Source organism: Chamaea fasciata, unplaced genomic scaffold, assembly GCF_029207755.1.
Source record: "Chamaea fasciata isolate MVZ Bird 193981 ecotype frontalis unplaced genomic scaffold, bChaFas1.0.hap1 SCAF_10, whole genome shotgun sequence".
Classification (NCBI taxonomy): domain Eukaryota; kingdom Metazoa; phylum Chordata; class Aves; order Passeriformes; family Sylviidae; genus Chamaea; species Chamaea fasciata.
Genome location: NW_027094095.1, coordinates 4,161,870 through 4,299,539, shown reverse-complemented (window position 1 = coordinate 4,299,539; position 137,670 = coordinate 4,161,870). Strand labels below are relative to the sequence as shown.

The following is a 137,670-nucleotide window of genomic DNA, read 5'->3' as shown; positions in this document are numbered from 1 at the left end:
CCTCTCAACACTCAGGAAACTTCTCCAGATTTCCAGCACAGATGTATCCATGGCCGAGTTTTTCCTCATTTGTTCCTGAGCCAGAGGACAGTGCTGGCACAAATAGCTCCTCTCCCTGCCTGTGCTCTTCAATGTTGATTTGAAATAGTCTCTCTTTGGCCTTGGGTTTCAGAGGGATGCTTTTCAAAACCAGAAATAAATGGGCTGGAAATATTTCCCATAATTTTGCAAGCTCTCGACCCTCTGATAGCCAGATTAGGAGAAGGATAACAAGGAAATCAGCATTCAGGCTGGAACCACTATTGTTAAATAGACACCACTGTAAAGCCAGTACTTGTTGTTTACAATTGAACTCATGAATTTTTAGATATTAATGTATGAGAGATTGAGTAAACAACCATTGTGCCTCTAAGGAATGAGTCCCAGGCTGTCCTGAGCTGGAATACTTTGTACTTTCCTGATTGCCTTCCAAGAATTTCAAATTACTTGGTAAGAGAAAAACAACCCGGCTTCACGAGATGTTTGTGAGGTTTTCTGGATGGACTTAGTTCTTCTGCTCTGCGATGGGGCAGAGCTCTGGGGCTGGGAACTGTGGGACGCTGAACACCTGGGTGTTCATGGAGAGGTGGGAATGTCATGTGAAGGACAAACCCCCAGGGTCAGAGTCAGTCTGGGAGTGTTAAAACCCTGCTGTGGTGCACAGGTCTGCAACTGGTGTGTAGGCCTGGTAGTCAGAATTCCCAGATTATTTGGCATGGAAACATCACGGACACTGGCACAGAGAAGTGAAGGGACAAGTGGGAAGTCACACAGCAGTTCAGGGAGAGAGCCAGTAAGAAAAGGACTCTGCTTGTCTGATTCATGAGCCTTTCAGGAGCGGCTCGGATGCTCTTGGGCATGGGTCGATGGGAGCAGTCCCCAGGGACAAAGTGACAAAGGGATGTGTGGCCGGACCGTGTCCCCCATGCCGTGGAGAGACCGTGCCATGCTCTCCAAGGAAGCTGTGGCCCATGGTATGCACTCCTGGGTTCTCCAGGCTTACCCAGAGGATTTCTCTGCCAAGGTAGCCTTGACAATTGTGAATTGTCCCTCCGGGCCAGCTTGGACAATCCTGGCATTCTGGCCAGCACTTTGGTAAAGCAGGCAGGATGGGTCCCTCTCTACCTGGCTTCCTCTTGGCTTTGCTTCCCAAGCCAGCAGCCTGGAGCTGTGGAAAGTCGTGAATTCGGGTTACCAAACCATCTGCTGGCTGCATTTTAAAAAGCAATTAAAGCAAAATTGTTTCCAGCCCTTCTGTTTGCAAGATGTAGTCTAAAGAGAGAGAGCCAAGCCAGGATTTGCCCGATCCTGCCAGTGCTCCAAGTATGAGTTAATTTGATTTAATTCCTCTGCTGCGCATGCTGGAAAGTGAGGAGTTCCCTACTGAGGGCCCAGGGAGCATACAGGTAAACAGGGCTGTGTCCTGTTCAGTTTAAACGATGGGGAAACCCAGGAAAATGGCATTTTGAGGCTTTTAAAATTGCTTTTAATTAGAAATTATAAATCAGAGTTTAAAAATGCAGGAAGTAGGAATACTTTTGCATGGTAGAGGATGATAGTGTTGCTGGAGATGGATGGATGGCAGGTCTAGGCAGAGCTGGAGGATCTGAGGAGCTGTTCCTGGGGTACCCCACAAGGCTGGGGGACTGGTGAGAGCATAGGGGGTCCCTCAGAGACACCTCTGCTCACACCCTGACTCCCAGGGACCTCTCAAAGCACGAAACTCTTCTTTCTTCCTTTTCTTGTAGTGAAAGGCACACAGAAAGGGCAGGAAAAGGAGGTAGGGATGAAAGAGAAGGTAGGGTGACATCATTCTTCCTTGTCCTCCTTTGGCAGCTGTCAGCCTGCCAAATCAGATGATGTCCTTGTGCTGGAGGGGAAGGTGAGGCCATCCCTGGTGGTGAAGGGCACAGACGTAGAGGGTTTAATATTCTCTGTGTTTTCATGTCCGCAGGGTTTTCATTCTTGTTCTGCTGAGAGGTCATGCCCAGGAGAGCTGGGGAAATGGATCCTCATAACCCACGCAGGGCACAGCTTTGGGGACAGCTGGGGACTGCCGGACAGCCAGAGGTGACAGGATCAAGATGCTCTGGTGCTTCAGGCTGTGCTTGGTGGAAAGGTCACACACCCAAGCCAGTGGTGACAAACCTGTGACGCTCTGGGAGCAAAGGAGACACGGAGCAGATGTGGGACAAAGCACCTTCTTTTTCCAGCAGGGGAAGGTGAGATGCCCCAGTGCTGAATCTTGGAGAGAGTGAGATGAGATGAATCAGAGAATCCCAGAATGGTTTGGGTTTGTAGGGACAGCAAAGATCATTTAGTTCTAACACCCTACCATGGGCAGGGACATCCTGCACCAGACCAGACTGCCAGAGTGACATCCAACCTGGCCTTGGACAATTCCAGGGATAGCCCAACCACAGCTTCCCTGGGCAGCCTGTGCCAGGGCCTCACCGCCCTCACAGGGAAAGATTTCTTCCTAATATCCCATCTAACCCTGCTGTCTTTCAATTTGTACCTGTTCCCCCTTGTGCTGTCACTACTGTTCCTGATGACGAGTCCCTCCTCACCTTCCCTGTGGGTGCCTTCAGATACTGGAAGGTGCTGTGAGGTCTCCGTGCCACCTCCTCCATGCTGAACAGCCCCAACTTTCCCAGCCTGTCTGGAGAGGGGAGATGATCTCCTCAACTCCGTGGGCCTCCTCACAACCATCGCATGTCATTCTAATGCTGGGGATACCAGCATTGTTGAGATGGGATAAAATGAAGTGATGGTGCTGTGCTGAGTCTGGGGAGTGCAGGATGCTGTGGGGAGAGCCCGGCTTGGCCCGTGCCCTCGCACTGTGCCTACAACCAGCTGCCTGTACCGCGGGGTACATCATCGAGGGAGCAAAAACCCCAAGAGGAGGTGTTCCCTGATAAGCAGAGGGCTTAGCACAGCTCCAGGGTCTGTGCTGGGGTGGCTGCTTGGTTTACAAGGAAAAAGCCCCGAGCGCAGCCCCGGGCCGAGCTTATGTAAGAGCTGGCAGCGGGGCCGGCGGTGCGGAAACCCAGCGGGGCGCAGCCGCCTTTGATTCTCTCCTGTTTGCTCAGCAGCTTTCATGCGGCGGGGGAGCAGGGCGAGGACGCGAGATTCCTGCACACTGAACTCCTCTGTTTCTCTCGGCAGGATAAACAGGACATAAAACAAAGCCCCGAGCCAGCTCTCGCCTCGGAGGCAGCGCGCTGCCAAAACCCCCGCGGGACAGCCTGTTCCCCCGGGGAGCAGCCACCCCATCCGGGGTGCCACGGGCTGGGATGCAGGAGGCGATGGGAGCCCACCCAGGGGCAGTTCTGGGTGCTGCAGAACCCCCCTTTTGGTGGCCGGCTGAGGGTTGCCCTGTGGCACTGAGGAGCGGGGAAATTGGGGCAGAACTCCCTGGCAGGATTCAGGTGATGAGTCCTACGAACTTGAAGAGCCTGAGATGGATTCCCCAAAGTGACACCAGCCTGGAGACTGTGTGGGCACTACTTGGGCTGGGTGTCACCTGCCCAGCTACCCCACAAGGCATAGTCCCAGGCAGCAGGACTGAGCCCCGTCTGACCCACCGTGGGGTGCAGAAACAGGTCAGACTCTGTTCCTCTCTGCAATGGACTCTGGGGGTTTCCGGTGCTCCCTTAAAGCTGGGCTGCTTTATTTATCATTTCGCTCAAGGGAAATAATTTCCAGGCTCTCTTGCCCCCATACTGATCCCTGCCAGTGACAGAGGGCAATGGGGCTGACCTCAGCCCTTTCCCAACGCAGGATTAGCTAAGCTGGCTCCTCAGAGACACAGCCCAAACCCATGCCAGCCCCTGTAAATCTCCAGAGCACCACGATTTCACCACTGCTCTTCTCCTCCAAGGTGACAAGCCAGGGGGCATACACTCCCTTTCAGGGTTGGAAACTTTTCCAAGCAGTTTCAAGTGGGGATTGCTTGGGAACAAAATGTCCTGTAGCCACCCTGAAGTCACTCGGTTAGGGGAAAGCCTAGTGTAAGGATGCAGCAAAACTCCTCAGAAACACTATTGCTGCTGGAGGAACACGAAGGGAGGATGGTTTGGTGCTGTACCCCTGTCCTGCCAGCCATGGTGGGCAGCGAGATCCCCTCTCTCCCAGGGCACTGCTGGTGAGTTATCCTGAGCTCCCCTGCCCCAGCTCTGCCACAAGCCTTGTGCTGCTCTGTGCACTCTTGTTGCTGGCTTCCACTCCCAAAAGGAACAGCTGTGGCAGGGGAAAAGGCATCTGGGCCAAAAGCTGCTTTCCTGGCTGGGATGTGGGGGCTCTGAGGTACACACACACAAACCCGTGAAAATGCAGAGGCAGGAAAGGAGGTGCTGCCCTGAGGAGCACCGTGCTTGGGTGCCTGTTTTGGCTGCTGAGCACTCCTGCAAGTGCCTGAACTCTGCTCCTCCAAAACCCTTGGGGTCTTGGTGGCAGGGAGGATGCAAATCCTGGGATCACTTTTTCAAACCTCTAGGCCTGGGGTTTTGTGAGAGCTGGATTTCTCACAGGAGTCCCACTCTGGGCTTGATGGGTTGGAAATACTGCAAGAGCAGCCCTTTTTCTGTTTTGTTTTGTTGGGGTTTTTTGTTTTTTCTTTCCTGATGTTTGTGTCTTGCCACTTCTATCTCTGGCCAAAGCAAGCAGTGCCAAGGCACAAGGGCCAGGCACACCCAGAGGGAAGAATGGGGAAGCAAAGCACCCTCAACCCACAGGACAGCCGGGACAGAACACAAACCTGGTGGTGGGAGTGAGGAGGAGGAGGGTTTGCTTCCCACCCCTGGCTGAGGGATGGCTCTCCTCACAGGGATTCATGGACTCATCGAATGGTTTGGATTAGAAAGGACCTTGAAGATCTTCTAGCCCACCCCCTGCCATGGGCAGGGACACCTTCCACTAGACCAGGTTATTCCAAGACCCTTCCAGCCTGGCCTTGAACACTTCAAGGGATGGGGCATCCACAACCTCTTTGGGCAACCTGCATCAGTGCTTCACCACTCTCTGAATAAAGAATGTCTTCCTAATATCTAGTCTCAGCTTGCCCTCTGTTTAATGGTTTAAAACCATTGCCCCTTGTCCTACTACACAGTCAAAAGGCCCTCCCCAATCTCCTTGGAAGCCCCTTTTCCATGCTGGAAGGTTCCTGGACTCGAGGCCAGTATCATGGCTCCAGTTCAGCCCCCTGTCTCCTGTCCCTTCTCTGATGCTGGATCACCTTGGGAGAGGTGAGGAGGGTCTGCACAGGGGGTTCACACAGGATTCCCATCCCTTCCCAGCCCCATGGACAGCTCTCCCTGCCCCTGCTTTGAGCAGGAATATGGGCTCCAGCTGCATGAGTGGAAAAGGCTCCAGCTCCCAAAAGCAGTGCAGGATCAAAGCTTTCGAAACACTCGGGGCATTTGGCCCAGGAGGTTTTGTTCTGACTATTTATAGCAGTTGGGGCCAAGCGAGTTCAGAGCTGGAGGAAAACTTTTCCAAAGCTGGGGGCCATTTGGATGAGGGAGGGGGAAAGGGAGTTCAGCCAGGCCCGTTTCCAGCAAATGTTGACTCCTTTCCTTAGGTATGTGTTGCTATCCATGACACACTAACAACAGCTCCGCACACAAGTGCCTGGCTGGCCCTGTAAATATTGAAACAAAAATGTGAATTGGCTGGGAAGGAGAACATGGAAAAGAGAAAGTTTCCAAACAGCAAAGCTGTAGCCTTTGAAAGCAAAAACTTTCCTTACCAGCTTGTTTTCATCCTCCAGTCAACCTCCTTCAATTACAAATACAATTTCCCCTGGATTGTTTTCCAGGGGAAAGCTGGGGATGATTTTAGGGGAGAAAGACCAAATTGTGGTTTCCTGAAGCTGTGCTTAGAAATGGAGAGGAGGGGCCTTTTTATCTTCAAGGTGAATTTTCTAGTGCTGTTGCTAAAGAGCATTTCATTTTCCTGTGCTGCCCAGCAAACCCAGGCTTAAACTCTGAGCAAGCAAACCAACACAACATCCTTTAAATCCTGTCACCCAGACCATGAAGGCAGAGCTGGGGTTTTCCTGTCTGCCAAGTGAATTCTGCTGCTGCTGCTGCTACTGTTTAGTCGTGAGGAGCACGAGCAGGGTGGTTCACCACGGCTTTTTGCATGCCTGGCTCTGCTCTCTTGATTTGAGGCACTCAGTACAGGTTATAAAAATATCCCTCTAATTACCGATAGCTTCCTAGCCATGCTCAGCACCTCCCTTTCTCCTAGGAAAAGGGTGCAATTAGGTTGGCAGGTAATTATAATCAGCCTAATGTGTGGATGGCCCGAGGAAGGTGGGTTTGGCAGCTGGGTGGTGTCCAGCCCAGGTGGCCTGTTACGGGCAGGAATATTATGCTCTTTCCTGGCATGGGTGGTATGAAATTTCTCCATGCTGTAAGAGCTGAGTGCTGCAGCAGCAAACAGCCTCAAACCTTGGGGGGTTTTTTGGGGGGGAGAAATTCCATGGGTAGAAGTTTTCCTTTCATACCATCACAGAGTGGTCTGGAGCCTTAGAGATCACCTAGTCCAACCCCCCTACCTCAGGCAGGGACACCTCCCACTAGAGCAGGTTCCTCAATGCTCCATCTGACCTGGCTTTGACATCTCTGACATCCCCACCAAATCCCATCTTCTGCAGCAGAGGATGCCTGTCTTTGCTGTGGATGGCTGAACTGCACTGAAGCAGCCAAACTGTTCTCCTTCAGGGAATGCTGCAAGATCTCCAAAGGATTTTGAAGTATAAAATGACCTGTGTGTGGCTGGAGAGGGGGATGAAGGTGGGTCTGGGCTGGCTGCATATCAGGTGGCCATGGTTGGAGCTGCAGGGGGAACTGTCAGGCGAAGGGAAGGCTTCCCCTGAACGTACCCAAACGTCAGCTTCAGGACCTGGCTTGTTTCATATTTCTGTGAATGACCAAAAAAGCAGGAGAGCAATGTTGAGCTGTGTGAACGAGGCAGAGCTGAGGGGGTATCAACAGCACTGGAAGTATTGGCTGTTAAAAAAAGAGAAATGGTGACCTGAAATACAGGAGCAACACGAATGATATGAAGAGCAGCACTATAAAACACGGCATCTTTGAGCTTGAGGAGCAACAACACACGACAAGATAGGACTTTGCACTGTGTGGAGGTACCAGAGAAGGGCTTTTGGCTCTCTGTGGATCTCACAGCACCTGGGAGCTACTGCCTCAATGCTGTCATGAAAAAGGGAGATGCATCCTTCTATGACTCGGGTGACAAGGCCTCTCTGTTGATCTTAAGACCCTCATGGCAAGAGCTTCCAATACCTCCAGTGGAACAGCAGATACAAACCTGATCATCCTTCCCTAGGAAATGTAAAGATTGGAGAGAGTACAAAGGAAACCAACTCTCCTGGTTGTGTCACGGGTGAATTTGTTGTGAGGGTCAGATGTGTCTCTCTTCCATTTTGTTTTTTTTCAACATGGCAGAGATGTGCTCCGAGCCCAGTTTCCACCCTTACCCAGCAGAAGAAAATGTTCTTCCCATTTTTTTTAGCCTCCTAATGATGATGACCATGACGTGTCCTTACCATGAAAGACCCTTCTTGTGCTCCACACTAATGTTCCCAACTCTTGACTTGGAAGGGCTACACTGGCCAACTGGAGAGTCACTGGTTCACTGAGAGGCTGTCTGCTCTGCAATTAACAGAATAAATGCCCACCATTGTGGGTGGAAAGGAGTTTTAATTAAAATCCCTTGGTATTGGCTTTGGCCAGCCCATGGATTGAATGGGAAGAAGGCAGAAGGGCCAAGTCAGTGACTTGGGTCACCCCAGGAGAGCATCCGCTGAGCTGAGACTGAGCACAAGGAAGGGCCCAGTTTATAATTGCATGGGATTTTGATTTTCTTTTCCCCTCGACTGACCTGCCCAGTGGACAGTTCCAAGCTGATAGGAGCGCAGATACTGCCAACCCAAAGTTGGGATAGGTCCACAGGTTGTTTGAGCCCTAATGAGGAACCGTGAATAGAAGCTCACATCCACGAGGGAAAAACACCTCACTTCCTTCTCTAATGAGCGTGGCTCTCCAAATCCTTTTGTCTTGGGCTTTGCTTGGCTTTCAGAGGTGCCAAGGGCTGCATCTTCCAAGCTGCTGCCACCTACCCTATCTTCTCTCAGGATGGCCACCAGGAAGGTGCCAGGTGGCCAAGGCAGACCTGCAGCGTGTTTGTGGTGGTGGCACGGGCTAAGCAAAGTCCTTGGAGGGTGACAAGCCCTGATTGGAATTTGCCCTCCATTCATTCATGCCTCACCTATGGCATGCCGAGCTCTGGACAACCCACAAGCTGTTGGTGTGTGCACCCCAAAAGTGTAACCGCAGGTGCTCCCTTTAATGAGTGTCAGCTCCTCCCCATGACAAAGTGCATCAAATGATGCAATCAATTAATGCAAACATCACACAGGAAGCGCCAGGAAACTGGAACCAGGACGGTGTTCCCTGCTTGCTTTCAGTATCCTATTTATATTCCCTCTGCTCAGGATGGGGTGATGAACTTTCTGCTTTGCACACTAACAAGCAGACAGAATTAAGAAATATAAAATAAGAAATATAAAAAACCTAATGGGTGTGAGGCCCACAACTTGTCACCTGAAGTCCAGCATGAGGGTCCTACCAACCCATGTTTTCCCTTGACAAAGCACCAGGGCCCTGAAGATGCTCTTCAAAATGTTACTCCAAAATCCCCTTTTATTTTTTATTTTTTGTAAGCTTGTTAAGGCAATTTGGACGTTTTCCTCCCACCCCGTCCCCTCCACCTTGGACTCCTGCACCTTTCCTCCAGACTTTTTCCAGAGGTACCCCAGACACTCCTGCAGGATGATGGAGAGAGCATCTGGCCCAGCCTTCTGGGAAAGGGATTTAATTTTCCCTTGGGCTCTGGCCTAAAGAAATCAATTTGCTTTCGCATGTTTTAAGGAAAGAGGGAAAATTTAAAAAAAAAAAAATTCTGCTGCCACTGGAGTTTCTGGCTCCTGTTTCAGGTTTAATTTTGTGCTGTGAAGCTGCGTGGGAGCGCTGAGCAATTTTGGCATTTCTCAGCTGATGGTGGAAGAGACCTTGTCCAGGTGAACCTAGGCTACACCTGCCCATGGCCAGGATGGGTGTGGGTGCCCAAGGTGCCCCTGCCCAGCACCCCTCCTGTGGGCAGGGAGGGAGAGGGGCCAGTTTGGGTGGCAGGGGCTGGAAAATGGGGAGATCCCCAGTGGTGAAGCACAGGGGGGGGCTGCTCAGAGAGGCTTCAGGACTCGGTGAAACATCCTGCTGGGATCAGTTTAGCCCTGTGCTGGGCCAGCCACCTGGGATGAAATTAGCATTTGGGGGCAAGTGGCAGGATTTGGGATTTTTTTTTTTTTTTTACTGTCCCCGTAGAAAAACGCCATTTTTGCTGCCCAAGTGTAGCACACAAAGAGGTTGGCTGTGTTTTTCCCTTTCCTTTCAATCGCGTTTCTGCACGGTAACACTTTCTACTTCCAGACCTTGTTCTTTTTCTTTTTTAACTTCTCCCCCCCCCCTCTATTTCCTCTCCCTTCCCCCGCCCCCCCCCAAACACCCCCTGGGGGGCACAGCCCTTGCCCCTTTCCCGGGGTCCCCACGCTGGCACGGTGCCGGGGAGGTGCCAAGGCGATGCCAGCGCTTCCTGCTCCCTCCCTGGCAGCACAATGGGGACATTCAGGCGGGCACCGCGTAGCCCAGCACCAATCCCCCGGCCATCGCTGTCCCCCCTATCGCTGTCGCCCAAAGAGCAGCATGAGACAGAGAGCAGCTGACGCCGTGTCCCAGCGCGCCGGCGGAGGCGAGCTGGAATCCAGCATCACAAAACGAGCCCTGTGCGCGCTCCCTTCCCGACGCAGGCGCGTGTGCCCGTGGCCCCCTCCCTCCATCCCCCCCCCCAAAATCTCCAAGTCTGCCCAGTAACACCGAAGTGGGCTCCCTTTCCCAGCCCGCCGCCCCCGGCCAATCCAGGCGCTGCCAGCCAGGCAAGGGCTCCGCCGCCGAGATGCGAGGGGCAGGAGCTGCTGGAGCTGCGGGAACGGCATGTTTCCCTTCTCCCCTTCTTCCTCCCCGGCCCGTTGTTTTTGCACTCCGGGGCCGGAGGGGAGGCGTGGGTTGGAGCTTGGAGGCAGCTCCCGTCCTTTCCCGGCAAAACAGAATACCCTCAAAAAAAAACCCAAAAAAAACCAAAAAAACCCCATAGGATGAGATTTCATCGCTGCTCAAGGGAGCCTTGTTCTTAATCACGGGCAGATCGGCGGTGTTTTAGAGGTGGGACGGAGGAGAAAGGAGAGCACGAGAAAAGCAGGGCTTCGTCCTCCATGGGTCCAACCAGATCTGTCCGGGCTTTCCTGCCGGCTCCAAGGGGTTTGTTTTCCCCCCTTCCTCTCTGCTTTGCTGTTTTTCCTCACCTCTGCCCGTGCTTGCGGCAGCTGCCGTTTGCGGAGCCGGGGCTGGAGCAGGGCCGCTGTGATTCTCGTGCTCCTGGGGCACTGGGAGCGAGTGAAGAGGGATTGCCTGCTGCCCTCCAAAGCTCCACAGGAAGCTGCAGGGAGAAAAGCACTGAACAGGCTGGATTTTAGGGGATGCCTTGCCGGTCCCTGTGCCTCCTCCCTGCGCCAGGGCTTTCTGCCGGTCCCTTGGGCTTCACAGCCACGGGGCATGAGCTGATGGTGACTGGGAGCAGAATAATGAACCACATTCCGGTCTTTCCTGGCCTGTTCCTGGGGCACCGCCTCAGGATGGGCTTGCCACACCTAGAGCACGGAGGTGTCACGGATATCCAGTGCCCATCCCTGACATAAAGGAAGGGTGTTTGGACCCAAGATTGGTGGTGCAAGCAGGATAAGGTGCCCCATGCTTCCTGCTGAGATGCAGAGCTGTGCTGAAATGCAGCAGTGCCCAGTGAGCGGTGGAGGCCAGGTGATAGCTGCTCTTCTCTGGAGATGTAGGAGCTCTGCTGTGTCCACGGCACTGATGCCAGTGAAAAGGCTGCCCAGGGAAGTGCAGGAGTCATCATCCCCGAGGGTATTTAAAAAACATGCAGACATGGCACCGGACTCAATCTTAGAGGTCTTTTCCTACCCAAAGGATTCTATGATTCTCTGCTCTTCTAATTTGCATCCTGCCGAAGCCTCAGGCCGGGAAGTTGTGTCGTGGCTTAAAGCAAAGAAATCCAGATGGGATCTCAGTAAGCTGAGGACTTGAAGGCAGTGGCCTTGTTGCAGAGGGTGGAAAGCAGGAGGCCAGGTCACCCTGCAGTTGATGCCTTGCAGGGAAGTTTCTGCCAGCAATGGTGGCAGCCAGAGGGGATTGTCCTGACATCCCAACGCTTTGCAGACACCTCTAGAGGAGTGCCACACTCCCCTGGGTTTTGGGGATGTCCTGAAGGGAAGACAGGACAAGCATCAGCTGGGCTCTGGGGCTCACAAAGGGCTGGGAAGAGAACATCTCCCTGCTGTAAGCTGGTGCCCTGGAGAGGGGTCAGGCTGAGTCCTGCAGGCCCTGTGTGGGGAAAACCGCAGGGACAGAGCTCGTGTGGGGCTGCAGATGTCCTGGGAATGCCGCCTGAGCCGTGCCAGTCGTCAGGGGGGACAAGGGCAGCGTGTCCCTGTGCGTGCTGGTGCTGCTCCACCCCGGGGAGAGGCTCAGCCCAGGGCTTCTTGCACAAACTGTTTGTGTGGGCGAAGAGAGCCGGGCCCAGGGGCACGGAGCAGCCCGGGACGTCCCGTGGCAGCTCTCCTGCAACAGCTGCTGGAGCAGCTGCCCGAGGGAAACTCCAGGAGTTACAGCTCCCAGGGGTGAGGGCACTGCCAGGAGAGCGGGTCCAGCTCAGCACCACGGGCTCTTCCCTACACAGGGATGGGACAGGCAGTGCTGGCGGGAGTTGTGCCAGGAAAGAGGTGTTATTTATTTAAAAGGCCTCAGGGTGTGTTCTTCCCACCCAGGTTGGTGATACAGATGGGTTTTGCGGTAGGATAAGGGTTCTCCTCATTGCAGGACAACTCTGTGTCCATGAGGCTGCCTGAGCTCCAGCTCAGCCTTTTAGGCCACGAGGATGGGAAAGGCCAGGCAGGGAGTGGGCAAGGGGGGCAGCCAGCTTTGCACCAGGGTTATGGGAGGGAGGACACCTTCAGGAGGGTGTTTGCTGAGGCATGGCTCTGGGTCTGTGGCAGTTCCCATCCCTGCCAGTGATCTGAGCAGAGCCAGAGCATCAGGGGCGACCTTCCCTTCACTTTTCAAATCTCAGGGGAGACTTCCCTGGAAGAACGACTAAGTTTTCTTTGGAGCAAAGATAATCCTCCCCTCCTCCCTCAGTGCTGAATACTCTGGCACCGCACCAAATAGCAGAGACAACATGAAATACACCCTCATTTCCTTGGCCTCTCTTCCCAGCCATCCCCCAGCAAAGAAAAGCAATACAGCATCTGCGTTTCTAGCTGCAGCCTTCTTCCAGGGCCGGGTCTTTGTCGCTTCTTTTGGTGCCAAAAGCTTTGAAATCTGTTCAAGGCATAAAACAAGGAGCGAGCAGAAGCAGCACTGCCTGTTAAGCCCTGCCTGCTGCTGGTAGTGCCCCAAAGGGCCTCCAGTTTGCTCAGGCTTCTAATGTGCATCACTGAGGCCACCACGATCCCATGGCATTGCTCAGCCTCCCTGTTCAGTGCTCATGGGGAATGGGCCACTCAAATCTCTTCCTTTCCAGTGCAGGTAAAAAAATTAAAAGGCTGGAAGAAGGATGTCAGCTCTGCCCCACTGGAAGCTGCTGGCCACAGCCACAATGGTTGAGTCTAATTTATGGGCTAAGCAGATTTGGGAGAAACTGATCAACAGAGAGTGATCCTGCTGGTGTATGCCAGGCCATCTCCTCCAGGAACGGGAAGCAAGATGGGAGCAGAGTTCTGTGTGGTATCCACTGTGCCTTCATCACACCAGTTCCTCATCTTCCTCCCTGTCCCCTTGCAAAGCAACTCAAAAGCCAGAGAAGTGGCTCTCCCCATCTCCATCCCCTTGGCTTGCTGCAGGGACCTTCCCAGGACATTGTTCCCAGCTCCTCCTTGGCTGAGGGTGTGATGGACGGGGATAACACTGGGAGGAGCTCCCACCCATTTGCTGTGGACTGTGGAGGACACGGGGGGGAATGGAACCCACCTTACACACAGGACAGGATGGGGAAAGCAGGGGATTTATTAAATGCTTTGGAAGGAGGATTTAGAGCCTGCAGGACATGCCTAGTCAGGAGGAAATTATTCAGTGGTGGGCCGAATAATTTCCAGCTTCGCTATCTCATGCTGCCCATTCCCATTCCTTTGCACTTCACTGATCTGCCCTTCCAGCCACCCTCCTGAGCTCAGAACCACTCCCGCAGGAGCTGTAAATCTCTGCCATCAGCCCTGGGATTCCCATGCCCTCCTGTTTGCCGCCTTTTGCCCTGGACACTCAGACAGGGCAGAGGATTAAAGAGGGAAGTAAAATTAACAGGAGGGCGTACTTTGGGAATGACGTGCTGGACAGGACTCAGGTGGGGCCTCTGTAACAGGGCAGGACAGGTCCCAGAGGTCAGATGCCACGTCTGGGTGTCAGAATGGGAGGAGGTGTGAAGGTTGGCATGGGGATGTGCATGCAGGCATAATTATTGCCTCTTCAGGGTTGCATTACAGTTAAAATTTATGGTACATCTTCTCTTTCAGCAGCATTTCCAGGATCCAGCTCTTGCTTCCAGGACTGCAAAGATGACTCTGGAAAATGGCACGCAGTGAGTTTCCTCCCAGCCCCGGCACTTTGCTGCCTGGGGTGAGGTTTTCCTCTGCTCTGCCCTCTCCTCCTTGCTGCTCCTATCCCTCCTGCTTGTTTTCCACCTCCTGCAGAGCCTGCAGAGCCAGCCGAGCAACGTGCTGTAATATTTCCTTCCTAATGAAGCTTCCTACAGTAGTGAAAAAGGGGAAAATGTGGTTTGTGATGCAAATGAGACATGCCCATACCCTACTGCTCTACCCCATGTGCTCCCCTTCCCTGCAGGTCCGTCTGGGAAAGCTCCTGAGTCACCCTGGTTCCCCTTCATTCCCAGTTGTGCCCATGGGCCTGGGGGAGATGGGGGAGCACCAAGCAAGACCAGGCCCTGGTGACAACCTCCAGGTGAGTCTCCAGCTCTTCTGGGCAGCAGACAGAGGGTTTGAAACCTCTGCAACCCCTTTTTTGCCCTCCTGGTGTCACTTGGTCACTGCTTAGGCAGATGGTACAGAGGGAAGAAAGAGTTTCCCAGTGTGAAACCCAAGGGGTGTGTGGGTCATGCCAGGGAGGCACCAGCTGAGCATTTTGTGCAGCTCCCAGGCAGCCAACAAACCTTTGACTGATGACAGGACAGAACACGGTGGCTTCAGAGAAAGATCAGTCTCCAATGACCACCAGGAGCAGCCTCTGAGCCCCAACATGGGAGCTGACTCCATGCCCAAAAATCCCGTGGCAAATTCCTCAAGAACCTTTCTAGGAACTGGACTCCTCCGTGGCCAAATGCCACCTTCACCACTGCAAAACTGCTCATCCTCAGGGTGTTTGCACACCAGTGAAGAGCTGCCTGGCATTCCTCCTGGCCTGCTGACCACTGAGCTCTGGGCAGAGACTCCTGCTGGGGTCCCCGTGGCTCCCCATCCACGCTCAGCTAATCTGCTGGATTACAGTCCCTTATATTTAACTGGATTAGATGACTGTTTCTGCAGTTACTGTTACTGTTTTGCACTGGCCATATTTATAGGGTGCTCTGGTCGTATTTATAGGGCTGCAGAATCAAGTTACAACTTTAAGGGCTGCAACCTTGTAGGTCACAGCAACCCTGGAGTGCCATCAGTGCCAGCACTTCCAGGGTGGCACGACAAACAGAAAACACCTCCCCAGTGGAGTGTACTGGGAGAACAGGCCCAGGGAGACAACCTTAAACCCTGAAAGGGGGAAGTTCACCCCCTTGGGGTCCCTGTTCCCTCCTCAGCCTGGCACATTGGGAAGCTGCCAGCCCTGGAGCTGCCGTTATTGTGGCGGCAGTAAACACCTTCCTGCGGCTGGTCAAAGTCCAGCCCCACATCCTGCGTGCCAGAACCACTCTGCTGACCCTGGGTGGAAGGTTCTCTGCTGCTGGAGGGAACAAGGCAACCCCTCTGTGGGCTTGTTGTCTTCTTTTCTTCTGTTAGAGCCGGGATTAAATGCTCGAGAAACGCAGTTTTCGTGTTCGGACTCAGAGGTTTGTTAATTCTTATCTCTAGTACAGTCTCACAAGCTGTGAGTTCTAGCTAACAAAGTAGAAAATGGCTCTGTCTCGAACTCTTTCCAAGGTCTTTGAAGCACTAATGGTCCACTAATGAGATGACACCTAGGTTATTTTTAACCCAATAACCAAACGCCCATGGTCCGCAATGCGTATTTTTCTGCCCAATTACAAAACACCACCCAAACCCATGAAGAAGAAGGTGAAAGAAGAAGAACTTCGTCAACATCCTCCATCTTGCTTTTTACTACATACTAAAACCTTAAATCCTAAGTTTTCCACCATGTGATATCACACACTTCTATTCAAACTACACACCCATAATCCCAGCACTATCACTCATCTTTGGAAGTCTCTTCCAGGGCCTCAGGTCAAATGTAGTGCTTGCTTGAGGGTCAGTGCCTTTTAGCACAGAAAGCCTAACATCCTCAGCTTCCAGGGTTCCAACATCCCTCTGCTCATCCTGATCCATGTCCGGGGTGGTCGTGTGGACCTGGAGAATAAAGCCCACAATGCTGCTGATTCAGCCCCAGCTAAATGTTGGCTTTCACTTTGCACAGGCCTTGCTGGTCAGGACACCCTCATGTCCACCTTTCCTGAGTGCAGAGGATGTCCCTGAGGGCACACACACTCTTAGCTGGACTTAAGGATGATGAATATTGAAGGATATTAAGCCAACAAGCCCCTTCCAGCAGGATCTCTTTGACTGCAGCCGATCCCAACCACACTGCACGTTCCGAGGAGCTAAAATTAGCTGTGTTCCCATGCAGAGGCTGTGCTGGAGCTGTGCTTGGAGCACAACAGCTTTAGGAATTGCTGCTGCTGCTGGTGCTGCTGCTGCTGGTTTGGGTGTGAGTGCATGGGGGTGGGCAGCCCTTATCCCAGAAATGAATTTTTTCAAAAGCCACTTGCCTAAAGGCAAGGGTGGGTGAAATGCAGAACCTTTGTGCCACAGTTGAGATGAAAACGCTGCTCACAGAGGCTTGTGGAGCATCTGCTGCCTCACTGCAGCCCCAGGTTGCATGGAAAGACTTGCAAAGCCCCCAGTGACTCAGTCCCCACTGTCCTGCCCCAAACCCACAATCCCAGCAAAGGAAACTCCACGTCTTTCCTTTGTGTCTGGCTGCTTGCAGGTTACTGTGGGATGAAGAAAGTCTCCTCCACTGTTCGGGCATCCTGCACAACGCCCAGCAGGGACCATCCCTGGGGACAGGGAGTCCCAAATAAGCTCTTTGTGAGTAATGAGGAACTCCAGCAGAGGCACTAAAAATAAGGAAGCATCAGGCAGCAGATAAATCAGCTGCAGGGGCCCCCAGCCTGACGGAGCCCTGATTTGTGGCCTGACCTGGGCCACACTCACCAGACTCCTCAGGCCCCGGCTCTCCTGGCTGGAAAGCCAAGGGCAATAAAAAAGCAGGATGTCAAGGCTGAGCTTAGCTTTCCCTTCTGCAGATAAATCACTTGGAGATGAGGAAATTGCCTGTGTTTGTTTGCCAACAACTCCCGGTGTGCCAGGCCTGGCCCAGCAGGGCGGCCGTGCTGGGCAGGTTGCATGGCCAAGGTGGGAGGATGAGCAAACATCCTTTGCTGCCCTTGGCCTCACGGGGTGGAGAGTCATCCCAAAAAGACAGCACCCAGCAGCACAGTGGCACCCAGGGAGAGGGAACTGTGTGTAAAGGTGAGAGTGGAGGGACCCTTCCCATTCTGCCCTGCAATATTCGGGTCACACCAACAGTCTCCATCACTGTACAGCTACCAGGAGAGCTGCATAAATCACCTAGAAATTAAAAAAAAAAAAAAAGCAAGGTCTTCTTTCAAGCATTTCCCCATCACTAGTTCAAGTGCTGGTGTTTTTTCCATTACATGCAAGAAATCTCTTTTATAATCCCTCCCATCCCACGCTGTGTTTTGTGGGAACGGAGTTGGTGTCCAACAACCTTGCCAATATTCCCAGGCTGGTTGGGGTGTAGTAGGAAGGCACATGCAGCTTGCTTTCCCTTCTCCAGCTGATGGGAAGTCAGGAAGGGTGATGTGTTTTAGCTGGGGAAGTAAATCAGCCAGAGCAGCAAGCTGAGCTCATAGATATTGAATCATAGCAAGTGCCTGTATTTTTTGACAGTAAAGTGCCTGTCTGGAGGCACCTTTGGCACCTGGCACCTGCAAAGGCTTGATTTGGGGTGTCTCAGTTGTTAACTGCTTAACAGGGAAAGCTCAAGGAGACAGAGAGCAGGAACTACACCTTTCCCATCCCCGTTTTCCTGGCAGTTTGCTGCAGCTCGTGTTCCCATCTATTCTGGAGCTGAGGCTGTGAAAACAAACGGGGGCTGATTACGCCCCGCTCCGAGGAATGGTGCGGATGTGAGAAGCAGCAGAAAAACTTGCTCACTTGGTGTTTTCCTGAGTGCCTGCCAGAGCTGCATCTGCTCCTCGGCCGACGCAGAGCAGGATCACTGCCTGGCTGCTAGAAGAGAAGAATTTGAATAATTTTTGTCACGTGGAGGAAGAGGGAGAAGAGAGCCACTCTGACAGCCTTTGGGAGCGGAGAACTGATGCTCGTGGTCATTGAGTGCCCTGTAAGATACACCAGTGTATGGATTTTTCTCTTTTTTTCCTTCCTTTTAGTGCAGTGCTTTCCGAAATGGTTATTATTTCAGGGGTTGAGCTTGAAAGGGCTCTGGAGTTGTGTGTCTTTTAGAAACCTCGAATCCTTTATTGAGCAGATCCTAAAATCCCGCTCCTGGTGCCCCACTGTGGGAGTATAAATCAAATCTAGTCTTCTTATTCCCTGCTTTTATACATGGAGATGTGTGGGTGGATCAAGCCTCCTCCCAAATGGACTGTTGTGAGTACCGGACCACATAAAAGGCAGAAATATCCAATAAAATCAGACCTGGTGAAGCCAAATAAAAAAGCTACGAGCAGAAAAGCTCCGCAGAACTGCAGCAAGAGCTGCTGAGAGGTTTTCTCCAGTCCCACCTCCCCAGCCTCAGCAGATCCTCTTGCTTGTGGTCTGTCTTGGAACTGGGAGGGACGGAAGAGTATGAACAGATGTGATTCCTTGCACAGGAAGGAGGCACCTGGGTCCATGGTGAGGAGACCCTCAGGACCTTCCAGACACTGGGCTGGGGGAGCCTTCTGCTGCCCTTTCCCTCTCCTTTCTTCCCATCTCTCAGCACCACCTCTTCAGAGAGCTGGGACTGGTTTAAACGCATCTACTTGAAGCCAAGGAGGGAGGAAGGTGGAGAAATACAATTACTGGCTCAGTGATGTATCCCCTGCAAGGTTCCAAGGGTGCAGCGTGTCTGCTGCAACAAAATTCACCATTCATCTGGCCCTGATAATTCCATAAACAGGTCCAGGTCCAGGGATGAAATTGACCCATTCCTTAGGGGGGGCCTGTGTTTTGATGGATGCCTCAGACAGCTGCTCCCTCTGGGATGAGCAGTGCTCTGCTGCAGGACAGACCTCAGCACCCCGAAATGGGCCCTTTCTTCATCCACAGCCAAAGGGGAGGGGCTGGGGGATCCACTGGGATCCCAGTGGCACTTGCTCAGGCTCTCTGCTCAACCTCTAATCCCTAGGGACACACTGAGTGTGTTTGGAGCCTGGGAGGGATATGGGTCTCTGAGCTGTGTCTTTCTATCAAGTGTTTTAAACTGCACTAAAAAATGTGATATTGAAAAAAATTAGCATTTAATTAGGAAGATCCCAAGGCCTGCTGTGCTCTGGTTTGGCCAGGTGTAGGGAATGGAGCTGGGAGCATAACAGGGATATAACAAGCAGTAAAACATGATCCTGGGATTACAGGCAGCAATTAGCACCATGGGTATGGCCATGTCACCCTGTGCTCTCCGTCTGCAAGGTTTGGGATAAAACACAGGGGCTGGATTGTGCCTCCAGCCCAAGCTCACCCCGTGCCTCAATCCCTGGGTTTGGGCTAAAGCGGGATTAGACCCGTGCTGGGTTCCTGCAACACGCTGGCATCACAGCTCCTTAGGGAAAACAACACCTGGATGACTCTCAGGAGCATTGGTCTGGATGTGGGCGGGGGAGAGCTGTTGGCAGCAGCAGGAGGTGGAGGAGAGATGCTCCAGAGGGGCAGGATGGGAAGGGGAGAACATGAGCTGCAGCCAAGGCTGTGCTGGGTGAGGCTGAGCTCCCCAGCCTGTGCCCTGTGCCCACCTGCACGGCTCAGCCCACACTGGGTGGGAGCAGGCAGCACCAGGCACGTCCCAGGCTGCTTTCCAGACCCATGGATTACAGCCGGAGTGTGTGCCTCCTCCCCAGAGCAAGTCACAGCCACCTTGGCCTGCCAAGAAAAAAAGAAAAAAAAACAAAAACCCAGCAGCACTGAGAGGCCACAGCACTGGGTTTGCAGGCAGCCAGGCTGTGCCACAGCAGCATCCACCTCCTCTGAGATGGAGGCACAGCACAGCCCTCTGCAGCCATTCCCTCCTGGTCCAGAAAATGGAAAATTGCCCACCCATAAAATGGGGAATTCAGGGGGCCATCGGTGCTGACTGGCCAAGGAGGCATCAGGTCACAGCAAATGACACAGCTCTCCCTGGGCTGGAGCTGCATGGTCTTTAAGGTGACTTCTAGCCCAAACCATTCCACAAATCCATGATTCCATGCCACGATCCTCCCCTGGCCCAACAGCCCTGTGCGAGCTGCACCCTTCAGATAGCTCAGGCTGTTTTCTTGAGGGAGAACATTTAAAAATCCCGGATATTTGCCCAAGGGGCCGGCTGCCAGCGAGCCGGTGTCCAGGAGAGGGCAGGGTGAGCCGCCACACCGCAGCACAGCACCTGGATTTTGGGTCGTGCTGAGGCAGTATTACAGCCCAGACACGGCTTTGCCTTTTCCACATCTCTTGTTCTCTCTCTCTCTCTTTTCTTTTGTTTGGTTTTTTTGGGAGGGGTGTTTGTTTGTTTTGTTTTTGATGGGCTTTTTTGTTTTGGGGTTTTTTGTTGTTTTGGTTTTTTGTTGTTGCTGCTGTTGTTTTATTGGTGGTTTATTTTGTTTTGGGTTTTTTTGGGGGTTGGTTTGTTTGTTTGTTTTTTTGTCAGCTTAAACCCCACTGAGTCTCTGAGGTTTGTGCCTTTCCTGGTCCCTCGCAGCCCCAGGTGTCCCTGGTGGGCCAGGCCAGCAGGCACCTTGTTTACAGGGTGTACCTGGCGCTGAGCCACCGCTCTTTGGAGAGGTGACAGAGGTGACATGTGCCTCGGCAGGGCGGGGAAAATGCCCTGCGTTAATCCAGGGATCAGTTGCAAGGAACGTTGCCCTTCCAGGAAAAGCAGGCAGCTGTGGTCACCGTCCAGCCCCCGAGCTGCGGGTTTGCCGTGGGCTCTGCCCCATCCCGAGGTTCTGGAGCTCAGGGCGGGCACTGGCATCACCCCGAGAGGGTCAGCACACAGCTGAGACTTGGGCAGCGTGGAAAATACCCTGTGCTGGGCAGCCCAGACCAGACTGAGAGGTGGAGAAAGCAGCTGGGGAGCCAAGGAGGATGCTGGAGGGAGGTTTTCTGGAGCAGCAGCAAGCTAAGAGAGGGTCACTGAGCAGCACAGCCGAGGGCACTTTCCTAGCACTGCTTTCTCCAGAAATAACACCCTTCCCCAGACACTCTGGAGACTCCTCTGGCCTTGCACTGGCCCCAGCCTGTTAATGTTTAACCCCTGCACAAGGATAGCGTGTTGCAGCCAGCAGGGAGGTGGTGTCAGCCTGCGGGGACAGCAGTGGGTGGCTGGGCACACACACACGAGGTCGCCTCCCTGCCCCGCGGGACCCCCACAGCCTCGTGTCACCAGCAGCACCTGGCTCTTGCTCCCTGAGCCCCAGGGACGTGGCTTTGCCAGGGAAGAGTTCACTTGAGACCGGGGCTGCTGGGGCTGTGGGGCTCCTGGGTGTCACTGGGTGTGAAAGAGGGAGGATGCTGGGGCAGCCTCCCCCATGGGGCTCCAAGCTCGGCGGGCAGAGCCTTGGGGTGGTGCACGGTGTGAACCCCCTGTGTCTGTGCACCCCAAGCCCCTTTTCCCCCCAGGAACATCACCCCAGGTAGGCCTGGGCCTTCCAGGGGTTGTTGGTGCCATGTTTCGGGGCGAGCTCTGGCGTGTTGGGGGGAAAAAAACCCCTCAGGCTTCCTTGTACGCAAACAAAGCTTGACTTTATTGCCTTTAAAGTGCAACCAGCACAAACAGTGGCAAAAGTGCAAACACTGATAATGCTGGAACATTCTGAGCTGTGCAAACACGCTGGAGGTGGGGGAGTGTGTTGAAATGAAGGGGTGAGGAGGCCGGGAGGAGGAGAGGTCCCTGCCCCAGCAGCCCCCCAGGCCCCTCATTCCCTTTCCCCAGGCGCCCCAGGCAGTGATGCGGACTCTGGGTTGGGATGGGAGCAGCCTCAGGGTGAGCAGGGCTCAACGGGATCCTCCCAGAGCGCAGCCCCCCACCGAGATGGGATGCAGATGTTGTTACAACACTTTTAGCCCCAGCCCCAGGCTGTGCCCTGCCCTGGCAGAAGGAAGAGCTCCAGAGCCGCCCCTCGGAGCTGCTGGGACAAATCTGAGCCAGGAATCCCCTGCCTGGTGGCTGCCCACACAGAGCTATCCCACCCTGTCCCAGATGCCTTGTGGTGGTCAGAATGCTGAATAAATGCCTTGCTTTATTCCCCTTTTCCCCCATCTCACCTCCTTTTAGCTGCATTACACACACCTGGACCCTCTTGAGCCTTGCTCAGCATTTTCCGTCCTATCCAGCTCTCCAAAGCCTCCTCCAGGTGATGAGCCAGAGGGGGCTGCTGTATATCCCACCTTGCCTGGAGGCACAAATCCCTGTTCTCCCACCCCTCGGGGCCCCTCAGGGCACGTTTTGCCCTGGATAGGGGAGGATGATGCACAGAAGGCTCAGTCCTGGCAGAGGTGAGACAATTTACAGTGAGCCTGAGCACCAGTGCCATAGGGAGAGACAAAAATCCAACTCCTCAGGAGACATTTTAGGCTTCTGCCTCCTATTTATTTAAAGTTACCAACCAGGCTGGGAAAAGCAGGCCACTGCAAGAGGGATGAAAAGAAGAAAAAGACCAGTGGAGAATCAGGCAGGGTGCAGGGACCTCAGCCCTTCCCTTGTGTCCGTCCCTCTGGATCCCAGTACAGCAGAGAATCCTCCCAGGCTGTTTTTGCTGGCAGGCTGGGAGGGGAAGAGGTGCCTGGAATCAGGGCAGCCCCATCCCAATGCTCCAGATGGGAATTTTTTGGGAAACCAGGGATTCAACAAGCCTGTCCCTGACTACTTGTGATCAAGCTAACCTCCAGCACTTGTTTTCATACAGCCAGGAAGACTGGAATATCGGGAGGAATTAATGTCCTGGCCAGACCTACCCAAAACCAGCCAGTTCAGCATGTTACTGAGGGTTGGGACAGGCAAACAAAATGAGGATCCACTCGCTTTTGTAAGGCTTGGGAAAACAGGCTGGAGTACAGTACATAATGTAACAAAAAAATAGACGTACTGGGCTGAGTTCAGTTGCTTTGGGACAAAGTGATCTGGTTTTCAATTTTTTTATAAAGCCAAAGCTTCCTTTACTTTCACTTCTAGATCTGCCAAGTCTCTTCTGAGTGAAGTTTTGGGGATTTTCCCAGCTGGACTCCATGTCTGGTAGGAGAGGCCAGGAGTGGCTGCAGCGCCCCGTCTGGGAGCAGAGAGGTGACAAACATCAGATGTGACACCTGGGCTGATGTTGGCCCAGTGTGGCTCGTGGATAGAACCCAGGCTGGAGGCCAAAAGCAAGAAGTGATGAGAGGAAAACAGGAGTTTTTTCAGGCATGTGCTGGGTGCTGTTGAATGGCTTCAGCTTGACAGAGGGCAGGTTTAGACGGGATATTGGGAAGAAATCCTTCCCTGTGAGGGCATTGAGGCCCTGGCACAGGTTTCCCAGAGAAGCTGTGGCTGCCCCATCCCTGGAAGTGTCCCAGGCCGGGTTGGACAGGGCTTGGAGCACCCTGGGATACTGGAAGGTGTCCCTGTCATGGCGGAAGGTGGAAGTGGATGATCTTTACTGTCCCTTCCTACCCAAACCATCCCATGGCATGTGGGTGACACTCCCATGAGAGGAAGAAACCAGACAAAGCACGCCCTGGGTGCTTGATGCTCCCAGGTTTTTGGAGCAAGCTGTTACTCCCTGTACGAGCTCTTTCTCTCCTGCTTCTCACCCCAAACACTTTCCTTCCAAAAAAATCACGATGAGCATCACACAAGCCCCAGGAGCCCCATTTGCCCCCAGCCCTGCCCTGCAGGCTGCCAGGAGCAGCTGTACCTCACCTGCGGGGTGCTGGAAGCTGCCAGGCCTGAAATGCTCACAGCTCCCCAGGGAGCAGCAAAGCTATTTCAGAGGCTTCGAAATTGCAGCAGCCGAAATTATTTCCTGCATTAAGTTATTTAAGCATCTGGCTGTGCAGGTACAAAAGCAGCTCGCTTGGAAAAAAAAAACCGCTTTTCCCCGCTAACCTCCTTCAGTCTTCCCACAGACCCGGCGTTCTCAGTGCTGCTGGGATTTGGGGAAATAACCTGCTTTTGCTGAGCGTGTTTGGGATGGGACGTCTCTGGAGCACCGGGTACGCTCGGGATTCATCCGTGGGGCCCCGGGGAGGAGCAGCGGGGTCGGTGCCCTCCGCAGCCCGTGTCCCAGCCCGTGTCCCAGCCTTACGCCAGGGTCAGGCGCCCCACATCACGCGCAGGAGCATCGCCACCGACTGGCACTTCACAGCTGCTTTGAGGTGCTGCCAGGGACTGGAGGTCGCGCCTGCCAACAAATCACAGGCATTGTGCTCCGTCGCTCCCCCCTTTTCTCCCCGTTAATGGCCCCTTTCTGTCCCCAGGGAACGTGATTCTGCATCATCCCATCCCTCTGTGAACCCCAGCTCCGGGCTGGCTGCCTGCACCCACCGCTGGCCATGTCCCAGCTGGGGCTCTCCGTGCTGGCTCTGCAAGAAGCGATTGAGCCCCACCCCATCCCCCCCGAAAACCACTTGGTGCATCCAAAAAAATCTCCCCCACCGCAGCAGCCATGAACCAAGACACCAAAAATGGGGTTTATCCCCCAGTTTTTGCAAGAGCATCTCCCTCACTCTGCCTCACAGTGGTACCCCGGAGCAGTGGCACACAGCAGTTGGCACCCCAAAGCCGAGGGCTGGAGCAGGTGGGGGTTTGGAAGCTCTCTGGGAACACAGAAGCCACCGAGCCAAGCTGTTGTTCTCGTTTGTTATTCAGCGTTAAGGAAATGGGCGCCGTTCAGTTCGCTCTCCCGGCAGCCTCCCCATCCCGGAGGATAATTGATGCTAACGTCATTTCATTTCACTCCAGCTGCTGGGCTCGGGAACAGATGTTTTATTGTTCCAACTGAACACACGGAACCCAAAAAAATTTTTAAAAAAAAGCAAAGCAACAAAACCCAGCTGATTTGTGTTTGTGAGTGAAGTTAGCCGCGGTTTCCTCTCCCCACAAACGCGAGGAGGCAGAGCAGCAGTCCCAGGGAAGGCCCAGGCCTCTGGGAAAGCCGAGGTTTATGCATCCAATATATGATTCTACATCCCCCACTTCCAAAATTCTGCCCTGTCCAACAGGCAGGTGCTTCCAGCAGAGAATCATTTCCTCAAGGCTGAGCTGTCACCTTCAGGTGGGGTGCACAGCCCTCGCACCCTCCCAGGAGCAGGATCCACCTGGGTTTTCCACAGAGGAGCACAGCACATGCTCAAGAGCAAAGACACACAGAATCACAGACTCATTAGGTTGGAAGAGACCTCCAAGATCATCAAGGCCAACCCAACCCTAACCTCAACTAAACCACGGCACTGAGTGCCACATCCAGTCTTTTCTTGAACACATCCAGGGATGAATGGTGAATCCACCACTGCCCCAGACGGACCATTCCAGTACTTTATTACCCTTTCTGTAAAAAACTTTTTCCTAATATCCAACCTATATTTCCCTTGGTGCAGCTTGAGGCTGTGTCCTCCCCTTCTGTCAGTTGCTGCCTGGAGAAAGAGACCGACCCCTACCTGAGCACAGCCACCTTTCAGGGAGTTGTGGAGAGTGATAAGGTCACCTCCGAGTCTCCTTTTCTCCAGGCTGAACAACCCCAGCTCCGTCAATTGTTCCTCACAGGGCTTGTGCTCCAAGCCCCTCACCAGCCTTGCTGACATGCCTCTCCTCCCAGGAGAAGCCAAAAACAGCTGCAGAAACGTGCCACTGGCACGTGGATTTCCAAAGCTCAGCCTCTTCTGAAAGAGCTCATGGACAGCACCCTGCACACCGGACGATTCAGGGTGGGAGTGTTGCACTCACAGCTCTGCTGGGAATCTCCCAGGGACACACACATTGCTCCAGCAGCACGGGATGGAGGGGGGAGGCCCATGACTTGCTCTGCGGCAGGTGCAGGTTAATACCTGGAATCACTGGCTGAGCTCTCCACTGCATCCCGAAGCATTCCTGTGAAGCTACCACCAGGCAGGCTGTGGAGCAGGTGGGAAAACCTTCCCAGTCTGCCAAAAAGAGAGATGTTTAAAATGAAAAATCTTACCGGGCAGCCAAAAAGGGAGCCCTAAACCTACCCAGCTCAACAGATGTTAAATGTTGATTTTCACTCTAGCACTAACAACCCTCTAGAGAGGAACAAAACTTCTCCCCTGCAGAAGAACTGGGAAACACTCTTTCACAAACTATGCAGGAGCTACCAGAAGGGCAGGTGGGGGTGTTCTCCTCGCCTTACCAGAGGAGGCACCTTTCCTGTAGGTGAGAAATGAAGCCCCAGAAAGAAATGAAGGGCTCTGAAATGCCCACAGCAAATTATTTGGGTGATTTTCCCCTCAGGGCTGCCCACGAGGCTGACGGGAGCATCTTTTGACATGTGTGCCACATGCTTGGCAATATTTCTGTGTTTTTCTCCCTGTTCCACAAGAGGCAGGTGGGAGGGATCCAATCCTTGGGAATCCAACTCATGGAATACCCTGTTCCCCTTCAGGACACTGCACTGGAGCTGGGGCCTGGCACGTGGTTTGAAAAGCCCCCGCAGCAGAGTGACCACAGCACCACGTCTTACAAAGCTGATGGTGGAGGACTTTACACGGCTGCAAATAAAACACCTGGACCATGAAGAGCAGCTCTGGGCTCTGCAGCACCTGTGCAGGAAACCCAGACACCAGATGTGACTGCCCCCTTGAGAAGGGGAAAACAGCACAAACAAAACGCAGCAAGGGGCTGGAGGTGGAAAATACCTCTTGGATCATCCACCCCTTCCCATTCAGCTGGGTGAGCAGCAGGGATAGAGTCAGTGAGTGTCCCCCCGCCAACCCAGGCCGGCTGACAAGTTGTTCCCACTTCCAAACAACCTCCCTGCATCCCACCTCAGGCCCATGGATGCTTGGTGCCTGCTGGCTCGTTTCCCAGCTGGCTTGGCATCAGCCCATGGCCACAGGTGGTGGAGCTCTGAGCAGGCAAGGGGAGATGTTGGGGATGCCATCACAGCAAGCCAGAAGGATTTGGTGTTCCTGGGGAGCAGCACTGGCCCAGAGGCCACCTCGTTGGGCAGCAGAGTCCCTGTGGGGTGTTCAGAGAGGTCGCTGAAACCTTCAGGAGGTGACACTGGCGTGGGGACATGCAGGGGAGCAAGGAACTGGCTGCAAACCCAGAGCTGGGTCAGTTCTAGGTGCAGAGCCCGAGAGGAGATGTCAGGAGGAGATGCCATGGAAAATATTTACTCCGTGAGGTCAGTGCACCCTCGGCTTCTCTCTGGAGGGGACTTTGAACACAGGAGGGCAGACGTTTCCCTTCTGCAGGAGGGAGGCCGGGGAGATCAGGCACTTCCCTCCGCTGGGCAGATGAAAAGCACAAGTGGAAAGTTTTGTGCATAAGGCAAAGCAACTGAGCCGTCAGCTGCCGGCCACTGGGTGTTTGCTGTTAGGGGAAGCTGCCTGTTTTGGAAAAAAAAGGGGTGGATCCCTGAGAAAACTGCCTGGGAGGGAAAAAAAACACCAGAGGGGATGCCCCAGAGCAGAGCCATGAGCTGGCGCTAGGACACAGGGAAGGGCAGGCACACTCCGGGTTGTGTATAGAGGGGAAAAATCATCCCAAAATTGAGTGATGGCTCAGAAAAAGAGACCCCAGTCCTCATGTCGGCCTGTTTCCAGCAATAAAAACATCCTCTGCTCCTGGGGTTCAGCTCCCTCCCACGGGGATCCTCGTCACAACCTTTCATGTTCAAGGCGAGGCTTGAGTGTTGGTGCTGCTCAGTCCCATCAGTGTGTGCACCTCTGGATGAAAGCCATGTGTGATTGATCACTGCTGGGTGCTCGGGCCACTGAACCAGGTGAGGCCAAGAATTTGGGTGGCTCAAGCAGAGAAAATCATCTCCTAGAAGATCATCAGAAAAGGCAGATATTTCACACCTCATGAGGCAGAGCTCTCACACGGTGACTCCCAGCACATTTTGCTTGCCCTAATTTCCAGGCAAACCTCACGCCTTAAAGCAGGAATCTGATACTTAACTGCCCTTCCAGGAAGCATCTCTTGCCACAATTGCTGGTTGGGTCAGCATCCCAGGGGAGAATTTCTCTCTTCATGATGATAAATTGATGATTTTTCCCCCAAGGGGACTGTGACTCCATCACCACTCACAAATGAAAGGGGCAGGGGGGCTTCCAGTGCTGCCAGCAGTGACTCAAGAGGTGGGACTCCAGCCCTCCTGACTCACTCCCTGTGAGCTCAAGCCCTGGTGAGATGCTTCCCTGGCATCAGTCACTCTGGAGATGATAAAGGGACCCAGGCTATGTTTTCAAGACATGTTGTGCTGTTTTAAGCCCCCACACATTCTCCTCTTCAAGGTTTTTCTCCCCCTTTCTCAGCTTTTGACTCACCATGTTGCCAACTCATCCCTCCGCTGAGCAAGCAGGGTTAGGGGTGGCCTTCTCCCCACCTTTCTCCAGTTTGTCCCAGCCTCATCTCGGCATCCCAGCACCCTCAGCTCCCTCAGCACAAGGGTTCCTGTTGTCCCACCAAATTCCCCCTGAGACCACTTACACCAGAAGCCCCCTGTGCCACCAGAGGGGTCTCCAGCTCAGCACCACCAGACCCTCACTCCCCTGGGACTCATCCAGGAGTGACTACAGCGGGTGGGCTGTCCCCTGTCCCCTGCCTTGCTCTCCCACCCAGATGCTGGCACCCTCCCACCCCTCGCCCCAGGCGGGCACTGTGGTGGCTGAGACACTTGAGCCCCAGCTCAGCTGTTGACTCCAGCCCATCCCCGAGGAGAGGGATGGGGATGAGGACTTGCTCCAGGGTGGAATTTCACTCACTTCAGTGACCTAGTGTCTGTGGCGTGCTCTAAAAATACAACGAAAGCCGTGGGCGGCCCAAACCCACCCCGTGTCCCGCAGAGGCCTGCTCAGCCAGGAGGAATTAAGCCGAAGGCTGAAAATTAGGGCAAACTTTAGGAGACCTGGATGTGGGGGTTAGGAGCAGGAAGGTTCTGTGTGCCCCTCACGCTCCCTGCTTTGCTGAGCAAAGCTCAAAGACCAGCCAAGCTCATCCTGTCTCCCCTGGGCTCTCCCATCCCTCTGAGCACCCCATTGCCCCTCTCATCCTGCCACAGTCAGGCCGGGCTGGGTGCAGGGGGCACAGCAGGGACACAGCCATGATCATCCCCCCCCTCATGGTGTCCTTGTCCTCAGCCACCCCAGACAAGCCCCAAAAGTGGCAGCAGGAGCTTTTCTTTCCCCTCCTCACCTGCCTGACTTTATGCTCCATAGCAACGGATTTCACCCCCATTTTCTTCCTCGCCAGGTCTCCCCTTCCTCCCTCTCAGGATCGTCCACACTCAGTCTCCGCATGGATGTCATCAGCAGGAGCCACCCCTGAGCCTGACGCTGCTTTAATTAATGGGATGTTTTGTGATTGCAAAACCCCCTTCCCGCCCTGCTCCTGCCACATCTGGGGGCCCTGGCGCTTGCCCTGCCTCCGTCCCCTCGATTGTTCCAGGGACAGGGAGCCAAAGGGGACAGCAGGGAGCCGAAGGGGACAGCAGGCAGCCGGGGGCACGGTTCCCCTGCACCCAGCAATAAACAAGTTCTCCCGGGAGGCAGGAGAGAGGGGCAGGAAGCCCAGGGGAGGTGGATTTTGGTGGGCAGGCAGATGAGGAGCCGCGCTGGCAGCCGGCACGGGGAGCGGTGTTATCGGGGAGCGGCGGCAGGATGTCACTCACAGCTCCTGTCACAGAGCTGGGGAAGGGGAGAGCTTTGTCCCTCGGCCAACTCCTGACTTCGGGAGAGGGTCTGGAGCCGGGCTGCACCGCAGGAATAGCCGCACACCCCGGCACGGAGAAGCTTTCCCAGTCTCCCAGTGCAAGCTGCCCCGCCATTCCCATGGCTCCTGTCCCCCCGCAGGTGACATCCCCTGCCCTGGGACACGCTGTCCCCTGTGCTGCCACCCCGGGAAAGCCACCAGGCGAGCGAGGTGCCCTGGCAGGCGGCAGCTGATGCAGGGACCCGGTTGAGTTACAGGTTGTCTGGTGTTTACCAGCTCCCGGCCCCGCATCCCGTGCCGGGAGGATTCCTGGAAGCAGGAGGTGATTTCACAGCCCTGCCCGTGCGGCAGAACACGCAGGTTGTGCCAAAAGCACGGCTCCTCCCGTGACTGCTGCCGATATTTTCCCAAGCGGCTGGCAGGGAGCAGCCACCCCCTTCCTTGCTCCCCTTCTCCTGCTGCTCCCTTGCTGATCCTTTTTCCCGTTTTAAAATTCTCCTTCCCCTCCTCTAGGCTCTGATTTTCCCCATCTCTTAATTTGAAGACATGCCAGAGACGCATCCCCAGATTTCCAAGGGGATGGGTAAATCCTGGGTTTCCTGCAGTGCTGTGCTGTGACACCAGAGCCCCGGGCAGCCACTCCAGGGTGCAAGAATTGGAATGAAGTCCTGGAGTCCACACTCTCTCTGTGGTTTTTGGAACTCTTTCTTAGGTGTGCAGGGAAACAGGGTGTGAGTGTGTGAGTCTGACCATCGCTTGCAAACCCAGGCATTAGGATAGCAAGCCCCTTGCTATTACCACCCCTGAATTACCCCCCATGACCTCCAGCATCATGTCCAGCACCTCCTCAGGACTCTTGAGCTATTTTCTCTCTGATTGACTTCAAATATATCCCAAGACAGTTTGTTTACATCTTTCAGAGGGTCTTGTGTGCCCAAATCTTTCCATCATGCTGCCTTTTCCCAAGGCCCTCCACACCTCTGATCCCAGCAGGGCAGGCCAGAGGGGAGTGAATCCTTGCAGATGCTGCTCCAAAGCTCTCCTCCATCCATGTGCCCTGTTTGCAGATGTTCTGAACTGGGATCCCATAACTGGCATCAAGCAATGAACCACTCCACGGCCAGGCCAGGCACAGCCCTGTCTTTACAGCCTGGTGTAAATCATTTCTTGTCCCTCCCTTTTGAGAACAGCATCACCCTCAGCTGGGCTTTACCTGGTCCCCCACCTGAGTTACCCCCCAGGACCTCCAGCATCACGTCCTGCACCTCCTCAGGACTCCTGAGCTATTTTCTCTCTGATTCACTTTAAATACATCCCAAGACAGATTGTTTACATCTTTCAGAGGGTCTTGTTTGTCCAAATCTTTCTATTTTTATTCCAGGTTTCTTTTTGAGATAGACTGGAAGCTATGCTGGGTTGCCATTAGGGCAAAGGTCTCCCTGGGATATTTTTACACGTTCAGGAAGACAAACTGTAAGATCTAATCTTGCAAAAAACCCTGAAGCGTTTTGTCAAGACACCTGCACAATTCCTTCATGGCCAAAGAAACACCCTCAAGCTGCAAGTTAACTTAAACCTCCTGGGCTTTTTCTCTGGTGTGCATTTTCCTCCTGTAAACAATGAGCCAAACAAAGCACCTTTGCTACCCAGTGGAAAATTCAGTCTGGGCAAAGGAAAAAAAAAAAGAGGAAAAAAAAAAAAAGCTTTGTAAATAAATGGTTGGTTTTGCAAAGGGTCAGGACAGTGTCCAACCCATTGGGTGGGCTCTGGAATATGGGTGGCCAGGAGTGCAGCATGAAAATGAGAGGAAAGGAGAAAAGGAGGAGAAGGGTATGAGAATGAGGAGCAGACAGCTCCTGCAGGACTGCAGGGAACTGCCATGAGCCCCCAAATTTCAGTGACTACTCCCAGTGCTCTGCACTGCTGCCACGTGGGGATGGATCAGCCTTGACGCCGCGCGCGCGGGGTCCGGATCCCCATCCCACACACAGGAACGCCCTGTCCCAGCCTTCCCAGCACAGGGACAGCTTGGGAGGGCCCCCAGGCTGATGTCATGGGTGTGAGTAATCCCAGCGCTGGCTTTGGGATGGGGATCCCTCCCTGTGACCTCCTCAGACATCCCCAGCTCCTCGGTGAGTTCCATCTCTCTGTCACATCCATGTGCCTTCCTCCTCCTCCACCATCTCCCTCCCAGCTTCCTTTAATTGCAAGTATCATGGAAGCCCTGGCAAAACCCCAAGTAGCAGTCAGGCCCCTGTCAGCACCTATTATCTCCTGTGCTGGCCGTGTCCTCAGCGAGCTGCTTCAAAATAAAGGCAAGAGGACGTTGCCCATGGGCAGGAGGAATTTTCCACTGGGTTGGTACAGCCAACCTGGGTCACGGGATGCAGTGCCCTGGCTTGTGTCACCCACCAACACCCTGAGAGGCAGCTGTGCCCGTGGGCAGCCCCCTCCTGTGCTGCCCAAATCCCAGGGGATTGCCCAAAAGAGGCTCCTTTCAGCTGAAACATCCCCACCTCATTCCGAGGGGGACAGGCTTCAGTCTCCAGATTGATCCCACAGCAGCTCCCTTCAGGCTCACTCAGCATGACCTTGGCAGGAGGCTTCGTGCATGAGGTGACCCCTGGGCAGGGGACAGGACTGAGCAGGGGATGTGTCTCTGTCCCATCAAGCTGCCTGCAGAGATTTTAACTGAGCCCAGCCCTGCTGGTGATGCTCAGGAGGAAATGATGAGGAACAAGAGGTGCTCGAGAAGATGGGGAGTGAGGGTTCCTCGAGGGTGCAGACACATCTGAGAGGGAGAGCATCCTCACCTTTCCTGGTGGGTCATTTCCTCCCTGCAGCACACAGCACTCTCAGGCTGTTTTCAAACCAGCTGAACAGCTGGCAGGGCACCCAAACCACTTCCCTCAGCCACAGGCAGGGAGATCCAGAGGGTCTCCAGGGCAAAAATCCACTGTCCACTCCTCTCCTGGATACCAGCCAGCTCCCTGCCACTCCACATCTGGAAGGGAAACATCAGGAAGGGACACACTGGGCACTTCCTCTCCGCACATCTGGGAATTGAGAGCGCTGCCTCATTGTGCTGGGGCAGGGAGGGTTTTGCTGGTGTTATTATTCCAAGCTGGCCCCGAGTCCAAGGGAAACAAAAGCTTCTTCCTTGCCAAAGGGAGGGCTGGCTGGAGGCAGCCACAGGAGACGAGGGCTGAGCTATTCCCTGGGCTCCTAAACGCTGCATTTTGGTGTTTAAATTTAGCCCTAGATTGAGGCTGTGCAGACATGAGCCCTTCTGGAGAGCCAGCAGCCTGGCCAGCATCAACATGAACTTCATGTGTGCCCTTCGTTGGCTGCAAGCTCAGCCCTCAGATGTGCTCCACGGGGCAGATTCCTGACAGAGAAACACCCCAGACGTGCTCTGGAGAGCAGTGGTGGCTGGGCAAGGCAGCCTGGATGGAATAACAGCTCTTTAGGCCATCCAAACCCCAGCAAGACAAAGGAAGATGCGCACAAGTTTTTTCTCTCCTCATTAAGCAGATGACAAAGAGAACTTTCCAGCAATGTGAGGCATCAGGGGCTGAGAGCTCTGTGTCACCTGCCCTGTGTCACCTGCCTCTTTCCTGGGGCACAGAAAGTCCTTATGACTCGTGGCCTCTGGTTCTTTGGGATGCCAGTCCTGGCCTGGGAAGGGAGCCAAGCCCTCGCTTCCATTTCATCACCAGGATCCATCACCCCCAACCTCAGTGCAGAGCACAGCAAACGGCCTCAAGGAGAAAAGGCGTGCTCACAGCAGGTCCCCTCCGCTACATTTAGACCTCCAGATGGGAGAGGCACTGGGTTTTTACTTCCCAAATCTGTAATTGAAAGGCTCCAGACAGGGTTTCTTTCCATAATGCTCGATCACACCACCTGGGAAGCTGGGAATGGTCCAGGACTTGCCAAAAGCTGTCACCCCCCAGCTCTGTGGCCTCTCCCTGAGCTGGCCACTGGAGCAAAATGGGCAAATGAGGAATCAGGAGGAATGCTGCTTATTTGCTGGAGCTCTGCAAATAATTCGTATGGCCTTGTCCTCAGGATGAACCTGGTTTGATAAGGATCCTATTCATATTCCAGTGATTCCTGAAGGACTGAAAGTTGAGTGCAGGTGAGCCATCCTGCTCTTGCCTGCGAGGGAAATGCTGGTTCAGAGAGGTGCTCCAAGCTTCTGAGGCTTTTCTGCATAAACCCTGTGTTGTTGGAACCCTGGGCACTGAGGATTTCAGACTTGCCCCTGAGAAAACACTGCATTTGACCTGAGACCTTGGAAGAGGCCTCCAAAATTGAGTGATCGCACTGGGATTATGGCGTGTAGTTTGAATAGAAGTGTGTGATATCACATGGGGAAAAACTTAGAGTTTAGGCTTTTAGACTATAGTAATATATAAAAATATATACAGTAAATATAGTATTTACTATAATATATATAGTAAATATATATAAGATGGAGGTTTTAGGCCATAGGCTAAGTCTTCGTTTTTCACCTTCTTCACCATGGGTTTGGGTGGTATCTTGTAATTAGGCAGAAATTACCTAATTCCCAACTCTAGCAGAAAAGAAGATAAAAAGCTACACTGTGTTGTGTTAAAAGTACCCTAAAAATAAGGTGGAGGGGAAAGGTGTGGTGGGGGAATCACTGGCTGAAGACACAACCTGACATTCCAAGGGCACCAAAGGATGGGAATATCACACGGGATCTTTAGGAGGAACGGCAAAAAATTGGCGATTCTTTTAGATGTGGAGTAGTAGGATAATGAAAACAGCTGAAACACCCAATTTCACGGCTTATTGAAATCCTGGGGCAGATGATCCTCTCTCTGCACACAGCTCCCTAGGGATGAACCGTGTTCCACTGCTCCTGGGAGGGTTCAGATGCTACAGGCATGCACAGGAAGCTTTGGGCACAGCAGGAGACACAAAGGTAGCTGTGCTGGTTTAGTATGGAAGGGATTTTTCTAAGACAGTTATAGGCAAAAGTCAATTAGTGATTGGCTTTAAAGCTGGTGGCTTAGTTAACTAATTGGAGAGTTGGATACGGTTATGTGAATACACAGGGTTAAAAATGAGAGAAAGTGAGGGAAGAGTTCTTTTAAAAAGTGTTTTATTCTTATATAAATAAAAAATTATTATATTCTTGTATAATTCCTTTTTTTTCCTCTTTTATAGTTGTATTAACAAACCTGGTTTTACACCTTTTAAGTTTAAACCTGCTTTGCTTTTCTGCTAATCCTATCTCATAACAACAACAAAAGAATCAATCATTCTAATAAATGCTCAAACCATTACACTAATTTTAAAAACCAAAAATTGACAAACATAAAACCACTACAGTAGCTTTGGCTGGGGTATTTCACCCTTCTTTTTTCCTAAATACTAACCCAGACTGGAAGATAAATGCACAACACTCACAGAAATACATGCTCCTCTCCAGGAAAGAGAACTGCAAGCCGTGCACAAGCTGGGGAGAGCAGAAATGCAGAGAGTTTTGTGGTGGAGAGCTTTTCCCCATGACAAGAACAGTCTGGTGCCAGTGTAAGGAAAATTAAGTGGATTCAGTGAGTGGCTTAGGCACAGGTTTTGCAAAGCCTGTGGCTCATTGAGGAAGAGGAGCGGAAGGAAGACACTGTCTGCTGCACAAGAGAACCATGACACAGACATAATCTTAGGTGCTCTACTGAAGCTTTCAGTGATCCTCAAGATCTGGGGAATGCAGGTCAGCTCGATTTGCATCAACTCAGTGGCTCCTACAATCCCCATATTTTCCTTTGCAAAAGCTTTTCCTTTTAGCCATTTTCATTCCCGCTTCTCCCGACCACTCGGTGCTGCCAGAAATGCTCACACCTGCAGGTTGAAAAGAGATTCTGCTCCAAAAATGCAGCTCTGGAAGAGTTGTCGGAGGGGGATTGATCTCCATGACCTGCAGAAACTGAGGCCACGGCTGTGTCAGCTCTGCAGTGCTACTGAGGGATAATTGGGAATGCTGCCACCAAAGGTGGATGCTCAGGTGGGAAACACATCCAAGTTTCTTTGGGATTTTCCCCTGCACCAAGCCTGCCAGAGGTCAGGAAGCATTTGGACAACACTCGGGCACAGGGTGGGATTTTGGGGCTGTCCCGTGCAGGGACAGGGATTGGACTCCATGATCCTCCTCAGGATATTCTGTGATTCTGTGTTTCTCCAGGATGGGCTGTGCTTGGAGAGGAACTTGATGGTTGTGAGTCCCTCTGATAATCCCAAAAGGAGAATCAGTAAGCCATAAGCACAACAAGAACAATTTGCAGTTTTTATTGGCCCAGATCACGTCTTTGCTTTCATTCTGCAGGAACCCCTGGTATTTTTGCAAACACTTATTTGATAGAAAAAGGAAAGCGTTGCTGGACTCAAGCTCTATCCCACAGCTGCAAAGTGCCACCTCCTCTCACTTTCTGTGTTTATACAAATACACACAACACCTCGCTGGATTTGTACCACCCTGTTGATTTCTAGGCAGGTCTTCATGAGAACAGCCCTCCCTCCCTGGATGCCCTCTGGTTTCACAAGAGAACTTTCCAAACAACTCACAGAAACCAGGGAAAATGTAATTGAAATGAGCAAAGGCAATCAGCTGGGAGAAAAACAAAATCAAATCACACACACACAGAGCCACATGCCTCGAGCTCTTCCCGTGGGGAAGGGGAGGCAGAAAGCCAAGGCTGGCCCCAACACTCACTGTGTCCCATCCGTGGGGATGCTGCTTGGGAAGCTGGGAGGGCAGTCCAGCACTGCTGCCTCCAATCACACCGCTGGCAGCTCTCGTTGCTATGGCCCTCAGGTCTGAAACTTTGGAAATTAGGTAAAAGGTCTAAACACGAAGCTTTTTTTTTTTTTTTTTTTTTTCCTCCTCCCCCTCCGCCGTGGTGCCCCTTGCCTCGCACAATCCCTCTTCCTGCTGAGCCCGAGGAGGAAAGCAGCTGGGATGAAGAATTAACTCTCGCTGTCCCAGGGGTTTTCCAGTCAGGAAGGGCATCCCAGGGGAGAGGGAATGTGCCGGCAGGTCGTGATTCCCACCTGCCCTGCGGCGATGAAACTCGTGGAGGGATTCATCCTCTCCTCTCGCAACACCCGCGTGGATTTAAAGTGGGTTCCGTGCTGGCGTAAAGAGCAGCTGGGAGATCCCAAAGAATGGGATTTTTCCATTCCCCGGGTGGAATCTGACATTTTTAAGGGTACTGGACCCGGAGAGATCCATCTCCTCCCGCTCCAGTGGGGAGGATACAGTGCCGACCCCCCACACACACGGATCCCCGAGCTTTCCCTTCCTCCCGGCGAGGGGCCGGCTCTGCTCGGCAGTGTGAGAAAAATAAGGTTTCATTTTTTGGTAAAATTTAAAAGGTTTAATAAAAATGCAATAGGAGACAGAGATAAAGCAAGGGGTTAAACGGCTGGGTGCTTGGCATTTAGTCAAGAGCACACATCATTTTTGGAGATACTCTTTAAATATCTTTTCTATTACATTAGCTTGTTGCATATTCATAGACTTTTATGTATATTTATACTTTTTAATAAACTAGTTTATATATTTCAGGAACTATTTTGCATGGCTTTTCTTTGGGTCTGTTTTTTCAGAGCATGCGCGGGTTTTGGCTGTGGTTTTGGGTTCTTTTTTATTATTACTTTTAGTTTTGGCTTTGGTCTATATTTTTTACAGACAGCAGGTGCTGATAGCTAACATGTTAGTAGCAGAGTCTTCATTATATGTTTACTGGATGTTAACCAAGTACACAGTTCAATTATAAGTATAATTACATATTAGTTATTTTACTACTATTTCTAAGTTTTGCTAACAGCAGAAATAAAAACTATATTCATACAGCGAAGTTATTGTAACATTATACATATAACTTTTATCTTAATATTTGCGAAAAGCCAATAATACGATTTGTATTTATAAGAAGAGGTTGGTTTGGCCCAGGCATCTCTGGCGAGGGAGGTGATGCTGAGCTGGCACTGTCCCTCCCCACCCACCAGGGACCCCCGCAGTGCCACTCGCCCTGTTCCCGGAGGAATCCTGCCCGTGCCCACACGGATATTCCCACATCCTCCTGCTCACCGGGGCCACCTCGAGAGGTACATCTCCAGCACAGAGGTGGGCTGGGAGCAGTTCCAGCAGCTACCCCATCCGAGCCCCTTTTATGCTGCTGCCAGCAGAGGGGTTTGCTTTTCCAGGTGAGAGAGCAGCTGCCCCGAATTCCAGCTCCGGGAAGCTCTTGCCTGCTCAGGCCGCCGTTCCCAGGCCTCGGGAGTGAGCCAGGCACCTCGCTGGCTTGGGGCCAGCTCTGCAGGGAAGGGCCACAAAGGTGGCTTTGTTCCTGCTGCCTGCTCGCTGCTTCACCCCAGCCCTGCTGTGACACCTACGAGGTGGAGGCGTCTCTCCACGAGAATTCTCCGGCAGCATTTCCCAGATGCTGCGTCACCACAGCCAGGTCAGGCTCATCCCCTTCCCGCCTTTCCCCAGGAAAATTCCAGGCCAGGAGCCATCCTGGTCGACCAGGTGTTTGCATTTATCCCTCTTGGAGCAAATTCCCGTTCCCCATCTCTGCCTGTCTCCCTGGAATGCACCTCCCACCCGGGTACCGTGGGGTGAGGAGCAGTGAAAGACACCTCACAGATTTTCTCTTTCAGACTAACAGAATCTTTCAGCCTTGTTTACTCAAGAAAGCTAAGATGGATAAACTACAGGTGCCCAGTCCTTAAAGTCTGTGGGGAGAGGAATTGCTCTCTAGCAGAACAGCTGGGGGAACCCCAAAATGATGCTGGCTCAAACCCACCTCAGGTCTGAGATGGAGCAAGAAGTCTCCAAAGCAGGGCCTGGCCAGGAGCAGAGCCAGCTCCCATTGCAGGTTTGAAGCTGGCCACGTCTCTGCTCACACATTTCTTGTTTTCTTTCCCTTGTGCCAGCAGGTGAACTGTTTGTTTCCCAGTGATCCCAGTGTCTAACAATGTTTTACTTCTCCTGACAAACACTGCCTTGCCCATCACCCAAAACCTGCCCAGCAGGCACCGGGCAGCACTGCTGCAATCCCTCTTCCTGCAGGTAATCTCATGAACAAATGAATCTCCATTTGGCACCGCAGCTACATTTAGGGATAATTTAGGAAAATATGACCACTTTTAAAACATCCTCCTGTTCTCTCTTCATGCTCTCAACTCCCTGCTTAGAAAAAGCCCACCTGGAAAAAAAAAAACAACAAAAAATGCCCTTGGATATTAAGCACCTGCAGTTCCTATGAAACATCAGCTGGGACCATAGAAAAGGAAAGCAAAGCCTTTTTAATGAGGAATTTGCTGCCTGAGTCTCACTTGGCTGCTCCCAGCACTGTTGGGTGGTTTGGGCACAGCAAGCTGGGCTGGAAGCTCAAGCCTATGCCACCAGAATGGGCTCCCAGGGCAGCCCAGCTCCTGCCCATCCCCATCCCTGTCCCAGGAGAGCAGCAGGAGCCAAGCCAGGACCCACCAGGCCCATCCACTATGTGGCTGTTGGATCCCAGGCTTCTCTGGCACTCTGGGAATAGCAATAACCATTTTCCCTGCAAACTGTTTTGGATGCCGATGTGTTGGGGATGCTAAAAACATGCATCCTATGCCTCGCTTCTGCTTCTAAATACAGAGCTGCTTTGCAGCACAATGTTCTGCCTCACCACCTGCAACACGGCACCGGATTAAACAAAAATGCCAAAAAACAACCCCCAAAAAAATCCAGGTTTTTGCTGTGGCAACCGCGAGACCGATACCTGGGACGGCAGTGGGAAGCAGGGGCTGTGCAAAATAATGTTCCTCCAAATCTCTGCCAGGGGAAAAAGTTGAGAAGGATGCAGGGTGGAGTAAAAATTAACGAGGTGTCTTCCCCTCCTCCCGTTCTGCCTTGGGTTTAATGGTTGGAAAGCCATCAGCAGATGTCCACAGCGCTGGAAAAGCAGATCCATGCACGGGAGCCACGAGCCCAGCACACCCAAATGAACCCGGGGATGGAGCAGAAACGTGCAAGAAAATAAACCCTGGGTGAAAGCAACCAAGTCCGGGACGTAATTTATTCCATGCCCTGATCTCCCTCCCACTGCTCCCGTTTGCTGCACTGTTGAGGGCACATCCACGTGTCTCTGGAGGAGCCACCTTGATCCCTGTGGATTTGGCAAGAACCAGCACAGGTGCTGGGAACAGCACGGCCAGGACAGAGGCTTTTGTTTATTCAATGAAGGGTGGAGGGAGGTGCGAAGCAAGGGGAAATCACTGATAGGCAGAGGGAGGATGGAGCTTTGACAGCAAAGGTCTCCTCAGGACTAAGAGCCAGATCTCTGGAGGGGAAAGAAAACAAAACCAAAACAAACAAAAACCCAAACAAAACAGAACAAAACAAAACAAAAAAAAATGAAAGGAAAATTAAAAATAAAATCAGGTTTTTCTTACAGAGAGAAGTCACATGTTTCCTCATGACTGGAATATAATGAATGGCCCAAAGAAATATTCCAAACAAACAAACCAAAACCCTCTCATCTGAGCATATTCCCTGCCTTCCAGCCTTCTCCTGGCCCCAACATCCTTCTCATCCATCTCCCACACTGAGCTGCCCATTAGTGGGCAAACACAGCAGAGGGATAGGAGGCTTGAGCTGAGGATCCAGAGGAGATGCAATTCTAATTAACACAACTTTTCTTCCCAAGTCCTTCTGTGCAAAGGACAGGGGTCTGGCAGGAGAGTCCCTCTCATCCCGGGGGTCCAGGGGCAGAGGGACAGAGGAACGAGTCCTGCCCGTGCCAGGGAGATGGGCCAGCAGTGCCCACGGGCACATCTGCTCCTGCTTGCTTTGCTTCCCATGGCACCAACGTTCAAAACAAGCTGTTCCCAAGCCCAGAGGAAGGGCTGGCACCTGCCCAGAGGTACCTGGCAGAGGGAGGCACGGCGTACCCCATGGGATAAGCACACGGTGCCGAGGACGCTTCCCAGAAGCGCAGGATGTTTTGGCAGAGCTGGAGCTGTGCTCTTGCAGCATGCTCAGGCAGAGTGCAGAAATACACACACACAGCTCCAGGGGCACCTGTTTTTTTTGGGGTTCCAAAGAGGACTGTCCAACAACAAGTGACCCACACAACTAAAATCCCATCCAGCACCAGCCAAGCTCCTCATCCTCCTGCTCCCACAGACCCCTGAGCACACAGGACTATTTCACCTCCCCCAAATCCCCCGAAGCCCCAGCCTGGGAGCGCAGCTCAGGATTGCACCACTTTCCCCCAGCCCTAGATCTGGCCCAGCTCTGCTGAGAACACTTGATCTCCTCCCCGAGCGCTGCCAGCTGGGTGAAATACAGCTGCTGCCTCAATAGCGCTGGCGGAAAAAAGGCCTGACATTATTCACAACAAAAAGACAAGCATTGCTGTGCTTGCTTTAGATTTCATGGGAGCAGTTCCCACTGGCTGCATGGGCAGGGGGAGACGAGCAGGGGGGGCGCTGCTGGATCTCAAAGAGCTCTTTGGGCAAAGCTGTCACAAGCTCCCACCCAAAACATCCCGTTCACCTGCAGAACCCGTGCGGTGTCACGGCCATCCCCCTACCCCAACCTTTGCATGGAGATTATTTGTTTGCCAAGACCATTTCTTCCAGCAGAAGCTCCTGTCTTACAAGTTCCATGACTTTCTCCAGCCCAAGATCACCAGCAGGCTGATGGAGAACTTGCCAGGAGAGCCAGCCGCAAGGAGAGGTGGAAAAGAGGGAGCCAGTTAATCACCCAGCAGGTGTAATCTGTCTGGGTGGAAAATGGTCTGAAAATATCTGGTATTTCAGAGCAAGTGCATAGTTTTTGGTGATTCAGCCACCTGAAGCCTTGGCCTCCAACTTTCAGATTAAGCCCATCTCTTAAGCCCAGCTGTTCCCAGGTGGCTTCCCAAATGGAAATGGAAATGAAAATGGAAATGGAAATGGAAATGGAAATGGAAATGGAAATGGCCTCTGGACAACATAGCCCTGGGCCCAGCTATTCCCACCTCAAACTTGGGGGCTTGCTCAGAATCCCCTAAAAACAAAACCATCTGAAGCTTATTTCACTTTTATGCTTCTTGCTCTGAAGTTCACCAGAAAATTACATTCTAGCATTTAAATCAGCCAGCGGCTATAGAACAATGCCAAAGGATCATTGGAGGGCTGAAGTGGTGTCTTAACTGAAATTATCTTTTCCTGTTTGCATCAAATCCAGAGTCCAGACACTGACAGTACCTTTTAACGCATTAAGCAACTTTTCACACCACTTCAAATGTAATTGTACTCATGAACCAACCACAGATTAGTCTATAATGTTACAAACAGTATTTAAGGAGATTAGAAAAGGCACCTGCAGCAAAATATTTACAGGTGATAAAAGATTAGGGCCAAAAGAAAAGAAACCATCCTGGACAGTGCAATGAATGACATTGAGAGGCCTTGGACAGATTGGGGTTTGTGGTTGAAGCAAATGGTCCCAGAATTTTTCCAAATTCCTGCTGGCCACCATGCTTGCCAGAATCCAGCTCAGCAGGGCAGGAGACTCCTGTTCCCTTGCTTTCCCAGTGTTTTAGGCATTTTGGCGAGGCTCTGGCTGAGGGCAGAGGCAGCTGCGCAATTCAGCAGCTGCTCAGCATCTCCACAGGCCATGGATGGGTTCAAGCCACACAGCTCTGTGATGAGAAATAACAACCTAACCCTGGGCCTGATTAATATCTCTCATTTTAACAGCATGGTTGGCACTGGGGGAAGCTGCCAGCAGAAACTGTGGAGTCTGGTGCCTCATCCACCCACAGGACATGAAAACAAGGCTGCTGTCAGCTTCACCTCAAACCTGCACGGAGGCTGAGGACCTTTCCTTCTGAACCCTCATGGCCCATGCCCAGCCTGAAGACCATCAATCCCAGCTTCAGGGGGTTAAGGCAGCGGGCTGAGGCTGCTGGGGTGCCACCAAACACCCTGCCAAGCACCCACCGCTGTCCTGCACCCTCCTCCCAGCCAGGATGGTGCCAACAGGACACCTGGGTGCAGGATCTCCAGGTCTTTGGTGGGACAGGCGTCACGTCCTACAGATGGGACACTGGGAGGGGCGGCCAGTGCTGGGACAAGTGGAGAAGTTTCTTGTCACCAACGTGGTCTCCCCCAGGCTGTGCTTTCCGTGCCAGCCTGCCGTTGTTTTCTGGGGCTGGGATCGTGGAAGCTTCCATTTCCATGATATTCCTGCCTTAGCAGCATTTTTGAGCAAGTGAAAGTGAAGCCAAGGAGGGCAGAGAGTTCAGCAAACAAGGGCAGGGGAGGAGAGTCCCAAGGTGAGCTGTGCATGCCTGGGCCAACCCTCCTCCAAAGGGCTTGCTGGGAGGAGACCTGGGCACAACCTCTTGACAAAGGAGAGCAGGGCTCCCTGCACAAACAAGCTGGCTCCACCTGGGGCAAGGGATTAGAAACCTCGGCACAGCCCCCGGATTCCTCTCAGCAAACCAACTGTGGCTGGAGGCAGGGATTAAACCCAGTGCTGAGGAATGTGGCTCCTTCCCGCTGCGGAGTCCAAGTTGGCACCGCGTCCCCCACTCAAGACTCGGCTTACATAATGCAGCTTATGAAAGCAAAATAGCACGGCCATGCCAGCCTGTGGGCAGGCCAAGATGGGAGGAAAGAAAGGAAAAGAAAGAGGTTTTTTGGCCGTGGTGAAGCCTCGCTGCCCCCCCTGCACCGCTACCCCAACCTTGTGCCACCAGGGAAGGGAAGGAAGGGAGCAGTGAGGGAGAAGGGCCCAGTCCTCCTACAGGACTGGGAAAAGCTGCAGTCCTGGTGTTCAGTCTGGAGTCACAGAATGAGAATTTTCCTCCCCAGTTCACCTCTCTGAGCCTGGGTTTCTCCTCAGTCAGGCAAGTTCAACATTGAGGTCAACCACTGCAGGTCTTGGGGGGCTAAGATGCAGGAAGCACCCAGCCCCAAATTCCATTCCTTCTGAACACAGACACCTCCAGAAGCAAATTGGAGATGCTCTGACCCACATCATCTCCCCCTGGAGATACTCCAGTGTGGAGGGCAGTAGGATTGTGTCCGCCCAGAACCCTTCTCCACATGTTCCCACCAGAGATCATTGCACAAAAAGGAGGAAGAGTCCCCAAACACCCAGCACTGGCTGGGGATGGAGTCCCAAGGATCAGACTGAGATCACCACTCATGAACCAGGAAATTGACAAGTGACATCTTTAGTCATCCCTCAGTGACTGATATCCCCCACAACCTGCATGACCTCAGGAAAAGCAGATCCTACAAAGGGACTGGCCCCTTTATCAGCAAGCTAAGAGTCAGGGTTCAATTTATATCCACAGGGGACGTGCTGAAACTGCAAATAGCTCATCAGCCCCAGCTGGAGAGCCTGGAACCACTCGTGGGTGGAGGACCCACTCAGGAGCCAGCCCAGGTCTGACTCTGCATCCAGCTGGCTGGGGAAGCCAGGCAGACCTCAGGAGATCTTCCCTTTCAAGAGCTGCCACTTGTTCCCTAAGCAGCTGTCCTCAGTTTAATCAGCAAGTGAACAAGTGGGATGAGATCCTGGCTGGGCTGGAGCTGAATTTCGGATGTGTGTGATGGCAGGAGGCCCCTCCCAGCTCCACCACCTTGCTCAAAGGGGTCACACAGGAAATTACCACACCTGACCTTCCCCCAGCACCCTTCTAGAGCATGCCCTGGCCTCCTTCGAGGGGACAAAGAACCTCCAGCCACTTTTCCTAAGGTGGAAACCTTATCACTGTTATCAGCTGATGAACTGCCAGGGTAGATCTTAGCCGGGGCTCCTCCAGGCCCCACACCAGAGGAGCTGCTGGAGCTCCAAAAGGCATTTCAAGAGAACAGAGCTGCTCTGGTCACAGCAGCTTCGAGCCCAAAGAGAGGCTCTTGCAGAGCTCTGCAGATCACCCCCTCAGCAGTCTGTGCCCGGCTCCCTCCCTGGGGCCATCCCTTCCCATCCTCTGCAGGCAGGAGATGCAGGACACTCACAGGGGCCAACATCAACACCCCAGGAAAAGGGGAAAACACAGACTTGGAGAAATAAAAAACACTTCCACCCAGCAACAAGAAGTGCCTCTCTTCTCCCCCAGGTCAGGGCATCCAAAAGACAGCTCAGCAAATCCTGACCCAGCTAAGGCTGGCTGATTCCTCCTCCGGTAGTGTTCAGGGAGAGAGGTGTGTTCAAGCCAGAGGCTGTGCCAGCGTGTGTAGGCTGACCTACAAAAAACAAGGTCATCAAGGAAGATCAAATAGTGTTGATTTTCTTATTTTCTTTTCTTCTTTGTGTTGGGGCTGAGATTAAGACACAGGAGTTTTGGTTTTGTGTTTGGACTTGGTGTTTATTAATTCTTACTTATATTACAGCCTCACAAGTTGTGAGGTCTAATTAATAAGTTAGAAAACAGAGGTAAAATGGAGTACTTCTCTGTCCTTATAAGGTTTTTTTCAAGGACAATCCGTCTAATTGTGAAATGCTACTTAAATTATTTTTACTTTAAACCCAATAACTAACTACTTGAAGTCCGCAATGTGGACCCCACTAAGTAACCACAGAAAACCACCCAAACCCAGGAAGAAGAATGTGAAGAAGAAGGACTTAGGACTTTTATCTTGTCCCATATATTACTATATACTAAAATCCCAAATCCAAGTTTTTCACCCTGTGAGATCACACAATACTATTCAAACTACACACCTGCAACTCCAGTGCTTTGACTTAACTTCTGAAGTTTGTTCTATGGCCTCAAGTCAAATGCAGTGCTTGCTTGAGGGTCAGTGTCTTTTAGAACAGAAAGCCTGAAATTTTCAGCTTTCCAGGGTTCCAAGATAATAGCATTGAAACACTCCCACAAAACAGTGAGGGGAGTGGGATGTGGATACTGGAGCAGCATCAGGGCACTCTGGGAGTGGGAAAGGGCAGGAGAAATCCAAGCAGCCACACCTGATGCACCAGGCTCTGCAGAAAGGGAAAATCCCTCGTGTCCAGGCTATAACTGGGCTGGCAGAGCCTGGCACGAAGAGATACTTCAAGTGTGGTCTTGATTAGCTCATGTGCTCCAGGCTGTATTTGAAGGGAGCTGTGGTTAATCTTCTTTTGATTGCCTTAAAATCCAGCTGTGGGGAAAAGCCTGGTGTGTGAGCAGATATATTAATGGGTTAGGGGCAGCCTTGTCTCTGGAGCTGGTGTTTGATTAAAAGGGAGCACAACCAACAGGCACTTCAAAAAGCTGCTGCTATTTTTGTCTGCTTCATTTGGAGCAGTTCCTGATGCTTGGATGTGCCCAGCAAACCCTTTGGGACCGATCCTTGCTATATCATTATTCACATTTTAAGGATGTGTGAGTACAGAGAAAAGGGATTCACTTCCTCCTGAGAGGCTCAGATCAAAAGTCAGAGTGTTTTCTATGAATGCATAAGACGTAAATTCAGCTTCTGAGGGTTTCAGGCTCAATTTGTAAGAGCCCCATGGCCTTAAGAGGAGGCCTCCCTACCCTACAGAGCTCGGAAATGGTGTTTAGGTAATAACTACAAAGCAGATTCAGCGAGCAGGCTTTAGGTAAAAAGTCAGAAAACAAAGTCTAGAGGGAATAAATTATTTCCCCCCCCCTGCAATTCATTATAATTTTATTTTTCCCCCTATACTTTTAATAATGATCTGAAAAGCCATTTCCCAGCACAATGTTGTTCTGACCTTGTTTTCAGCCGGGTAATTGTGCAGTGAGTGGATAAATGCTTTCTCAGCTGAGAACAAGAGGAACCATTAAGCATCAAGCTCCTGACCTAAATTTATGTTCAGGGCAGCTGGAGGAGCAAAGGACTGATGCCTGCTCCCCTTATCAGCCTGAGGGGCACCCCAATGGCACAGGGAGATGCTGTTCATCCCAAAGCAACCCAGGGAAGGTGTCCCTGCCCATGGGGTTGGAATGAGATGATATTTAAGGTCCCTTCCAAACCAAACCATTCCATGATTCTATGGCAAAACACAAAACCTGCAGCCCATCAGCTCCTCCTGCCTTGGTGGTGCTTAGTGGCGAAAACTGAGCCACATCCCCTTTTCCCAATTTTTTTTATTCCCCTGGAGGAAAAGGCCTGTGGAGGAAGATTCAGCTTCAATGATTCAGAGAGTTTGGAAGTACAGGTTATTAGAGAAAAACAAACAGAAACCCAAACCATGTCTTCTCCCTCCTTCTGTGCCAATGGCTTTAAAAAAGTTCCCTTAATTCAGGTGTAATCTGATTCTTTCCTCAGTAACATTTTCTTGGAAGGCATAAAGAACAGCAGCTGCCTTGCCCTTGAGCCCAAATCAGAACAAAGCTTCAAGATTTTGGGTTCCTGATTTGCCCCAGAGCAGCCTGGGTTTGTTTTGGCTGCAGCACCCCAGCTCCCAAGTTCTTGTGGCTGTGTCAGGAGGAAAGGAAAAAGGAAAGGATTGTTTGCTTTGCCTCTGTTCCAGTCACACCCCACCCCACCTGGGCAATTTTGGGACTGTGCTGGGGAAGGTGCTGCCTTCCTGGAATGCTCCCCAGAAGGGATATGCAGGAAAATGTTTGGTCCACAAAAAACAGGGTCTCATCAGTCCAGCAGGATGCTCAGGTGCAGTTAATCCAGATTTGAAGGTGGGAATGGTTAAAGCATCCTCTCCTGAAGGAACCACCTCCCAGGGAGCTGGGGGATGGCCCCAGAAGCTAAATAAAGGACCACGGGAGCAAAGTGACACATTTCTACTGCCTTGGTTATTTTCCCGAATGACTGGGTTTATGCCAAAGGTGGATAAGCAGCATTTTCTCATTTCTCTCTCATTTTCTTTCTTAGGGAGAGTGGGAAAGGTTCTGCTTCCACAAAGCTCCGTTTTAAATTAAGTGTGCTGGAGTTTTGTTTTCTGTAGGATTTCTAGATCCTGCAGAACTTGTGAGGAGGAGGCTGGGAAATGCACAAACATCTGCGTGGACCCCATAATCCCCCCCTATGAACACTCACAAACCCAGGCCCCTTCTCATCCCGAAGAATCCCATACAAGCCAGGGCTGGACCATCCCTCACCACAGAACCAACCACCACCAACCAAATTCATAAATTCCCATTTTCTGGAGAGCGCACATGGATTGAAAGACTCCTGCCCCCCCCCCCCAAAAAAAAAAAACCCATAAATGAAAAGCCATACCGACCCACTGTCAAGAGTCAGAACCCTTTTGAATGGTGAAGGCAACACACAAATACCAAAAGAGGCTGCAGAGGTCAGATTGAAGGTTTTGTTCTTTTTTCTTTTTTTTTTTATTACAAAAAGAAAAAAAAACCTATTCGGAAGAAGTCCAAATGCAACGGAATATAACTGGCACCACCTAAGATACCCAAGTGTAAAATCCCGGAACGTTTGAACCCCCCCAGCAGGAGCTGGGAGTGCCAGGGCTGGCTGGGAGGGACAGGTGGCCTCTCCCTTCCCTTCTCCTAGCCCCCCATCCTGGCTGGATGGCAGGCAGCCCGAGAGAGCCAGGACACAACAGTGGCATCAACGGTCTCTGTAAAACCATTCAGTCGGAGAAACTAAGGACATTATGAAAAAAAAAAAACCTAAAACTTCTTTTTTTTTTTTTCTCTTTTCTTTTTTTTTAACCTTTATCAAAAGCCCTGCTTTAGTGACATGCTAGCCCTGCTGGACAGGTGACACAGCCACGGCTCTGTCCGGAACGCTGTTGACCAGTCAACTCTTGGTTCAGGACACCTTCCTCCCGCTCTGAGCGTGTCACGGCCACGCGAGTTACAGTGACAAATGCTTCTGCAGGCTTCCCGCTCTGGGAACCCTCTCCAATCCATGCTGGAACAAATCTCATCCGAGTCTCCCTCCAAGCTCACCCTCAGTCCCACCTGGAGGCCTCCGACAGCATCCGCAGGAGCTCTGCCCGCTCCGGCTGGATGAGGCATTGGAGCGTCATCTCTTCAAGAAAAAAACACTTTCATATATAATTTTTTTTCTTTTTTTTTTTTTTTCCGTTTTTATATTTAAATAGAAAAATACTACTTCACTCTGTGTTATGAGCCAGAGATCAGTTGACTTCCAGTGACAGAACCAAGAGTTCTCCTCAACGCTCCTAGGCTGAGCTCAATGCCAGGAGATTCCCAGAAACCTCAGAGTGGCCAGAGGGCGACGATGTCCCCGTCACGTCCCCACACAGGCAGGAGCACACGCACAGCTCCCGTCACCACAGCTCCCATCTTCCCTGCTCCACAGAGAGGCACCAACCTTAGAAAGCCATCAGTCTGCAGAGAGCCAGCAGCGGGGCTGGTCCCCCCCAAACCTGGCTCTGTTTTAAGCTTTCTCCTCTCCTACAGGCTTTCTGCGTGTGCAGTCTGTCCCTGGAAGCCACTGGATCCCACCGGACGTACACATGAATTAGACAAAAAAAAAAAAAAACAAAAACAAAAACAAAAAACAGTGGTTAAAAGTTCTCTAACACCCCGTCCTCCTCTCGTCTTCTGAAGAGTCAAAGACAAACAGACACGGATAAAACTAAACCTGCCCTCCTCCCCACCTCAAGACAACAAGAGTTACTGAGACACGAAACATGTTATCTTGTACCCTCGGGGTTACATCTAGAAGGGGAGCTCAGGGGAGCGCGGGGGGAGGCGGTCTCGGCGGGGCGCAGTCCGCTTCAGTTCTTGTACTCAAAGGGCTCGTCCCCGGTTTCGTTGAGGAGACACGTGCGGACCAGCGCCTCTGTCACAGCATAGGGGTCGCAGTTGGCCGAGGGCCGGCGGTCCTCAAAGTAGCCCTTCTTCTCGTGGCCCACGTTGCGCGGGATGCGGATGCTGGCGCCGCGGTTGGCCACGCCGGCGGAGAACTCGTTGATGTTGGAAGTCTCGTGGAAGCCCGTCAGGCGCCTGGCATTGTCCAGCCCCCCCTTGGGGTCGTAGGCACGGATGTGGTACTGGTGGCGCTTGCTCAGCTTCTCGATGGCCTCCTCGATGTGCCTGCAGAGGGAGGGAGGGAGGGACAAGGGGCAGCACAGTGAGGGATGGGACGAGCTGAACCCGTCTGGACTATTGTGTCAAAAGCGACAACAGTGAGATTAATCACTGTCCCCAAGCCACTTCGTGATGATACCTCTGTGCCCCACAACCCACTTGGGCTGTTCATCCCAACACAGGGTTTCTCTCCACTCCTGCTGCTGACCCAGAAAAAGGGTCCTCATGGCCAAATCCCACAGGCTCCCGAGGGAGTGCTGTCTGTGAGACACCACCAGTTAAAATTCCCGCGTCCACCTGCTCTCGGAGGGGAGAGCTCTCAACACTGGAGTTCCTATTCGTGAGGCTCACAGAGTCATGGGCTGTCCCATTATCTCAGGGCAGCACTAATGTTAAAGCAAGAAAACAGAGCTGCCAGGATGGATCCCTCCACACAGCTCCAGTGACACAGGGTCCCTGATTGCACTCAGCAGAGCAGTCCTCACAGTTCACATCTTTAGGATGTTCATCTCTAAGGAAACATGGCAGCCTTGCCCAGACAAAGCTAATGGTCTTTCTCTTTCATCATGGCTATAAAAATGTAACTTAAAAAGTCCTGTGCTGAGTTTTTTTGTTTGTTCCCAGCACGGGGAGGACAGGAGCTGGAGAGGCTGCTAGGGATAGCTGCATGCTGTACTTCCACCAGCACTGGTGGAGCTGTACTGCTGGCTGAGCTGTCCACCAAGCATCAAGACGAGAATGAATCATTACAAAAAATACATATTAAGAAAAAAAAGAAACCACAAACAGGACAACCAAAAAAAATCCCCATCCAGAAGACTCAGATGTCACACCAAGCACCAGAGCAACAACTCCCATGTCATCCAAAGCGCTGCAAAATCCTGCTGCCCAGTAAACAACCCAAACACTTACTTGAGTCCTCCTTCTTCCCTCATGCTCTTGGTGCTGAAGTTGGTGTGGCAGCCAGCACCGTTCCAGTTGCCAGGGATGGGTTTGGGATCGAAGGACACCACGACCCCGAAGTCCTCGCACACCCGGTGCAGGATGAAGCGCGCGATCCAGAGGTGATCCCCCATCTCAATCCCTTCGCACGGTCCCACCTGGAACTCCCACTGCAAGGAGGAGGAGGCGTCAGGGGCTCAGCGGGGTGGAGACAGGCACCTCCCACCCCCTGATGCTGGGCACAGCCACACAGCTCGGAGCAGGCAGACACAGCTCCCACTGCCTGGGGTTTTTCCACACTACTCTCTCGCTCCACGAGGCGTCTCAGAGTGATTTACCTGGGCTGGCATCACTTCTGCGTTGGTTCCTCCGATTTTCACGCCGGCATAAAGGCACGCTCGGTAGTGGGCCTCCACAATGTCCCTGCCATAGGCTTTGTCTGCCCCTACACCGCAGTAATACGGACCTGCAACAGCACAGAAGAATATCAGCCTCCACAGGGAAAAGCATTGGCCTTCACTGAAGACCCAGCACGCACAGAGAACTCTTCAAAAGCCCCAGGATCTGTTTTTCATGGAAGAACTGGCAGGGTAGAACACTGACGGAGAGCAGGTTCCCCCTGAGTTTAAGTCCCCTGCAGACCAACAAAACAAGCAGCAAATTTGGACGTGGCCAATCCCCACCTTAGCCTTCCTGCAACAAATCTAATCCCGTGGTGAGTTTTTGTCAATATCCCGCTTTCTACCATCCACCTTCGGTTCTAGGAACACGTTGGATCCCCCAGCTCGCCCGAAGCTGTGCCACATAGATTTCACTTCAAACACTCCTGCCTTGGTCCAGGCTCCCAAAGGATTACCTTGGGGTCCAGGGAAGCCATTGGAAGGCCAGCCAAACGGATGTCCATCTGTCCCCAGGAGAGTGTACTCCTGCTCCATCCCAAACCAGGGGTGCTGGTTGGACACCATGTCCATAATCCTCCTGCAAGTGTGCCGGAGGTTTGACTCTGGAATGGAAAAGCAACACGAGGCTCACAACCACGTCCACCTCCACTCCCCATCTCCACTTATTTTACTGTTTTGAGTCCCAGCAGTGTTGAAGAATCCCAAGCCCAGCTCTTTCTCCATCACCAGAACTTTGTTTGCCCTCTACTTTCAAGGCAGGGGTTATTTCTGTGTCATGCCAAGGGCACAGACAGCCCTTGGGCAGGTCTCCCTCTCCCCTTCCCGGGAGCACCACCTCCACCAGGAGAAGGGAGAAGGTCCTTTCATTCACCTGCAGACTGGCGGTTGTATTTGAAGACCTCGCAGAGAACGAGTTTATTGGGGTCCTTGCGGAAAGGGTCCCGGAACATAGCAGCAGGTCGCAGGTACATGTCACTGTTGGAGCCTTCGGACTGGTAGGTGCTGGAGCCATCGAAATTCCACTCAGGGAGATCTGGAGCAAAGAGAGGAACCAGCCACAGTGACCCAGGGTCCCCAGGATGGGCTCCTTGTCGCCCTCCAGTAAGACAGAGGTCAAGAGGCTCATGGAGAATATGTTTAGTCCCTGCTCAGCTGATTTTGTTCCAAGTGGGGGAAGCAAAAAAAAAAAAAAAAAACCCAACAAAAAACAAAACAAAAAAACCCCAGAAAAACCCAAAACAAGCAAAAAACCACAGGAGTGCAACTCCCCGGCCACCCTGGGAAATAACAACTTGCTGGGCTGCTGGCCAAGCCCGAGCGAACAGAGTAGCACTGAGGACATTTCCCATGTCACAACAACCACAGGGATGAGCAAAGCACCCGGTCCCCTTGGCTGGGAGAGGGCAGACCATGAGCCATCCTCCAGCTGTGGGAATAAGGGGAGCCATGGAACACCCTCAATCACGCTACAAGGCCTGAGGAAAGCGGGAAGGCAAATCATAGAGAGGTGGAATCTCACATGGAAGGGGAATGTGGCCCCCAGCCCACCCCTCCATCCTGACCACTGCCCTCCAGGTCAAAGCCCAGAGCTCCACCCGGGCAATGTTATCTCCTCCATATCCCGGGGGGAAAGAGGGGGGATGGGAAGCACAAAGATTTTGAAGGAGCTGTGCCAACCACTCCTTCAGAGGGAAAACGGGGAAAGGAAAGAGGGGAAAAGGGAAAAAAAAAAAAAAAAAAAAAAAAGGAAAGAAAAAAGATAATTCTGCTCAGTCACACACAGTATTTTCATTTCATAACTGTCTCCAGCCAGCTCCATGGCAACCTGGGGAAAATCCTAATGCTATTATTGTGTAAGCTGGGACTGTTTGTTCTGAGGGACACAAGCTCTTAATTACACCGGATAGCTCCATTCTTTCCCCTGCACTTTCTTCTGCCAAACTACTTCCGGCCAAAACGAGTACTCGAGAGTCAATGGGCAGCCGAGCCCCTGCCAACAGCCCCCAGCCCCTGCCAACAGCCCCTCCACGGCAGGGACAACACCAAGGACGGGCTCCCAGCCCCAGGCATCTCCCTGAAACTCCACATCTGGAGAGCTGGGAGCATTCCCCTGCGGCACCTGGGGAAAGAGGTAACTGGAAAGGCGCGTGGAGGAATGTCTTCCCTAAAAACCATCCTTGTACCACGGGAAGAGAGAAACGGCATCCTTCCTCCACCCGGTGAGGGGGCTACGAGTCCTGCACCTGCCCCTCTCACCTTCCAGGCTCTTGGGCTCGTGGTCCAGCGTGCGGGTTTTGCAGCGGAGGTGCTCGCCCGTGCCGTCGATCCAGATGTACATGGCCTGCACCTTCTCGCCCTGCGGCAGCTTCATGTACATGTGCTTGATGGCTTTGCTCAGGTGGGAGCTGGCTGAGGTGGCCATGGCTGCAGTCCTGACGAGGGGGTTCCTGCGGGGGCAATCACAAACAGCCCCAGCTGTGAGCCCTTGCCGCCGTGCCCACGTTTTTCAGCACCCCCCACCCCCAAGGCCAGGGAGGAGCACGGGACAGCTCGGCCACAGGGCTGGATGCCATCTCCAGCGGTTCCCTGTCATTCCTCAGGGGGAACACACAGCAGCTCAGGCAGATGCCGGCCGCCAGGAAAGCCCTGCTCCAAAAGAGTTCCATTAATGCCCAAACTCCTGCTAATAAACCAGAGCAACAGACTTCCAAAGGGCTCCTCAGCCCCACGTGAACTTTTCACCTCCACACTCCACAGCAAGGCTAATGCAAGGGAAGATTAGCTGAGGCTTTCTTAATAAATCTGCATCATCGAGGAGGGCTTTTCTGCCCCAGCTGCCTTCTCAGCCCGGCTGAGGTTATCCAAGCCCGGCCCCAGGGCAGCAGGAAAAGCAACAGGCGGCACACGCCAGCCCTGAGCACCCCAGGCAGCGACGGGGAAGCGGGATGGGCCGAAGCGGCTCCAAGAACCAGCGGGTGGGAGCTGCAGCATCCCCAGAGCCCTGGGATCCAGGCTGCTAACGCCAGCCAGCCCACTCGTGTCCGACCCACAGCACCGGGCTCCACGCGTGTCTTCCAGGGAGCTTGGAAATGCCAACACTCTGGAAATGCGGACTGACTCGGGAAGTCGCTCCGACATCCCGCTGGCCTGCGGGGGGGCTCGGGATGAGCCGCCCCCAGCCCATCCCGCTGCCCTGGCAGAAGCATCCCCCACGCGTGCATCTCCCGGCAGCATCTCCTCCCAGCGCTGCACGGAGCAGCTGAAGAGCCTCGCGGGGGTAAAAAAAAATAAACCCACAAAAACTGCAAAGGGAATGTTTTCAACAGAAAACTCAAGCTGCCACTTCCTCTCCCCCCCCCCCCCCCATCCGCCCCTTCCCCCCAAAGGAGGAATTTTCCCTTGGAGGGTCTGGCCGCCGGGGCTGCCCTGCCGTCCCCGGGGGGCTGCGGCGGGTGGCGGCACCCCCCGTGTCCCCGTGTCCCCCGGGCCGGTACCTGGGCTCGGCGGCGGCTGCGGGCGGGCGCGGGGCTCCCACGCTCGGCTCCCGGGGCCGCGCCCGCCGCCCCTTTATGGCGGAGCAGCGCCGGCCCCGCCGCACGGATTGGGCAGCGGGGCGGGACGGGGGGGACCCGGGAGGGGGGACAGGGCCACCACCCCTCCTCCCTCCTCCTCCTCCTCCTCCTCCTCCTTCCCCGCCCGCTCCGGCGGCATCGCGGCCCGGCCGCCCCCGGCAAAGAGGGGAGCGCCGCCGCTTCGCCCCGCACTCGGTTGGAGGGGGTGGGTGGGTGCGGAAAACTGAGGGAAGAGAGGGCAGAAAGCGCAGGGTTTGAGTGGGTTTGGGGTCTTTTTAACAACGCTCCCGACCGGAAAAACAACCCCTGGTCCCTGAGCAGGCGGGAGCGGATCCAGGGCTTTCCGCAGCGTTTACATTAGCGGCTGCCTTGGCATAGCTGGCAGAGATGGAAACCGGCCACCCCGGGATAAACGGGGGGGAGAGAGGGAGGTTCCACCGAGCGCCGGGCACAGGCTTGGGCTTGGTGCCCACTCTTGGGAGGAGGGGGACAAGAGCCTCGGTGCGCCGCTTCTCCGCCCTGGAGCAGGTCACAGCCTCCAGCACCTGGATTTGCAGGATTTGCCCCTGGCTGCAAGGCGCAGGATCTCTCACTGTCACTCGAGGGGGGAGAAATCCCCCAGCCCCACCATGGCAGCACCCACTCAGCGCCCCAGCACACCGCAGGCAGCGCCCGGTATTTTTCCACCCCGTCGGGTGGCTTGTCCCATCCCCTGCAACTCCGTGCAACTCCCAGCCGGATCCAAGGGGCAGGAGAGCCACGCCAGCAGGAGCAGACGGAGCTGCTACCCCTGTGTGCACACGCTGAGGGCACACGCCACCCACACGCCTGCCACGGAGCCACGGGATCCTGCCCTGCCACATGCCAGCCTCGGGGAGATGGCACCGAAACTGCCATTCCTCGAGGAGCTGGAGCCTCCTGGCCATCACAGCCACTGTACAGCCCGAATCCAAAGGGAAAATGGCCAGGGAGAGCCGGATCCCTGAGGCGGGAGGAGGTGGAAGCGCTGGCCAATACCAGGCTTTGATTTATCGCCCATCTCAAGAGCCAGATCCTCACCCTCCCTGCGGGGACAACTTGGCTCATTCCTCACCACCACCTTGGAGCTGCCATCAGTGTGTGGCAATTCCCCCGAGGCTGTCCAGAACAAGTGAGATTCAGGTGCTTTTCTCCTCCTGGAATTGCTTGGGCAAGGCAGAGCCGCCGAGCACCCCAGAGAGTGCCTCCCGCCAGCACCCCAGTTCCTGCACCCTGTGCACGGAGAAACTGGTTCCCACAAACAAACAAACGTGGTGTTTTACCCACGGAAACGAGCTCAGGAACTCACGTTCAGCCCAAGTTCAGCTGTGGTCACCCAAATCTAACAGCTCAGCTGGAGCAAAAGGAAGCAGAGCAGGAGCTGGTGCCCAAAATAGCTCCCATAAAGGGGAGCTGTCAAACCACAGGCAACGTATAAAGCAGTGTCCAGCCCTCCTCCCGAGGTTTGTTGAGTGTTTCTTTAATCGGGACGCTGAGAGCTCCGATAGCTCCATATTCCTGGAATTACGCCTGCTACCTGCTAATTCCCCAGTAACTTTGTCCACCTTTGGCTGCAGACAAGCCCAGATGTTTACAAGTGGAAGCCCCCGAGCAGGGGGGTGACCCCCGTGCCGTGCAAGCCTCGGGGCTGGCCAGCCCCAAGCCACCCTGAAGGCAAGCGGGGAGCAAAGGCAGCTTGGCAACGTAAACATCATCCCTCTATCCCAAAAATCCACGCCGAGCAGCAAACCCCAGCCTGGGAGAGACCCCCAGGCTGCGATGGCGGGGGTGGGAGGATGGAGCTGCCAGCCCCGGGAGGGTTTGGTGGCTGGCTCATGCCCAAGCCCCTGTGCTCGCCCTGCACAAGTTGTTTACGAGCCAGCGGAGCAGCGGCAGCCGCGGACCCAGCGCCCTCTCCCGGGAAGCGTTCCCGGGCCTCCTCGCTGGGCTCACCCAGCTTGTTTACCGCCTGCCTTCCTTCCCCTCCTCCCTTCCAGCCTGGCTTTGATTTTGGTTTTTTTTTTTCTTTTTTTTTTTGGGAAAGTCTGCTCAGGCTGTGCTTTGGCCCAGCTGCGTGCTCCAGTGACCCTCGGTATCACCGACAAAACCCTCTCCTCGGGGACCTGAGGAGGGCTCGGTGCCAACAGGTGACATGACCCACGGGTGGATTGAAATCCGCCTTCAAAGGGCCACACGCACAGCCAGAGGGTGAGACAATGTCGCCTTCCAGGGGCGAGTCCCAACTGGCACAGGGTTTTTTCCTTCTTCCTCCTATTAATTCGTGGGAACACCTTTATTGGCCTGGCCGGGCGCTTCCCGCCGGCACAGTTTGATATCCTGAGAGAAGTGCCAAGGTTGGGAAGTGGCTGGTGAGTTATGAGGGTTGGGCAGGCTGGACTTTGCAGCCTCCTGCCTCCAAGGCTGAGGGGCAAACCCTCAGGGACAGGGCACAGCTGGGTCCCTGCACTCTCCAGGGAAGGTTTGGGGAGCAGCATGAGTCTCTCTCAGGTAGCATGAGATATGCCTGCCCTTTACCAACTCCAGCCAGCAGCCAGGTAGTAAAGGATCAGGCTTCCCTCTCCACTGTGCCTTGCTGGAGCTGCTGTGACCCATCCCTTGTCCATGTGTCCCCCTCCATCCCTTGTCCTCCATTTAGGAATGCCTTAAAATGCAGAAATGTCACACCATTGGGGGGGGGGGGGGGAACCAGGGGGATGGGTGGGAAGAGGAGGGTGGCAACTTGAGGGTTAAATAGACAGGATATTAAATTTCCCTGTGGCTCAGGCCCTCGGGCAGGTGGCTGATGGCTTTGCTCCTGCAGTGCTGGGACTTCCCCAGCACTGTGGGGTCATCTCCAAGGGTGGCCCCTCACCACAGATCCTGGGATCTCAAGCCCAACGGATTCCAAAGCCAGACTGCTAAGCCCAGGTACCCACTGGTTTTTCACCAGCACTGAAGAAAAATCCTGAAGTAGAGAGGAATGTTGGTTGGTTTGGTTTTTTCCCAATGGAGATGTCACACAGGGAGGAGGAATTGCCCGTGTTGGGTTAGGTCGCAGGAGGAGGCTGGACACCCCCAGAATGCCCCAGCTTCCAGCAGCTGGGAGGGAAGAGGGATGGGCATAACATCATGGAATCACAGAATGCTTTGGTTTGGTTCGCAAGGGACTCGAAAGTCATCAAGTCCAACCCCCTGCAGTGAGCAGGAACATCTTCAGCATCTCTCCTCTCCCCAGGCTCAACAGTCAAGACATTCCTAAATTAAGCATGTTAGGAGCATTCCTAAAAGAGCTATAGCACTCTCAGACACATCCAGGGAAGTGCTTTGGGCTGGGAGGTCCTGCACGAGGAACTGAACTGCACCCGAGTGACATCAGTCACGGGCTGGCTGTCCTGGGGTTGCGTCACCGCCAGCTCTGCCCACCCCTGGGCACAGCTGCCTCTGCTTGCACCCATGGCAGTGGCTCCTGGTGGGCTCCCCAGGTGCTCCCAGCCTGGGAGACCTGGAGACACAGCACGTTTCACCCAAGACCAGCAACAGGAGGGCTGGAAAAACCAACCTAAGGCCTGAGCAAGCGCTTAGCTCAGGAGTGACCGAGGACAGGGAGCCCGCTGTGGGGTGAGGGGGATGAGTGCCCTGGGGGGACTGACCTTGTGCAAGCAGCAGTGGCTGACTGGTGTCCCCCGGAGCGCTGCAGGAGGCTGACGAAACCCCCCGAGGCAGGCAGGCAGTAGCTGCTGGCCCTGGCTGAGAGCAAACATTGCACGCTCCGCAGCAGGCCCATGCTCCCTTTGAAGATGCTGCCAGGGTCAAGGCTGGCCGCGGGCTGGTGGCCAGAGGGCTTTCAGCTTTCCACAGCAGATCACCTGGGCTGCGCTAAAGGGCAGTTCAGGAAAGCAAATTAATAAGTGCAAACGTGCAGAGGCACATGCTGAGTGAAAAAAAAAAAAAAAAAGAAACAACCCTCCCTCCCCATTCAGCTCCCCGGATGCACAGAGGGACCTTGGGGCACGGCCCCCAGGACAGCCCAGGTGCTGCCACCTCCCTCCCCACCCCTTTCTGAGCCACCTGGGTGCCTGTCCCCGTGCCCAGCGCTCACCTTGCCGCCCCTCCCGGCAACCCGTGGCTTTGCTCCGTGCCCCAGCAGCCCCTTGCCCAGATCCAAGGGCATTCCCAGCAGGCAGCCCCTACCTGGCTGTGCTCTGCAGACCTTGCCCAGCGCCTTCCCCGAGCACGTGCTGGCCTTCCGCAGTGCCCCGGGGGGAAGCTGGAAGATGAGAACGCCAGGGGCAGGCGGGATTTGAGACCTAGGAATTGCTTGGCTCGGTTCGTTCTGTACAAGGGTGGAGAATATCCCAGGGAGCGCTCAGCACATGCCTTTCCCCGCAGTTGGAAATTGGTCACACTGTGCATTGGCAGGGCTGTTTTCGTTGGGATTTCTTTTTTCACCCTCCTTCCCCATCTTCATTTTTTATTGTTCACACTGTTAAAATCACTCCCAGCCAGGCTGGGTGCTCCGCTGGTTTGCAGTTTCTGAGTTTCCCATTGAAGCGGGATCCTTTTGGTATCCTTTAATGGGCTTCTGCAGTTATGCCTATACAAGTATGTTCAAGCTGTAGGACGTGGCTCAGCTGAAATGTCCCAAAGTTCTCCCACCACAGCACAACAAGGCTTTCTCTGTTCTGCTCCTGGGAAATAAAATATTGCCTGTGCTCCCCACAAATTTCAGCCATGCGTTAGCTGTGGCTGGCGCATTAATTTCAGCCTAACGCACCTCACAGCTCCATAAGTGAGAGTACAGAAATCCTCCCTCCGCCGTCTTAGTGGATTAAGTGGTGGATCCGGGCCTGACATTGGAAATTATAAAAGGTAACAGCAAAGTGCCGCTGCCCCTGCCCCTCCCTGGTGGCTGAATTAGGTCCCTGTCCTGCCACAACACGTACTTAACTGGGGCTGCTGAAGTCAACAGCCTCGGAGGCTCGGGTAAGGTTACACCAGTGGTTCTGCTTCAGCTGGAGGGGAGACAAGTGAAGGCAGAGCCTGCCACTGGGGGCTCTCAGGTGTAAGGGACAGTCCCAAGCGAGGAAACCACAGACAGGTGGCAACAGGCTCAGAAATGCTCCCAAAGGAAACACCAGTGGTGTCCTTGCTGAGCAAACAGATCTTAGGCACTCAGGAGACTGAGCATGGAAATCACATGTGAAAAGTAATTGTGATGTGTTCAAGAAAGGAATTAATGTTTAAGGCTGAACTGGAATTCCTCAGGCCGTGGGCAACTCCAGTTTTAAGGCACTGTGGGCCTAATGTCCTGTAAACTCTTTATATGAAAGCAGGATGAGGCTGTACAAGGGGGAAAATTCCCAAACCTTTCCCCAAAAGCTCGTGGTGGGGATATAATACTTATGCTAGGGGGGAGAGCAGGTTTGTCCACTGGAGTTTCCCAGATTTCCAGGTCTCCAGACCATCACCCAGAACCAGAAGCAATGCTGGGATGTTCAGGGTGGGCAGGAAACAACCCCCACCCTCCTGGTGGCACCAAAAGGGGCAGGCTGGGCTGCTGGGCGAGGCTGTGAGTGGCCAGTGACCACAGGCAGTGAGGCTGACATTGTGTTTGGGCAGCCTTGAACTTTGCCATTGTGGGGAGCAGTGCCAGCTGATGACGTTGGGCAAGGAGAAAAATCCCAGCCCCATCCCCACTGCCGCCCTGGGAACGTGAGGCTCTGCCACTTGTCACCTCAGGGCTGCCAAGGGAGGGCTGCTCCCCGTGCCAGGGACAGGGGACGTGGGTGATTCAGGCTGGGGCAGAGGGGGAGTGAAGCCTTCCTGACGTGTTTGATGTTGCAACCCTGCCCTTATCTTTTTATGGAGTCCAGCCACTCCAAACTTCCTTCTAAATCTGGGCTGTGCTCATGGCTCCACCTCATTCTTTCAAACCTTTTTGGTTTTTCCTAAATAGCCACCCAGCCCTTGTGAGATCCTCTTGTGAGGAGACAGTGTGCCCTGGGAAAAGCTGGGAAGCTGCAGCTGGGCTGAAGAGAGCTCCATCCTGCCAGGCCTCTTGGGGTCTCCTCTTGGGGAGAAGCTCCATGGAAATGGCCCTGTTCCCTCCAACAGTGACCACGTTGGCCAATTCCTGCTCTCAACCTTAGTTTTTTCATGGCAGAAGCCTCCCACTGAGGTCAGGCCAGAGCTGAATGAGCACCAAAGGAGCCACCCCAGCCCCTGAGGATCCTACTGGGCCAGCTGGAAAATTGTGTTCTTTTTTATAAGTTTTGACATTTCTCTGAGCACTTTCGGGTCTTTTAGGTGTGAGACAGCCACCACTCCAGTTCATTCCTAACTGCCCCCCCCCCCCGCCCCATCTCTTGGGCTCAGCAGCATAAATCTTTATCTTAAGCTGCACCAGGGGAAAAACAGGTTGGATATTAAGAAAGCGTTATTTTATGGAAGGGGTGATAAAGTACTGGAATTGTCTGCCCAGGGAAGTGGTGGCATCACTCTCCCTGGATATGCTAAAAAAAAGACTGGATGTGGCACTTAGTGCCATGGTTTAGTTGAGGTGTTAGAGCTGGATTGGACGTGATTTTAAAGGTATCTTCCAACCAATGGTTCTGTGATTCTGTGAGTTCTCCTTGTCTGTCTGGATCCAGGATTGGAACTACTCCTTCCCAGGGACTTCCATAACTCCTTCCCACAGCTCCACCTGGCACCACGGGCAGCATCCCCGAGAGGCTGTGCCGGTGCCGGCAGCCCAGCGCTGTCCCTTGGGGTTCCCAGCACCAGCCCCACAATCATTTCGGAGCTGTCCCTGTACTCGCTGGCGCTGTCACAAGCCGCTTGCCGGGATGCAGAGCCCTGCTGGTGCTGCGAACAGCTTCGCATTCCTGATTTGACAGCGCCACCTCGTGAGGTGACCCTGCTGCTGGGGACACTGTGGGACACTGTCCTGCCCCTCTGCTGCCCGTGCAGAGCGCCTCTGCCCCCAGGTCTGGCACCACGGCATTACAAAGAGCAGGATCAAATACCCACCTGGGGAGCAGGTTCCTCCTCCTGCCAGGGAAACAGGTCACTCCTGCTCCAGGACGGGTTCCTCCTTCTTCTTCTCCGTCTCCTTCTCCTCTTCCAGCTGGAGGGTCTCCAAGGTTGGGTCTCAGCCCCAGATCTGATGAAGAAAGACAGCTGATAAGAAACTTGAGCTTGGTTTGTTTGGGGCAGACACAGTGGGGTCTCCTGCGAAATTCCCATCCCAAGGTGAGCAGATGGACTGACAGTGGCCACAGCCAGCACTGAGGTGCCACCAGGAACCTGATTTGAAGGCAAGAAGTTTGCCCCAGCAGGGAGAGGGGAAGGGTTTCATTTCAGGACTGCCTGAGTGTGTCTGCAGGGCTGGTGATTTAAAAAGTGACATTTCTCAGAATCACAGGGTGGGTCAGGTCAGAAGGGACCATCTGGTCCAACATCTCAGCTCAAGTAGGGTCCCCTGAGCTCACTACTGAAGGTTGTGCCCAGATGATTCTTGAAGTAAGGGACACTCCACAACCTCTCAGGGCAGTCTGTTCCAGTGCTCTGTCACCGTCACAGTAAAGAAGATTTTCCTCGTGTTCAGGTGGGAATTCCTCTGCTTCAATTCCCGCTCATCGCTTTGCTCGGCACCACTGGGAAGAACCTGACTTCCATCCTCTGGACATTCCCCCTCCAGGCACAGACACTGATTAGATCCTCTCTCAGAATTCTCCTCTGCAGGCTAGACGACAACCAGGAGGGAGCTGCTGAGAGCCCTGTGGTCCCCAAGAGCCCCCTGGGAGCCCCCTAGGAGTCACCAAAACAATTGTGTCACAATCAGGGTGGCACTTCGGAACGCAGCACCAGAACTCTGCACCATCATGATGACAGCTGGTGAGTTACCCCATGCTGGTGGCTTCAGCCCCTCTAAACACACCCCAAAAGGTGGAAAAAGTGAGGGAAAAAGCAGTGCTAAGCTTTGAAATATGGGTCCTCCCTGTAACACAGCTGTGCCTTCAGGAAGAGGACAATTCCAAGGACATCCACCCCCCAGCAGGCTGATGCCAGCCCACCTTCTTGCATCCAGATCTTTCAGACATGAATAAAACTTCACAGGGTGGTGGGAGGTGTTGGGTCCTGACACTGACACTGAGTCTTGGGTGGATAAGCTGTGTTATGCCCAGTGTCTGGGGAAGGCAGAGGAGCGCAGCTTGTGCCCTGCAGCCACAGCACCTCCCTTCTCCTGCCCTGTGGATGCCACCACATTTGTGCCCAGCCTCTGTGAACGACATACCTTTGCTGTTCAGGAGGCTGCCATTCAAACTTCCCAGCTCCCGGTGCTTTCCAAACAGCCTGTGCCACCCATCCCAAAACACATTTCACAGGCTGTCCCAGCCCCAAATCCTCCCATGTGCACGCAGGACGGGCTTGTACCACACATCCCCTAAAGCTGTTTCCCCCCCAAAACTCCTCCTTTGGCTCACACTGATGTCACAGCTGGCAACACAGAGCCCAGGTAACTTTCTCTTCTCCCCCTGTAGCATCCATAGCTTCCACGGACATGAGGCTGCTGCTGCAAGATGATGTTTTTGTTGACTTTTTCAACACCTTTCTGAACCTTCCTGTAAGTCCACTCTGCACCATAAAACCTGGGGCCTTCCAGAGCTCTCCTCAGGTGAACTTTCTGTGGCATTAGAGGCCGCAGGAAAACTGGGAGCATGCCACATTCAGGCGGGAAAATGAGGGAAACCTGAGGATCTCAACCTGGAGACAGAGGTCTAAATGGGAATTCGATGCCCTTCTGTGCAGTGGGAACTAGCTAGAACAGCTGAGCTCTGGGCTCCTCTGCCATCTCCATCTCTTTCAACTCTCCCTTTCCGTTTTGATCCAGGTTTTTGGCCAGACACCCCTTTACATCAGTGGCACGGGCCGATGGTACCTGTGGCCAGAGCTGCCGAGCCACCTGGTGAGAACATGCCCCTTGTGTTAGAAGGGAGCAGTGGGAGGAAGGGCACAGGGCGGGCTAGGGAAGGAGCCGGTTCCTCAGTGCCAAGGCCCCTCTCTCTGGCTCTCCTGTTCGTGCAGCTGGGCGATCATTTCAAACCCGGGCGTCATTTCGCTTTTAAGCCCCGGGCGGAGCACAAGCCATTTAAAGTCCTGCTGCAGTTTTATGGGGTCTATCTATAAACACCGAGAGCTGGAGCGAAGGAGAGCATGTGTGGCGGCAGAGAGGGACACAAACATCAGCCCCTTGTCCCGGATTCCTCCAGATTTCAACAGGAGCGAAGCCCTGCCGATCACCGGGCTGGCTCAGCCCTCTCTCCCCAGCCGCGTTCCCGTCCCCATATCCGCCAGCGCCGCTTGCAGCGCTCAGATCCCAAAGGAAAAAAAGGAACCTGCTGCTCTGGAAGCTCCCGGGGAGCTGCCATGCCTGGGCTCTGGCAAGGCTGGCAAGGAGAGGCAGGGGGAGGAAGCCCTGCAGGCACAGCCGTGCAGCGCCGGGGCTCGCCCGTTCGCAGGCAGAGATTTTGGGGCTGTAACTCGAGTATCCCCCTTGTGCCTCAGCACCGGCGTGGCTTTCATCGCCATAAAGCAACAGGGCGCCTTCCCCACCTCCTTCCCCCGTAGCAGGGACCTGTTACTCACCCTGATCGCCGGGCAGGAGCGGGCTCCTTGCTCGCAGCTAAATCCTCTCCTTGGGCAACGCAGGATCCCAGCCCCGCGGCTTTACTGGCTTGGCTGGAAAAGCACCGGCTGCCTCACTTCTGCAAATCCAGCCTGTGCCTCCACCTCGTCCTCTGCCAGAAGCTGCTGGGTTTCATTCGCTCGGGGGAAGCAGGTGAGTCATCGCGGCACGGAGGAAATCGGATCGGCTGCTTCTCCTCTCTCTCTGCGCCTGGGCTTCCTCTCTCCCCGGGGCTGTCACTGCCTGGTGCCTGCCCAGTGGGTCGTGCCTCTGCTCAGGGTTAAGAAGGCGTTGCACATCCCATTTTTAGGGATGCAGCAGGTCCCGATGGGATGTGCGGGGATGTACTCCACCATCCTGTTAATACAGGCTCGCTAAGCACCTGCCTGGCAGGGATTGCCGAGGGGTCTGGGGGTGGAGCGGGGCTGGAGAGCATCCTGGGGCACGGGAAAATGAGGTGCTGATGTTTCGGGTTTGATGCTGTGCAGCGATGCCCTGGGAAAACAGGCTGTGGTCTCTCTTACTGGCAACAAGTCTGGTTTGTGCTCACTTTGCCCCTAAAATGAGCCTTCTCAGTCCAGCCAGGTATTTCCTCAGCCTGCGTGTCAGCTGCCACTGGAAAGAAAGCTGTGGCAGCAGGAATGCAGATCCTCATTTCAGAAAAACAAGCAATTCAGCGAGGCTTTTCCTGAGTATATTGCTGCTGCTTCTCCAGTTGAGCTGAAACTCAAAGCTGGAGGAAGTTGAGGGCGAGCCCCAAACTCGGGCATGAAAAGATAAACATTTGCAAGGAAGAGAGGCACAACAGCGGGACAGGCTGTCCCTGACAGGAGCGAGTTATCCTCATGTGCATCCCACAGCCTGCCTGAAACTCCCAGTTCAGGGTGATTTGCTGGTCTCCCTCCAGCAGCCTCTTTCAGGGTGGGAGCTGGAGAGTTTCCTTGGGGCCTGGCAGGCAACCCCTGATGCCATCTGTGTGTTCTGTCCCACAGCAGAGTTCCTGAACTGGCAGGATGCTGACCAGTGGCTGCTGGAGAGGTGCATCAGTGGGAGCAAAGGCATGCAGCACTTCCTCACCTTCATCCAAGGAACAGCAGGTGGGCACGGGATGCTCCACAGCCCCTTCCAAGCCAGTAGTGCCTGGCAGGACACTGGCACAGAGCTGGGGGCATGGGTAAGATGCCAGAGAAAGCTTTGGAAGGTGAGCCAGCGGCAGAGGTGGGAGAGAGATGCACAACCGTGGCTTTTCTCTGCTCTGTTCCCTCTGTTCATCCAGGTGATCTTTCCTTTCTGCTTCATCCATCCTCAGGGCTTTCTGGGGCTCCTCCCAACTCCCATCCCTTGTCTGATCCATAGGGGAAGAACTGATCGACTTCTGGCTCATCACTGAAAGGCTGCTGGGTCTGGACGAGTCAGATGGGAGTCAGAGGGACCTGTTCTTGTCCCTGGTCCTCAGGCTGAGAGCCACTCACCTGCGTGAAGGCTCCAGCGTTGTCACCCTCTGCACCACGTTCCTTGGTAAGAACCACAGGAGCAGGGGATGGGCACCACCATTCCAGAGAGGGATCTTTCCTGGATGTTCTCAGGGGGATGGGTTGCCATCACCTGCTTGATTTGGCTGGGGAATCCAGCCTGCATGGAGCCATCTCTCTGTTATAATTCCTTGCATCCATCTCAGGATCTCTGCCCAAAGCCAGGCACATCCAGTCCATCGGCACCAGGAGGGAGATCCTAAGCAGGATGCAGGACCGGGCCCTTTTAATGGTTCAGATATACTGGCTCCCTAAATTCTTTGTGCACTGCAAGATGCGAATGGAGGAAGAGGAATCGTGCCAGCTTTTGCTCCAGGAATACCAGGAACGTTTATCACAGGCCTGCTGGCAGGAGTCCCCAGGGCTTTCAGAGCCCCTCCCCACCATGCACATCAAAAGGAGCCGGGGCCTGTCAGGGCCCTACTGCAGCCAGAAGGCCAAAGCAGAGATCTGGGCTCTGGTCAAGGAGGGGAGAAACAGCCAAGAATTGAAAATGGCCACTTTTCGGGTGAAACCAGAGCAGCAGCCAGGGTCAGCTGGGAGCATGGAGGATTTGTATCTGGATATGGATGCTTTGGGTTCGATTCCCCAGCAGTCAGAACATCCTGCCTTTGGAGGCAGAGGAGGAGTAACGTTTCCTGGAAGACCTCAGTCCGGTGCAGAGCAGGATCTAGAAAACCTCTGTAAGGAGAAAATCCTCCCTGGCCTGCCTCCCTCTGCATCCTTTGCCCAGCTGCCATCCCTGAAAAAGCCAGTCGAGACCTTGGATTTCCTCCCCTGGGCCCTGAGTGCCGAGGCCTGTGCGGGACGACCCTTCAGGGACTTCCTGCAGAGCCAGAACCAGCCCATGGAGACTCATCTCCTGGACCTGTGGCACGACCTGGAGGAGTTCCTGCCCGTGGTGCTGGACCCCAACAGAGAGAACAGCTTCTTCCTGCGCCATCTGATTGGGGAGAAGATCTGCAAGACCTACCTGGAGGAGGACAGCGTTGAGAAGCTTCCCCTGGAGACCAGGACTCTCGTGAGTTTGCGGAACCATCTGATAGGTGGAGAATTCTCCCCCTGGATATTCAGAGCCCAGAAGGAGATTTGCAAGGTACACAGGGGTGCTGGAGGCGGTCAGGCTGGGAGGAACAGCTGGCATTGGCATCTCTGTTGTGATGGGAGGGCTGTGGGAAAGTTAAGGAAGTGAAGCATTTGGAAAACTAAGAGGAAAAGAGATTTGGAAGGGAAAAACTTGCAGTCACCTTGCACTGACTGAGATGCCCCAGGCCAGTGGAGAGGAGCATCCTCACTGGTGTGCTGGGCAGGGGTGACAAGTTATTGAATATCTCTGGTGACCCTGGCTAGATGTACATTCCAAGGGCTTGGAAAGACAGGTGTCTGCCAAGGAAAGCTGGAGTTTACCTTGGAACGGAGAATGTAAACCCTCTCCCTCCAAATTATTATAATTTTGCAATTAAGGGGCTTTCAGGCAAAGATATGGGAATAGGAATAACAGTTCTTTGCTAGGAATTTAAAAATACAAATATAATAGTACAAAAAACCCACAAACAAGCAGACAAACAAACAAACAAAAATCCTAGAAACACTGACAGAGTCAGAATACAACCAACACCCTGTTGGTCAGGGTATTGAAAGCAGTCCAATCAAGTCCTCCTGGAGTGACAGATGTGGTTCTGTGGGAGTAGAGATGATCCTGTAGAAAGGATCCAGTGGTGGTGAGATGGGTCCAGTCTTCCTCTGGCAATCCAGTGGAAAACAGGCTGCCCTGCAGTTCTGAGTCTCAGGTTTTATCCAGGTAGGGATGCTTGGCTCCTCCCCCTGGGTGGAGCATCTCCCAGTGGGATGATGTGATTGTATCAGCCATGCAGTGAGCCTCGATGGCCCATGAACAGCAGATATCCCCTGGAGGGAGGATGAGTTGTGGAAGAGATAAAGAACACTGCCCCACCTGGGTTAACAGCTGCCCATTAACAGAAGGCACCCACCCCCTGGAGCTATGAGGAATGGGTTATACAAGAGATAAAGAAAACACCTCCCCAAGCAGTTTCAACAGATGGCAAACAGAACACACACTTTTGGTTACATATTGCAACCCAAGACAGGGTGACAGGCCAGTGGCCATCCTTTTGCATCACTGCCTCCAGCACAACCCCAGTAAAACCAATGTTGAACCCCAGCCCTTGTGGGCAGCCCAATGTACCAAGCTGGATGTGTAGGCATGTGTGAGCCACCCATGGCACCAGCACTGTGACCCTGCCTGAGAACAATCCCCCTTTGCTCCTCCTCAGGTGCTCTGCGGCCTCTACGAGGAATTTCTGGCTGCTGATGACAGGATGTTCCTCCAGTTTATGGTAGGGGGGATGCACAGGGGCATCCTCAGGGGGTGTGCAGGCTCCAATGGGGATGTGAAAAGCTGAAGAGAGGGAGGGAGGGAGGGAGGGAGGGAGGGAGGGAGGGAGGGAGGGAGGGAGGGAGGGAGGGAGGGAGGGAGGGAGGGAGGGAGGGAGGGAGGGAGGGAGGGAGGGAGGGAGGGAAAAGAAGCCCAGCATTATCTGGCATCCCACCGTATCCCCAGCCAATGCTGCCACAGGGTGACACAGCAGATCCTGCTCCAGCTGCCTGGAGCAATGTCCCTTAGCCATTCCAGCACAGCATCCCACTAAGTTGGCAGCACTGCTGGCACACCCTGCAAGAGCTCCCCCGAGACAAGCTGTGACCCTGCCTAAAAGCAGGGAGAAACACAATTGCAGGCTTTTAGGGTAGGCAGGGGTGAGCCCAGCACTTGTGGGAATTGATCTCTCCCTGGCTTTTTCCCTTGCCCACGCTATTAGTGTGTAATTATTGCTGCTATTAACGTGACTCGTGCACGACACGGGATGACTCTGCCCTGCAGCAGTGCCTGGCCAGCACAGGGGGGGAAAGGCCATGCAGCCTTTTAGCCTATGACTCAACCACCCTCAAGTTTTCCACTTTTTTTTTTTCCACCAAAAAACAAGAAATCAGAGTCACAAGCACTCTCCGCAGACTATTACTCCTCCTGGCATCAGGAATCCCATAATACCGACCCCAAATTCCAGCATTACACCCAGAAACCTCCTTGCAGACAGAACCCCCTGAGCATCCCACCTGCACTGGTACCTGCACAACCCATGCAGGCAATTTTTCTCGTGGCAGATGGTGTTCTTCAAACCAACTGTTTTCCCAAAACGAGATGTAAAATCAGCAGCTGATCCTGGGAATGTTAAGGAGAGGCTGTCAGGGCTTGGTAGCCTCAAAGGCCTGGCTCCCAGAGCCTCAGTCAGTGAGAGCTGAGCATTTTGGAAAAGTCAGCTGGCAGCTCCCCGACCCTGGCTCTTTATCTGCTCTTGGTTGGAAGTTAATTAGCTGCCCAGGTTTTTAAGCATCTCTTGTCAGGGAAATCTCCCCTCTGAGGTCAGAACTGGTCTGGGAGTGCAATTAGCACTTCAGCAGGCGTCGGGGCCGTGCTCTCTGTGGGCACCGTCCCCTGAGCCAAACTCCTCCTGGCTCTCCTGCTCTGGTGTCAGGGGAACTGCTGGGGGCTTAGCAGCCTTATTTTTGGTGCCTGCTCTCAGCTCTCAGCCAGAAACCAGCCACTCGACCCCTGCTGCTTGGCGAGCTGTGCAAACTGTTCATCTGTGGGGAGAGGCAAAACCTGCAGGAGGATTTTGAGGGGAATGAGGGAGGCACTCCCAGGGCCCCAGCTGACAGCAGCCAACAAAACAGCACATGAGGCTGGTGGGGACTCCGTCAGGGTTGTTTCCAGCCCTCCTGGGGGGATGCTGAACTCTTCAGGAAAGCTGCAAGGCCGTGCCTGGCCTACCTCTGGCTGCCTGAGCCTGGTACATCCCAGCCAACTGAGCTGAGCTTTGTGCTCACGGAGATTCCCTCCAGGCTGCTTAAAGCTCAAGCAGGGATCTAAACCGGGTGGGTTTGTAGTCTGAGGCACAGTAAAACACGTGGGCAGAGCACTGGAGGTGCTCTGTGCCACCACCCTGCCCTCCTCTCCCCACAGGCTCCAGGCATGGATGTCCCCGTGCCCGAGGTGCCAGGCCCCGCTGCTGGCAGAGGGGAACATTCCCACCTGTCCCAGAGGATAAACCAGTCCCTGAAGCTGAGCCAGGCCTTGCACGGCACCAGGAGCTTGGAGGGGGACTCCTCCAGGCACTGGGAATTGCTTGCTGCTCGGGACCTCCAGCAAGGGGGCTCCATCCAGGCGGAGATGGAAGTGCTCCTGGGCAGCGCTGGTAAGAGCAGGCTCTCTGTTCCTGGTGTGGCTCACGTTGGCTGAAGCCAGTGAAGCGTGTTTTATGCTCTGGTGGTGACCAGTGGCACTAAGCAGGTGATGGACATGGTGGAGTGGGTTGGTACAGCGGGTCTGGGAGCCTTGGCAGTGACCTGAGGGCCAAATTCCCTTCTGCCAGTGCCAGGAGCACCAAATGCCACATCCCTGCACTGGCCTGGATCACCAGATCAGATGAAGGCTGCAGCAAAGGGAATGAAGCCCAAAGCCAGCAGTGGCTCCTGCCACCCCAGTTCCACATTTTGGCCTTCTCCAGAGGATGCTGGTGCTACTGGTGTAAACCCTCAGCTTTGTTCTGTCATGCAATCATTTGGGAATGACACCGATTTTCTCGGCACTGAGGGTGACAGCAGTCACCTGTAGCATCCCTGTAGCTTGTGGGCCCTCAGTTTTACCCAAGAAATGCAGTGTCACGGCTAGATCATGGAACAGGACGCACAAGGGGACAGGGAAGGTGACAAAACCCAGCCCTCAGAGCCAGGGCTGAAGGGCTGACATAACCAGAGGTAATGGACGTGGGATCTGTGCCCTCTCCTCTCTCTGATGCAGAATTCCAGAGGATGATGTCAGATGAGGTGGCTGTGAGTAGCCCAAGCAAGGAAGAGGAGCTCCTGCAGCTCATGAGTGCAGCACACGGTGAGTCCAGGCTGGGCAGGCAAGAGGCCAGGGGGGCTCCCAAACTTCCACCACCCTTGGGGGTGCCTCAGGGACTGGGCCAGCGGGAGGCTTCCCTGCAAGCATCACATCATCTGCTGGAACTTTTCCAGAAGGAAAAGCCTATCCACCCACAACAGGCTGTGCTCTGGGGCATTAACCCAGCCAGGGAGGGTGGGAGTGGGGGATTTCTCTGAGGAGGCCAAGCCATGAGAGGTGAGGAGCTCCCACAGTGTCTCCTGAGCCGGAGTCACCACACAGACACCACGGGGAGGCTCCAGGGTCCAGCTGTGACAGGCTCTGGCTGTCATCTGAGGAAGAAGCCAGCCCTGTTTCTGTCCCCACAGCTGTTGCATCCGAGAGGATTGCTAGAGAGAACGCTGCTGCTGCTGCAAGGAAGAAGGCGTCTAGAAAATGCAGGTCTGGCAGCTGGCAGCACAGACCTCTGCACTTTCCACTCTTTCAGGTTTTTCTCGGTGCTCCCCTGTAGGGCCACTGCTCCCTGTATGGCCATTTGGCCCTCTCACACGTAGGTACAGGTGGCCTGTGGGTCTAAATTGCAGGATTACCAGGGAAAGAAGAAAAACTAACACTCCCCACCCCCAGTTCAGATTTACTCTTTGCACCTTGTGCACGTCTCGTGCACTTCATCCTCAGTCAACCCCTGGAATGCCACCTGGGCAGCGCTCAGATTCCCAGAAAAATCACTTAAAATCACACTGTAGCCATACTTGAATCTCTGGACTTGTGTCTCACCTCCTGGGAATACTCCAGCCGTGAGTCCTTGCAGCTTCACACTGGGATATAAAGCAAATGGAAAAATGATGGTGAGCACCTGGGCTGAGCTGATTTTTTAAGCCCAGCTCTGCAAATGCACTCTGCCCAACAGCCATCCCACCCCAAGGGGCCAGACAGCAACTGCTATAAATGCATTTTTCTATGACCCCTCAGCCACTACACTGATATTCCATCCAGACCCTCACCCCAAAGCTTCTGGGTGTGCAGGCTGCTGGGCGGAAGGAGGAAACACTGCAGATAAGCAGGACAGACACTCCCAAGGTGACCACGTGCAAGAAAGCCCAGGTTGGACCAACCTCCTCCAGGAACAGAAATCCAGTGGGACCCCAACACCGGGGCTATCCCCTATCAGCTTCTACCCACCTTAGTCCCCCTTCCATCAAACCAGTGCCCTCCTCATGCCTCTGACTGCCCTTGATGCTCTCTCTGCTCTCCCATCTGGCAGGTTTGGGGAGGATGAGGCGGATGAGGAGGATGAGGAGGATGAGGAAGATGAGGAAGATAAGGAAGATGAGGAAGAATACCATCAGAAGAAGAAGAAGAATACGACACAGGAGCAGAAGAAGTCACGGAAGCAGAAGCAGAAACAGAAGGAACAGCAACAGGAGGAGAAGGATTTGTTGCCCGGGTGCAGAAAGCCCAGGTTTAGGTGTCCTCAGTATGTGCAGGAAGGGACAGAGACACAGAGGATGGTGAGGAAAGACCCTGTGTGCTGGCAGGCATGAGAGAGAGGAGATGCTGTGAGACAAGGGGTGTCATATAAATGGGGCGGGGGGGTCAGACTTGGAGCACTGCAGAAAGGCAGCAGGGAAAAGCTCCCTCCTACAGGCTCTGGAGTCCTGCTCCACGCAGACTTCTCCACATCTGGTCAGGACTAGCCGAGCGAGTCACACCCTCCCCTGTGGCCATCAGGGAAACTGAGGAATGCTGAGAAGCAAAGGTGATGGCTGGGCCACAAATCCCACTGCCAAGGCTGCTCCAGCTCACTGTGGTGCATCCAAACAGGAGGGCTCAGCCTCAAGGCTGCAGCTCCCTGGCTGATGCCACCTGTGCTGTGTCTCCACAGGGGTGGGCCTGGGATGCCATCCGGGAGCTCGTCAGGAGCTTCTGCAAGTTCCGGAGGGAGATGGAAAACCACAAACGCCGCACAGAGTTTGAGGAGTTTCTCCGTCAGGAGAGAAGAAACGAGAAGGAAAGTATGTCCAGTGTCCTATCATCCCTTCTCCTCCCTCCCCAGGACACCCCTGGGCTTTACTAGAGAAGGAAATGGAGAAAACCTGTCCCTCACCTCCCACCACCATGACTTAATGCTCCGTTATGCTGATGCATCTCTCTCAAACAATGTTGTATATGCAAGTTTGCATCCCTGCCTCGGAAAAAGAAAAAAAAAACAAACAAATAAGCCAAACCAAAACCAAACCCAACAAATCAAAACAGGAAAACTGTAAATGGAGCTAAGGTGAGACAGGCCAGAAAAATAAACAAAAGGAAATTGTTTTCTGGGCAACAGGGAGCTGACCTAAACAGAAAGTTTACACACAGGTTTGAGAGGAGGCCAGAAAAGCAGTTAGAAAAGTAATCTACTAAACACACAGAAACCCTATTTAGATCGAGAGAATTTAGTATATGGGGGAAACAAGAGATTTTCTTCCCTTTCTTCCTCACTCATTATCTGCTCTGGGGCTCTGTCAGAGCCAGGGAAACAGCTAGACAGACCAGCAGGCTTTAGGAACAGGCCACTCCCTGTGGAAACAGTGAACAGAAACCCTCCATGGGTGCAAAGAGGAGGAGGGATGGAGGAGAGCACCAAGCCAGAGGGAAGGTGAACTCCACAGAGGTAGAAAGGCCCTCAGCACATTGCATGCAGGTGTGGGAAGCACAGCTGAGGTGAAGGAGCAAACCCAGTGCTGGGCAGCAGGACACAGCATCTCCTCCCCTGTCTCAGACTTGCCCATCAAGGAGAAGGAGAGGAGGAGCCCCCCGAAGAGCCCCGGCAAGGGCAAGGCCCCGCCGCAGAAGGTGACGCTGATAAAGCGCCGCATTTTGGACAAACAGCTCATCATCATCAACTTCCTCGTCGACGACCTCCACTTCTACCTGGAGATGGACAAGTGAGTTCTTCTTCCACCAGGGTACCCCTACAGAACCCCAGAAGGGTTTGGGTTGGGAAGGACCTTAAAGGTCATCTCGTTCCAACTCCCTGGCGTGGGCAGGGACATGTCTCACCGGATCGGGTTGCTGGGAGCTCCATCCAACTTGGCACCAGCCTCCCTTGGCTCTGGCCTGACCCCATCTCTGATGGAGACCTCCCAAGGTCTCCATTTCAGCCTGCAGTCATCCCCTGGCTCGGGGATCCTGTTTGAAATCCCTTTGGTTTGGTAGTCCCCAGCATTCCAACATTTTGCCCACACCATTCTGGATGTCCCAGTTGCGGTGGCATTTCTCCCTCCACTTTGTCCACATTCCCAACAAACCTGTAAGACCAATCCATGGCCAATGGGCAACAGCCCTGCAGCCAACACCCCCCCAACAGGCAAATCCCCAGCTTTCAGTCCTCCTCTTTTCCCAAAAAAGGGGAACATCGCCTGCCCCAGGTGAATCCTGCGACCACGAGGGTGGCAGAAGAGGGAGGTGGCTTTTCATGCCTCCCATGTCACTGCTCCACACCTTGAGGATTGCTTTTCCTGGCCAAAAAATACCAAACTAAGCAAGAAGACGACTGTTTAGCCCAGCAGCCACCAGCCTTGTCTCAGAGCAAGACCCCACGTGCCTTTGCAGGTTTTCCAGGCTGGCTGACCCCGTGGGAGCTGGGGCACACCACAGCATGCGGTCAGAAAGGGACAATGCCTTCCTCAAAAAGAAACTCGACATCATCAGCAGACTTTTCCTGAACTCTGACATCCCCCCCAAGCTGCGGGTGAGACCCTGGGACCCGCCCAGGAAGGCTGCAGGCTGCTGCCTGCTCATTGCTCAAGGCCTTTGCGGCACAGCTGGGAACAGTGGTGGGGAAAGAGGAACAGGCAGGGGTCTGGATCTGCTGGGGCAGAGGGGGGCTTTGGGGCATGCTCTGGAGCTTGGGGCTTCCACATGGGCTGGGAGGAGTGGGAAGCAACCCTCAACCAGACCCTGATGAATTGAGAACAAGCATGTGGATAAGGATGGGAGAGATGAGGATGATTCTGCAGCATTTCCTGCTGGAGAAATGCCAGGGCTGAAGTGCCAGGATGGTGCTGCACACCACCAATCCAGTCCTTCCACTCTTCAGAGGCCAGGGTCACCCTCATCCCCTCCCCACTGCACCCACCCCATCTCCCCTTTGGAGGGCACAATGCTTCCCACAGAAATCCAGGTGGGATCCTGGCCGTGTGCCTGGGGCAAGCAGCCAGGATGGAATTTGGGTCTCTTCTTAGAGACTGCTGAGGTGGGGTCAAGGAGGGAAACCCGGCCCCAATCAGGAGTGCTGCAAAGTGCTTTGGTCTCTTCTGTGCCCAGGTCAATATCTCTGACAAGGAGAGGGATTTAATCCGGCATTCAGCTTCCAAGGGGCCACTGACCCGGGCCATCTACCACAACGCCAAGGTCACCCTCTTCCCCATCCTGATGTACTTCTGGAGAAGGTACCTATCCATCCCCTCTCTCCCAAGGTGGAGGAGGCTCTGGGGATGCCTTTATCTCCAGCCACTTGTTCCTCTGCCATGCTGAAAGTGCAGATGAGACAGTCCCCAGGAGCTCAGCTGGAATTGTCTCCTTGGAGCTTCGATGTCTCCGGTGTTTCTCACGCAGGTTCTGCTTCTGGAAGGTGATGAGGAGCTTTCGGGTCTACCAGGAGGTCTGGAGCTCTGAGATCAGTGAGGAGGACAGGAGCTTTCAGCCCACCAAGGGGGACAGGAGCTCCAGGGCCCAGGAGGAGAAGAGAAGCTCTCAGGAGCCCAAGAGGGACAGAAGCTCCGGGGTCCAGAAGGAGAAGAGGAGCTCTCAGGAGCCCAAAGGGGGCAGGACCTCCAAGGGCCACAAGGAGGGCAGGGTTCCAGCCTCTTCACCTGCAAAAACCCCCTCCAAAGTGCCCAAGGTCCCTGCTCCCAAGAAGCTGGTGGCCGTTCCCTCTGCTTCACGTTATGCTCCAGGTTTGTTCTTTCAGGGCAGAAACACCCAGAGCTGACATCTTTTAAGTTCCCCCGAAAAGACCCCCTCCTTCACACAGCTTTGAGGGTGTATGTGGTGCAGGCCTGCTGGGAAAAGGGAATGGAACAGGGTTTTTTTCCTGTCAAAATCAGTCAAAACTGTCCAGCGGGATTTTAGAAATTTTCTTTGGTGAATAGGGAAGTGAGCACAGAGACTTCCCAAGCAAAGAGCTGTTGCATAATTCCTATTTATTTCAATAACCGAGTTAAAAATACTCGGGCACACCCCCTGAAACAGAAATAAAAACCCCCCAATCCTTTGGCTTGCAAGCCAAATGGGAGCAGAAAAGGAGAACAACTGTGCAGCCAAACACCAGGCACAGTGGCACTCCATGGAGGGTGCTTTGAATATCTGGAATGGAGGACAAGCTCCATCAGGATTTGAGGTGACATCTCCAGGGAAAGAGATATTTTCTCTTCCTCATCCCCTTGTTTAGTTTCGATGCACTGAATAACTCTAAATTGGAAAACACAAAGTGATGCTGAGCGTTGTCAGTCTGCCTGACAGCCTGCTCCTTGGCTGAATATTCATTTGGAAATTGTCTAATTGATTTTTGATTAAAGGGGAAACCAAAATAGGCACATACTAATCTTGCTTTGACGGATGAGTGGGCGTCAGCAAGCTGCTGTTCTGCTCCCTGTCATTTATCACTGTCAAGTTCTGGCTAAAAAGCAGCAGAGTTCGAGGATTTGGATGCCTCCAGGCAGGTGCTTGAGCTCCTGCTCCACAGCAGGGCTGAGGTGACAGAGCCCTGTGCTTCAGGAATGCCAAGCCATGTCCGTAGCTCAAAACCACCTCACACCTTGGTTATTCCCAGGGACAACATCCAATCTCCAGCTTGGATCTCCACTTGGTTACAGACCCTCACTGCTCTTCCAGGACCCTCTCAAACGTAGTTGTTTTAATGCAAAAGTCACAAAAAAACACCAAACCACCAGAAAAAAACTAATATATCACACGTGTATTGCAAGCTAGTGGTATGCCAGAAACCTTGTGTTACACTGGAGCTACTGGCTGTGTTATTGGGACAAGGACAGTTTTTGCCAGGGCCTTGAGTGTCATTTAAACCAATTCAGATTAGAGATAGGAAGTCGTTTTTTACACTAGAGGGTGGTAAAACACCGGTACAGGTTGCTCAGAGAAGCTGTGGTCTCCATCCCTGGAAATGTTCAGGATCAGGTTGGATGAGGCTCTGAGCAACCTGGTCTAGTGGAAGGTGTTGGGGGCTGCACTAGATGGCCTTGAAAGGTCCCTTCCAACACGAATTATTCCGTGTTTAAATCAGTGCAAACTGCTGCAAAGGTTAGGACGGACCCAAGGAGCACAGCCTGTGTTTAACTACAGCCACAGAGAGTGCAGCACTGCAAGCTGCTCTCACGTGGAAAAGGCTGTGAACTCTCCAGCACGGACATTAATCCCACAGGGACTGTCCCTGGGACAACAGCCCCCAAGCCACCGCTCCTTGCTGTGTCTCACAGGGATGAGTAACAGGAGCCAGGCAGAAAAAAATATCCCTCAGCTTGCCTGGCATGTGGGGGACAAGATATGTGGCCCAAAATAGCTGCTGTTCCTGACTGTGCTGATGTCCACACCAGCTCCAGAGACACTTTTCTGCACCTTATGCTTTCACCAGTGACCTTTCTCTAAGGGTCTTGCTGTTCTAACCTTTAGGTAAAAACTTGCTCTTGAGCTGAGGGGGGGAAAAAAATAATTGGTTTTGTTGCCTTTTAAAAAGCACGGAAATTGCTGGGGGAAAGACCTGTAGTTGCAGAGAAAACCTCCTCTCCCCCACGCTGTGCTCTCCCCTTGTTTTGAGGGATGTGCAGGGCTGGGTGGTGGCAGGCAGGGACCCATCTGTCATCACCAGGCGTCACTGTGGCTGCACTGCCCGACCCCAGGGCACAGCCACCAGCACAGAGCCGCTCCCAGGACAAGGACACAGCTTGGCACACCTCCCCATCTCCCATTTCTGCCACCAGCCTTGCTGCAGAGCCAGGGTGGGACCTGTTTGTCCTCAAGGAAGTCTCAAGTCCTTGCTCAGCCATCCTTGTGCTCTTGGGCAAGCCCCAAGAGATTTGAGGGGGACACTGCTGCTGTCCTCCCCCATTTGCCATCAGAGCCCTCCATGGGATGCCTAAAGAGGCTGCCTGGAACAGAGGCTAGGCAGAGTTAAAGGAATAAAGTAGGTGTTTATTAAAAGGCCTTCAGAGGTGCACCTTGGGCAGTACAAGAGCTTGGCCAAGGCTACACCCAAGATGGTCATCATGAGGTTTCACACTTTCATAAGTTTTGGTCCATTTCCATATTGGGGTTATTTGTCCAATTACAGCTTCAGGTTATGAAGTCCCATCCTCCCAGTTTGCTCTCCTCAATTCACCATTGTTTATATTTTTTGGGCCTGAAGCTGCAATGGTGGTCCTCAAGCTGGAAAAGGATTGATTTGTCTGACTTGAGCTGTGAGGAGAACTTGGTAACACTTTATATGAAGTTCAGAGTTGTATACCAATGCAGTACAGAAGCACAGGAATATGAAAGCTATAACTTAAGGCATCAATTGTCTTTTCCCTCACCAGGTAGAAAGCCTGTCCTTCTCTTCAAGCTGTCTGAAGGCCTGGAGCTCCTGCTGCCACGGCCCCAGAGGAAAAGTGAGCCCTCAGAGGAGCAAAAAGGTGAGCCTTTTTGGACTGAAAGGGGCCCTCCTGCTGCTGAGGGCTCTGGGGCTGGGAGCTGGGCTTGGGGGCTCCCTGCAGCAGCCCATGGTGGGAAGGTTGTGCTGTTGTTTCCCTTAGATCCAGATCCCAATGAGAAGAGGCCCTCACTCAGTGAGTCTGCCCTGCAGGACAGGTAGGTGTTCCCAGAGGTGTTCACCCCCTCCAGACCCCACCAGCATGGGCTTTGCCCCTCTTAAACATCTAGGGTTGGTGCAGGATGCTGGTCAGCCCCACTATCTCCAGTAACAGTCACAGAAAATTCGCAGCTGCTGCATGTCTCCCTGAGAGCATCCCTGATCCCTCTCCATGCCAAGAGCTCCTCCCTGGGAGCACAAAGCCCTGTGCTTACCCCTGCTCACCCTTTCCATGCCCAGAACTCCTCCCTGGGAGCATCCCTGATCCCTCTCCATGCCCAGAGCTCCTCCCTGGGAGCACAAAGCCCTGTGCTGGTCCCTGATCACCCTCACCCTGCCTTCAGCAGCAGCAGCAGCAGCTGATGCAGCATCTCTCCCTTCCATGCAGGAACGAAGGGATGCTCAGCCCTCCCCCCAGCAGCTCTCCCGCAGCAGCACCCACACAGGTGTAATCCAAGGAAGTTGAGCAGCCTGGACACAGGGAATCGTTTGCACTCAGCAATGAGACCTAAAAATAAAGCAGCTCACAGCATCCTCCAGCTTACGTGGTGACAGCACAGCAGCTCCCAGCTCTGCAGCCGTGGCAGGGTCGGGCTGTGACACGTGTTGCCAGCTGAAACACCACACAAATCTTCCTCACGTGGACCCGTAAATGGTGTAAAATGTACCTCAGCTCCTCACCTTTCCACACAAATTAAATACTTCCTGTGGGTAGGTAGCAAGGCTGCCCATTTGGTTCACTTACTCAGCTGGCTGCTGAGATGGTGCCTGTTTTGCGAAAGCCTTTCTGATTTTCCAACAGAAATCAGCTCATGCCTGACCGGGGCTTCAGCATGCTTTATTTTTTGGTGAGGTTTTGTTGGTTTTTTTAAGCCAGCGTGTGTTTAGCACTAACCAAATCATAGCAAGAGCCTTAATTTTCCCGAGGTGAAACTGAGTCGAAGTGACTTTGCTGAGTCACCAGGAAGCTGCAAAAATCACAAATGTTCTTTGGACCTTGTGAAGAAAACACCACAACCTTGATCAGTTTGTCAGAGGCAAGCTCTCAGCTTTCTTATTTTGAGCTGATTTTAACCACTTTTTAATCCTAGAAGAATGCATCCTGGGAATAACACCAGGTACATGTTAAGGCAGATGACATGTTTCCTATTTATCGGTTGTGATTATCAACACCTTGCCTCTGGAGGAGCAAAAATACAGAAACCCAAGAACATTTATTTAACTGCAGGGCTTGGGAAGCTGAAGCCATCCCTACAACATGAAATGCGACCAACTCTCAGAACTGCTCTTGTGCTGGAAGTTGATGTTGCCCCGAAAGCTTTCAGCCCCAAAATCTTGCTGCGTTTTTGTGAGCTTTTCACCAACACTCCTGAGCCCAGCTGAGCCCAGGCCCTCTAAAGCCTCCCAGGTGTGCCTGAAGCTCAGCACAGCAAAACCACAGCTAAGAGCAGCCTTCACTCCACTGCTCCTGTGGGCTGCTTGGTGGGTTTGTTTTTCAGGGCAGCAGATGAGGCGCGGTGAGCTGGGAGCATCCCTGTGCACACAAGCACGTCCTCAGCATGCAAGAGCCAGGACAGGGAGCACCTGATCCCATCACACAGGGCTGAGCCAGCTGTCTTGGGGGGCCCCAGCAGAGGAAAAAGGCAGAGGCACAGCAAATGCAGGCAGGACGGCAGGGCAGTGAAGCCTGTGGGGCCAAGTCACACCTTTGGGCTGCAAAGCTGCCTGAGGCAAAGGCAGGCAGCACCTCCCAGGTGGGCAAATCGAAGTTTGATGAGTGAAAGTGGTCCTGATTTCTTACACAAATTCTACCTACATCCTCTGTCTATTCTATCTAGGAATGCTAGCGAGGTTACATTATGTTTTCATTGTGTCCAAAACTTAGTTAACTTTGTAAAAAGTGATGCCACTGAACTTTAAACTAGGCTTTAGGGCTTTTTCTTGCTAACTAATACAGTTTCCTATTTGCTTAAGGCACTTAAAGGACTTTCTACTTATTTAAAACTAAACTTTCATTCTACCTCATGTCTGTGTGGATTTGTATATTTTAGTTTCTCTGAAGGTCTTAATTCAGCCCTCACATTTCTCAGTGCTTCTGAGCCTGCGTGGATGAGGCTCAGAGGGATTTGTATCCCAGCGTCTCCCTCCACTCGTTGGGCCTGGGACAGGCTGGGACATCCCACAGCACTAATTTTGGCAGCTGGTTCTGCCCCCAGCTCCCCAGGACACCTCCATCCATCCTCGAGGCGTGCCCCAGACACTGCCACGCCACCCAGCTTCAGCACTGCCCACCAGTTTTCCATCCTGCCTGGAGTCTCACCGGCCCATCCTCCTGGGAGAGGCAACCTGGTGTTTCCCCCAGCCTTGTTTCCAGTCCTGCATTCCTTCCGATGCTCCGGGAGCAATCTGCTCTGCAGATGCCCGGCATGGATCAGGTTTCTTCTCTGGCAACAGGAGAAGTCCCTGGAAATTCTTCCCAGCAGACAGATTTCCCCAGAGAGATAACTCACAGCCTCCCTGGGTTTAAGCCCTGCTCCTGCCTTTGGAGTCGCAGCCCTTCAGTGAAACAGCGGAGTGTGGAAGAAGTTGCAAAAGTCACACAGAAATGCTGGAAATGTGGCATTTTACGGGCGGCTGGAGGAGCCCGGCCCACGGCCTCACTTCTCTTCATGCAAGAGCAGAAATGCTGCCGTGGCACAGGGCACCCCATAGCCCCCTGCTCCCCCCACTGCTGAGACCTGAGCACGCATCTCTGGGTGTCCTCCTGCCTTCTGGGCATGAGAAAGGCACAGTGAGCAAGGGACAAAAATAAAGAGCAGGGAGGAAAGGTAAAAAAACACAAAAATATTGGCACGAGAGGAGTCAGCATTCTCCTGGTTGGATTTTCTCATCAGCAGTTGTGTAGTCTAACTTCCATAATGTATTTAAAAGGTTCCCAGGACCCTCAGAAAGAGCTTTGATCCAAGGCAGGACCACTGATGCAAGTGATGCTTTGACAGTGGTGCAGAACCTCTCATCCTGTGCAGAGGGGATGGGGGAACCCCATTCCTAAAGGAGAGCAGAGTCAGTTTTCTAGTCAAGTTCATTTCAAGTTTGTTTGTCCGTGGGGTCATTGAAAGAATAACAATCCCAATGTGAAAACAAAACAAAACAGAAAAATAAAAACAAAACAAAAAAATCAACAACTAAATCCAAAACCGAAACAAACCACAAAACCCATCTTTTTTCAACAGCTTTTCAACCTTTTCAACAGCTGCAAAACAGTTCCATAAGCAACATATAATCACAGTGCAAATCAGAGCATCCAAAGCTCATGGTTGTTACACCAAACTCTTTGGGGTCTTTCCTAATTTAAGTCCTCCACACACTCTCCCTTTATCCCATCTCCTTACCCACATCTTCAGCTCATTTGCAGGTTTATAAATAAGAAATAAAAGGAGTGGTGGTGGGATCAGACATAGGACAGGAGGCAGCGACATCCTACAGAGAATGGTCCTGGAAGTCTGCTAAGTGACTGCACGAGGGGTTCTGGCGTAAACTGTTGTACACATAGATGGTAAGTTTTGGAAAAACCTTCAGGAAATACTCAGCATAGTCTCCTATTTTGTTGCTGATCCTGAAAGAGAACAAAAGCAAACAGGATTTTTAAAGCTTGTCCAAGGGGTCAGTATTCTAGTGTGCCCTTACAGAGAAAAAGCTATTCCAGAGGTTTTCTGATAACACAGCACAGATAAGACTCAAGGCTTCCTAGAAACCCCAGAGCTGCAACTTTTCTACTCCTCAATTCTTTTTTTTCCTCTTTTTCTTTGTTGTTGTTGTTGTTGTTTTGGGGGGTTTTATAGTTTTGTTTTGTTTTTTGGTTTGTTTTTTTGTTGGTATTTTTGTTTTGGTTTTGTTTTTTGCAGGGTGGGGGGGTTGTTTGTTTGTTTTGGGGAGGTTTTTTTGTTTGTTTTTTCCTCCAGCATCTCCATCTGCCTTTCACTTTGGACAGCTCTCTCAGGCACATGGTGGGGATTCTTGGGCTTGTCCTGGGCAAAGACAGGACTTGGTGATCCTTGTGGGTCCTCTCCAGCTCAGGATATTCTCTGATTCTATGCACCCATGGCAGGGGCAAGGATGGGAACACGTACCTTTCATCTTTGTGTTCATCCATGTTTCTCATGAGCCTCAGGAGGTCGGTGACATCATCTCTGTATTTGAATAGTTTTCCATTCCCAGGATTTTTCATGATGTGTAAAACATCTTTGTCAATCTGAAAGAAAGCACACAGATTATTCCCTGCCTTTCACACCCTACAAAAACCAATAGACCTTGAAGGTTTTGCCAGCCAATTCAAGAATGATCAACCCCTTTTATCACCCCAGTTAGCAGAGCTCCCTTTAGCATCAACATGCCTTCAACTGAATTGTTTTTCCCAGTTGTCTGTATTTCATGTGGGGCTGCTTTTTCCAGTTCCATTTTTAAACAAGAGCCCCTGGAACACTCGGAAAAATCTTCTGCCTGAATGTCTAGCTCAAACCTGATACCAATCCAAATTGAAGAGGATTACCATTTTGGTCCACCGTGGATACGGAGAAGTTTTCCTAGTGACATTAGGATCCTGAAAAACACTTCTTCGGTTTGGGTAGTCTTTGATTGTATTCCATATAGTCTTCAGAAAGTTGAACCTGCTGTGGGACGAGAAGCCTCATTAGCTGCAATGGGACAGTTCCCAGCACTACAGGCAATTCCAGCACCAAAATTCCACCTCCTTTGTGTTCCCAGGACTTACCTCTGATTGCTCCAGAAATAGGGATGTCTGCTCAGCCCTTCCAAGCCTCGTTCATCACGAGAGGACAGGCTTTGTACAAGGTCCAGAGCCTCTGTGTAATCTGGGGAATTGGAAGCCAAATCCTTGATCCCAACTTGCTCTAGGGGTTTTCTACCCCCTGTTAAAACGTAGAGCACGAGCCTGCCCAGGGCCTGCAAAGAGACATCACAGGCACCCAGCTTCCAACCCAATGTGTTGGAACTCTGGAGGCTGAAAATTTCAGGCTTTCTGTTCTAAAAGACATTAGCCTTCAAGCAAGGACCACATTTGACTTGAGACCATGGGACAGTCTTCTGAATTGAGTGATGGCACTGGGGTTGGGGGTGTGTAGTTGGAATAGTATTGTTTAGTGATCTCACAGGGTGAAAAACTTAGATTTTAGATTTTAGTATATAGTAATGTGTGGGGCAAGATGGAGGACTTTGGGCGTTGTCTAACTCCTTTTTCACCTTCTTTTTCCTTCTTCTTCATGGGTTTGGGTGGTTTTCTGTAACTGGGTGGGAAAGGTTCGCATTGTGGGCCTTGGGAGGTCATTATTGGGCCAGAAATATAAATAATATAGATGTCACCTCATTATTAGCACTTAAATCACCTTGGAAAGAGTTAGAAGCAGTCCATTTTACCTCTGTTCTCTAACTTGCTAGTTAGAGCTCACGGGTCGTGAGACTGTGATATAGATAAGAAATAATAAATATCCAAGTCCAAACACGAAACGATGACTCCTGTGTATTAATCCCAACCTTGGCAGAGAAAAAGAAGCCAGAACCATCACACCAACGACTCACCTCCCCAGGCCCTGCAGGTGGTCAGAAGTGTAAAACACACTCCCAGCACAAACCTCGAGGCTGTGTGCACAAGGACAGAGGGGACGGGCATCCAAACCAACACTGCTCCAGTGCAACATCTGTCGCTGCACAGGCTTCCCCACAAATCAAGGCATTTTCTAAATGCAAGAAGCCTTTCCCTGGGACCCGCAGCTACAGAGCACCCAAAATTTTAAACCATAGGTTGGTTCACAGAGAACTTGCCTTTAAATCTGAGTATACAAGTTCCTCTTGGCCTACGATCGACCTTCTTTTGTTATCAAAGTCCGCCAAGTAGATTTTGCCACCTAAATCTGAGGAAATAAGAGGAATTGTTAGTAAATAAAAGTAGCAAACCTTCATACGGTCCGTTGCTGACTTCTGGATGACCTCTTCTCTAAAGAGCATTTCTCTGAAGGCATCTGTGATGGGTTGATCTGCCTGCAGAGCCCCAGTGAGATATGTAAGGTTGTTCTCTCTGTGAACGTATCTGTACTTCTTCAAAGAGGAGATCTAAAGCCATCCCGTTCAGCACAAAGATATCTCTACTTTTACAAACAGCTGTGAGGCACCTTCTCCTCTAAACTACAAGGAAAGCAAAATGAAAACATAAAGAAAGAAAAACGTAACCTATGACGAAGTTCCCGGGCTGTAGATCCTGGTGAGCAAATCTGAGGGAGTGCAGCTCCCTCAGTGCCTGGAAGATCATCTTCAGAGCAGCTTTGTAATCCTTTTGGCCTTCAGGGTCCTGCAGGTGTTCCTGGAGGTTTTTCTCCCAGAGTGGGAAGCACAAGTACATGCAGTCTTTTTCCTTCTCAGACTGGAAGAGCTTCAGTAGATGCTCGCAGTGAGAACATTCCTCCAAGAACGCTTTCTCTTTGTTACCCTCTGCACTGCGGGTTATCTTCACTGCTACCTCTGTCCCTCCGTGGAGCCCGAGGTAGATGCCATCCTGAATTTTCTGCTCGATGTACGGAAATATCTTCAGTTTGCCAATCATGGGGCGATACATTTGATCGAGTTTTTTCAGCTGGGCCCTCCAGCGTTTGCTGTTTGGCTCCCACTCTCTGGGGGTTTCTGAAACAAGCTCGGCCTTGTGCTCACGAAGAAGGTTTTCCATGCTAAGGGAACGATTTCTCCTTGCAACTGCCAGCAGGTTCCCATGATCAGTCCTCGCTCCCTTTTCACACAACAGCTTTGCTATTTCGTAGTCACCTTTCTCCACAGCCACCATCAGGGCTGTGTTGCCCTCCTCATCCACGTCATCAATGTCTAGCTCATCCTTCTCCAGCAAAGCCATCACCAGCTCCGGGCTCTCCATTTCAACAGCCAGGATGAGGGCGGTTTTCCCACATTCATCCTTGCTCTTCACATCCACACCATGCTCCAGCAGGAAGCGGACTATGGACACAGCTGACTGGTACCTTTTTTTGTCCGAACCCTTCTTTAGGGCGTGGATCAAGGCGTTCCTGTCTCTGTTGTCACGGATGTTCACATCAGCCCCCATCTCCTGGACCAGGATTTTCACAGCCGAGAAGTGGCGCTCCCTGCAAGCGTCCATCAGCGCCGTGCCACCTCCTTTGTGCAGCTTGGCTTTCTCCTCACTGGTCTCCCTCCTCAGATTCACCTCTGCCCCTCTGCTGTACAGGAATCTCAAGGCTTCCTCCTTCCCGTACCACGCAGCCTCCATGAACGCTGTGAATCCGTTGATGTCCCGGTCGTTAATGTCTGACCCTCGCTCCAGGAGGAGCTGCAGGATCCCCACGTCCCCTCTTATCCCTGCCTCAGTAAATGCAGTGCCACCGTTGTCCTTCCTGGCGTGCAGGGAAGCTCCCCTGTCCAGCAGAAGCCGGACCAGGTCCTCCCCCCTGGTTTGCACTGCGGTCTGCAGGGGTGTCCAGCCACTGTCTACCTTGGAATTCACATCTGCCCCTCGCTCCAGCAGCTCCAGCACAGCTTCCTTATCCCCGTACTTCACAGCAGCATTTAACTCGGAGTTAAGGGCTTCTGCTGCCTTCGTGCCGGGAGGGCTGGAGGCCTGGTTGTGAGCTGGGAGCTCCATGGTGGTCTGAGGGAGAGCTCTGGGGTCAGTAGCAGAAGGCAGGGATCCACAGGAGGGTGGGAGAGGTGCAGTGCTCAGTGCCTTCCGAGCAGGGGATGCGCTGGGAGTGGCTGCTGAAACCCATCAGGTGCAGTTTTATGGGCTCTGTGGTCCTCACCTGATTAATGAACAGGAAAGATTGCTTTATTAGCCTGTGAAACCTCACCACTTGCACTCCATGTCCTATCCTGAGGACAGCAATGCCAGTGCCAGCCAGGAGAGTCAAGGCCTGGAGAGAAGCACAGCTTTAGCACCCACGGGCTCCTTGTTTCCTTGCCTGGCCCCAGCCCCTCTCACGGCCCAGGGAGGTGTCCCTGCTGCCTTTGCTGTGAGTGTCATCTCAGACTCGTCACAGGTTTCCTGGCAAGCCATCCCCCAGCCACGGTGTCAGCTGGAGATGGGCACTGCCCTTCAGCTTTGGATGGCAACCCCACGCAGTCCTGACTGCCCCTGATCCAACACCTGGGGTGAGACAGAGGGCCAGGCTTAATCCCTCCTGCTTCTACAGGCCACGAGGAGAGCCTGCCTAACAGGAAGCCTCTCCTACGCTTTTCACCACGTTAGGGGATTGATCAGGTAGGATTTAATTTACCTGTCTGGTATCTAGAAAAAGTGGGGCTCCAATACCCATTTCCTGATTAGCACTTCCAGGAGTTATTCCTGACAAGCCGAACTGGAAATAAATTACCCAAGCAAATCACGAAAGGGATAGAAAAGTCCTAAGGTAGAAAAGCAAAGTATAAACTTACCTGAATTTTCCCTCAGGAAAGCCAAAGATCGGGTTTTGGATGGTTTATTTCCCTGCCCAGCAGGAAATAAACACAGTAATTCATCGATTTAGATGTATTTCATTTCCTTGTATTAATTTCTGTACCTTTTGCCGCACAGGAAAAAGAAATAAACAGTGTTACATTCCTGGCCCGAAAAGCAGCACAGCATCCCCTGGGCACGGTGGGGCTCGAGTTCCTCCCCCCTGCCAGGATGGTAAAACTCCAGGGAGGGGGGAGGAGAGGGGCTGAGCTCCTTCCTCCTCCTCCTCCTCCTCCTCCTCCAGGGGACTGGAGCTTTGTACTCCAGGAAATGTTTAAATATTTCTGTCCCCGCCCCACTGACTTTTGATCTCGTCTGCCTGTGCCGATGTGTCACCCAGCCCCGCCTGCTGCCACCCACAACGACACAGCCAAGCAAGGGCTCCCCAAAAATGTGCTGGCCCCTGCCAGGAAGGAAGGTTTTTATCCACTTGCAGGAGGATGCTTGTTGCACTGCACCCCTCACACCTTAACAGGTGTTCCTTTATCAGGAAAAGAGTTTAAGTTTCACCCCTGAACTTTTAAGGAAAAAGAACCAGAAACTTCCGTGCTCCTTTCACCATCATCAGCCCAGTGCCAGGACAAAAGCATCTGTTGGATCCCTGAGCTGTTCCTCAGCTGTTCCTGAATCTGTTTTCTATTTGGCAGCATGCAAAAAAACCCCTCCTGGATCGTTGAATACTTAAGAGAGAGCGCGGAGGTTCTCAGTGCATTTCCGGGGTGTCTTAGCAGATGCAGGGGACCTCCCTGCACTGTGCACGGCTTTTATTCTTTTGTTGTGCATAGTTTCTTATTTTCTCCTTAATTAAAACCTTTTTGCTTTTTCCAAACCCCTCCGATCAGCCGTCTCGCTCATTATTCTTATTTCTGAGAGGCTGCTGGCAACCCTCAGAGCTCGATACACCTTAGTGGGGCTAAAACCACTCTGGCCCCACGCAGAAACTCATCAGATGGTGGGCTTCTGGGGGAGGTGTTTGGCAGCCTTTTTTCCAGCAGGCAGCAGAGAAGTCATGAGCAAAGTGCTCTCCCCATGGACCCAGACCCTGTTTAGAAACGTCTGCTCAGCAGTGTTTCAGAAGCTGAAGGCGTGCAGGCATGGAATGCATCAGGGGGTGTGGACTGGCGGACATCTGGGGCTTCGTTTTAAGCTTTTCCTCACCTTTTTGGTAAATCCATCCACGTGAGAGAACTAAATGCTGCTCAATTACAGCCAGGGAATCGCTGAGCTGTGGGCTCCTCACTGCTTGGGCACCGTGGCACCCTGCTCCTTGTAGGCAGCTCTGTGTAAACAGTCAGCCTGCTGCTCCAGGTCTTCCTTTTCTGCCCGGTAAGCCTGAGCAGGAAATACACGGAGTAGCCCGGGCTGTGTAGTCCCACCCAGTTTCCTTCACTGCCCTGTGACGTGAGATGAGCTCAGCAGAGCCTGTGCAACTCCCCCAGGCAGCTTCCCTGGGCTGTGCCAGCGGCAGGATTCAGCTCAGGGCTGGAATTGTGTCAATCCAATCATTCCCGACTTTCCATAGTGCCTTGGCACACGGCACAAACAGAGGATCTTCCTGTGGACACAGAGACATGGCACAAGGGCACGGAAAAGCCTTGAAAGGGTTGGGTGGGTGCAGCCCTGCACGTTTTTCACGGATATCCCAATCCCTGTGGATGCCTGCACTGCTGGCCCACATCTCCAGGCCAGCTTTCACTAAGCTCTGCCTCTGCAGGAGTCACAGCCCTGTACCTCACTGTGGTGTTGGGTATCCTGCTTCCCGCAGCATCCACAGGGTCTGGGAACATCCCACGGTCTCTGCATGGGATTCTGGAGGGTTTGTGCTGCCCCAGGAGACCTTGACACAGCCCCACAGGGACAGAGACTGAAAACTCTGGGAGCAACCTCCAATCTGTCTCAAGGCTGTCAGGATCTCGTTTTAATTCACAGGAAGGATCTCTCCCAGAGTTTGAGCAGGGCTGTGGCTGCAGCTGCTGGTGTTCAAGTACCCATTTGCAGGCTGCAAAAACAGACAAACAACCAGAGCAAGGGCACATCTCAGCTTCAAAGGCAGTGAAGACATCCAAAAAAAGCCAAAAGACATTAAAAAAAAAAAGCCAATATAACAGCATCACCTCGCCCACCCAGCCAAGTACAAAAGCCTACTTCAGCTTGCTGTTTTAATTAAAGTCATTTATTATCTTATGGTGGGAAGATGAAAATGCCTAGGATGGTAGGAACCCAAAACCCTGTGGCGGTGGGAATGAGGTGTTTGCAGCCAGCAGGGCTGTGGCAGGAGTGTCCTGTGCCTGTATCCCAGCCAAGAAGGGTTTGCTGGTAGCGCTTTCCTGATCCAAATTGTTTTTCGCAGAGCCGTAAGTTTAAACTCTGAGTCCCTGCAACAGACAGTTTCCAGGGAATGACAGGGTCTCAAAGGTTTTCTAAAGCAGGGGAGTAACTGAGCTCCTCTCCACCACCATTCTGTAGCCTCCGGGTTATGGAGTTCCTGCTGTATTTGTACATCTGCAGAGTCGTTATTTGCTCCCACGCACCCAGGGACTCAGGAGATGAGCTGCTGAGACACAGACAGCAGGGGAATCCAGGGCATAGCTAAACAAATCTCCCTTTTCCCCCATTCTGATGGACTTACACCCATTTTTGCATCCCTTCCCCTGAGATGACATCTCCCGAGAATCCTTGTCCTCCCAGCAGCCACAAATAGACACGAGGCAAAATGTGGCAACAAGAACTGCCTGCCAAGGGCAAAATAATTTTTTAAAGGAGCTATGAATAGTAGGATGAGGTTTTTTTCTCCATGTTCCCTTCACGTGCTTTCCCTATTATATTTCCAAGTGGGAATATCCCAGAGTTTATGTGCTTGGCCATGCCGATGTGACTTCCAGTGCTGGAAGACAACCCTGGAAAATAGTCCACAGAAGGATGGCAGGTGATGCTACCCATGGAGGCCCATCAACCTCTTCTCACAGAACCATTTAGGTTTGAAAAGACCTCCAAGGTCGTCGAGTCCAACCTCCAAAATCGTTGAGCCCAACCATCATCCATCACCGCCAGGTTCACCACTGAACCACATCCCTCATTATCTGTGCCTTTCATGGAGTATTTTTACATTTTTTAAACTTCATCTTCTAGTTTTTCAGACTGCTGCTCAATCCTTATCACCACCAAAAAAGAAATTTTTGCCAGCAGGGAAGGAGAGGTGAGGGCAACAGCGAGGCAGGCAGGGATCTCACCAAGAGGGCAGCACATCCCAGTCCCTGGGCAAGGAGGGCAGGGCAGATCCATTTAAAACAGCCCAGAGCAGCCCAAATAGGTCAGGCACGAACCAGGCTGAGGACCTGAGCTTAGAAATGCCTTTCCCAAGGAGAGCAGGTGGATCTCCATCAGGATTTCTCCCCATTTCTGTTTCTCATCCCCATCCTTGCCCCCAGGCTGTGGCTGCACCATGTCCCAGCTCCCCTGCAGCACAGGCAGCCCAGCCCCGGGGAGGCAGGAGGGCTGCACACCCCAGCAGCAGCAGAAAGCATGAAAACTCTCTCTCATTCTTTTCTCAGCTCCCGAGGCAGCCCAGGGGCACAAATCCTTGTGCAACCTTGGCATTCAGCTGCCGTGTCAGGGGAGGGCGAGGGGGACCGCTCAGGCTCAGTGGGAACACTCACATCAGCTGTGAGTTCTGGCACTTCAGTTCAGCCAAAGGCCTTGAAGTGGAAGCTGCAGAGCGATGCCATCCAGCTGCTCCCTCCCTGCTGGCTGCCCTGGGGCTGGCAGAGCACGGGGTGAGGCGTTTGGCGTGTTTGGAATGGCTCAGTGCATCCTCTCTGCTGCTCAGCTCCCTCCAAAAACACATGCAGATGGCATTGGACAGCGTTCCTTCGTGGCCTTTCTTTGAAAAGAGGAATAAATCAGGGATGCACACATATACAGCCTGTTGTCACCTGTGTGTGTCCATGGAAAATGAAAGCTCAGGATTGCCACACTTAAATATCTGCAAATGCACCAGCCTGAATCCTTGTCTTAGTGCACTCCTGCATCCGCGTCCTAAGATCACCCCAAAACTGCTTGGTCCCACTGGATCAGGGACCTTCTGGCTGAGCTGCTGCTGGGAATGCTGCAGCTCCCAGGGCACGGGGAAATGGCTTTCCTTCCACCAAATAAATCCAACCCCCCCCCCCCCCCCTCCTGGCTCATGGAAACCTGGCCTCGGAGCAAGTTTGTGTTCACAGCCTGGAGGGCAGGGCAGTGCCAGCCCCCACGGTGGCTCCCCAGAGCTCAAATCCCCTCAGCTGCTTCCAAATTTGCAAACCCTGGGAAACTTCAGCCGAGGTTTATTGGGAATGACCACAGCAGGCCGAGGGAAGCTTTGGCTCCTCTTTCTCAAATGTGGTTTTGTGGTTTGGGTTTTTTGGGGGTTTTTTTAATCCTCCCCCCCCCCATTCCCACCCCGAGGCTTTAAGGTTTTGTTGTCTTACCACTGGGTTTTGGCAGCAGCCACAGCTGGATGCAAGGCTTGCTTTTAGTGACTGGGTTTTCTCTTTGGGATGCATCTCCGAGGAAGCTGGGCTGCAAATGGGATCGTTCAGGATCAGCTGTGGGGTCTGAGAGCTGCCATCGAGGCCGAGGCTCAGCTTGGGCCGTGCCTGATGCAGCAATGACAGGCACAGCCTCACATTTCCTTCCAATGAAAGCTCAAAAAGGTTTTACTCCGATATTTTTGTTACTTCTTTATTTTGTTGGTGTCGTTGTTGGCCTGTTTATTTTTTTTTAAATGGAGAGTCAGTTTTAAATTAACTTCAAGGTGTGCAAGACAGAGTATCCGTATTTTTCATTCAGAAGCTGCGGTTAAAAAAAAAAAAAAGAAAGGCAACAACAACATTATTTTTGATTCTAGCTACTTCTAGTCTGCTTTACTGCTCTCTTTGCTGACAAGTAATTTAAATATTTCCTGGATACTTTTCAGCTCATTTCTTGCCTCTGCCACGGACAAAGATCAGATAGAGATGCAAACTGCTATGATCCCAAATCACCTGGCTTGTAAGACAAGGCCATGCTTAATTTCAAAGGAAATGAAAGGTGAGGGGAAGCTCAACCTGCTTTTTCCTCTGGACAGGCGGGGGTGGAGCAGAGTCGATGTATTCCGCAGTGCCTGGTGATCCCTGCACCCTGCATGGCTGTGTCACAGGGGACAGGAGGTTCTGTTGCAGCTGCAGGTGCTTGTGAAATGCGTCTGAATGGCAGGGGGTGGCTTGTGCTCATAGTAACACCTTGGAAGATGCATATTCCCGAGCTATTCCCCCGTGATTCCAGTGATTCCAGCTCCTCCTCGGCAGTCCCCTCACGCTCTCCTCCGCTGACGCAGGCCAGTTAATTTTGGCTGCCAGAACACGCAATAAATAGAAAGAAGGCAACTGAAATAAAACCGATATTTCGGTTGGGGTTTTTTATTCCAAGCACTTCTTGGAGCTGCACTGGGGTACTCCTCCCCATGTGTTGTCACAGGCAGCCCTGGGTGCTTCCATGGAAAGCTTTTTCCATGCAACCCTCCCCATCCCTCCCAGGGAATTCCAGGGAACTCGCTCTGCACAGAAATAGGATGGTTTTTAATAACCCCTCTGATACCAGACAGTTTCCCCCTTGTCAATGAAATCAATCATCAGGTGTGTTACTGACAAAAATCAAGTCTTATTTATGTCAGTGACCCAAAAGCAGATTTTTCCTGGAAAAAAAAAATGCATCCTCTCAATGCAATTGAGAATTTTAAGACAATTTTAAGGTAAATTTTAAGACACTTGTGTTTTACTAAGACTGAGAAGATATTGGGAACTGTAGTCCTGTAAATGGCTCAGAAATGATGAGCAATGCAAGCAGTACTGAATACCCTGGCAGTTCACGCATTCCAAACTTCACTTCTGCTTTCCTTCTTTCCATGAACTGTTTGGTTTTTATTGATAAACCAAATACCACAAAGCTTTATGCTTCAAAAGTCTTCCCCCTTCCTTTTCGGCTCTTGACACTGTCACTTTTAAAGCAACTGGAAATGCCCCCTGAGTCACCCAACACAAGCAGCTTTGCAAAGCATCCAGAATTAGAATGTAAAATTTAATTGAAAGTCCACGACCAAAAAAAAAAAGAAAGAAATACAGACCCAGTCCATGCTGTCAGGGTATTCTTCTCTTTAAATTTTATTTTGTAATGACAACGTCACGTCGGCAATGAGAACAGACCATTGTGCATCACTCGCTTCAGTAACACAGCAAGGGTGGTTCCAGTTGTAAAAATAAATAATAAATAAGAAAGCAGCTGGTATCTCCCTGTAAACACAGCCAGGACAACAGCCAGAGGCTCAGAGGTGGGACCAGTTTGGGGATGGTGGAAGAGGACTCGGAGCAACATCCCCAAACTGGTCCTTGGTCCCTTGCTCTGTTCAAGCAGCTGTGAAAAGCCCAAAGGATGCTGTGCTCTGGGTGTTGCTGAGACGGGGGGGGGCGAAAGAGAGTTCCCTTGGCAAGGAGTGAGTACCAGTGGGATAAGGATCTCCAGGTTTGGTCTTCAGGGATAAATGAAGCCCTGGAAAGCAGCCCTCAGCAGGGAGCAGTGCCGGTGGCACATCCCAGCACAGGCTGCACAACACCCACCCAGGCAGCTGCTGCCACCATTGCTGCCAAGTGGGATCAGCACCTCTCCAGGACCCCAAATTTCCTGCTGAGAGGGACTTTCTGAAGAGCTGCCCTTAGGTCTGGGCTGATGATGTGTCCTGCCACCCCTCTGAGTCACTAAATTCTCGGCACCGACTTCTCTCACTCCACGGGTTCCTGCTAAAGTACTGTGGCTGCAGACTGGTTTCAGCATCCAAAGGAACACCAAGCCCGATTATAAACCCAGGCAAAGCCCCGGGTTTTCTCTCCCTCGTGTGAAAATCAAGTTTTTCCATAAGGTTTCTCACCAAAATGCCTGTCTGACCTCTCTGTTCCCTGCCTAGGACAAGCTGCTGTGTGCTGCGGTGCCTTCCACATCTTTAAGGGGAGAGAGGCAGCAACGTGGGCTGCAAAGTATCCTTGCACTGCCTCTGTGGTCCTCTAGCAGCTCTCCCTGCTGCTATTGGTGTACCTCGCTCCACAGCTGTGCTACAAATCTGCCTGGTCCTCTCAAATCATTACACAGAAAAGGTGGGAGGCATGCTAAGTGCTACAACAGCTAAAATAATTTAATTTACAAGCTCCTCGGAGAGAGGGACATGCGTGTGTGCTTTCAGCAGTGCTCCTCTAATAAATACAGATGTAATAATAATAATATCAACAACGATAAAATAAATAACAATAATAGGAATAAACCGTCGCGCACGTGACCTAAGATTGGGTGCAATCTGAAGGTCGTGGAGCTCAAGCGAGGGATAAAAACGCCACTGCACTGGAAGGAGGTGGAAAGCTTCGATGCAGAGCATGCACAGGACACAGCTGGAGGATCTTGGGATCAGGAGAAGGCAGGTGCAGGATCCCTCCAGCTGAAAGTGCCAGGTCGCCTCGGGGCTTTTATCCCGGCCATTCCCTGCGAGCAGGAGTGGCAGCCTCGTGTGCTGGATTCCGCAGGTCAGAGAGCAGGTGGGACCTCTTCGGCTGCGGATGCTCGGGGGAATCCCATCTCCTCTCCCTGGGCTCGCAGCTCAAACCCGATTCCTTTCTGCGTCTGCAGCGGCCGAGCTGCAAGGGGAGGCTCCGGGCTCCCACCTGGAGAGGGAGGAACGCCGGGTCCTGCTCCACGTGCTGGGGGATCCTGTTAAAATTCCAGAACTTCAGCCGAAACCCGGCCACACGGGCCTCAGCCCTGGCCAAGCGTGTCCCACCCCGTGCCTGTCCCCCGGCCGGTCCCCCCGCCGCGCCGGGGCTGGGCTCAGGTGTGTGAGCGCTTGCTGGAGCCGCGGCTGGCGGCCTGCCGGGTCATGTCCTGGTAGGAGGCGGATTTCAGGAAGCGGGGGTAGGAGTCCTTCTCCATCAGCGTGCGGGTCTTGGCCTGGGCCTCGTTGAAGCAGGCGGAGGTGGCCCCCGAGAGGTTCTTGCGGGTGATCTCCCTGGTTTCGTGGTCGATGTTCACCTGCAAGGCAGCCGCGCCCACAAATGTTAGCTCCTCTCCCGTATGAGGACACAAACTGTTTGTAATCCATCTTCAGCTGAGGGTGAAGACGCTCACAAACATTTCTATCCCTTCATGGTTAGACTCAATTTCTGTTGCAACGTTAACGAGCCAATTGTGATGGACCACACGGTGTTAGAAATCAAAGCTCTCATGAGCAAGAGCGCATCTTCCCCCTCATGCAAAAGCATTTTAATAAAGCCCACCAGGATATTTTATTCTTTTCCCACCCTATTGGGTGCCAAAGAAAGTGCTCTCACCTCCCTGGGCGCCTCACTTTGGACGAACTCCTCGAAGATCCTGTTGGCTTTGGAGGCCAGCTTGGTTTTCGACCGGGTCTTTTTGAAGTCCTCGCATGCCAGCCAGAAGTCGAGGTTCTCCTCGCTGAATTCGGTCTTCAGGAAGGTGTGGAAGGCGTTTACCCCACCTGGGGAGGAGACAGAAGAGCAGTTAATGGGACAGAAGGGAGGAAGAGGACCAGCAGCAGACACTGCCTGGCGAGCAGCAGCATCGCCCTGGGAGCTCAGACTGTGACATCTGCCGATTTCCTTTCCCTCCGGGCAAATTCCACCCTCTGAGACACTGCTAATTGGCCTCTAGACTCCAATAAAATCCTTTCCCACAGACAAGTAATCCTCTGGTTTTATTTATCTGACCTTTCTGTAATGAGGCCTCAGAGCATTTTCTTTACAGCTTCGGAAAAGAGCTAATTCTACCTAAGGAGGAGCGCGCTGACGCATCGGAACGCTGCAGGAGCCCAGCAGCGCTGCCTCGGGTTTGATTTCTCAGCCGAGATCCGGGGGGAACGAGATGCTGAGGGCGGGAGAGTAATTGCAGCAAGCATTTCAAAGCTGTGCTGGGAGGGTGGATTAAGTTACAAAGCTGGAGATGCTCATTAGCCATCACAGCACGTGAGGAAGTCTGGGGGGAAAAAAAATACACTTGGCCCCAGACTAGCGCTGTGGAAGGACTTTGTCTGGCTGGGGAAGAGCTTTGAAGGTAGACAACTACTTTTGGATTAAAATTTGGTGGTTCTGCCATTGTGCAGAGCCCAGTGCAAGGGAGGGATCATGTGTGGGACTAAAAAACAGGTCCCATCTCTGGGTCTGGAGGAGCTGCCTGCACAGGGAGAGGGACAGAGCATCTCACAGACACACAGCTGACATCAGAAGGGGGAAAGGCCACGGTTATTCAGTAAAACAGCTGAATTCCTTCTCCCTGTGGAGGAGCCGTCCCCGGAGGCACAGGTCAGACAGACAGAGGGCAGCAATGCAGTTGTTTGGACAAGCCTGAGGGGAGGTGGCTGCATCGCTGTTTCCACCAGACACCGAGAGCAGACGCTGCCTTCTCCCGAGCGTGGAGAAAGGGGCGGTTTGGGAATACCATGGCGTTCCCCCTGGCGGGCTGCTCCTCGTGGGATGCCCGTGACAACGCTCCTGTCCCAAGGCAGCAGCGAGACAACACTTCTGCCCCCCAAAAACACCCAGCCTGGAGGAAAGGGTACGGCTTCAAGGGGCAGGCAATGAGCCCTGTGCCTCACATCTGGGCAGGAAAGGGGCCCCCTTCTAAATCCTAGAACACCTCATTTGAGGAGGAGGCGAGATTTCCTTGTACGCTGACTTCAGTCGTACAGCTCACCACAAGTACATTTGTCCTACACGCTCTCACCGGCAGAAGAAAACAAGATGCTACTCACTTTTGCTCTTGAGGAGCTGGTCAAAGGACTCCCTCCATTCCAGCACCTCTTGGGAGGAGTCTCTGGAAAAGACAAAAGGATGTGAGGCTCGCTGTCCAGCGGTGAGGGGTGGGAGCATTTCACTTGTGCAGCTCCGTTAACGGGAGACAGCGGCTTTCGGCAGGAAACCAAAGGAGAGGCCAATATCCATTACCTGTGGGCTCTCTTTCCTCTCTCCTCCCTTTCTTTTAGCTTCCCTGATGGCTCACCCGACCTCAGCTCCATGCTGCTGGCCAGGAGGTTCTCTAGGGGATGCTCAGAAAAACCCTTTCCTGCCGATGCAAGTCCAGCAGGTTCTCTAGGGAATGCTCCCTTTCTGCTGGTGCCGTTCCAGCAGAGCCTCCTCTGCAGGAAGACCCCCTGCCCTCAGCAGCAGTATTTAGTGTTCTGTGTTTAATGCTGCCTGCATTCCCCGGGGGTAGCCCAGCCACTGGCGTGAGGCACCAGGAAGTGCAGGAGCCCCGCGGGTTCCTTGCCTCTTTGCCAAGGCCCTGCTCTGTGCCTAATGCCAGAGCATCCGTTCCCCCGTCGGATTTTATAACCGCTGGAGCTGGGAAGTGATCCGCCTTCCCGGCCCGCCTGGGTGGGACTATGTGGAGGGGGAGCTGCGCAGATGGGCAGGAGCATCCCTCGGAAAAGGCTGTTCCGCGGGGACCTGGCCCGGCCTGAACCCGGGGCAGAGCAGTGCTGGCCTTACCTGCGCCTAGAGCCCAGCTGCAGCTTGCTGGAGCTCCCGATCTTGTGTCCCAGCTCGGGTTTATGAAGCAGGATGCCCAAGCGGGTCTTCAGATCCTTGGCTCTGGAAGGGAGGGAGGGAGGAAGGGGAGAGGTGGGATGGCTGCACCATCGGTCTGCTGCCGCCACCCCCTCCGCTGGCAGGGGCTGCACCCCACGGGCTGGGGGGCACAGCCCTCGCTCCCCTACTCCAGCCACTTCTTTGCTCTCTGGTGTGTGAAACAAACGCTCCCCACTTGCTTTTCCTGCTCCCTGGCAACCGCGCTCGGCAGCGCATTACGCCTGGGGGACTGTTTTCTCCTGCTCGCTTCCCAGGCAGAGACACATGGAATATAAAGCACGACGAGCTCTTTCCTCTGGGGCAGGTAACAGAGCAGCTGCCGAGTACCCAGCTGGAGTCCCCCGAGCTCCCCGGAGCTCACCTGCTTCCTTTTCCCACCCCACTCTCCCGGCAGCGCTCCGCTGCTCCCAAACCGCTGGAAAAACACAGCGATTTCTTCCCGCTCGGCAGAGCGGGAGCATCTCGCTGCTGGCAGGCTGCTGCTCCCCTGCTCTCCTCTTTGGGGTGTCCCTGGGTCCCCAGGAGCCTGTCACCAGGCCGTGGAGAAGGCAGCGCTCCGCACCAGCGCCATCCACCTACCCCATGCCCTTAGGAGGAGGCGGCAGCGCTGATGCTCCTGTGCCAGAGGCTGGGATGCTCCTGTGCCAGAGGCTGGGATGCTCCTGCCTGTCCCGGCGGCTCCGCGGCCAGGGCACGGAGGAGGCACCTCCCTAGCGGGATCTGTCTGCGGCAGCAGGGCAGGAGGAGCGGCTCCTGTCCGTCCCCAGGGTGTCCCCGAGGCGGAGGGTGGCCCCGCCGCTCTCTGAGTGCCGCGGCTCGTTCGTACAAAAAGAAGGGTTTAAATGTCAAGCCGGCGGCGTGGGGCTTTGCAGGAGGAGCGACGTGTCACTTAACAGTTCGACCGTGTTGACAAAAACACTCCTGCTGCTGCCGCCAACTCGGAGCAAGTTGTGCAGAGGCAGAGCCGGAGAAAACCTGGTGTGTGTGTACAGCCCTGTCCAGCCTCCTCTCCCTCCGCTCGTTTCCCCTCCAGGGGAGCAGAGGGGATGCAGCCACAACAAAATCACCTGGCCGCGTGTTTCCTGGAGGCCTGCACCCCGGTTCCTGCCCTAACACCACATCCGCAGCAGCACGGGCTGGTCCAGGTGCCTCTTTTCCAGCGAGCCCTCTGCCTCCCAGAAGCGCCTTACCTTTCCAGGCAAGTGATGGGGAGCGCGGCTAAGCCCCGGCACATGCTGAGAGCTGGGCACCCGGGCATCCAGCAACTCATCGGCTCCTCCCGGGGGTGGGTGGCAGCGGGGAACGACAGGCGGTGCGGCACCACCTGCCCCGCGGTCCCTGTGCTGGCGGCTGCGACAGCGGCGCCGAGCCGCGCTTTATATCGGGTGGGAGGCGGGAGAGCGGGGAGGGGGCCCCGGCATCGCTCCAGCCTCCAGCCAACCAAAAGCTGCTCAGGCAGCGCCCGTGAAGATAAGAGCTTAGGTAAGTTTGTGTGTGCTGCTGAGGGAGGGGGGGAGTGGGAGGCCCGGGCTCGTCCTTGAGCATCACAGTCACAGCCGCTTCCTCGAGAACAGGGGAAAAAAAAAAAAAAAACAGGCTCGTTTCCACCGACGTGTGGAGCCTGCTGAGTAACCGCCGGTGGGAGAGCGAGGGACAGCACAGACGCTGCAGAGAGTCGTCAGCTCCATCCCCTGGTCCATCCCGCTGCCCGAGGGCTCCCAAACCTCCCCGCACTCCCAGCACCGCAGCAGCAGCGGGCTCTGCCCGAGGGGGTTAAGCAGGGGGTGCCAGCCCCCGGCAGGGGCAGGAGGGTTTGTGCCTCCCGGCGCGATGGAGCAGAAGGGTGTCATGTTTCCTCTTCCCACTTAATGGCACTGCCAGTCCGCAGGTGGGATGTGTAAGGACAATGTCTGGCCCCCTGTGCTGGCTGAAGTTGCTCTTCTTCATCACAAATTCCCTGCTGGGTGTGTGGTGAGAGAAGGGAAGGGGTGTGCATCAAAGCAGCCAAAACCTGGGAAAGCAGCCGATAATGAAGGATCCTGATGAGACCTGAAATTTGAAGGAAGATTAAAAGCTGGGGAGAGGTTGGAAACTGGGCGGGAAGGACTGAGCCAGCAAAAGAGAAAGATGAAGAGGAAGGGTTAAACCAGTGCACAGCAGCAAACCCCAGGGTCTGGTGCTACAAGAAGCAGAGGTCCATGAGAGCCAACAGGTGCCCTGTGGTGAGGTCAGGCTCACACAGGATCCCAGAGCTGCCCTCCCTGCAATTCCCCAGCTCAGTGGCTCTGGAAGGGAGTGACCTTAAACCTCCCTGCCCATGGGCAGCCAAGCACCAGGCCACAGCTGCCACTTCCACTCCTCATCCTCTCCCTTCCTCCCTGCTATTCCCAGCTCAGACATTTTTCCAGAACTCCAGTTGTCTCCTACCCTTGCTGCCTGCATTCATCACACACAGCACATTGCCAGAGCATCTCTCCCTTTGCCAGAGCATCTTTCCCAGGAGAGATGAACTGTGCCAGGAGAGTGGCAGCACGAAGCCATCTCGGCCCTGGGCCAGGTAGAAAAGGCTCCTCTCAAGCTGCGTTTGAGAGCAGGAGCAGGAGCAGGAGCAGGAGCAGGAGCAGGAGCAGGAGCAGGAGCAGGAGCAGGAGGATAGCAGGATGGCAGGCTTTGGAAGGAGCGTGAGGCACCTCAGCCTCACTGAGCAGTAGAGTCCTGTCTTCCTCTCATCACTTAGAAAAAGCCACAGAATGGTGTTGCTCATGAACAGACAGGAAAAATGCATCAGGACTAATGACTGAACACACACTTTTAGCTCCTGCCTCAGCTCTAATGTAAGAGCAGCCTCTTTCCTGATGGCTCTGGGGTTTTTCACTCAAATAATCGAGTTTAAGCCTTCTTGGTTAGCAGATATTCAGCTACAGATGAATGGCTGGAGCTACACGAAGCTCTTACTCATGTCTTCTCTGTGCCTTAAAACCATGATTAGAGCCGTGATCTTCGCTGTGGATTCAAGGGAAGAAATGGAAGAGTAAAGGGGAGAGGGCTGGAGGGCTGCCTTTGCCTGTACAGCTGCTGAGAAGGTCTGTGCACACCCAGAGCGTGGACAGGGCTTGGTTTCAGTTTTGGAAGTGCTTGGCCACACCAGCCTGGGGCTCCCCCCCCAGTTCAGCACCGTGCTGGGAGCACTGGTGTCACAGCAGCAGTGCCCCGTGGGTGTGGGCACTGGTACCCACAGGGGAGGGCCACACTCAGCTGTTCTGCAGAGCCACTGAATGGTCAGAGTTGGGAAGGAGATGTGGAGATCTTCCAGTGCAGCCCCCTGCTAAAGCAGGTTGGCACTCCCCTCCCAGCTGCAGCAGGTGACCAGAGGGTTTAGAGTGGCAGTGCCCCTTCTCCTCATCACCTACATGTCCATATCCTCCCTGGTTTTCCACACAAATGCTGTGGGAAATGTTCACCTCCTTCCTTTTCCCCTCTAGAACTGCAGCCCATCCTCCCCCTCACAGATGTGCAAAGTCACAGGATGCTCTGGTAACTCTCCCTGATGTTTGAGGCATGGTCTGAGCAGGTCATGCCGAGAGGAAAACCTCCAGGAGCCTGGGCACGTGCTGCAGGCACAGGGGACAGATGATTTCTGGCTGCACCTCCGTGGTGCCTGGCACAGCCACCGTGCTGGGAGCCACGTGCTGCTTGGAGCAGCCAGGCAAACCTAGCTGTGGCAAAAAAAACACAGCTGGGATGGCAGCAACAGCAAGTGGGGATGTGAGCCAGAGCAGAGACACTCTGCACATCTCTGCCTCGAGATCACAGCCTGCTGACCCCCTCCCTTCGCTTCAGGCCCTGCCTGCCTGCTGCTTTCCCCCAGAGTAATAAAGTGCATTGGAGAAAGGTGTGTGTGGTTTTACCTTGTCCCCTGTGGCAGGTTTTGCAACTCTGGGCTGGGGTGAGGCCAAGCTGACAGCAAAGGAGAGGTGAGGAACTACCCGTGGTGAGAGAGAAAGAGGGGAGGGGAGGGGAGGGGAGGGGAGGGGAGGGGAGGGGAGGGGAGGGGAGGGGAGGGGAGGGGAGGGGAGGGGAGGGGAGGGAAGGGAAGGGAAGGGAAGGGAAGGGAAGGGAAGGGAAGGGAAGGGAAGGGAAGGGAAGGGAAGGGAAGGGAAGGGAAGGGAAGGGAAGGGAAGGGAAGGGAAGGGAAGGGAAGGGAAGGGAAGGGAAGTCAGCCAAAGACTGTGATTTTGGGCTCAGCCAGAAGAGGCACAAAGGCACAGGAAATGCCACACTCACACGGGAGTGTTTGATGCTGAGTGTGGCTCTGGGACACAGGGCAGCGCCAGATCCAGGTGTGCAGGTCTGAGCCCAGGCACAGGAGTGGGATTGGGCTGTTCCAGCAAAGTCCTCCTCAGCAAGGCTGGGACAGACCCTCTGCCCACTGTGCCACAGCCACCAGGCCCCTGCAGAAGCCACCAGCTGCCCCCTCTGCTCCCTCGGGCAGCTTTTCTGCCTCTCCCCTCGATGGGGCTGTTCAAAGGGGCAGCTGGCCAGCCTGGGCTGCCCTAGGTGAGATATTTCATATTGCAGAGCTCTTCCCGGGGTTATGCAATGACAGCCTCTCAGCCCAGCCCCGTATGTGTACTCACATGTCTTCATGCTGCTCTGTATCTAATTTAATTACGTGCTTCCTGTCTCATTTAGCTCAGCAGCCTCCCGCGGCTCCGGCTCCGTTGCCTCCATTATCAGCCCTTGTTTTGGAATACAAAAAACTCAAATAAAAAAGTACAGAAATCTGTGTCGCAACGCCTGGGGCCAGGCGCCCTTCCCAGAACCGTGCCACAGCCTTGCCAGCACCAACCCACCTCCCATCCATGTGGATGAGTTCCATTTCCACCAGCAAGGTCCTGGCAGCCCAGGCAGGTGCTCTGCTGAGGCTGGGAGGTGGCTGGGCTCTGGAGGCACCCACAGCCAGAATTTTGGGGGGGTACAGCCCCCCAATGGCTTCACCCTCAGCACCAAAACACACACACCCCATCAGTCCCAGGGACTGCTGCTGGTGTTTCTGGGTTAGTTGTTGAAAAAGGCCAGTAACTTTGGGAAACACAACAACAAAGGTTTCAGCCCCAACCTACAGAAATGGGGTGGGGAATAGGAAAAGAAGGGTTTGGTGACAGGGTGCAAAGTGCCCTTGTGTGTGTGCCACAATGCACAGTCAAGCTCTGAGGAGGGCTTCTGGCAGAGGTGGTTTTGTATTTTTATACTGTTCCAGTGGAATAAGGGGAAGATAGAGAAATAGATTGGGAAGGGAAGGCAGGGAGAAGGAAGAGGGGAAGACTCGGGGTGAGCTGTGCTTTTGGGGGCTCACCAAGGAGTCTGTTCTGACTTCTCCTGGACCAGCGGGGAACCACAGAGGTGGCAATCGGGAATGGTCAAACCTGAAGGCACTCCAGCAGAGCCTGCCATGAAATCAGGGAGGCGTTAAATGCAAAGGGGCAGAAATGAGAGGTTTAAAGGCACTGCTCATGTTGCATGGCCGCTTCCTACACCTGCAAGCTATTGATAAGCTCTGGATGTCTTTAGGGAGGGCAGTAAGCCAAGGAGATGGGAATGGGATGGAGGTTGGTGTTGTGCAGGCAGGAGTGCTGTGGTGGGGACAGGGTTTAGTGGTGGGCTTAGCAGTGCTGTGTCAGACCTGATGATCTTAGAGGTCTTTCCCAACCTGAGAAATTCTGTGATGGTGCCAGGGAGGAGCAGGGAAGCTGCCAAGGCTGAGACAGCTGCCAGGCATTTGCAAGTGGTCCTTGAGTAGGCACATTGCAGCTGGGTCTCGGCCATGGGCACAGCTTATGGGGCAGGGACAGTCAGGGACAGCTGTGGGACCATATCCCTGTGGCTGCAGCTGAGCCTGGCTCCATCTGTGCCTGCCAAGCCCAGCCCAGGACATCCCAGCTGCTCGTGCAAGATCCCTCACCCTGACCCACGGGGTGTTTGATGGATTCCCAACACTCCACATCCATGTGCAGCACGGGAGGAAATCGCTGCTCGGGAAATTTGTAGCAGTGCGGAAAGAGGTTATTGAAATGATAATAATAAAAAAAAATAATAATTAGAATTACAAATGAGGCTTTCGAGGGGCAGCTGTTATCCACTCTGCTCACGTGCTCGCTTTGCACAGCTGCACAGGGAGAGAGAGGGAGCTGACAGCAGGTACTTTTAATCTTCTCTTTCCGTTCCCGGCACCTGCTTTTTAAAGCCACTGAAGAGCCAGAAAAAAAAAAAAAAAAGCTAAAAGATGATGGCTAAATATATCCTAACTAAGAGGAGAGGCAGAGCAGCACTAATGGCAGATCCTTCCTTGGATGCATTCAAATTGGTTTGGCTCGGAGACAGGCTGAGGGAAGAAGCAGCAGATGAAAAGGAAAAACAGTAGAAGAAGGGATTTAGGGGGAAGAAAAAGGGGGATAGAAAGAAGCCAGAGGGACTGAGAAATTCCACTGCACCCGCTTCCAGAGGAAAACAAGCCCACTGGATTTTTGCTTTTAAATGCAACCCTGTTTAGATCACAGAGCAGACACTCACCTTTCACAGGGAGAGAGGGTCATGCTCCAGACAAGGCAGGAGCCCTCAGTGTGCCCGGGGCCAGGTGAGATCCAGGTCACTGCTTTTCCTGCTGGCCAGCCCTGCTCAGCAGATGCTCAGCCCTTCCTCACTGAAGCCCTACACGGCTTCTGCAGTAAACCTCTCACTATGCAATTTCCCACTAAAACCCAACCTCGCCTCAACTGCCCTGCTCCCTGCCCCTGCTAACGCCTCCCCTTCCCCCCTTGCTGCCCAGGATCGCCCTCAGCTGCTGCCTGGCCCTTCCCCAGCCATCCCAGGCTCCTCCAGACTCCCCAAAGTGACTGGCTGCTGACTCTCACCCTACTCCTGCTCATCCCTCCCTGGTCTATCCCGTAAGGATGGAGCAAGCTGAGCCCTGGGCGTGAGCTGCCTGCTGGAGCACAGGGTTGCTTTTTATGGTGCGGAGAAACTCTTCATTTGTTGTTTGTTCTTCGTGACCTGATGATGCTCGATCCATCCACACTGCTCCCTTTTCCCAGGAGCTTGCGCATCCCCCACCGCTGCTCCTGGCGCAGGGAGCAGGCTCAGCACTTGTTCCCACCTCTGGCCATGATGGGGTTGGGATTTGGGGCAGGGAATCCATCACGGGCAGCAGTGGGGTGTACTCAGAGAAGGACAGCAGTGTGCTGCTGGAAGGCTCTGAGGATTTTCCTTCCTTGGAGGTCCTACTGACACATTTCTGACTCATCTCCCCAACCTGGACCTCTGGGGAGCCTGGTTCTAAACTGCTCCAGCTGAGCCATCCGCAGCTTGGAGCCAACACATCCCCACTCTGCTGCCCCCATCCATCGTGTCTGCACCAGTGAAACCAGGGGCTGGGGAGAAACAGTTCCTCCCCTCCTCTTCCTCCTCAGCAATTTGGCGGGGGACACCCCTCCATCCCCGGGATCGCATCTTTTCAGACACTCAGGCAGAGAACAAATCGTCTCAGGCTGTTTATTATGTCCTCAGGGTGTGTCTACAGAGCGGGTGTAGCACTGCACGACGCGGTGACACGACGGTGACACGGCTCGGGGGTATTGTCGCCAGAGGGATTTGTGGCGTGGCTGAGGAGCTTCTCCAGCCTCCCAGGGAAGGAGAGCCTGGCAAACAAGCAGCTAATGCAGGGGGAACCCAGGGAGCCCATGCCTTTCCCTGAGAGGGAAGGGATCAGACTGAACAACCTGCCCGAACGGCTCCTGCCCACATCTCCCCACGCCTGGCCACCACAGAGGTGGCAGCTGCAGCAGCAGGATGCCATGAAAATAAAAATGTGCCAGAAGGAAGCCTTTTTGAGCTGTTCTTTCTACCTGGTGGCTCCCTTCTGAGTTCACTGCGTGCAGCAGAGCCGTCCTCAGTCTCTTCTGAGCCACCCCCGGGTTTATTTCCAGAGGAACGGGACGTCTTTGTTGTTTCAAGCAGCCTTACTGGGCTTGTAGTCAGCTCCTCAAGGGGACGCGGCCATGCCACCAAAGTGGAGGTGCCAAGGAGCTTAAGGACAAACCTGAGCTCTGATTTAGGTAACTCATGGAGGAGCTGGGGGGAGAGGTTGTGACAAGATGAGCTCTTCAATCGTGGTTCTTAAGGAACAGGGATCTACCCCGGGGTGTGCTAGTGCCCTGCGCTCTCCATTGCCAGGAGTCTCGCAGAGGTCTGCAGGACTACACACAGCAGAAGGTGCCTCCTTACCCCTCTCTGCATTTCAGCTGGTGGCTGCAGGCACTGATAGAGCAGCATGAAGACATTTCTCTCAGGATAATGCTGTTACCTACGCTGGGAATGCAGAGCTGAGCAGCTCCTCATCCGTCATGTTTCAGAGCCAGCCTGGGGCACGCAGCACGTGAGGCAAACTGGGAGGTGTGGGGCTACTTGAGGCAAACAATTCACAGCACAGCTGGTCCCCAGAGCTCCCTGGTCCCTCCAGAAGCAGGCACTGCCTTTTCTCCGGTGCCTTTTTGCCAGGAATGTTGGATGTTTTTGGTAACAAGCTCATCCCCCTCTGCCACCTCCCTCCCACGACCTCAGTTCCCTGAACTCCCGCTGAGTTCACCGCAGTCCCAGATCAGAGACACATCCTCCTGGAAAGCCAGGAGGAGGCACAGAGCACAGTGACTGACTTTGCCGAGCAAATACAACCCACACACCTTTATTGAGACTATTTTTATAAACCAGAGAGCCACGGGGGTGCCCAGCTGTGAGTGACCCCAGCACGGCCGCCCTCTACCCCGGCCAGCCCCAGCCACAAGCACTGCACGTGCAGCGTGCGTGGAAGGAGGAGAAAAAGGAGGAAGACAAAAGACTTGGGGACAAGATGAGCCTCTGCAAAGCCCAAGGGGTGCGTGGTAGAGAGAAGCATTCTGGTCTAGCAGCAAAATGAACTTTAATTCCAGTTCTGGGATATAATGCTACGATGCTGGAGAGAGCACAGCACCAAGGAAGGAGACAACTGCAGCAGCCCCAGGGATGGAAAGATAATGCAGAAATGATGTGAAATGTTCTGTTCTTATATAACAGGCAAAGGGAGAGCTCGTAGGAGCTTTACAGTGGCAGTAGGAGGCGTGTGGGAGGGAGATGGCATGACCAGAGGCAAGTGTCTGGGGAAGGGAAAGGCAAAGAAGAGGCGAGGGATGGATGGGGATGGAGGAGAGGCAAACAGGAGGAGGTATGGGGAGTCCCAGGCTCAGATGAGGACAAACAGTGCTGGTGGACAGGAAGGTTTGGAGTGCTTCAAGGAGGAGGAAGAGGAGGAGGGAAGACAACCAGGACAGGACAAAGAAGGAGAGAGGAGTTTGGAGGGAGAAGCCAGAGGCCCCCAGGGAGGGGAGAGCTTGCACTGACGGGTGAGAGGCACTCCAGGACTGGCATGAGGTATGCTTTGCTATTGCTCTGAATGCTGTAAACATTTTGGTTTTGTGTCTATCAGTGAACATTCAGTTCAGTTTGATACATGTGCTCCTAGGGGTAACTGGAAGCCTAGCAGAGTTTTACATCTCTTACTACTACTCGGACTTATACACGAGGCAAACACAACACTGGCTAAAGATCTCAGTTTATGTCATTTATGCCTAGTTCTCCTATTTTAACATGCACATCTATGTCTCAGAAAAGCTTCTCTAGTAGAGGACACTAAATAAGATACAGATGAAGTCACATGCACTCTCATCTACCCACACCCCCAGACACACACAGGAATTTCCCCCTCCCCTGCTTAGACTGGCAAGACTTTGCCCTTCACACCTCCCCAGCATGGACAACAGGGACCCCTTGGTGCATTAATGAGTCCACTAAAAGGGATGGAAATCATCCCAAGCCTGGCTGATGGACCAAAGCGGGAGAACCTTCAGACAGATTAGAGTTCTGCATCTGATCCTGGAGCTAACACCACCTGAAGCTCATAGAAAAGGGAAAGGAAATTTGTAAACTCCTTCCCTTCTGCCATCAAACTGCCTGGGAGCTGACTGGATATGTGCCAGCAAACAGAATAAAAAGAACTGAGTGAACCAGTTTTTTTCCCCCTCTCTTCATGTGATGGCACATTTTAACACTGCTCCAAACAGGAGGAAAATTTTGGAGGTGTGTGCTTGTGGAGAGGGGAAATGGGTTTGTAGGTTGCGAATATCCCTTTCACACCAGGAAGAGATGAATCAAGGACAGGTTATTTGTCCTTGGTTGGGATTAGTCAGCACTCAGCTCTTTCCAAAGCTTTGGCTCAGTCATTATTTCCTTGAGCAGCCCCTGGTTTAAGGGGTAGAGCTACAAGCTGCTTATTTTGATTCACTTCAGAATGGCATTTGTCATAGAAGCAGCTGGTGCCATTTTCTTGTTTAAGAAAAATAGAATTTTACTTTAAATAACTAGTCTGCTTTCCTTCCAGAGAGACAAACTGCAAGAGCAGACACAAAAATAACCGTGGTAGACTCACACGCCTCAGACAATACTTTTGCTCCACTCTGTGTTCTAGGATGCTGTTCCCAATGGAGGGTCTTATCTGGCACCAGTTTAATGGGGCAAACACTTCTCCTACATCAGCCAGCCTGATTCCTCCTCCTGTCACCACGACATCTCCAGCTGTGCCCTGCTCCAAGCAATTCCAGGTGGATGGAGGAGAGAAGGGAGCTTGGATTTTAGAAGGTGTTGGCCACATTGAAGTTTTCCCACGAGTTCAGACATGGAATGAAAGGACAACAGCACCAATGCTGCTGGAGGATCTTGCGGAGAGATGGAGCCACAATCTGAACAGGACCAGGCTTTGTAGCCACCAGGGGATCCTGGGGATTGTCCCCACTCACATTCCTCGACACAAGCATGTCGTTCCTGCTGCGTCCCCTGGCCTGGCTGTCTCTGCAACCCTCCCAAGGTGCTGCAGAGCCTTGTCTGGGGTGTTCCAGCTGGCACTAGAGGTCAGCACCACCCAGGCCCACTCAGAAGGTCTGTCTGGAGAGAAGTACCACAAGGCAGTTGTCATGGCCTTCTGCCTTCTCTTTAAAAGCTGTGACTGCTTAAGCCTCCTGCTGCTGGCTCTCACATCCTGGGCTGTTCTGGGGTGCTTTTTCCAAGTGCAGGCAAGAGGAGGGTGGAAAGGAGAAAGGCAGGACCAGACAAGGTGGCCTCCCTTCACCACCTGCAACACTTGCTTGATGTCACAGTGCTGGGAAGCTGAGCAGCAGTGGGATCACTGGGTAAAACTGGGACCACAGGCTGATGCCTTAAGGTTTTAGCTTTTATATTTTCTAAATCCTGTACTGCAGTAGTGCATAGCTCCAAACTCCATATAAAGTGTTAGTTAAACTGTCTTCACTTTTTAGTTAGAAAAAAGCAATCCCTCTGGGCCTGTGATCCAAAGACACCGGACAGCCTCAGGTCCCGAAAAATACAAACAAAAGTGAATTTTGGGGGAGAAAACTGGGGGTATATGTCTTCATTACCTGAAGCTGTAATTGGAGGATTAACCCCTGATATGTAAATGGACCAAACTTATAATTGCCTGAAAAACTCATTGACCATCATCCATCCTGGGTGTAGCCTCTGGGGGGCTTCTGACTGCCCGAGGTGTACCTATTGAAGACTTTAATAAATACCCACTTTATCCCCTTAACTCTGTCTAGCCTCTGTTCTAGGTAGCCACTCCAAGGCATCAGTTTTTTGACGTCCCAGATGGGGCAGGAAACTGCAAAAGCAGCCTGTGCCCCTGGGAGATCCCAGTGTGTGACACAGGTGTGGGAAAGGGGAATTCCTCCAGCCTCTGCTCACAACCAGAGAGGGAAGATTTCCATCCTCCCTTGCAGGTCAAGCCCCCAGGGTTTCACTGGTTGGGTTTCCCTCCTCACTCCCTACCCCGGGCAGGGGCCGTGAAGGTGATGTGGCACCTTCCTACAGCCCAGACAGCACCAGGGACAGCCACTGGATATGTGGCTCCGTGTCCTTTGCTTCCGTCTCTGATTACTTCCATGCACTGCACAGGTTCCCCAGACCTGTCTCACCGTGCCTTGCTTGCCATAAAGCTTTGGGACACTGAGCTCCTGCATGATCTGGTGCCCTTGGAGAAATCATGGCAAATCTGGAGCATTTTCCTGGTGTCTCTCACTGCGCCCACTTTCGAGCAAGCAGCAGAAAGTTTGTGTCAAACTGCCACATCCAGACCTTGAGCTTTTTGTCTCCTGTGTCCCATGAGAGGCCTTGTGTGCCCCAGCAGTTCCAGGAGCTGTGTCACTGAGCCTGGCTGCAGAATGCCACCTTTGTCACCACCCTGCTCTTCAAGTGTCCTTGCAGGGGCAGAGGACAGCCAGGAATGCTGGGTCACTGCTGCTCTTTCTGGCCATTCCTCACAGAAAGTTAACTGGGGATGGGATTTGCCTTCCAAAAACTTGGAGGATTCTGCTGCTGACCAACCAGGCACAGAAAAGCAGGTTTCCCAACTGAACATAAAGTTTGCACTTGCACTGTATTTAGACTGCAGTGTCTTGGAGACCACAGGAAAACACCTCCAGGTAATAAACCCAGCATGGTTACCACCTCTGCCTTGATCCTAAACCTATTTGTCCTACTGTCCTCCACATCACCCTTGCAAAAAGCCTCAAAAAGCTGCTTTCTACTTAATTAATGGACAGTAATTTTTAATGTCCAACCAGACTTTTTTTTATCTTGTTCCAAACATCATTATGCTTGGCTTTAGAATTCATACTACCTCATTTACACCACATTACACAGAGTCTTTATCAGCAGCTTTCTGATGTATCAAACCCACCCACCACCCTTGGCTGGAGCAGAGATCCACAGCCTCTGGTCTGGGGATGACTGAGAGAAGGAAAAGATCCATGGGGTCGCTTTCCAAGCCTTCATTAAATTAAGCAAACAGACCTCTGGTCTGTCGGCTCAAATCCACAGACAGGCTGTCTGCTTCTCCCCTCAAAAGTATTGCAAGAATCTGCCAAGCTGGAACAGCAATGCCATGGAAATGGGGCCGTCAGATGGCCCAGGAATTATTGCCCAGCACAGAGGAGGTGCTACACCCCTGACTCCTGCACAGAGTCTCCTCCTGCAGTGGCCATCCAGGCTCTGGGAATACCTGAGGGATACCTCACACCCCACTGCACACCCAGACACCCATCCTGCTCACTCCATGCCCTCCGTGTCCCACTGGGAGCAAGCACCCTGCAGCAGGGTCTGTGTCTCAGGGAGCTCTTTGCAGGGCACTGAACCCACAGTGGGCAGTTGGTGGGAAGGAACAGTCAATAATCAGGAAATAACAAAAAACAGAAATGTGATTTTTCACGTTGCCATGCGCCGGCCAGGTACAGGATGAAAAATGCCATCTGCTGTGGCAGACGGGTCTTGTGCTTTTCTTACACCTCAGCAAGGGGCAGAGGGGACATTCCTTCTCCCCACTCTCTCCCTACAGGTCGTTCCTGAGGAGCCACCAAGCCTGTGGCAGCCAGGAGCCCCTTTGTGGAAGGTTTTGGTCCAGTGCCCAGCACAACAGAGCCTGGATGACGACTGAGGCCCTGAGACTGAGCTACCACACAAATAAATAACAGCCATGAAAAACAATCATTCACATTAGAAGAACTCGCCTGCCCAGGCCTAGTGAGAGCTTTTGGGATCACCTTCCTCACGAGGGAAACTCAGCTCCTCGACAGTCCTGTGGAGAATACTCTGAGTCTCCATCCCAGAAGGTAAAAAGGGGCAGTGACAGGGTAGCAGCCGTGTCATAAGGTGTGCAAACAAAATGGGGAGGTGAGCTGAGTTTGCTGATGGTTTCCACTCCAGGAAAGGAAATGAATCCTGTGCCTTTGTCTCCTCTCTCCCTCCCCTCGGTCTCTGGGTGCAGACCCCAGCAGCCAACGTGCGAGACGTGGGCTGGATGTGGCTTCACAAGTGTCAGAACTGCCCCTGGGGCCCTTCCAAGCACCAGGGAGAGGTGAGAGACAAGGAGATGTGTGGAAGGATGGAAAGGTGTTATTTACACACAAACCAACCCAGCAATTTCAGATGAAACCTGCCCTGCCCACAGACAACCCCCGTGACTCGAGAGGGTTGTGGGTTTGTGCTAGAGAGAGGCAGCAACTGCAAGGTGCTACTGCTAACAAAAAAAAAAAAAACAACACAGAAAGTCAAAGAGTCTTAATATCACGCCTGGATCACTCTCTGGAAGCTTCCTCTGCCCCTTCTCCCTCTTTTCCCATTCCCACTGCTTTTAACACCAATAAAGTTTCACGTTTAGACATGGGTTTTGGCTGTTGTGGGAAGAACGTGGTTTCTGAGGGCCCCATCGCTGCTCTAGCTGAGCCTCCTCTGGGTCTGAGACAGCAGGTCTGTGTAAATTTTGGATCTCAGGAACCTGGGGTACGAGTCTTTCTCCATCAGGCTGTGCACCTTCCCCTGAGCTTGGTCAAAGCAAGAGAGGGAGGGCTCCTGCACATTTCTTCTCGTCAGCTCCCGTGTCTGGAAGTCTATGTTCACCTGGGGAAAGCAGCAGAAGAGAGTTTGGCACTGAGTGTCCAGCTGGCCCCCTCCAAATGGCACATTCCCTCTCAGCCATGGCTGTGAACCAGCAGCAGAACCAAGGTCCTGCCCTCATCCGTGCCTGAACAGCCCCCATAGCTCCGGGGGGTTTAGTGATCCAGGGATGTGAATCCTACCCCAAGCCTGGAAAAGTTGGATTTATAGCGATCTGAGCACTCCTGAAATCAACTTACTTTTATTCAGACTCCTAGGCAGCACATCACCTAAAACTGCTGACTCAGGCTAACCTCTCTCCTGCTCCCTCTGCTCTTCACCACATGCCCAATAGATGGGTGAATGAACTTTTAACTGCGTTTAAACCATTAGTACATTCTCATTAAATGTTTCTAAACTCTGCTGATCTAAAATAAACTGTTTGATTTTTCCCATAACAGCTTCACTTTATGATATCTGGAGGAGAGGCTTGAAGAAAACAAACCACCCTATCATGTTATGACTGCCATTTGTTTGCAAAGCCAGCCAATGGAGTTTTCCTGCTTTCCTTCCCCTAAAGAGTAATCAGCATTTCTTAGGGTTATTGTCTGGAAGAAAAAGAATGGCTGAAAAAATTTTATTTGTTGTTGTTAACTCAGTGTTCAAACTTGAAGGAGCCTGGAGAGTAAAGCTGTCTGCCTCAACGTGGATGTCGGCAGTACGGATTAGCTCTCTGCATTTGCTCAATTATTTCATATTCTAAGCGTGTCAAATTACAGTGATAAGGAAATTTCACCACAGGACCAAATTGTAGGGTAGACCCCATCCTACCTGCATTCCCATTTCTAATCCAAAATCAGCCTTCCAGTCCTTAAAATCTCATCCACCTTCCTGAATAACAGTGGGAAAATGCTCAAGGAGAGCAGAGGGCATTGAGATACCCACACACCTCAGTGTGAATCTGGGTCCTTCCCAGTGGCCTTGCAATGGCCTTCCTAGCTGGGCGAGGGGGGAAAAAAGAGCTTTTTTTAGGGTCTGACAGGCATCCATGCAGTGGAGCAGCAGGGGCTGGGTGCAGTGAGAGTTCCCCTGGCTGTGCTGTGATTGCAGGAGCACAACCCAGCACCGTCACCACGCAGGATCTGACAGTGCCATCAGCCCGTCAAGTGTTTGGAAGAGGATTTAGCAGCCCCAGGCTCCGGGTTGTGGCTGCATTGTTTTGTTCAGCTCAGAGTTATTGTTTGCATATCTCAGGAGGTCTGCGTGGGGAGGGAGTTAGTCAGCAGAGAAACTCTCTCCCCTTGGGAGTCAACAAGTTACTCATGGGTGGGATGGTCCTGTGAGGAAAGAGCCCATCAGCCTGCACAAGGGCTGACAGCAAGTGAGAGGAGCACGGTGAAATGCTCCTGGGGAGCTCGGCGAGGTTAGGAAATGTAGGTTGAGGCTGCCAGTGAACTCCCTGGCCGTGACTAATTTAGTGCCATCAGAGTAGTTGCCCTCATCAGGGATGAGTCACGGTGAGCAGAGGCAGCCACAGCAGGCAGGATGGCATTGCCACCCTCTGAGAGGCACGGGAGAGAGGGAGAGCAGCCAGCTGGGGGTGACAGCCCTGCTGGTGCCCTGTGCCAGCCCGGGGGGTCCATACCCACCTCCCGAGGGGCCTGCACGTCGATGAACTCCTCGAAGATGCGCTGGGCCTTGGAGGCCAGCTTGGCCGCCGAGCGTGTCTTCTTGAAGTCCTCGCAGGCCAGCCAGAACTCCAGGTTCTCCTCGCTGAACTCCGTCTTCAGGAAAGCACGGAAAGCCGCCAGCCCGTCTGCCAGGGAGACACAGGGACTTACAAAGGGAGGGGAGAGAAGGCAGGGAGCTGTTCCTCTCACAGACATCCCTCCATCCACCTGTCTCGGTTTGCAATATGTAACCAAAAGTGTGTGTTCCGTTTCCATCTGTTGAAACCTTTTGGGGAGGTGTTTTCTTTATCTCTTGTATAACCCATTCCTCATAACTCCAGGGGGTGGGTGCCTTCTGTTAATGGGCAGCTGTTAACCCAGGTGGGGCAGTGTTCTTTATCTCTTCCACGACCCATCCTCCCTCCAGGGGATACCTGCTGTTCATGGGCCATCGAGGCCCACTGCAGGGCTGATACAATCACATCATCCCATTGGGAGATGCTCCACCCAGTGAGAGGAGCCAGGCATTCCTACCTGGATAAAACCTGAGATTCAGAACTGCAGGGCAGCCTGTTTTCCACTGGATTCCCAGAGGAAGACTGGACCCATCTCATCACCACTGGATCCTTTCTACAGGATCATCTCTACTCCCACAGAACCACATCTGTCACTCCAGGAGGACTTGATTGGACTGACACCAACACCCTGACCAACAGGGTGTCAGGTTGACTCTGTCAGTGTTTCTAGCAGGGGGGTTTGTTTTCTTGCTTGGTTTTTTTTTTGTTCTACTACATTTGTGGGTTTTAATATTCCTAGCAAAGAACTGTTATTCCTATTCCCATATCTTTGCCTAAAAGCCCCCTTAATTGCAAAATTATAATTGGAGGGAGGGGGTTTACATTCCCCATTCCAAGGGAAGCTCCAGCTTTCCCTGGCAGACACCTGTCTTTCCAAACCAAGACACCACCCCTGCCTACCAAAGACCATCTGATTTTTCTCCCGAGTTCTGCATTCCCAGAACGCATCCATATATTCCACCACTGACCAGCTGGGCTCCCAAGTGCTGCCACAAAGCCAAACATCACTTGATGTAACTCTGAAGAAGTGTTTTCCACCCAACAAAAGGCTTTCCTCAGGACTGGGACACCCACCCTTTGAAAAGTTACTCATGGAATTACCAAGTTTCAACTCATGTTAATGCAATGCTTTAGAACGCCCTATCTGTCGCTAAGAAAAAACTTTAATAAAACATGGCTGCTGTGGACTTGTCTCCTATGTTTTCTGTCATTTTGCTTTATTGCCTTGTGCCATTTTTAGTTCTTATTTAAACAGAGGAAAGCTCTCTTAGAGTCTGTTACGGCTCCAATAAAGGGGAGAGGGAAAGGACTCGGCATAATTACGGCTTGTCTAGTCAGTGGTAAAAGTGTGCTTATCACTTGCTAATGCTCAGCAATTGTGACATTTCAGTAATGCAATCTGAGTCAGCCGGGGCAGATTAGAAATATGGAAAGATTTATTAGGCAATCTGTGTCCTCTTAAACCCCTGCCTGGGCCTATTTATGGACACAGCCATTGTTTTTGATTTCCTTTCCCTGAATGGCACCAGCATAGCTGAAGGCTTCACACATACCCTTTCTCCTCAGAATAAATTTAGCTGCTTGCCTTTTTTTTTTTTTTTTTTTTTTTTTTTTTTTTTTTTTTTTTTTTTTTTTTTTCCCCTCCCCAGTAATGTGTTTCTAACTCTTCCTGGTCTTTTGCAAAAGGGTCCAGCTTTTTTGTAGTTCATGACTGGAAAGCTCTTGAGTCAGCACTGGCTATTTCCAACCAATTGTCTGAAAATATTGGATGGAATTGGGGACGAGCCTGGTGAGGTCAGATTCCTCAGAAGGATGAAGGAAGCAAGGACAGGGCATGTCCAGCCTCTCATCCACCAGCATCCTCAAGTCCTTCTTGGCAGGGCTGTTCTTGATCTGTTCATCCCCCAGCCTGGACTGGTACTGGGGGTAATCCAGGTGCAGCACCTTGCACTTGGTCTTATTAAACCTCATGAGATTTCCGTGGGCTCATTTCTCAAGCTTGTCCAGATCCCTAATTCTGTGGATAATTCTAATATTTTCTCAAACAGGTTATTCAAACAGTTCTTTCTATATGCTGTGTATGTTATCTATCTATCTATCTATCTATCTATCTATCTATATATATACATCTATATATATATCTACATATCTATCTATATATGTAAATGTGTATATATATGCTATATATAATAGAGATGCTATTTATATGCTGTATATATCTATATGCTATGTGCTATAGATCTATAGCAATGTAACTCTGCCCTGCATCTCCTTTGCATGTCCTAAACTCCTTCCTGCTTCCCTTGTTTCTGGTAATAACTTAGGAGATATTTTCCAGCTCCTGCTGAAGCCTCAAGCCCTAAGCAGTGGCCCTGGGTATTGGTAAACAATCCTATTTCTGTCTGTGTGTCATTCAGAGGAGATGTTTGATTGCCCAAATCCTCAGAGGGAAAGGCAGAAGAGATATTAGACCAGACAAGCCCAAATTAGTGGCTAAACCTCCCTGCTCTGTGTTCCTCAAAGCTCCTTCATTAGGGGTTTTTTTTTGTACTGACTGCTCCATCAGCAGTCTGCTATCAGCAACAAGAATGGATCCATCCCATCCCAGCCATGCTCCCGCCTGCTGTCAGCCCCAGAAATAGCTTCATTATTCCAGCTTGTCCTGACACTTCTTCATTCAAGCAATTTTAGGAGGAGATCAGGGGTTTGCACTGCTAGGGCAGACAAAACCGAGCCTCTCATCCAAGTAACCTGCAGATTGTGGGTCCAAGCCTGGGGCAATATTGTGACATCAGCCCCAGAGAAGCCTGAGGAGCGGAATCCCAAAGGAGCAGGGCACCTGTCAGGATCACCCTGCCCGAGGCTGCTTTCAGCATCTCCGTGGGTGGATAAATATGGGGAAGGTGAGGGGTGTTGCAGAGTTGCTCCCCTTCCTGAGATCTGAGACACAGAAGCATTTTCCAAAATCCGTGTCCCCCTTAGTGCCTCTAAAATTCACAGGGTCTGTGTGAGAGCAAGGGAAGGACTGGAGAACAGGGCAAGGAGCCTTTGCAGGCTGACAGCTTTCAGAAAGAAGGAAAGAAAACAGGGAGGAAGTTCCAGTTCCTGAAGATCTATGTCATTTTATAAATCATCAGCTCCTAGGATACTTGACATCAAATATTCCAGCACCTAAGCACACTGCTATGTCTCTGCAGTCTCTGCTGCATCCCTGCTGAGATCTTGCTCCCCTGTCTCTGCCCTGGTCTTTTTTTCCCCCTCCTTTTTCTCTACAGCAGCCCCAGAGCTGCAGAACTGACAGAGGATCACTTGCAGGAATAGCAGTGTTGCATGAAAGTACCACATCTGCAAAAGGTCATCGATGCAGAATATGACATCTGAAAAATATGATACCCAAAAAATAAAATACCTGAAAAATAAAATAGCTGAAAAATATAATATATGAGAAATATGATACCTGAAAAATATAGTATCTGCTAAAAGAAGGGAATGTTGTGAGTGACAAGGAGAGAAAGGCGTTTGCTACAGCCCTGCCCCAGAGAGCAGCTGCAGCAGGTTCCCCTGGGACCAGGAGGTTTCCATGAGCTCTGCCTCCTGCTCTAATGTCAATCAGCTCCTTTTTATCCTGAAATAAGTTTAGACAGTGAATGGATAAATAATAGTGTCTGGCTGTTCTCTGCTTTTTTTATACACTCCTGTCATGCAGTCCTCACAGCCTTCGAGGAGCTGCAGGTGGTGAGGCTGAAGCTGTGGGGACCTTGCACGGGACACTTTGGATGCAGGAGAGGTCATCCCTGACTGCCTGGTTTTCCAGAGTTTTCATCTTTAGCCCTTGACTGCCTGCCAGCCTTTCCAGCTGTGCCTGACAGCTGTGTTTGGGGAATCACTGCCAGAAGTTTGTCATGGAGCAATGACAAGTCTGATGGAAAGGGCAGGAGGACAGTAAGGCATGGGAACTGCCATTACCTGAGCTGGAATTCGACCTGGATGTTGACTTCAACCTCCTCCTCTCCTTCTGAGCACATGGAGGCTTTCAGGGAATCATCACTCATGGATGATCAGCAGTGATCAATTCAAAAGCTCATCCCACCCACCTGGATGTCCTTTTTCCCAAAGCCACCACCACTGGAGTGCAGTGTGATATGAGCAGGAGAGAGATCTCACCTCCTGAATTCCAAAGGGATGCTTTACAGAGGAAAGCACGGGAATTAAAAGCAGGGTTGGAAACCTGCAGAGGCAGCAGCACATATAGAGGTAATCCCTAACCTGAGGCCACTCAGGAGGACAGGATGTGCTGGTGTAGGTGCACAGCCCTCCAGGACAACTACTGGACAATTCTTCAGGAATTTGACTCAAATTAACTTTCCTTGGAGCCAAAGGATGAAATGGATCCTGATGGAGCAGATAAGCTGAAGCAAAGAAGCAGAGCTCTCTACTGGATGCTGAGAGTCTGAGGGAGAAGCAGCAGACGTTTGCTATTTTACTTTTGCAGTGTAAATATAAGCTTCAAAATGCCCTGCTCTCCATTCAGACTGACTGAGGAACGTGCAGGAGGGATTGTGCAAGTTCCTCAGGACCCTGCAGGTGACCTGCGAGTCAGGCAATGACAGGAGTTTGTGTTTTATGGATGGGCAGTGCCAGGCAGTTCAATGGCCATGTGAGCACAGGCACTCCTGAAATTCAGGAGATGGAGAGTGGATCCTTTCCAGCAAGTGGGGAGCAGAAAACACAAGACAGGTCTTAACTAAGCTTCATCAGCATGAGGAAGAGCCCAGATTAGTGGGCTCTAAATCACCCAGGCAGTTTAATAACCAAGCACCTGCCACTGTCAGAGCAAGAAAGCAATCGACAATCATTTATTTAGAGCACATGTTTCACCCCCTCAGCAACCAGACTTCATGCAGGGAGTAGAGTCCCTGTGGCTGGTGGATGGATGGACTGGCTCTGTGGAATGTGTTGGGTCCAGGGCTGGAGGGACAAGGTCACAACTGCTCTGCACAGCACACGAACGTGCCCTCAGTGCTGCTGAGCAGTGCTTCCCTTAATCTCAGCTGCCTGTCACCAGCACAATGCTAATGCTGTTCTGGCTTAAAAAGAGCTGGGAGTAGGTTGGGATATTCCTGTGCTGTGTAGGAAGTGAAGGAATGTGTAGACAACAGAAGGAGGAGAACAACAATAAAGTTTGGGCGGAAGAGCACGGAGATCACAAAAAAATCTGGGGAAAAATCACCCTTGAGATAAAAGTGGGAATTCAGCATGAAGGTTCTTGGCGTCGGGTGCTTTGCTGAGAAGTGACCAAGGGTTGAGGACAGCCTGTCCTGCTGGATGCTGGACCAAAGATAAGCCATGTGCCCAGCCCCGTGAGGGACGCAGAATGAGACATGCTATTGCTTGTATTTCCCTCCAGCAGCCTGTCAAAAGAAATCCTCATCTGGCTGGGCGGCCTGTGCCTCCTGGGCACGGGCACAGCGAGGGGATTACTCCTCACTTACTCACACGCACGCACTCACACTCTGGGGACCACGCTGAGCTCGCTTCCCTGGCACAAAACGGGAAAAGATGCCAAAACCCAGCGTGTTAAAAACGCTGCTTTTTCTCCCTGGGCGCCCAAGGAAAGGCTGCGCACGGTCTGCCTCTCAGTCTCTCAGTTCCCTGACAGGAGCAGCATCAGGCTCTCCTCCCCTGTTGCTTGCTCAGCAGCCCTGACCCCAGGGAACACGGCCACGCTGTGCTTGCGTCTGGCAGTGAGCTCAGACAGGGCTCCTGGTGTGAAATAGGGATTGTCTGCCTGACCCCAGGGTTCCTGAGTTGATTAGCTTCACCCATTAGCAAAAACAATTAGGATATCATTGCACTGACCTATCGGTGCGGAGCTGCTGCATCCTGCCGCTCAGCACCGCTCACTCCAGGAGGGATGAGGGAATTGAGTCCCCACAAAAGCGAGGTGGGGAGAGCCCTCCCGCATTTCCTACTCACTATTTCTTGTTAAAGCAACTCTAATTATCCTTTGAATGGCTCGGGGAGGTAATACAAATCAGACCACTCTATGCAGAGGGGCATTAGGCAGCCTGGGAATCTCCCAAGACAAAACAATTGCTTCAAATCCCAAGGGATTTCAATCCTCCTCCCACGGCAGCAGGTCAGGATCAAACATTACCTGCACAGCCATTCATTCATTCATTCATTCGAAAGGTGAGGGGGGATCAGGGGGAGCTCCCCAGGGCCATCACAGTTCAAGGCATGTCTGGAAAAGGTGATCTCAGAATGGTTTGGGCTGGAAAGGACCTTAAAAAGCATCTTGTTCTCTGCCATGGGCGGGGACACCTCCCTCCAGACCAGGTGGCTCAAATCCCCGGCCAGCCGGGCCTTAATGAGACCCTCCGTGGAATCTGTGGAATGCACGGCACCTCCTCAGGTCACTTCCACTTAGAGACCTTTCGGAGACTCATGAAAATGGGAAGGGGAAGAAGAGTTTTTCCCCTCTCGCAAAGTACTGCAGCCCTGTGAGCCTCCCCCGTGTACGAGGGCAGCCTGCTCAGCTGGGCACTTCAGAGAGCCTCTTGGGGAGCTCTGATCCACATTCTTGCTCCTTGGAGCAATTTTGCCACTTGTCCAACCCCCTGCAATATTGGCCACAAGGTCTGCCCCGTTTTCAGCTGCTCCATCCGGCTCCTGAGCGCCGCTGGAGCACTTTGGGGTTTATTTTCCCTGGAGAACAGTTTGGCTGGAACGGACCGAAATCATCTGAGTGCAGCAGAAAGGCACCACACAACCCCCAGAAATCACAGTCCCCTTTCCAAAATAAATGAACTGTCCGTCTAGTGAAGACAGTTTCTGACAGACTGTGTCAAGCAGAAATGCTCTACCTGCTGATGCTGTGAGCCCCGGGGGGAATTCTCCCCAAGCCCAGCTGGTGCTTAGCCCATGCCCCCAAGCACGAATTCCAATTTTCCCTGGCTAATGCTGTTCACCTGAGCAGTCACAGGGAAATTACGCTGGGACAGTTCCGTCCTCCTCTTGGCACTAAAAGCAGAATTTTTCCTGGCAGCGTCCCTACAGACAGATGCCAGCGGGCCAGGCACAGCTTTATTTACTCTCATATTTTGGCCCGTTAAGGCATAAGGCTCCCTTACCTGCCTAACATCAGCACATCCTAACAGCAAAAATGCAACTCGTGCAACAGAATTAATTCTACGAGTACGTGCTCTTCTCTCCTTTAAACCAGTGTAACTAAAATACCACTTCTGTTTCCACAGAACTTTTTCTATTTGCATCACTATTACCCTTGACTGCCAGGCTGGCAATTCCAGAAATTTCAGGTGCAGAGCAGTCATAAAATATTCCTTTAGAAAGTAGTTTATTAAACAACAATTTTTTTTGTCACCAATCACCAGGCAATGTCACCGTGACTGCTGATAAAAAAAGATTAATTTAAATTTTAAAGATCACCTTCTGTTGCTATTAGGAACTGAATATTTTTCATTAGAAACTGAATATTTTTCATTAGTGCCAGAGAGTTATCAGAATTACTTTCCATTCTAAGAGGTGGGAACGGTCTTGATAATTCATTTATCACTCTCTAAGGCTAATTTATTAATAAAACCAGACACACTTGTGGAGGCTGCTGGACAAAATAATTGAACTAAGGTTTGATTTAGCATTTTTGCAGTAGTCAGCCGAAGAGGGAAGAATCTGTATAACATCAGGACATAGGTGGGTAAATTCACTGGGGTTTGTAATCCAAGCGCCTCTTTTGCAGTCTAATAAAAAAAATTCTACTTTTACACTGATGAAGAAGAAATGGGTTTGAGTTCAGGATGATAACAAGGATGTGAATATCCTGCCCTCCCCTCTCTCCATCCCTCAGGTACCCTAAAACCTCCTTGGTGCATTTTCCCCTTCTTGTTTGGAATTTCCACAAAAGAAATGTTCCTTTTTAGCCATACCCAGCTACACCATATATTTTTTACCCCTATTGGCTGCAAGAGCAATGATCTCAACTAGATACTGCTGCTAAAATTACATCCTGCTTTTCCTGCCTTGGTCAGCCAGCCTGTTTAAAGTTGTCACTTAATTCCCTGCCAAAACTGTTGTCATCTCAGTAGAAACCTAGCAAAATTACCCTTCGCTTAATAATATAATTCCACGCTTACATTGTAGAATGTAAGGAAAACATGAGACTGAGCAAGCCAGACAGCTCCTTATTGCCATAAAACAGCTCAGCACCCTCGCTGACTATTCCACAATCTCAACTCCAATGGAAGCCCACAAAAGAACCCACACTGAGAACTTTGCTTTGTTTATAATTTCTCAGTGTGAAAATGCTGGTGAAGCAGAGCAATATTTGCTGAACAGAACTCACAGGACTGAACAGGGCAGGGGGTGCTGATTACAGGTTTGGCGTAAGGTCTCTGGATGTGAAATTTTCGGGTTTGCTGTGAGAACTGCACATCAGGCTCTGCTCAGGGGGACCACGGGTGATTCTTCTGAGACAGGGGAAGCTAGTTGAGGGTACTGGAAAAGGCAGCACCTTGGGCTGATGGGCTTCAGCAGCTGGGGTTTTCCCTGTGATCAGGAGCAAAGACATGAAGGGAACACACAAAACTCGTTTTTTTTCCCCTGCCTTTAAAGGATGGTGCCTGCTGGGGTGTGAGCAGCTCTGAGGAACCATACCCCCGGACAGGGGTTAAGGGCAGTGGAGGGAAAAAAAGGTAGAATTTGGTCTCTACTCACATTTATGGGACAAAAGGACATCAAAAGAGTCTGCCCATCTTGTCGCTTCTTCTGTTGACAGTCTTCTGTAAGGAAAGGAAGGAGCAAGTTACTGACAACCCACAGCTGCTCATTGCTCTGGAGCTGTTTGATGAGGACACCGAGGAAGGCTGGAATTCTTCTCACCTGATTTTGGAGGTCTAGAGTGTAGAACTGAGCCAAGCAACTCAGGGCTTCCTTTAGAACCAGTGAGGACATGCCAAGCCATATGCAGGGACTCATCTCTGCTCATCTCACATCCCCAGGCAGGCAGGTAAAATAGGCCAGATGAATCATACCCAAAAAGGGACCAATTTTTCCTCATTGACTCTAAGCAGAGGCCCAGGGAACAAGCTCAGATGCAGACATTTACATTGTAAAAGCCAAAAGTCAGGCGAAATGAAACTCAGCCCTGCAGAAGTGTTTATTTCTCTCGCTCACCTTTCAGGGGAAGGACAGATCTTAGCTCAGGTGTGAGCAGGGACTCGTGATCAGATCAGTCCCATCCCACACATCTCAAATCTGGAGCATCTCCCTCAAGCATTGTGCAAACCATCACCCAAATTTTGGCAGTGTTAAATACAAGGCTGAACTGAAGATGACCTGAAATTTCTGGTCACCTCTTACACCAAGCCAACTGCTCAGGCTTTGATTTGTGATGTCAGAGGTGTCAATTACATCCCCAAAGAGGTGCAGACACATCCCACACACAGCAGTGGGGGCTGTGGGCATGTCCTGTCTCACGGCAGAGCTCGTGTCAAAGATCCAGGTGTTTCCTGAGGCTGCTCCTGCTGGATCAGTTTGTTTTCCTCGTGGAAGCAGTCAAAGCTCATACAAAGTACAACAAAAGGAAGACAATGCTGGAGAGGGGAGTGGTGGGTGGGGAGGGGAAGGGCAGGAGTGGGGTTGGGGTGGGATGCTGCAGCTATACTCACTTCAAAGCCCGGTTGGGCTTGTCCGGAAGAATAGCTGTGAAATCATTATATGAGTCTGATTTGTGAGACAGGCAGCCCAGGCGAGTCCTCATCCCTCTGTTCCTGTGGTCGAGGTGGGGAAGCAGGGGTGTTAGCAGGGGAAAACCAAAGAAGAGGATGATTATAAGTCTAGCCAGCTTGGCAAAATAAAAAGAACAAACCCAAAAAAAAACAAACCTCAGTGGCTCTGTGCCAGATCTGTGCCCTTGGTTCCCTCATGTGTGAGAGGGACCCTGAGACATCTCCAGGCAGATGTTGAGGGTGAACACAGCGCCAGAGCAGCTGAAGGCTCACTCACACCAGGCATTCAGCTGCCTGGGCTGGCAAAAAGGCTTTGAAAGGCTGCGCTTTGGGATGGTTTCTTGGAAAGTCCTGCTCTGGTCAGGTGTGGGTGGAGAGCAACGGGCAGCAGTACAAGAAATCGGTCACCACATTCCAGCAGCGCCAAAAAGAGCACAAATACCAGAGGTGGAGGGCAGGAGAGGGCAGGAGGAAGGAGAGGGGTAGTAAGGCACCTGCAAGGTGAGCCTGTGCTGCAGCACCGCGAGTTCCCGGCCAGGATCGATCCCAAGCGGCTTCTTTAGACTCAGGATTACATAAGCAGGATCAAACTGCCTGTTTCCTGACACGATTACCCAGGCAGAAAATGGCTTTTATTGCTTTTTTTCCTCTAAATTTCAGCCCAGCCCCAGAGCCTTCCGTCCTGTGCCAGCCCCTGGTGTCCTTGCCCAGCCCCTTCCCGGGACAGCAGCCGCAGCATCCTTCATTACATAACCCGGGATGGGCAGGGACACAGAGGGGCAGGGGAGGGGAACACACACATGCGCTGCACGGGACTGGCATCACCCCCTCCCCAAAAACATGTAGGGGTTGCTTCATGGCTTTGCACGGGCTCTGTGATCTGCCTCTCCAGCCCTAGGGCATCTCCTCTCAGTCCAGGAGATTACCTGGACGTCAAACTAGGCCATTCTCTTCTCTGGACCAGGGGAGGAGCATTTAGGGACCCCGTCTCCACTTCTCAGCTGCTGGACCTACTTTGGAGCTGCTAAAAGCACTTCTCCAAGCCCTGCTGCCAAACAGATGCTGAATACTTTCTGTGGCTGCAGAAGTACAGCATTTTTTCCCCTTTCCATCTGTAATTCTTGCAGAACACTTCAGCACCAGTGCCTGAGCCAATCTGTAGCGCGCCTGTTTCCCCCTTCTCCTCCCGCCCTTCGGAGAGCTTCTATTATTGCACATTTTAATGTAATCTTAAAGCAAATTAAATGTTAATTAAATGCACCGAGTGTCTCCCTGGTGCAGCACAGGCAGCTCGCAGCATTTAACAAGCACCAAACCCAGGAACCCCTCGGTCACAGGAATTGTTGCACAGCCTCCAGCTCCAGCCCCACGGCCGTGGGCCCGGGATGCTGCACTCCACAAACTCCAGATGGGAGCACAGGGAGTGCCACGTTCCCAGCTGGACACCGAGCCCGCCACAGGATCCTTCTGGTGCCTCTCCAGATGCCTCCTACCCCCCACCTTTCTGTTCCCTCCTGTGTTTGCTCACGAATTTCCCAGCAAGAGGTGTGACAGGCGTTACCGCAGCGCCGCTCAGATCCCCCTGTGACTCCTGAGATCAAGGGACTGCAGCGGGGAACCAGAGCGGGTGGAGGGGCAGAGCAGGGAGTTGTTCCTCATGGAACACACTTCTCCCAGCGAGGACTTCCAAGAGAGGACACAGGAGAGACAGAGAGAGGGAAATTGGGTCTGCAGGAGGTGGGGAGGCAAGGGAAGGGCAGGAGGGAAGAGGGGACACTGCAGTGAGCTGAAGGGCTTGCTGGACGAGGCAGACAGTGACAGGATGGGCAGGGGTGAGGGATGCACCGTGTCTTTCCAGTTACCTCCGTGGGATCAGTAAGGCAGCCATTCAGGCATCCAGCTATGGTTAACCCTTTAACTGGCTGGCTTGGACCGCAGTCGGGGCTGCTTGCAGGAGGCAGGAGTGCAGGAAGAAGGGATTTACTGTTTCATGTCCTGGCACTTAGAAATACACCAAAGAATCCTCTTTGCCAAAGCCAAGAAGGGCCAGTTGTCCTCAACCCATTTGATCCTTGCCTCCTAGCGTGGAAAGTCAGTGGAAGACGTTGAGAGTTGAGGGATGGTCACAGAGGAGAGACAGCATTTCCTTCAAAGACCAGGACTGCAGGTAAAGTCCAGCTTCAGGTCTAAAGCGGTTTGAGTTTGGTGTCCCAGCTCACCAGGGAGCAGCAGGAGTTGGCATTATCCCACTCATCCTTCAAAGGTCTCTCCTCAACGGGCAGAGCTCCGGGCTGACCTCGCTAAGAAGACCAAACTACCTCTTGTGCCTGTCCCTCCAGGTCATGGCTGATGTTACTGGCCAGGCATCATGGAAAAGCTGCCACTGCAAACAGAATAACAGGAGGACTTCACGCATCGGCAGGTGCTGCTCCTTTCACCACCACAGGCTCAGGCACTCACACAAAAATAACTCAAAACAAGCAAGGCCTCGTTGAGGTGGTGGGAGTCTGCGGGGAGTCACCAGGGAGATGCAGAGCCTGCAAAAGGAGGGGAAGGAGGGAAAGAAGAAGGGAAGGAGGGAAGGAGAGAGGGAGATTGGAGATGGTAGGGTTCTCGTGAGCCTTGGCACACTGGGGAGCAACTGGTTGACAACTCTCACATCAACAGAGAGTGAAGGTGAGATCCACCAGGCAGGAGAGCCAGGGGACAGAGAACAGGACTCTACAACGAGCAAAGGCAAAGGTTCCTGATTTGCCAAGCTCCAGGTACCCTCCATGTCATGTTGTCACTGAGGACAACCAAGGAGGAGCCCAAGGAGCTGATGAGAGCTGAGAGGGTGTGCAAGGGTCAGGACCCTGCTCTGCTGGGGAGACCCTGGAGCTTGGGCTGCCCAATGCAACATCCCTCTTAAAACCTGATTACATTAAAAACGCACAAAGCCTCTTCCCCACTAAATTAATGGAGCCGGGATTGCTCTGCATTGCCAGGGAGAGCATTTCCTTAATCCCCACCCCGACCGGCTGCCTCACTGCGCTCTGACTGAAACCAATCCTTGTAATTCCTTAAGCCCCTTTAAATTTCCTCATTAACAGCCTCACCCGCATGTGGGGCCACAGCACATGACTTCCTAGAGTCCAGCAGCTCCTGCTTCCCTTTCCCACTGCTGCTCTGAGCTGGAAGCGGAGCCATCTGCCCTCTCCCTTGCAGCCTCCTCCAGCAGCCGGAATTTGGGGGTACTGTTATGAAAGAGCCTCCTGCTCGCCCCCACTGCCACCCACTCAGCCCCCACAGCACCGCCGAGCAGCTCCCAACTTCCCTGAGATCCCAAAGTCTGTCCCACTTCAGGGGTGCTGGGACCTACATTTCCTGTGGAGGCAATCCCACTGCTCGCCTGGCATGCCCATGGATGTTCCCTCTGTTTGCAAACAAATCTAGTCTGCTATGACTTTAAAATGTAATCTGTGGTGTCTGGTAAATTGCAATAAAGGTCTTGGTGAAGGGTTTTGCCTCCCCTGCTCCATCCTTCATCCTGCCTCCCCCTCCTTTGGAAGGAACCCGGTCAAGGAGAATTACCAGCCTCATCATGGATGTGTTTTGGGGATTTCTCCTTGAGAGACAGCAAGGGAAGGGTGTGATTAGGACGTTCAGGTTATCAAACCACCTGAGCAAAGATAAAGAAGCCATCCCAATAAAAAAAAAAAAATAGCAGCACAAAGGTTAAAAAACCCAACCAAACAAATAAACACAGCAGCAAACCGTGAGATCTCTCGGAGGCTTCAGGAGATTAAGACCATCCATTCACATGCAGAGAAAACCAGGAAAAAAACCTGAGCACAGAGGCACTGCAGACAGACAGACAGACAGACACCGAGGAAAAGATACTCACTGCCTTTGACCTGTCCTCTCTGCCGGTGGGTCTGTGCCGACAGCGCGGTCACAGAGGCTCTGGGGAGAGAGCAGAGCGGGCTTCTTCAGAGACAGCCCCCTGCTCGGGGTGCCAGTCACACCTCGGGGTGCCTCACACCCCTCCCCAGCCCTCCCCGGGCAGCAGCAGCAGCAGCAGCAGCAGCAGCAGCAGCAGCGCAGCTCAGAGCCGCGCTCGCATCAGCCCCAGCCCGGCTGCGCAGCCGGCTCCGAGCGCTCTGCTCAGGATCCCAGCGCATCCCAGCGCATCCCAGCGCATCCCCGCCTCACCCACCTGGCAGCAGAAGCCCAGCTTCTCCCCCCGAGGGGCCGGGGCACCGCCGCGCACGGGCGGAGGATGCCAAAGGCTGCCGGGGAGCATCGGGGGGCGGGGAGGGGGGGATGCCTGCCTGAGCGCTCGCGTGTGTTGGAATAAAGCGCCCGCCCGCCTCCCTTTGAGCGGCTCCCCGCAGCTTTAGGGGAGGTTGCTGCCCTCAGATCGCTCATCCGCAGGAGTTGCCACGGACAGGAGGGGTGGGAGAGTTTCGTCGAAGAGCCCGGGTGTCAGCAGGGTCATTGGAGAGTCCCCAGGTGTCGGATTTTGGCACAAAGCAAAGGAGGATCTTACTGCTGGGCACGGGATGACAGAAGCAAAAACCCACCCAGCGGTGTGGCAGACCCCCTGAACCGTCTGGGGTTGTACATCCCTGCAAGCCCCCTCCGTGCCCTCACCCCAGTGTAAGGGCTCCAATCCCCCTTTTCTCTCCTGCAGCCACCTCGGTCCTCCAGAGAACACGTATGGGATGTCCAGGGCACCACGGTGACAGTGACAACAACCTCACCCAGGGCACCAACAGCCCCCCAGTTGTGGGCTCAGCACAGTCAGCAGTGACAACACCTGGAGTCACAGAGGCACTGACAGGGGTCACAGGCTCACTGAGAGCTCAAGCCACGGGATCTCCATTGCTTTTTTGATCTTAACAAAGCTGACTGACTTAAGAAAAAAAAAAAAAAAAAACCAAAACAAACAGAAAGGAAAGTAATTATAATAATAAAAAAAAGTCCTCTGCAGTTTAACAAGTCATTGCCTTTTCCCTGGAAACTTGTAGTCACCTTCCTCTCTGCTAAAACACTGCTGGCCCTGGCATCCTGGTGCTATAAGCAGGAAACATGCCTTGAGATAGCACATTATCACCAGGCACCATCCCTGGGGAGAGGCAGAGTCCTGCAAAACCTCCTAGAAAAACACAGGGATTAGCAGCACTGCAGCAAAGATCCCGGCTCTCTGTCAGCTCGGACCCCCTCCTTCCCAGCCCGGCGTGGCAGGGAAATGTTTGCCTTGTTCTCATCCTCCCCTGGCAGAGCCCAGGTCATCCTGACTGGGATTAATCACATCTCCAGTTATCAGAAGACAAGCACTGCAAAAATGCTGTGGCCAGTGGAATCTCCTCTAAACCAGTCAAAGGTTGAGGTCCATCCTCTGCCTCTGTTACCCCAGGCTGGTTTGTCCCAGTTAAATAACAGTCAGCTGCAGCCCTTGCCCCCAAACCAGAGCCAAATTTAACTTTCTAACGTGTCATTTTTGGTCGAATACATTATTTCCATGCCCCCAGGTTCCCTCTGGGCACCTCAGGGGGTCACAAGTGACAAGGTTTTTGTAACAGTCCCAGGAAACCCCTCAGCTCTCCCTCACAAACACCTTGTGCGCTGGAGGAGGTCACTGAAATGTTCCATCCACACAGCTCTGGATGATTCTGCTGCATTGTTCAAATGCTCTGAGACTTTGCTGCAGCCCCAAACAGCTCAGACTCTGGTCCACTAACACCGGATGGGACAAACCCCTGGATCATGGGAGTGCTCCCACTTCTCCCTCTGCTTTTACACCAGTTTTAGATATTGCCATCTCACAGCCATCACCAGTGTGAGACCCGCAATTCCTGCTTCTCCAGTACCTCATTAGACCCTTTTTGTGAGCTCAGTGAGATCCTGAATAACACACAAATGACTCTGAATGCCAACAATTTTTCCTTCCAGTTTCCCGGGGCAGGTGTGAGTTAATAGAGAACAAGAATAAGTTAACTGTTCTGACAAAGGCACTAGGGGAAATGTAATTAAATTGCAGATAAAGAGAATTATGGGGTTTTTACGGGGTAATATTTTAGAAAGCTTCTGTGCAATAGGTTTATAGCAAATTCCTTCTAAAATAGCCCTCCTGCTTCTGACTGCTCTCTAGTTTCTATTTAAATGCTTTTAATAAAATAACTCATTTTGATATTAGGCCTGAATCCCATCCAAAAATTTAAATCTCTCCAAAAATTACTCTAAAGCAATTTCCTCCTAACCTGGCAGCAGCAAACACACAAGCAGTGAACACGTGCAGCATTGGGAGTGCTGGCTGTCACTGTGGAGGGGCAGAAAGGAATTTACCAGCCTCTTCCCTACACGTTAATCTCCCTCTCCAGGGTCCTTTTGTTTTCAATGCCTTCCTGCCTATACCAGGTGTTTTGACCATCGATGATTACTCAAATGGCTTTTATCCAAAAAGCCTCATCCAGACCAAACAGTTCTGCCAGCTTCAGTTGCTTTTGATTTTTTTTTCTCAGTTGATTTTTCTTGGGTCTTTGGCAGCATCTCTCGTGGCTGGTGCCATGCTTCAAGGGCCTTCTTCAAGCTTTCACAACCTGTTGGTCCAAGAGGATTTTCCCTCCGGCCAAGAAAAGCATCTCTTCACTTTGCTGTGGCGCTGGGCAGCTACATCTCTGCAGGTGAAGCCATTCCCTGGTGTGTTTTCATGAGACCCTGTTGCCTCTGTGATCTTTCCAGAGGATGCTCAGCAACCACAGGAAGGTGGCCCTGCCCATGGCACTTGATGAGCTCTCAGATTCCTTCCAATCCAAACCATTCTGGGATTTTGTGTAGGCTCTGTGACTGCAAAATGCCAATCATAGGGAGCTGGCTGCCTCCCACAGTAGTCCTGGCTCTGGGAATTCAGGTGAGCTGCAAATTAGGCTGAGCCACAAACCTGCAGCCACACTGCTGGAACCCAGGGGGGCTTTGGCTGGACTCCTGAAAGGAATAAAATATCATCTGCTCTTCTTCATAGTCATCCAAAATTTATCCAGAATCCAGCATGGCACTGATACAGGCCCAAGCTCAAGGGAATTCAGATTAGTAATTAATTAATCACTCTCCAGAGATTCCTGTGCTCCACCACCGTTTGCAATTAAACCTGGAAGGAAATTACTTGTAACTTCTGCTCACTGTGCCAGGCTGGCCTGCTGTCTTCTCTGAGAACACACTTGGTCCAGCACAAGGTGACTGCCTTGGAAGGAAGGAATTATTATTGGTGTACATCACTTGCTAAACTACAAAACAAACCACGCACTTAATTGCAAACAGAACCCCCTTCTTTTAAAAAAAAACTCAAGTAGCACCGGGAAATATCCACAGATGAAGCTCAGAATGTTTTTAAGGAGTTGATTTATCTATTCATCTTAAACCTCAAATCATTCTCCGTGGAAGGGAGGAAATCCTAAAAGGTGAAACAAGGCGAGCCAGAGTTTCAGGGGCAGGTGAGGAGAGCAAGCATCTGGCTGGGGGTTGATCAGGGAAACCACCTCACATGTGGAAGCCACCTCTGCGAGGCAGGACAGGAGATGGGAGACACCCGCCAAGCCAAACTCCCCTTGGAAATGAAAGAACACCTTCAAAAATAAAAACGAGTTACATAAAGCGAGACCCGCAGATGTGAGTTAGCTCGAGAGCGTGGCCACACTTAAATTGTCCCCTGTGTCAATGACAAAAGTGTCTCCTGGCCAGGCTTGTGGCTCCTGGGCTCGGCGGTTGCTGCAGCTGAACAGATGCTTCCACTGCCGAATTCCTCCGGGCAGGCAGGACACAAAACCAACAGCAAGGCAGGGCAGCAAGCTCCAGGCTGAGAAGGGCGGGCAGGAATCAAAGGGAAGATTTTCCCCTTTAAAGCACTTTATTACAATTTCGTAATTGTTCTCCGAGGAAACGCGCTGCCGTGCCCAGGAGCAGCTCGGTGGAAAGGAGGATGGGGAGGAGGATGCTGCGAGTGTGGAGCAGGGAGGCAGAAAGGATTGGAGTTGACACAGAGCTGCTCTGTGCAGCCTTGGAGCCCTCCCAGCTTTCAGCATCGCTGCTGCTGTCAATATGGCAGCGGCTGGAACGCGGCTCTGTGCATGGCTGGGAAGCTGGGACGGATCCACCCCGGCGGACAGAGCTCCACAATGATCCCCTGCCACGGATTCCCCGTCCCTCGCAGGGTTGGATGGAGATCTGGTGCTCAGCACAGGGCAGGGAGCGGGGCTTGCTGACAGATGGGGTTAATTTTCTGCTGGGAGATCATCCGAGGTGCTTGCAAGCAGCCTGCATTCTGTGAGCTGACTACTGCAAATGAGCTGTTTATTGAGTGTTAAAAATCAGCCCCAGGCCTCGGGGTTGCAGCCCCAAAGCCATTTATGATGGACGAGGTCTGCGCTGCTCCGCTCTTATCGCTGTTATTCCAAAGGCGGGGGCCTGCAGGGCATCCAGGTCCCACAGCGAGGATTTCCTGGGGCCATTTACTGCTCCATGGACACACAACTGTGCCACGGGGAGCTCACTCCCACCTCAGCAAAACACCTGGCCACGTGCTTGACTTGAAACACTGCATGGGCATTTGTAGGGTGAAATACAAACAGAGTCAGCCACAAGGGTGAGCTGGGAATTTCTCTTTCATCTCTCTTTTCTCTTTTCATCTGAATTCATCTGTCTCGTTCTCTTTCAGGCTGCTGCTGTAGGCTGAACTGAAATTTAAAGGAGGTGAGCGAGATGAGCTCGTCCTCTCTCTCCAGCAGACGGTGGTTCTTTCATAAAAATGCCTGATGCATCCAGCAGCAGTTTCTCCTCGGGAGAGTGGCTGCCAACAGTGCCCGTGTCCTGCCAGGCTGGAGGGAGATGTTCCCTGAGCTCTGCCAAAGCCCGAGCCCTAAAGCCCAGCTGGGCAATGTCCCCAGAGCCACATGCAAGGGGGGCAGGGCGACAGGCCAGGCTCGTCGCAGCGCTGCTCTGGGGGCTGCAGGGACGAGACAGGGGCAGCACAGCAGGACGGAGGAGGCTCAGCTCGTTCATTGTGCGCCCTGCGGGCTCCCCGGCTGGAGGAATTGGACCGCATTCCGCTGGGATGGGGCACAGCGGCCGGGATCAGCCACGGGGAGGACAAGCCAGCACAACGGGCCCCTTGTGTTTGTCAGCTGTGCCAAATAACCAGAGTATTTCCCCCACCCATGGGAGAGCAAGGAGCTGACCCTCAGCACTGTGTGTGGTGGGGGAGGTTACAGCAGCCCCACAGTCACGGCAGGAGGAAAATAAAGCACCCCAGTTCAGCTGGTTCTTCCCCCAAAGAGTGCACATGCCTCTGCCATCTGCAAGTTTTCACTCCAGCCTCGGCTCAGCGCAGCTCTCTCGCCTCCAACACGGTCTCTTTTCGCTCCAATTAGTCTTATTTTTAACCAGCTCAGCCCCAGCGCTCAGTCACAATGTCACAGATACCCAAATATTCAAAGCAAACACAATCCACCATTTTCAAACCACAACAGTAGCAAAGCAAGGGGGTGGAAGATGCCAAGATGGTGAAGGTCTCAGAGGTGCAGGCACCAGCACAGGAGCCCAGGCTGAGGTTTTCTCCCAGCATCAAAGGCCCAGCGCTAATCCCATTGCAATGGAGATCACCTCAGAACCAGCCCCGTTCCTCCCCACCCAGGACTGGGCTGAGCCTAAGAAACGCTGCTCTTTCCCCGCCTGCTAATTAATTACAAGCCGTGCCTGTGTCCCCTTGACCATTCACAAGATGCCACGGGAAGATTAATGCACGGGGAGAAGCACTGCAGTGGCATTAATAGGGGTGACATCCGAGCAGCGCCCTTCCCCTCCCGCTTTGCCTGCTGAAGGAGGACTCTCCTCCTTCCCCGCAGGAAACTGGGGCAGCAGCAAGTCAAAATCCCTCCTCCCCCAGGGATGCAGCCAAGGGAAGGACCATGGGGCCATTTCATCGCCCTGCAAGGCCCTCCTGGCTCTTACCTGTGCTGCAGCTACGTGGCTTTTGGTGCTTGACGGACATGGCTGGTTGGGGCCCCGAGGAGCTGCGGGGTCCCGGAGCATCGGGGCGGGCGGGGGGCCCGGGCTGGCCACGGTTGTGTCCTCAAGAGCAGCAGCACTGTGCCACTTCCCCCGGCTCCCCAGCCCCGCATGCCGTGCAAAGAACAAGAGCTGGTGGAAGGAGGGGGGTTAGGAAAGAGAGGGAAGGGGGAGCAGGGAGAGCTCTCGCAGATGCACACACACTCACACACACACACACAGAGCAGACAGAGGCTTGTGGAGGATGGCACTGCCTGACTTGCTCTCGTTATTGCCGCGGGCTGGCTGCTGCCCATGGAGGACTCGCCAGCCCCCGCTGCGGGCACGGGGGGAAAGGGACAGGAAAGGGATGAGGGCCGTCGGAGCGAGGAAAGGACTGCCTGGGCACGGACAACTCCGTGGTCTTTGTTTGCTGGTACCTGGCAGGGGAAGGGCAGGAAGGGATTGCAGGGCTCGTTCGTGGGTGACTCTTTTCTTCCTTTGAACGTGACAAAATGCCCAAGTGCTCCCCAGGGACGCGGAGGGATGGCATGGGGCTGGCACGACCCAGTGCTGCACATCCCCAGAGCACCAGCTCTGCGTAAAGCTCAACCTCCCCCTCTCATCCCCACTATCTGGGTCGTCCTGATACAGATCCAAAGGGCTGGCAGGGCTGTTTGAGGGGGTGGAAAGACACTCCAGCCATGACACCTCCCCTTTGGATGCTGTCAGGAGGCTGCTGGCAGAGCCGCCTGCAGTCCCTGACACTGCTGATCTGCTGCAATGACAGACCCAAAACGGTGGGAAACAGAGACCCAGCCAGAATCCTTCCCAAAGGGGCACCAATTCCTCACGCCACGGATTTAATTTCTCTAAAACATCGCTTGCTTAGAAGCGTGTGATCCTCTGGAAGGAAGTGAAAGCTTTGTACCTCATGCCTTTTTCAGCTTTTTGAAAGCTCCCAGATCTCTTCCCCTCCTCTGCTCCAGTGCTCTGCCACTCAGAGGGTCTGGGGGAGCTCAGTTTGGTCAGAAGGATTAAAATGAAAGTCAAGGCAGATGCTTGAGGTATTCTACCCTCCCCAAAAACCCGAGTCTCCTGTTTTACTCCAAGGTTTCCCACTGGTGTTTGCAGACACATAGATCTCTAGCCACAGGGCTGCTGCTAATAGAAATCAATGGGTGATGCAGGGAATTACAAGTGCAGAATTTCCAAGTCAATACCCTCCCCAGCGGTTAACCTGGGAGCACACCAGGCCCATCCCCATCTCTGGGCGGCTGTGTTCAGTCACATGCCTTCAAGACTCACCTAAAATGATGAACATTCCCACAGCAGAGAATAGGATTGGTCCTACCAAGCCAAAATCCAGTACCCTGCACGCCTGCCTGCTCCACTGGCCTCAGGATGTTGGCACCCAGCTCCAGGAGACCTCCCCCTCACAGGTCACCCTGCCAGGAGCTGTCAGAACATATTTCAAGTCTCAGCATTCCGTCAGCCCCGCAAGAGGAAAGGTCTTGCCGTGGATCCGTGGCTGTGGATGGATTCTCTGCCTGCAGCAGCACATCCAAGGCCCAAGGGATGATCACTTCAGGGCCTAAAACCAGGTATCCCATCTTCATTCCCACCACAAGAGCAACGAGAAGCTGAGCTTTGATACCGTGTCAAGATCATGATTTTTCCTCCATCCCAGAGAGATTCCAGTGTGCTGGGGAGCTGGATCCCTTTAGGATGCTAAAATTGGGAGCAATATCACTGCAAAGGGGGGTGTGGGCATCTCTCTTGCAGCTCTCTGCATCTGTATCACTTAAATCACTAGCAAAGCTACCAGAAGTCTCTGAGGATACACAGCTTTCCTACACCCCAGGGCTGGGGGATTTCCTGGTGACATCCATTCTCTGTAGGGCTGTTTTTGATGCGGATACACTGCAGAGCCATTGAGGAGGGTGGGCAAGAACCGTCTTTGGGGAAAATAATCCCAACATCTGTGTCTTGTGGGGAGTGAGGAGCTGTCTGCTCTGTGCCCCAAACCAAACTTCCTGTCTCCAGGAGGGCAGACCCTCTGGCAGGCTTGTAGGCTGGGATCTGACTCTCCCAGAGGGGGAAAAAAAGGGCAATTTGATGATCTGCAGTGTGGTGGCCAGGACTTGCAAGGGGACACTGTCAGTACCACTCTCTGTCACCACTGGCAAGGTGCCCCCCAGCTTTATAGGAGCAGGGACAGCTTCTCCCTGGGTGACCCAGGATTTCCAGCTGCATGTGAAAGAGCAGGTTTGTTTTGTATGCATGCAAAAGCCTAAACTTAGCGAGCAAGATGTTAATTTGTGAGGGGAAAATAGGCCATATTTATGTAACTGTGAAAAGCTGCAGTGAAGGCTACAGATCCAATGGGAGAGGAGAGTCTGCTCCCAGCTCAGGGCTTTGTGAGAGCTCCAGCAACTGCATATTCATCGCCCCACACCCCAAAAGAACCAGCTTTGAGGCTTTCCAGGCTAAGAATAGAGGTCTTGTTTTGTTTGCTGCTCCACGGGCCGGGTTTTGTCCGGGATTAGAGGCACCAGGGTGTGGAGCTGCAAATGGCAGCATCTCCATCCGCCTGTGAGCGGGGCAGGGCTCTGGGCCCAGCAGGGATGGAGAGCAGGGAATAAAGGGTGAATTCATTCCCAGCCACACAGGATGGCATTAGTGCTGGCCCTCTGCTCACAGAGACGTCCCCCGTGGCGGACGGGGCACCCGCAAAACACGACTCCCTTGTGCACAAACAAAACCCAAGCATTTTTCCAAGCAGGGCGGCTGGGGCAGTGCCACGGCTGAAATTAGCAGCTCGTCCTGGCTGTGAAGCCTGATGGATTGGATCCACCTCGGGAAGCCCGGTCCCTGCAGGGGCAGACAGCTCCCCGCCGGCCTGTGACATTTCTTTCCCCTTCCACTCACATTCTCTGCCCTACTTAAACCAGGTTGGGAATCCAGCAATCCCCAGCCTTGGAAATGGAAACCCCAGAGCCAGTCACTCCAGGGTTTTTCAGACAAGCCTGCATTTCAGGGGTCTTTCAGCTGCAGAAATCATCATGTGGCAGTGCTGGGGCTGGTGGGAAACAGCATGACACTGCTCCTTGTATGGCTTGGAATTTGTCACCCTTAGGCTCTGGGAATGCCCTTTAAGGGCTGAACTGGGCTTGCAAATGGCAGCAAAGGCAAAGCCATTCCTGTGGGGAAACCAAGAGAAAAAGGACTGAATTGTGGAAGCTTCTGTGGCCTCTGGCTCCACTATTCCCTGAGCCTGGGGCCATATTCCTGGACACTTATCCTAAAGCAGCAAGGGATGAGACCTACAGAAAGGATGGTGACCCAGGGCTTTGAGTACCTTTAGCCAAGGGCAGCACTGATCACAGGCACTAGCTGCAGACAGCAGGATGACTCCTGTCCACCTGAAGTCCAGCCTGGGAGGTGAGGGAGACAACCACTCACAGACTGAAGGCTATGACTGATATGAGGTGTTGTTTTCAAATAAATGGGGACAGAAATTGGTTTTTTGATACATGCAAGGAAATGCTCTGCAAAACATGAATCCCCCGAGAGAAAGCACAGTCTCTGGAGAAGGTCTTTCTTGCTAAAACATCACATAACAGAGAAGTCTCTTGGGAAATGACTCCTGAGATCACCTCTCTCCTAAAATAAATGCCCCTGGGAGCAACTGTCTTGGCAAAACATTTCTGGGGGGGAAAAAAAAAAAAGGTGTTCTGGAACGTGCTATTGATTCTGTATTTACCCTCTCTGCAGCAGCAGCACACAGAGCTCAGAGGTGAGCCATCATCTTCCAGTGCTTGTTCCTAATCAGAACTGAGAAGGATCCAACAGCGATCCTGCTG

General features: G+C 52.8%; 5 protein-coding genes and 1 long non-coding RNA gene across 13 annotated transcripts; 1 reads left to right on the top strand and 5 right to left on the bottom strand.

The window, feature by feature from the left end:
* Positions 1–47,902: 47,902 nt before the first annotated feature.
* On the bottom strand, positions 47,903–58,231 carry GLUL (glutamate-ammonia ligase). Of its 2 annotated transcripts, none has more exons than XM_066192114.1 (7): positions 58,211–58,231; positions 53,227–53,417; positions 51,842–52,003; positions 51,426–51,572; positions 50,908–51,035; positions 50,540–50,739; positions 47,903–49,633 (listed from the first exon to the last, which is right to left on the bottom strand). In XM_066192114.1, exons 2-7 carry the CDS (start codon positions 53,390–53,392, stop codon positions 49,315–49,317), a joined length of 1,122 nt encoding a protein of 373 aa, XP_066048211.1. In that variant the 5' UTR covers positions 53,393–53,417; positions 58,211–58,231; the 3' UTR covers positions 47,903–49,314. The 2 variants fall into 2 exon arrangements, with proteins under 2 accessions (XP_066048211.1, XP_066048212.1); XM_066192115.1 differs by lacking the exon at positions 58,211–58,231 and adding an exon at positions 54,465–54,508.
* A 4,212-nt stretch (positions 58,232–62,443) lies between these two features.
* Positions 62,444–80,107, top strand: RGSL1 (regulator of G protein signaling like 1). Its single transcript, XM_066193060.1, has 20 exons — positions 62,444–62,456; positions 63,104–63,186; positions 63,454–63,528; positions 64,272–64,401; positions 65,241–65,345; positions 65,605–65,766; positions 65,927–66,876; positions 68,075–68,137; positions 69,820–70,051; positions 70,657–70,743; positions 71,109–71,181; positions 72,005–72,251; positions 72,626–72,755; positions 73,505–73,670; positions 74,338–74,476; positions 75,052–75,176; positions 75,343–75,683; positions 78,315–78,410; positions 78,531–78,585; positions 80,086–80,107. Exons 1-20 carry the CDS (start codon positions 62,444–62,446, stop codon positions 80,105–80,107), a joined length of 3,294 nt encoding a protein of 1,097 aa, XP_066049157.1.
* Positions 80,108–81,654: 1,547 nt separating this feature from the next.
* On the bottom strand, positions 81,655–88,474 carry RNASEL (ribonuclease L). 2 transcript variants are annotated; one of them, XM_066192111.1, is made up of 8 exons: positions 88,269–88,474; positions 87,050–87,174; positions 84,830–86,418; positions 84,425–84,513; positions 83,358–83,548; positions 83,136–83,256; positions 82,717–82,838; positions 81,655–82,202 (listed from the first exon to the last, which is right to left on the bottom strand). In XM_066192111.1, the coding sequence occupies exons 3-8, from the start codon at positions 86,259–86,261 to the stop codon at positions 82,067–82,069; spliced, it is 2,091 nt and encodes a 696-aa protein (XP_066048208.1). In that variant the 5' UTR covers positions 86,262–86,418; positions 87,050–87,174; positions 88,269–88,474; the 3' UTR covers positions 81,655–82,066. The 2 variants fall into 2 exon arrangements, with proteins under 2 accessions (XP_066048208.1, XP_066048210.1); XM_066192113.1 differs by having other exon boundaries at positions 83,136–83,253.
* Positions 88,475–93,260: 4,786 nt separating this feature from the next.
* LOC136294901 (regulator of G-protein signaling 16-like) lies at positions 93,261–99,032 on the bottom strand. Of its 3 annotated transcripts, XM_066193091.1 has the most exons (6): positions 98,953–99,032; positions 97,664–97,765; positions 97,121–97,282; positions 96,928–96,989; positions 95,492–95,658; positions 93,261–95,192 (listed from the first exon to the last, which is right to left on the bottom strand). In XM_066193091.1, exons 1-6 carry the CDS (start codon positions 99,030–99,032, stop codon positions 94,992–94,994), a joined length of 774 nt encoding a protein of 257 aa, XP_066049188.1. In that variant the 3' UTR covers positions 93,261–94,991. The 3 variants fall into 3 exon arrangements, with proteins under 3 accessions (XP_066049188.1, XP_066049186.1, XP_066049187.1); XM_066193089.1 differs by lacking the exon at positions 97,121–97,282; XM_066193090.1 differs by lacking the exons at positions 97,664–97,765; positions 98,953–99,032 and having other exon boundaries at positions 97,121–97,237.
* Positions 99,033–99,171: 139 nt separating this feature from the next.
* Positions 99,172–103,176, bottom strand: LOC136294415 (uncharacterized). The gene is made up of 3 exons (XR_010722394.1): positions 103,119–103,176; positions 102,400–102,501; positions 99,172–99,811 (listed from the first exon to the last, which is right to left on the bottom strand). It is a non-coding gene; the product is annotated as an uncharacterized lncRNA (long non-coding RNA).
* Positions 103,177–105,296: 2,120 nt separating this feature from the next.
* Positions 105,297–133,931, bottom strand: RGS8 (regulator of G protein signaling 8). 4 transcript variants are annotated; one of them, XM_066192108.1, is made up of 6 exons: positions 133,769–133,931; positions 127,668–127,726; positions 123,722–123,823; positions 122,769–122,833; positions 113,938–114,104; positions 105,297–112,312 (listed from the first exon to the last, which is right to left on the bottom strand). In XM_066192108.1, exons 1-6 carry the CDS (start codon positions 133,847–133,849, stop codon positions 112,130–112,132), a joined length of 657 nt encoding a protein of 218 aa, XP_066048205.1. In that variant the 5' UTR covers positions 133,850–133,931; the 3' UTR covers positions 105,297–112,129. The 4 variants fall into 4 exon arrangements, with proteins under 4 accessions (XP_066048205.1, XP_066048206.1, XP_066048204.1 ...); XM_066192109.1 differs by having other exon boundaries at positions 122,769–122,830; XM_066192107.1 differs by lacking the exon at positions 133,769–133,931 and adding an exon at positions 127,980–128,066.
* Between the last annotated feature and the right edge of the window lie 3,739 nt (positions 133,932–137,670).

What these genes read in the sequence shown, in the direction of transcription:
- GLUL (XM_066192114.1), bottom strand. Translation starts at nt 53,392, where the DNA reads ATGGCCACCTCAGCCAGCTCCCACCTGAGCAAAGCCATCAAGCACATG. An exon ending in ATACAACCGCCAGTCTGCAG is followed by an intron (nt 51,573 to 51,841) that starts GTGAATGAAAGG and finishes TTTCCATTCCAG; the next exon opens with AGTCAAACCTCCGGCACACT. An exon ending in AGGGAAGAAGGAGGACTCAA is followed by an intron (nt 49,634 to 50,539) that starts GTAAGTGTTTGG and finishes CTCCCTCTGCAG; the next exon opens with GCACATCGAGGAGGCCATCG.
- RGSL1 (XM_066193060.1), top strand. An exon ending in GCTCATGAGTGCAGCACACG is followed by an intron (nt 70,744 to 71,108) that starts GTGAGTCCAGGC and finishes CTGTCCCCACAG; the next exon opens with CTGTTGCATCCGAGAGGATT. An exon ending in GGACAGAGACACAGAGGATG is followed by an intron (nt 72,252 to 72,625) that starts GTGAGGAAAGAC and finishes GTGTCTCCACAG; the next exon opens with GGGTGGGCCTGGGATGCCAT.
- RNASEL (XM_066192111.1), bottom strand. Translation starts at nt 86,261, where the DNA reads ATGGAGCTCCCAGCTCACAACCAGGCCTCCAGCCCTCCCGGCACGAAG. An exon ending in TTGTATACTCAGATTTAAAG is followed by an intron (nt 83,549 to 84,424) that starts GCAAGTTCTCTG and finishes GTCTCTTTGCAG; the next exon opens with GCCCTGGGCAGGCTCGTGCT. An exon ending in TATTTCTGGAGCAATCAGAG is followed by an intron (nt 83,257 to 83,357) that starts GTAAGTCCTGGG and finishes CTCGTCCCACAG; the next exon opens with CAGGTTCAACTTTCTGAAGA.
- LOC136294901 (XM_066193091.1), bottom strand. Translation starts at nt 99,032, where the DNA reads ATGAGTTGCTGGATGCCCGGGTGCCCAGCTCTCAGCATGTGCCGGGGC. An exon ending in CCCATCACTTGCCTGGAAAG is followed by an intron (nt 97,766 to 98,952) that starts GTAAGGCGCTTC and finishes CCTCCCTTCCAG; the next exon opens with AGCCAAGGATCTGAAGACCC. An exon ending in CAGCTGGGCTCTAGGCGCAG is followed by an intron (nt 97,283 to 97,663) that starts GTAAGGCCAGCA and finishes CGGCACCAGCAG; the next exon opens with AAAGGGAGCATTCCCTAGAG.
- RGS8 (XM_066192107.1), bottom strand. Translation starts at nt 128,066, where the DNA reads ATGCTCCCCGGCAGCCTTTGGCATCCTCCGCCCGTGCGCGGCGGTGCC. An exon ending in GAGAGGACAGGTCAAAGGCA is followed by an intron (nt 123,824 to 127,667) that starts GTGAGTATCTTT and finishes CCTCGACCACAG; the next exon opens with GAACAGAGGGATGAGGACTC. An exon ending in AAGCCCAACCGGGCTTTGAA is followed by an intron (nt 122,834 to 123,721) that starts GTGAGTATAGCT and finishes CTTTCCTTACAG; the next exon opens with AAGACTGTCAACAGAAGAAG.